Source organism: Lissotriton helveticus, chromosome 2_1 (genome assembly GCF_964261635.1).
Source record: "Lissotriton helveticus chromosome 2_1, aLisHel1.1, whole genome shotgun sequence".
Lineage (NCBI taxonomy): Eukaryota > Metazoa > Chordata > Amphibia > Caudata > Salamandridae > Lissotriton > Lissotriton helveticus.
Genome location: NC_136059.1, coordinates 1153203086 through 1153347264, shown reverse-complemented (window position 1 = coordinate 1153347264; position 144179 = coordinate 1153203086). Strand labels below are relative to the sequence as shown.

At 46.8% G+C, this 144179-nt stretch overlaps 1 long non-coding RNA gene across 3 annotated transcripts; it reads left to right on the top strand.

The window, feature by feature from the left end:
• The first annotated feature begins 55231 nt into the window (after nt 1-55231).
• Nucleotides 55232-120380, top strand: LOC144818513 (uncharacterized). 3 transcript variants are annotated; one of them, XR_013607128.1, is made up of 4 exons: nt 78261-78380; nt 80735-80852; nt 101597-101769; nt 118257-120380. It is a non-coding gene; the product is annotated as an uncharacterized LOC144818513 (long non-coding RNA). The 3 variants fall into 3 exon arrangements; XR_013607129.1 differs by lacking the exons at nt 78261-78380; nt 80735-80852 and adding an exon at nt 55232-55656; XR_013607130.1 differs by lacking the exons at nt 78261-78380; nt 80735-80852 and adding an exon at nt 85491-85586.
• The last annotated feature ends 23799 nt before the right edge of the window (nt 120381-144179 follow it).

The window sequence follows — 144179 nt, the reverse complement described above, 5'->3', positions numbered from 1 at the left end:
GCTGCCTCCAGCTGGGAGTCCTGCATAAACATACAACAACATAATCTCTTGAATTTACTACTAACTGGCATGCTTAAAAACAGATAACAGACACCAGCGGGTTTTTAAAACTCACCTCGCTTGCTTGGCTTTTGCAAAAGTCAATAACAGTAGAATCATACAGAACAGACACCAGCGGGTTTTTAAAACGTAACCTCGCTTGCTTGGCTTTGGCAAAAGTCAATAACAACTTGGCTTTTGCGAAAGTCAATAACAGAATCATACAGACTTGGTGGATGATCAGTCCACCCTTACCTTAGAGGGGTAGTTCTCTTCTGCAGACATAGGGCTGTGTCCTGCTCTAGAAATTATTTGCTAGGGGACTCCAGCGAGGACGCGGTCATGTGGCCCAGACCGGGTAGGGAGGGACAGCGGGCGAGTCGTTCGGTCTACCGGAATACAAGAATCCCTCGGGTAGGGCGCCTTCGTCGGAGTCTCTTCGTGCACCTCCTTACATCCACCGGGCCTGACCTACGTGCTCGTGGAGTCCCTGTTCAGGCGCCATTTGAAGAACCGGTTAAACCCACTTACCGGGTCTCGGCGGCTGGGGAACCGCCCTAGTCTTCCATACCTTCCATACTTAGTAAAAGGAGACACAGGAGCCTTCGTCTGCCGGAGGAACCCAGATTTATTTCAATAGTCCGGGCTATGGAACAGAGTCCCAAGCTAGTCAGAGACAAGACAGAGGAGGCTGCTACTTCACTCTACAGCTTACAAGCCTTTTATGCATTTTTCATCCCAGTCTTTTGGTTGTTAGTCCATTGTTCAATCAGGGCAGTGTTTGCAGTTGATAACCAGATCCAGACGATGTTTGTAGTTGGTGACCTGGTCATGGCTTGGTACACAGATCATTGTTCACTCGGCTTGATCAAAGCCGGTCTTTCAAGGCATTGTTTAATCACCCTGATCAGGGCCCAACAGTCAGACCATTGTCCAGATAATCTGATCACGGTGTCATGGATGTTTACCAGGCTGGGAGCAGGAGATGGAAAATAAGCTTGTTTACACAGGGCGTGGGTGTCTCATGGCTTTCTGTTGAACTGCAAAGAACAGGGGGTTGGGTGTGCGACAGTTCATGGGCAGAAATGCAGGCTGCGAAATGGTCTTTGTCGTGTCAGTTTAGATTTTTCTCAGGCATCAGCAGAAAGACCATGTGGGTTGTGTGGAAGTGTTTGATACGAGATGGCAATGAAAAAAACAATGGATTCCCGGTACAAATGATGCAGATCAGAAAAACACTTTTCCTCAGTGGCATGGAGTGGTTTGTCTTTGAGTGGAGTGTAGTTGCATTGCGTGGGGTGGGGGGCCACTGAGTATAGTGGCATTGCATGCAGTGGTGGCATTGCATGCACTGGAGTGACATTGTGTAGGGTAGAGTGGAGTGAACTGTGTGGAGTGAAGTGCCATTGTATGCAGTGCAGTGGAGTGTGTTCAGTGGAGTGACATTGTCGAGAGCAAAATGGTGTAACATGAAGTTGAGTAACAATCTGTGGAGTGGAATTTTGTGTCACTGAGTGGAGTTGTGTGGCATTGTATGGAGTGGAGTAGAATTGAGTGGTGTGAAGTGTAGTGAAATTGTGTGGAGTGGAATTGCATGACACGTGGTGTGGAGTGGATTTGTGAGGCATTGTGTAGAGTGGATTTGAGTGAAGCAGGGCCACCGCCGGGGGCAGGTCCTTCTTCTACCTGGCAGCGAAGACCTGGAACTCTCTTCCCAGCCACCTGCGCGCCACACAGGACCACCTCTCCTTCAGAAGGCAGCTATAGACCTGGCTTTTTGAGCACTGACCCCCCCCCCGTCCCCCCCCCCCCAGCGCCTTGAGACCCTCACGGGTGAGTAGCGCGCTTTACAAATGCAAAATGATTGAGTGGGATTGTGTGGAGTGGGGTTGTGTGGCATTGGGTGAAGTGGATTGGAGTGGAACAAAATGAAATGGAGTGAAATTGTGTGGAGTGGAGTGGAATGGGTGGCGTTTTGTGGCATTGTGTGGCATTGAGGGGCATGGAAGTGAATTGTGTAGCATTGTATGGCTTGGAGTAGAGTGGAATTGTGTGGCGTGGAGTGCAGTGGAAGTGTGTGCCATGTATACAAAGCTCTCTTACCCTCTCTCTCTCTCTCTCTCTCTTTCTCTCTCTCTCGCTCTCTCATCTAAACTTCACTAACGCTGTCATATTTCACCAGAGCTGTTCAGATGATTGTATTAATCTGTTTTCAATGCTCCTGGCAGGCAGATCCATAGAACCTTTTTCAATGCATTTTTATTTTGCCACAAGGTGTGCTGTTCTGATGAAAAGAGGTCAATATATGTTTGTAGCATTAGAAATTACAATGCTAGGAACCTGATTCTTTTTTTACCGATGTTAAACAGTACGTCATCAAAGAAGTAGAATGTTTGCATACACATTAAATTATAGCAATGAAATGTAACACGACAGATGTACGAATTGCACACTGTAAATGTTAAAGAAACAGCAGAGTCTGCTGATTATTGAATGAAGTGGTGTCATACCGGTTTCAGGATAAGGTAGACCACAAGTATAGCAGCAATTATGTGACTAAACAAGACAAGATAGTAGCCAAAGTTACATTATTTGTGAGTTCACCTGGCATTATCTCTCGGTATAGAGCACTGACATTATCCATAAGTACAGTGCAATCTGTAAGTACAGTGTTCTAATATTATTTGTGAAATACTGCACTACCATTTGTTGTGAGTGATCTAGCATTGCGCTTACGGTCTTACGGACTATGTCTCAATTAACTGACTATAAAACCACTCCACTGAGCTTGCACCTCACATCGCCCAGCAATTTCTATGGCTCAGACAGTTGCTGGGGTGATTTTGAGAAGGGACAATAAGAAACCTGGGAAACTAGGGGCAGGGGGCTCAGGGTTGCGAGGTAGAGAAGGGTGGAGCAGATTTGGAGCATGTGGCATTCACTGGCATGTGAACTCAACAGGTGTCTCCCCTTCTAGTCTCTAAGGTGCCATTATACAGAGCCTCGATAAAGTGCCCTCTGTCCAGAATCACCAGCTGCCTGTCTGCCCTTGGTGAATGACTCAGAATGGTTCAGAAGACATTATCAAGGTTTTCAAGATAGTGCGCATGGCATTGAGAAAAGGATACAGTGTAGCATGTGGGAAGTTGTCCATAAACTGGGCTATATAATGTTATGTCATGTCATGTTATGTTATGCTATGTTGATTTGTATTATTTACAACAAGGGGTGGTGATGGACAGAGTCTCTGAATTAAGCAGAGTACTCTCACCCAGTCAAGAGATCAGGGCTAGATCCAACACCGTTTTTTAGCTCATTGCACCATCCCAGTTTCAGAACCTGGCTGTATGCAAATTAGTCTGTCCCTGGCCCAGTGCATCATGGGAACAGGGCAGACCAGACTACAAAAGCCAATTCTTACACTGGGAAGGAAACAAGCTTCCGGGGACCGGTTTCTGCCATTTCAGGCGTCTTCGGCCCGGCTTGCTTCAATCCTGATGGTGCAATGAGCAAGGGACTCACATCTGAGTATACCCTTCCACGCTTAGGGTGGACAAAATTATTTACAACAAGGGGTGGTGATGGACAGAGTCTCTGAATTAAGCAGAGTACTCTCACCCAGTCAAGAGATCAGGGCTAGATCCAACACCGTTTTTTAGCTCATTGCACCATCCCAGTTTCAGAACCTGGCTGTATGCAAATTAGTCTGTCCCTGGCCCAGTGCATCATGGGAACAGGGCAGACCAGACTACAAAAGCCAATTCTTACACTGGGAAGGAAACAAGCTTCCGGGGACCGGTTTCTGCCATTTCAGGCGTCTTCGGCCCGGCTTGCTTGAATCCTGATGGTGCAATGAGCAAGGGACTCACATCTGAGTATACCCTTCCACGCTTAGGGTGGACAAAATTATTTACAACAAGGGGTGGTGATGGACAGAGTCTCTGAATTAAGCAGAGTACTCTCACCCAGTCAAGAGATCAGGGCTAGATCCAACACCGTTTTTTAGCTCATTGCACCATCCCAGTTTCAGAACCTGGCTGTATGCAAATTAGTCTGTCCCTGGCCCAGTGCATCATGGGAACAGGGCAGACCAGACTACAGAAGCCAATTCTTACACTGGGAAGGAAACAAGCTTCCGGGGACCGGTTTCTGCCATTTCAGGCGTCTTCGGCCCGGCTTGCTTGAATCCTGATGGTGCAATGAGCAAGGGACTCACATCTGAGTATACCCTTCCACGCTTAGGGTGGACAAAATTATTTACAACAAGGGGTGGTGATGGACAGAGTCTCTGAATTAAGCAGAGTACTCTCACCCAGTCAAGAAATCAGGGCTAGATCCAACACCGTTTTTTAGCTCATTGCACCATCCCAGTTTCAGAACCTGGCTGTATGCAAATTAGTCTGTCCCTGGCCCAGTGCATCATGGGAACAGGGCAGACCAGACTACAAAAGCCAATTCTTACACTGGGAAGGAAACAAGCTTCCGGGGACCGGTTTCTGCCATTTCAGGCGTCTTCGGCCCGGCTTGCTTGAATCCTGATGGTGCAATGAGCAAGGGACTCACATCTGAGTATACCCTTCCACGCTTAGGGTGGACAAAATAATTTACAACAAGGGGTGGTGATGGACAGAGTCTCTGAATTAAGCAGAGTACTCTCACCCAGTCAAGAGATCAGGGCTAGATCCAACACCGTTTTTTAGCTCATTGCACCATCCCAGTTTCAGAACCTGGCTATATGCAAATTAGTCTGTCCCTGGCCCAGTGCATCATGGGAACAGGGCAGACCAGACTACAAAAGCCAATTCTTACACTGGGAAGGAAACAAGCTTCCGGGGACCGGTTTCTGCCATTTCAGGCGTCTTCGGCCCGGCTTGCTTGAATCCTGATGGTGCAATGAGCAAGGGACTCACATCTGAGTATACCCTTCCACGCTTAGGGTGGACAAAATTATTTACAACAAGGGGTGGTGATGGACAGAGTCTCTGAATTAAGCAGAGTACTCTCACCCAGTCAAGAGATCAGGGCTAGATCCAACACTGTTTTTTAGCTCATTGCACCATCCCAGTTTCAGAACCTGGCTGTATGCAAATTAGTCTGTCCCTGGCCCAGTGCATCATGGGAACAGGGCAGACCAGACTACAAAAGCCAATTCTTACACTGGGAAGGAAACAAGCTTCCGGGGACCGGTTTCTGCCATTTCAGGCGTCTTCGGCCCGGCTTGCTTGAATCCTGATGGTGCAATGAGCAAGGGACTCACATCTGAGTATACCCTTCCACGCTTAGGGTGGACAAAATTATTTACAACAAGGGGTGGTGATGGACAGAGTCTCTGAATTAAGCAGAGTACTCTCACCCAGTCAAGAGATCAGGGCTAGATCCAACACCGTTTTTTAGCTCATTGCACCATCCCAGTTTCAGAACCTGGCTGTATGCAAATTAGTCTGTCCCTGGCCCAGTGCATCATGGGAACAGGGCAGACCAGACTACAAAAGCCAATTAATACACTGGGAAGGAAACAAGCTTCCGGGGACCGGTTTCTGCCATTTCAGGCGTCTTCGGCCCGGCTTGCTTGAATCCTGATGGTGCAATGAGCAAGAGACTCACATCTGAGTATACCCTTCCACGCTTAGGGTGGACAAAATTATTTACAACAAGGGGTGGTGATGGACAGAGTCTCTGAATTAAGCAGAGTACTCTCACCCAGTCAAGAGATCAGGGCTAGATCCAACACCGTTTTTTAGCTCATTGCACCATCCCAGTTTCAGAACCTGGCTGTATGCAAATTAGTCTGTCCCTGGCCCAGTGCATCATGGGAACAGGGCAGACCAGACTACAAAAGCCAATTCTTACACTGGGAAGGAAACAAGCTTCCGGGGACCGGTTTCTGCCATTTCAGGCGTCTTCGGCCCGGCTTGCTTGAATCCTGATGGTGCAATGAGCAAGGGACTCACATCTGAGTATACCCTTCAACGCTTAGGGTGGACAAAATTATTTACAACAAGGGGTGGTGATGGACAGAGTCTCTGAATTAAGCAGAGTACTCTCACCCAGTCAAGAGATCAGGGCTAGATCCAACACCGTTTTTTAGCTCATTGCACCATCCCAGTTTCAGAGCCTGGCTGTATGCAAATTAGTCTGTCCCTGGCCCAGTGCATCATGGGAACAGGGCAGACCAGACTACAAAAGCCAATTCTTACACTGGGAAGGAAACAAGCTTCCGGGGACCGGTTTCTGCCATTTCAGGCGTCTTCGGCCCGGCTTGCTTGAATCCTGATGGTGCAATGAGCAAGGGACTCACATCTGAGTATACCCTTCCACGCTTAGGGTGGACAAAATAATTTACAACAAGGGGTGGTGATGGACAGAGTCTCTGAATTAAGCAGAGTACTCTCACCCAGTCAAGAGATCAGGGCTAGATCCAACACCGTTTTTTAGCTCATTGCACCATCCCAGTTTCAGAACCTGGCTATATGCAAATTAGTCTGTCCCTGGCCCAGTGCATCATGGGAACAGGGCAGACCAGACTACAAAAGCCAATTCTTACACTGGGAAGGAAACAAGCTTCCGGGGACCGGTTTCTGCCATTTCAGGCGTCTTCGGCCCGGCTTGCTTGAATCCTGATGGTGCAATGAGCAAGGGACTCACATCTGAGTATACCCTTCCACGCTTAGGGTGGACAAAATTATTTACAACAAGGGGTGGTGATGGACAGAGTCTCTGAATTAAGCAGAGTACTCTCACCCAGTCAAGAGATCAGGGCTAGATCCAACACTGTTTTTTAGCTCATTGCACCATCCCAGTTTCAGAACCTGGCTGTATGCAAATTAGTCTGTCCCTGGCCCAGTGCATCATGGGAACAGGGCAGACCAGACTACAAAAGCCAATTCTTACACTGGGAAGGAAACAAGCTTCCGGGGACCGGTTTCTGCCATTTCAGGCGTCTTCGGCCCGGCTTGCTTGAATCCTGATGGTGCAATGAGCAAGGGACTCACATCTGAGTATACCCTTCCACGCTTAGGGTGGACAAAATTATTTACAACAAGGGGTGGTGATGGACAGAGTCTCTGAATTAAGCAGAGTACTCTCACCCAGTCAAGAGATCAGGGCTAGATCCAACACCGTTTTTTAGCTCATTGCACCATCCCAGTTTCAGAACCTGGCTGTATGCAAATTAGTCTGTCCCTGGCCCAGTGCATCATGGGAACAGGGCAGACCAGACTACAAAAGCCAATTAATACACTGGGAAGGAAACAAGCTTCCGGGGACCGGTTTCTGCCATTTCAGGCGTCTTCGGCCCGGCTTGCTTGAATCCTGATGGTGCAATGAGCAAGAGACTCACATCTGAGTATACCCTTCCACGCTTAGGGTGGACAAAATTATTTACAACAAGGGGTGGTGATGGACAGAGTCTCTGAATTAAGCAGAGTACTCTCACCCAGTCAAGAGATCAGGGCTAGATCCAACACCGTTTTTTAGCTCATTGCACCATCCCAGTTTCAGAACCTGGCTGTATGCAAATTAGTCTGTCCCTGGCCCAGTGCATCATGGGAACAGGGCAGACCAGACTACAAAAGCCAATTCTTACACTGGGAAGGAAACAAGCTTCCGGGGACCGGTTTCTGCCATTTCAGGCGTCTTCGGCCCGGCTTGCTTGAATCCTGATGGTGCAATGAGCAAGGGACTCACATCTGAGTATACCCTTCAACGCTTAGGGTGGACAAAATTATTTACAACAAGGGGTGGTGATGGACAGAGTCTCTGAATTAAGCAGAGTACTCTCACCCAGTCAAGAGATCAGGGCTAGATCCAACACCGTTTTTTAGCTCATTGCACCATCCCAGTTTCAGAGCCTGGCTGTATGCAAATTAGTCTGTCCCTGGCCCAGTGCATCATGGGAACAGGGCAGACCAGACTACAAAAGCCAATTCTTACACTGGGAAGGAAACAAGCTTCCGGGGACCGGTTTCTGCCATTTCAGGCGTCTTCGGCCCGGCTTGCTTGAATCCCTTTCTCACTGCTCCATCAGGATTCAAGCAAGCCGGGCCGAAGAGGCTGAAATGCCAGAAACCGGTCCCCGGTAGCTTGTCTCCTTTCTGGTGAAGAATTGGCTTGGTAGTTTGGTCTGCCCTGTTCCCATGATGCACTGGGCCAGGGACAGACTAATTTGCATATAGCCAGGTTCTGAGCTGGGATGGGGCAGTGAGATAAATAACGGTGATGGATCAAGCCCTGATCTTTGGACTGGGTAAGAGTGGTCTGCTTAATTCAGACACTCTGTTCATCACCACCCCCTTTTCTGTATCGTTTTTGGCCACTATAGGTGTGGCAGGGTATACTCAGACATGAGTCCCTTTCTCACTGCTCCATCAGGATTCAAGCAAGCCGGGCCGAAGAGGCTGAAATGCCAGAAACCGGTCCCCGGTAGCTTGTCTCCTTTCTGGTGAAGAATTGGCTTGGTAGTTTGGTCTGCTCTGTTCCCATGATGCACTGGGCCAGGGACAGACTAATTTGCATATAGTCAGGTTCTGAGCTGGGATGGGGCAGTGAGATAAATAACGGTGATGGATCAAGCCCTGATCTTTGGACTGGGTAAGAGTGGTCTGCTTAATTCAGACACTCTGTTCATCACCACCCCCTTTTCTGTATCGTTTTTGGCCACTATAGGTGTGGCAGGGTATACTCAGACATGAGTCCCTTTCTCACTGCTCCATCAGGATTCAAGCAAGCCGGGCCGAAGAGGCTGAAATGCCAGAAACCGGTCCCCGGTAGCTTGTCTCCTTTCTGGTGAAGAATTGGCTTGGTAGTTTGGTCTGCCCTGTTCCCATGATGCACTGGGCCAGGGACAGACTAATTTGCATATAGTCAGGTTCTGAGCTGGGATGGGGCAGTGAGATAAATAACGGTGATGGATCAAGCCCTGACCTTTGGACTGGGTAAGAGTGGTCTGCTTAATTCAGACACTCTGTTCATCACCACCCCCTTTTCTGTATCGTTTTTGGCCACTATAGGTGTGGCAGGGTATACTCAGACATGAGTCCCTTTCTCACTGCTCCATCAGGATTCAAGCAAGCCGGGCCGAAGAGGCTGAAATGCCAGAAACCGGTCCCCAGTAGCTTGTCTCCTTTCTGGTGAAGAATTGGCTTGGTAGTTTGGTCTGCCCTGTTCCCATGATGCACTGGGCCAGGGACAGACTAATTTGCATATAGCCAGGTTCTGAGCTGGGATGGGGCAGTGAGATAAATAACGGTGATGGATCAAGCCCTGATCTTTGGACTGGGTAAGAGTGGTCTGCTTAATTCAGACACTCTGTTCATCACCACCCCCTTTTCTGTATCGATGTTGATTTGTATAGCGCAATAATCACCCGATAGGGCAGTGGTTCCCAAAGTGTGCATGGCGGCATCCCCGGTGTGCCGTGATGAGAAGCCAGGGGCGCCTCGCCGCCGCGCAGGATGTGGGTCGTGAAAATTGCAGCCGCAGCGCAACACGCGTCGTACGTGCTTTAAGACATTGGAGGGTTTTCTGTACACTTCCTGCTCTCAATCTTGTAATCTATCGCATCACAGTGAATTTGGCTGGGAGAAAGAGCGGTGCGTCCTGAAGCATTAACTTGGACAGCGAACGTGCTGGAAATGCAACAAAAGGCTGCAATGTTTGGAGAACAGCTGGAGGGGCTTTAAATTAATTCTGACTGTTGTTCGCGTTGCATCGCATCGATCTGTTTGAAGCCATGCTGCTGTTTCAAAGGGACCTTGTAGCTCTGGTTTCGCATTACAGTTCAGCACAATTACACTTGGAAGTTATTTTGCCAAATTGTTAGTGAATAATCACTACACCAAATATTTGAGGGCGAAAACGGGGGTGTGGGGTGGGAGGAGAAATACGACTTTGAGGCGGATGAGCCAACACTCATGCAGCTAGTAGTATTTTATAAGATCTTTGTGATTGCAAATAAAGTTTTATGATGGTGATGGCTACTCTCCGAATCCTTCATCAGGTCTAGGTTTGATTCTTCATGTAGACCAGTGGTTCCCAAGTGTGCGCCGCAGCACCCCGGTGCACCAGTAAAAAAATGGTGGGGACCCACGGCCAACTGCTAATTAGGTCAAGGAAGCCACGGGTCAAAAAAGTGTGTGGCCTTCAATTTACTTATCAACAACAAAAGGTACCAGAGGGTCTCGAGGAGTGTGCCCAAAAGAAACAGAGAGCCAACCTTTCCCAGCAGACCAAAGTGATACAACACAGAAAATTCTCAACAGGATGAGGAGAGTACCCATCAGTCACCATACGGATCCGCCCTTCATCATTTGGGATTTTATCCGTACCACCCGTCTGAGAATCTCGGTGCCACACTGTGAGGTCAACCCGGTGGTAAGGGGGTTCCTCAAAGGGGAATGGCAGTGACAGTGTGGTAGACCACTCGATATAGGTAAGTGGCCCTGGATGTGGGACTGGGGTGTGCAGTGCTAGAGAAGGTGATAAAGTGAAAGAAACCCATAAAGTGTATGTTTAAAATTGGTTTGAATAGGCACTTGAAAAAAAGTTTATTCCGTGTTTGCCTAACATACCAAAAGTATAAAAACAATATAACCTAAGGCCTTCTCATAAGGTAGACTGCTCTAGGTCAGAGTAGGTCGACTAGTTTCTGCAATAATGGGACTATAGTTCCCTTGCATTCTTCAGGACCAATATAAATAAAAACTACTGCACCAAGTGAACTAAAAAATAGTAGGTGAAAGATGACACCAGGGTAACAGTGCAAGTGCTAATAAGTCACCTGAATGCTCCCGGTGCCCTTACAGTCTGTGTTGATCACTAAGGAGAAAAAAGTGGGTTAGGTATGGTTAACAGTATAGATTGGGCTGACCAGAAAGTCCAGTTTATGTGGATCAATTCTTGCATCACATTAACTATGTTGACATATAGGCAATAAATGATCATATGGCCAGAATTAGAATTTATTCGGAAAGACAATTTCATAAGCCGAATATATCGTCGTCCTTACCTAGATCTGTAAGGATGACTAGCCTCACCCCACCTGGCAGCGGCTCAGGGGAAAGATGAAGCACCGCTCTATAAAACATGCAAGGAACACGTAAAAAACACAACACACACACCAGACATAAAGCATTTCCTCTGAAAGATTGCCGACGAAAAGTGGTATCTGTATCTATATCTCATGGATATTTATAGTATCCATCATTCGCGGAGCCAGGACTGTGTTTGAAGGCTGCTGTCGTTTTTTAGAAAAACGTGGCTCTGCGCGTGTAGGGGCAGCAAGCGCGAGATCTGAGCTCAGTTTCAGAGTTAAATAACATAAAATAAAGTAAAGGGAAAGAACGCGGAAAAGCGCGTGCAACAGCGACATGCTTCTCCTACCTCTCCGTCGGTACTCCGTGCCGGCGTCCTGGCCGACTGGGGAGGTGACGAGAGGCGGGGTGGCGGAAGTATATAAGCCTCGCTCCTATCGGTCGCCGGGTCACATGGGGCGACTAGCGGACCTATAGGCATCTAGCAGAGTTAGACGGGCCCTCTCTTCTCATTGGCTGATGCAGCATAAATCGTGAGCGTACATTGGCCAAACCCGCGTGAAGTAGTCATGGTAACGCGGGTCCGCACCAAATGTAAACACAACTCGAGCCGTATCCCACAGGGAGGGTGAACTACAAAACGTCATAGAGATAGTCTAATATCTTTCAAAAGACGATGAATGAACTAGTTTTTTGTGACTGCCGCCTACTCAGGCGTCCACGGAGGAATTAGACACGATGGTTACTGCGGTTAGATCTAACCGTAGGTGCTTCTAGTGAGGCATAAGAGATACCTAACATTACTGTTTTTAGTGAAATAACCTAGACACAGTAATCCATCCATATTGCTAGGATCAGTATGGTCTGGTCCTGTTTATGGGGACTGCATCCCAAGTAGGGTCACGTGGTGATAAGGATGGACAAAATCAGCCACGAGCTGTGGCTTAGCCAAACTGGCTACATTTAAAAGGGAGAGAGATAGAATGACGACAAACTTATCATTCGTCATTACAAGCCAATAATGCGGGTTGGAACATCGGGGCCCTACACTATTATTATGGGCAGAGTCAAAAAGAGGACCAGGGGATATCATCGTTCAGACCCCCTCTGTGTGTCTTCAATCTCAGCACCCACCTTTGCTCTTTTTTCAGGAGGTACCTTGTCACATCAGCTGTATGTTTCGGAATAAATGGTTGCTCCAAAATTGTCCATTGGAAATCCGTGGCTGAGTGCTTAGCTTCAAGAAAGTGAGCAGTTAACTTAGTGGCTTGTCTGGCACACCTGATGGTGCTTTTGTGTTCAGATATGCGTATGCGGACCTTACGGGTAGTCATGCCCACATACCTGTAGCCACATGGACAAGTAATCAAGTAGATCACATGATCACTGCTGCAACTCGTGAATTTGATTTGTTTCCACGGTCTGGCCGTGCCAATATCTATCTCCTGTGATTTACTGGTTTGTGCACAAGCCTGGCAATTCCCGCAGGGATGATGCCCCTGGACGGGCGGAAGGTTCCAAAGTGACCCTACCGGCCTTGGTGGTTCCTCATGTGGCCTCGTGTGTACCAATCTGTCTCTGAGATTTGGGCCTCTCTTAAAAGACACCAAAGGACGAGCGAGTGTAAGGCTCCCAGAGTTTAGGATAGGCCAGTGTTTCTTAACCAAGCTTTGAATGTTGTTAGAAAGACTCCCAAAAGTCTGGACAAAGGTGAGGCGTTCTAACTCGGGCTTCGGAGGTCTGGGCTCCAACAATGCCTCACGATTATTATTCATCGCCCTTTTCAAAGACCTCTTCACAAGTTTAGGGGGGTATTTCCGGGCCACCAGTTGCATACTTAAGTCCTTTGCATGTTGTTTGAAGGCTGTTGTCGTGGAACAGTTCCTCTGAACCCGTAAAAATTGGCTGAAGGGTAGACTCTCTCTCAATGCTTTTGGATGATTGCTATTAAATAGCAGTAGAGAGTTCCTTGCGGTGGGTTTCCTGTAGAGCTCTGAACGTAGTCCTTCCGGGCCAGCAGAGATCAATAAATCTAGGAACGCCAGTTGGTGGTGCCCGATTTCGATGGTGAATTTAAGATAGTTGTTTCTTCCATTCAACCACTCCAGAAATTCAAGGCAACTCGCACTTGACCCTCTCCACACCACAAAAATGTCGTCGATATACCTTTTCCAGGTCATTAGGTTATCGACGAAAGGATTCTCATTGTTCAACACGTGACTCTGTTCAAATGAATGAACATATAGGTTAGCCAGGCTGGGGGCATAAACGCTCCCCATGCTGGTACCCGATGTTTGCAAGTACACCTGTTCTTCAAATTGGAAAAAGTTCTGTTTCATGGCCATGGTGGCACAAGCCATTATGAATCTAACGGGAGCAATGCTGTCCAATTCCCTGGATTCTAAGAGTTGGTGCACTACGTCCAACGTCTCATCCTGAGGGATGGAGGTATATAGTGCCTCCACGTCAAAAGACACTAGGAGGTCCCTCTCTGTGTCGAATTCAATGGCAGGTAGTAGCCTCAATAAGTCGGTGGTGTCCTTGAGATAAGTGGGCATCTCCAGTACCAGAGGTTTCAGGAAGTGGTCCACGAAGGTGGAAAGGGGTTCCAAGGCTGATCCTATCCCCGAGATAATGGGGCGCCCAGGGGGCGGTCGTTGCTCTTTATGAACCTTAGGTAAGGTATAAAAGTAGGGCATTTTAGGGAATTCCGTGCACAAGTAAAGGGCTTCAGCTGGTGTGATCCATCCCTCAGACGAAGCTTCTTCAACCATGATTTTGATGTCCCGTTTCAAGCCTTCTGTAGGATCATGATTCACAGGAGAGTAGGCATGCCGGGCACTCAATTGTCTCAAGCACTCAGCTCGGTAGACCTCAGTGTCCAAAAGGACGATTGAGCCGCCTTTATCCGCTGGCTTTATAGTTAACTCTTTATTTTCTGTCAGAGATTTCAATGCCAAGTGATGTGACTTAGGCAAATTTTGGAAAGTCTTATGCTTGGTACTGAAGAGCTCATCCAACTCCTTCTCTACTGCTTGTTCATAGGCTAACACCTGTGGAGGCATCAGATGAGTGGGGGGAGTGAAGGTTGATTTGCATTTTAATCCGGTATTTGTATCAGCATCATCCTGTGTTGAGGCTTCTTTTCCAGCAAAGAAAAAGTGAAGTCTAATTTCCCTAAAATGCCCTACTTTTATACCTTACCTAAGGTTCATAAAGAGCAACGACCGCCCCCTGGGCGCCCCATTATCTCGGGGATAGGATCAGCCTTGGAACCCCTTTCCACCTTCGTGGACCACTTCCTGAAACCTCTGGTACTGGAGATGCCCACTTATCTCAAGGACACCACCGACTTATTGAGGCTACTACCTGCCATTGAATTCGACACAGAGAGGGACCTCCTAGTGTCTTTTGACGTGGAGGCACTATATACCTCCATCCCTCAGGATGAGACGTTGGACGTAGTGCACCAACTCTTAGAATCCAGGGAATTGGACAGCATTACTCCCGTTAGATTCATAATGGCTTGTGCCACCATGGCCATGAAACAGAACTTTTTCCAATTTGAAGAACAGGTGTACTTGCAAACATCGGGTACCAGCATGGGGAGCGTTTATGCCCCCAGCCTGGCTAACCTATATGTTCATTCATTTGAACAGAGTCACGTGTTGAACAATGAGAATCCTTTCGTCGATAACCTAATGACCTGGAAAAGGTATATCGACGACATTTTTGTGGTGTGGAGAGGGTCAAGTGCGAGTTGCCTTGAATTTCTGGAGTGGTTGAATGGAAGAAACAACTATCTTAAATTCACCATCGAAATCGGGCACCACCAACTGGCGTTCCTAGATTTATTGATCTCTGCTGGCCCGGAAGGACTACGTTCAGAGCTCTACAGGAAACCCACCGCAAGGAACTCTCTACTGCTATTTAATAGCAATCATCCAAAAGCATTGAGAGAGAGTCTACCCTTCAGCCAATTTTTACGGGTTCAGAGGAACTGTTCCACGACAACAGCCTTCAAACAACATGCAAAGGACTTAAGTATGCAACTGGTGGCCCGGAAATACCCCCCTAAACTTGTGAAGAGGTCTTTGAAAAGGGCGATGAATAATAATCGTGAGGCATTGTTGGAGCCCAGACCTCCGAAGCCCGAGTTAGAACGCCTCACCTTTGTCCAGACTTTTGGGAGTCTTTCTAACAACATTCAAAGCTTGGTTAAGAAACACTGGCCTATCCTAAACTCTGGGAGCCTTACACTCGCTCGTCCTTTGGTGTCTTTTAAGAGAGGCCCAAATCTCAGAGACAGATTGGTACACACGAGGCCACATGAGGAACCACCAAGGCCGGTAGGGTCACTTTGGAACCTTCCGCCCGTCCAGGGGCATCATCCCTGCGGGAATTGCCAGGCTTGTGCACAAACCAGTAAATCACAGGAGATAGATATTGGCACGGCCAGACCGTGGAAACAAATCAAATTCACGAGTTGCAGCAGTGATCATGTGATCTACTTGATTACTTGTCCATGTGGCTACAGGTATGTGGGCATGACTACCCGTAAGGTCCGCATACGCATATCTGAACACAAAAGCACCATCAGGTGTGCCAGACAAGCCACTAAGTTAACTGCTCACTTTCTTGAAGCTAAGCACTCAGCCACGGATTTCCAATGGACAATTTTGGAGCAACCATTTATTCCGAAACATACAGCTGATGTGACAAGGTACCTCCTGAAAAAAGAGCAAAGGTGGGTGCTGAGATTGAAGACACACAGAGGGGGTCTGAACGATGATATCCCCTGGTCCTCTTTTTGACTCTGCCCATAATAATAGTGTAGGGCCCCGATGTTCCAACCCGCATTATTGGCTTGTAATGACGAATGATAAGTTTGTCGTCATTCTATCTCTCTCCCTTTTAAATGTAGCCAGTTTGGCTAAGCCACAGCTCGTGGCTGATTTTGTCCATCCTTATCACCACGTGACCCTACTTGGGATGCAGTCCCCATAAACAGGACCAGACCATACTGATCCTAGCAATATGGATGGATTACTGTGTCTAGGTTATTTCACTAAAAACAGTAATGTTAGGTATCTCTTATGCCTCACTAGAAGCACCTACGGTTAGATCTAACCGCAGTAACCATCGTGTCTAATTCCTCCGTGGACGCCTGAGTAGGCGGCAGTCACAAAAAACTAGTTCATTCATCGTCTTTTGAAAGATATTAGACTATCTCTATGACGTTTTGTAGTTCACCCTCCCTGTGGGATACGGCTCGAGTTGTGTTTACATTTGGTGCGGACCCGCGTTACCATGACTACTTCACGCGGGTTTGGCCAATGTACGCTCACGATTTATGCTGCATCAGCCAATGAGAAGAGAGGGCCCGTCTAACTCTGCTAGATGCCTATAGGTCCGCTAGTCGCCCCATGTGACCCGGCGACCGATAGGAGCGAGGCTTATATACTTCCGCCACCCCGCCTCTCGTCACCTCCCCAGTCGGCCAGGACGCCGGCACGGAGTACCGACGGAGAGGTAGGAAAAGCATGTCGCTGTTGCACGCGCTTTTCCGCGTTCTTTCCCTTTACTTTATTTTATGTTATTTAACTCTGAAACTGAGCTCAGATCTCGCGCTTGCTGCCCCTACACGCGCAGAGCCGCGTTTTTCTAAAAAACGACAGCAGCCTTCAAACACAGTCCTGGCTCCGCGAATGATGGATACTATAAATATCCATGAGATATAGATACAGATACCACTTTTCGTCGGCAATCTTTCAGAGGAAATGCTTTATGTCTGGTGTGTGTGTTGTGTTTTTTACGTGTTCCTTGCATGTTTTATAGAGCGGTGCTTCATCTTTCCCCTGAGCCGCTGCCAGGTGGGGTGAGGCTAGTCATCCTTACAGATCTAGGTAAGGACGACGATATATTCGGCTTATGAAATTGTCTTTCCGAATAAATTCTAATTCTGGCCATATGATCATTTATTGCCTATATGTCAACATAGTTAATGTGATGCAAGAATTGATCCACATAAACTGGACTTTCTGGTCAGCCCAATCTATACTGTTAACCATACCTAACCCACTTTTTTCTCCTTAGTGATCAACACAGACTGTAAGGGCACCGGGAGCATTCAGGTGACTTATTAGCACTTGCACTGTTACCCTGGTGTCATCTTTCACCTACTATTTTTTAATTCACTTGGTGCAGTAGTTTTTATTTATATTGGTCCTGAAGAATGCAAGGGAACTATAGTCCCATTATTGCAGAAACTAGTCGACCTACTCTGACCTAGAGCAGTCTACCTTATGAGAAGGCCTTAGGTTATATTGTTTTTATACTTTTGGTATGTTAGGCAAACACGGAATAAACTTTTTTTCAAGTGCCTATTCAAACCAATTTTAAACATACACTTTATGGGTTTCTTTCACTTTATCACCTTCTCTAGCACTGCACACCCCAGTCCCACATCCAGGGCCACTTACCTATATCGAGTGGTCTACCACACTGTCACTGCCATTCCCCTTTGAGGAACCCCCTTACCACCGGGTTGACCTCACAGTGTGGCACCGAGCTTCTCAGACGGGTGGTACGGATAAAATCCCAAATGATGAAGGGCGGATCCGTATGGTGACTGATGGGTACTCTCCTCATCCTGTTGAGAATTTTCTGTGTTGTATCACTTTGGTCTGCTGGGAAAGGTTGGCTCTCTGTTTCTTTTGGGCACACTCCTCGAGACCCTCTGGTACCTTTTGTTGTTGATATGCTTGTTGGGGATTGTACCCAGAGCAAGGTCTGTAAACTTCCCCTAGGTCCCCCCCTACCGTAGTGTTTTGTCTGCTTCAATTTACTTATACTAGAGCCTCCTTAGCTTCTTTCAGGACTCAAGAAGTGAGGAGGAGGAGCTAATGTGTTGAGGAAGATTGCTCTATGTTTTGGGTATGATGTATGGGAATGAGCGACCTCCAGTTTTGCTTATCTGGATACAGGGAATGTGTGCGGCTGAGTGAGGCAGAGCGTAGGTGTTTGAAGGGTTGGTGAAAGTGTATGTAACTGTTCAGGTATTCTGGTCCTGTGTTGTGTAGGGCTTTGTATGTGTGCGCCAGAAGTTTTAATTGACTGTGCTTGTGAAGCTTCCAGTGGGTGCGATGTGGGAGGTCGAGTATGAGTCTTATGGTGGTGTTCTGGATGATCTGGAGTTTGGGTAGGAGTTGTTTGGAGATTCTGGCAAAGTGAGTGTTGCCATAGTCCACCTGCTGGCCTGCTGGTGAAGAGGGCTTATGTGACAGTCCATCCGGTTGAGGCAATTATTCGAAGATCTTTTGCAGCATGCATAGGATATGGAAGCAGGATGTGCACAGTGCATTGACTTGAGCTGTCATGATGAGCTTGTCGTCTAGGAAGATCCCTAGATTTCTTGAGCGGTCTTTGGCTGTGGGTGTTGGTCCTAGCTCCGACATCCACAGATGGAGTCCCATGGGGATGTCTTGTTGGCGAAGAACAGTGTAGGAAGGTGGATATCTGACTATGGTTAGCCCCAAACTTTTTGCCTGGTGTTTAGCTGGTTTTTGACATAGTTGGCCTGGGATCCTGCTATTCAGGGCCCCAGGCTAATTGCTCTCTCCTTAAAATGGACTCCATGTACCTTAGGTACATACACAATTGGAATTGGCTCACCTTATTGGCCCCTGTAACAGTGTACCCAGGTACCCAGGGCATAGGTGCTTCCAAGGCCTACCAGGGGCTGCAGCACGTATTGTGCCACCCCTGGACTGGCCTCCATATTTGACACAACTGGCTGATCACTCAGCTGGGGTAAGTCGGTGTAACCACCCCTTACTTAGGTGTAGTATGCCTATACCTAACCTAAAATGGACACATATGTTCCTATCAGTCACTCCTATGGAAGGCCTCATCAATCCTGGAGGCAGAGTGCTTGGAAATATGTGAGATAGTGCTCTGGCATGAGCTGAGCCTGTCTGCAGCTTTCGGAACCATGTCCTTTAGCTGTTTCATGATACTGCCATACCATATACTCTTAAGTGCATTATGAACCTCGCGGTTAAATGCTATCTTGGGTTTGGCTTTATCAAAACATGTCGAGTAAGGTGTCATACGAATTGGAATACTACCCCCTCGCCAGTTCTGGCGACGGGGGTAGCATTCCACCCTTCTAGAGGGACACGACATGTACCTAGCCTGAACCCCGGTTAAAGTTAAACAGAGCCTCAGCATCACAAGATGGATGCTGCCACCACAGACACAAGTCTGACCTCCTGCTGCTGGGAGTCCTTCCAGCGAGGGCAGCTTGGACAAAGGGTTTCCTGCCTGGGGAGGTGCTAGCACCACCCCAGACAGGATTTTGTGTATTGGGTAGGACAGGGCTGAATAGAATCAGACATGCCTGGGGCACACAAGGTGTCCCTGTGCATAGGCCAGTTCAAACCGGTGCTGGGGCCTTACAGCCCCAGTCCTGGTGCGAAACTGGACAAAGGAAAGGGGGTGTAACCACCCCCCTTCCTGGTTCCACCCAGAGGAGGGACCTAGTAGGTGATCCGGCCCCCCAGATTCGAATAAGAGTGGGAGCTGTGTCCTGAGACTGCAGATCATCCTGAATCAACTTGAAATACAGAAGAAGACTGGACTTCGACATTCTGCTGCTCAGAAGACGGAAGAGAATCTCCCTTGTGGCCAAGGAGTGACCACCCTGTGAACACAGGCACCAACCAGCAACTCGACGTCTGCTTTGCCGCCGCCTCCCGCCGGAGCCCGAGCCCAGAGCCTGACAAGACCCAGACTCCCAGACTTCTCACAGCCCGATCCACAGTCCCTGCAAAGAAGGGACCCGGGGAGGCACCAAGAGACGTGGGACCGGACCTCTTGGAAGACCCCCGAAACGCTGACTGCGCAATATCAGAGGCACCCTCGACGCTGTGCTTTGGGGTTTCAGAAGCCCCAACCTCGAGCAGCACTTGCACCGAAGATAAGCCCCCCAGCATCTCCACGATCTGCGTGGGGCCCTTTTGCACCGTGCCACTAGACGCACCATCCCGGCCATTTGCCACGTGGCTAGCGGCCATCTTGGCGACGAAACCTTCAACTTTCACTGCAGGTCTGGTTGCTCCAGATTTGCCCTCGCTCCTGTAAAAGGGAGCACCCACTCTGACCTTGCTGGTCCGAGTGACAAGCCTTTTTCAATTCCTGCATGGCTTGCATTAGCCAAGGCCTGTTTGCTCCAATCAAGTTGCCGACACCGCCAACAGCGAGAAGCCTGCGTGGGACAGCTCGTGACCGACTCCTGGATGTCTTCGACCCCTCGTGTCCACGTGGCTGCAGAGAGAAGCTACACCTCGACGCCTGTTTGCACCCGACATCGCCTGGTTCCAATCTGGTTCCACGGTAGTCACTGGCTAGTGACTTTGAACATTGTCCCCTCTGCTTTCAGGTCTTCACCTCTTCAGATCCACCCATGGATCCACCGGAACTCTTCACATCGAGCCGCCTGCAGCATCTTCAGCTCCAAGCACCATCGACCTGCGTGACGAAACCCTATGCACCCGCTTCCTGTGGGTGAGGTAACTCAGCTCCGCCGGTGTTCCCACACTGGTACACACCTCTAGTGTCTGTGTCTAAAGTTTCATCCTTCTAGGTCACTCGGAAGGTTCCTTAATAACTAACTTTGGAACTTTTACGCACCATTGACATTGCATTGGTATTGCGTGCGCTTTCCGCACTGCACCCGAGTCCCGCGGGCCTTTCCCGACTTCTTCACTGCTAGTCCCGAACAGCTCCAGCGATTCCCAAGGCCCTAGGCCTCTTCACTTTCCCCATAGTGGTTCTTATACCACTATTTTTGTATATGGTTTAGGTGGCCCCTAGGGCTCATCCATATTTGTGCAACTTTTGTATATTTAAACTGTGTTTTGTTTTAACGCATTTGCTTCTGTGCTCATAAAGAGTATCAGGGATATTTGTAGAAATAAATCTATATATATTTTTAATATATATCTGTGTGGTGTCCTTTCATTTGGTATTCAAGGGGATTGTGTATGGTAAAACAGCTTGCTTCACATGCCTTTACAGAGTTTAGCCTAAGACTGCTTAGTCCATGCTACCCCTAGGATAGCTTGTCTATAAGGTTGACTTTACAACCTGCACCATAAGGGTTGCTTGGCATGGTACAAGGTGATCACTAGAACTAGTGAGCATCATATACCAGGCCAACGTCTCACAAACAGTATGTCCATCTTGTTGCAGATGAACTTCAGGCATTTGGTTTGAATCCAGTCTACTACCATGTCATTTAGTTGGTCATTTAGTTGGCGAGGCTGATTCTGATGGTGATTGCCTTGTCCATGAGAGAAAGGATGAGTTAGGTGTCATTGGCGTATATGACGATGATGTCTTGTAATAGGATGATGATGAGCGGTGTCATGTTTATGTTGAAAAGGGTTGGGCTGAGAATGATCCCTGTGAGGCTCCACAATTCAGTTTCTTGGTCTCTGATGGTGCCAGCCTTACCCTTTGGACTCTTACCGTGAGGAAAGATCAGATTCAGTGGAGAGTGGGTCCTTGCATGCCAATCTCTTGGAGTCTTCTAATGAGTGTGTTATTGGAGAGAGTGCCAAAGGCCATAGAGAGGTCGAGCAAGACGAGGGCCACTGTTAATTCTCAGTCCAGGATGATACAAATGTCATTGATGGCCGTGATTAGTGCTGTTTTAGTGTTGTGGTTCTCTCTGGATTCTGATTGAGTGTTATCTAGAGGAAGGTGAAGTTCAAAGTGGGTTGTGAGTTGCTTGTTGGTGGCTTTCTCAATCACTTTGGCTGGATAAGGTAGCATGGAGATGGGTCCGAAGTTGCTGAGTTTATTCAGGTCAGCTGGGGGTTTCTTGAGGAGGGTGTTGATTTCTGCAAGTTTCCATCATCCGGGAAAGTGGCAGACGTGTTGATGAGGGTCATGATGGTGCTGGTTAGTGGTGTACCCAGGTTGTAGATGTTATGGGGACATGGGTCCGTTGGGGCCCCTGAGTGGATGTTCCCCATGATTTCTGCTGTGTTTTTTCTGGTGAGGGTTTTCCATTCTGTCAGGTGGCCGTCTTAGTTGGTGGTGAGTAGGTTAGCGATGAGTTATCTGGATTGGGTTGGTGTGCGAAGTTGCTGTAAAGGTTTGTGAATTTGCTGTGGTAGAAGTTGGGTAGATTGCCACAGAGTTTTTTGTGAGTCAGCGATGTTGTTGACAGTGGCTGAGAGTGAGGTGAAATCCTTAATGATCAAGAAGACCTCTTTGCAGCTGTTGGAGTTTCCTTCAATGCAGTCCACTAGTGTTTTTTTCTGGGTGTCTTTTATTTGCTGGTGATACCGTCTGTGTGCAGCCTTGTAGGTAGTTGTGTTGGTGGTGCAGAGATTGCTTTTCTATTTCCTTTCTAGCTGTTTACAGAGTCATTTGGTGTTTCAGATGTCTTCTGTGTACCAGCTGGCCTGCTTGTTTGATCTGCTATGCTTGTTGGATTCGATGGGTGCAAGAGAGTAAGCGTAGTTCTTGATCCAGTTGTAAAGTAGTTAATGTCCTTATCTAGGTTGTCTGTTGGGTGAAGTTGATCCTTTCTAAGGGTGCTGAGCATGTCTACATCAGTGATTTTGCCCCAGCTGTGGCTTGGAATGCTGAAGCTGGTAGGGGTGTTGACTTGAGGTGTGTTTATTTGGAAGTAGGACTATGGAGTGGTCGGTCCATGTAAGCAGTCTGGTATGTATTTGATGCTGTCGCTAATGGTGAAGATGGGGTCCAGTGTGTGCCCTGTGGATTATGTTGGTTCAGAGACAAGCTGGATGAGTCTGCTGCTGCTCAAGCTTTCGAAGAGTGATGTGGAGCAGGTGTCGTTCTAGTCTTCCAAGTGAAAGTTGAGGTCACTGAGGCGAATGTAGACTCTGGAGTTGATGGTGAGCGGAGTGAAGAAGTTAGTGATGAGGTTGGTAAAGGTGGCTTATGGTCAAGGTGGTAGGTAGGTGAGTGTTCCGTTCAGGGTGAAGTTTTCATTGATCTGCAACTTGAAATGCAGGTGTTCCATGAATAGGGTGGCATTCTCTGTGGATGTTGTGCATTTGATGGATTCCTTGTAGATGATAGTGAGTTCTTTCTCCTGGCCTGTGAAGGCAGACCTGTTGAGTGATCTTGCAGCCTACTGTGATTGCCCTGGTGATGTCAGGAGTTGATGAGGGGTTGAGGCAAGTCTCTGTGATGAAGATAATGTCGGGTGTTTCGCTGCTCAGCAAGTCTCATAGTTTAGTAGTGTGTTTGCTGAGTGATGGTGTGTTCAGAAACATGCATGCAAATGCATTTTGGCTAGTGGGTTTGCTTTGGTTTGTGGTGTGGGAGAGTGTAGACTTTGTTGGTGCATGTATGAGGTGTGTTTTGGGTGGGGGTGTTGAGAGTGTTGTTAGTATTTGCATGGGTGGTGTGGGCGGGTAGCAACTGCTGATACCAAAATCCCACTCCCACAATTTTATGCGACATCTGCTTCGTGATTTGACACGCGACTTCACTCAGCATGGTATAGTTGTTCTTAAGAAAATTCACGAGCTAAAGAAAGCTCAAAGAAAAAGTGGTATTTAAATTACCGGATTGCAATCATACCGTTTCCCAAGTAATTAACGTTTCATGTTTATAAAAATCCCCAAGCTAACCAAAACATAATTCTTGCCATACTTGGTAAAGCCTTCTGGGCAGCATTAAACCTCCTACTGCACAATCTTGGATAGGGGTATAAGCATGATATGTTGGAATAGCTTGTGATTTGTAAAAAAGCGAGTCCTAGCCGCTAATGCCAAAATTACCTTATATCTGGTCTTTTTAGGGAGTTTCGCTGATCGTAAAACAGTGGGGAGTTTTATGACACTTTACTTCAGCATTTGTATTAAAAAGAAGTTATCAAAAACTGAATTTTCCTCTCCTAGTTGCGATATCAAATTAAGCAAAGAGGCCTGGTAGTAATTTGAAAAATGTGGGAGCGCTACCCCCCCCTCCCGCCCCCCCGCCCCCATGCTACATCCAAATGTAGTATAGCTTATTATTCCACACAAACTTCGGAATCATTTCGTCCAATTCTTTAAAATAGGTACTTGGGATTTTCAAGGGAAGATTACTGAAGAGAAACTGAAACAACAGGAGCAACAACATTTTAATGATAGGAACCCCACCTATCAATGATTGATTAAGCAAAGACCACTTTTCTAATAATGTTTTCACTTTCGCCAGCATAGCAGTGTAATTCAAAGAAAATAATTGGCTATAATCGTTTGTAACAAACGTGCCTAGGTATCTGATTGGATGTGGCAATCAAGGTTGTAAGGAAGCAGGAAAAAGGGAGTGAATTAAATGTAAGGATTTCTGTTTTAGCTTGGTTAACTTTATATCCCCCTACCTTCGTGAATTTCTGAATTTCATCCAACGCATTCTGTATGTTAGACCCTCCAGCTTTAAGATATAAGATTATAGATTATATCATCTGTATATAGCTTAATTTTTGCCATACTTTCCATGGGAGACACAATCAATACATTTTTACGAATTTTGATAGCCAGGGGTTCGATAAACAAAGAAAACAAAAGAGGGGATAATGGACAGCCCTGACGTGTGCCCCATTTAATATTCACCTTCCCAGCTTTTGTTCCATTAATGACAATTTTGGCTTCCGCCTGGACTATATAATTTTTTTAGCATATGTATCAACTGAAATGGGAAACCAAACTTATCCAAAATAGAAAATAAGGCACACAAATCCACCAAATCAAAAGCCTTTTCGGCGTCCATCATCAAAATGGCCGCTTTTATCTTATTAGCAGAAAAATAATCGGTGGCTTGCATTACAAAAAATGTATTGGTGGCCATTAGCTGTCCCAGAAGGAAGCCATTTTCATATGTATGAACCACGTGTTGGGCGCATGGAGCAATCCTTCTTGCCCAGATCTTTATAATGTTTGTAGTCTGTATTTAACAAACTGATAGGGCAGTAGGAATTTGGATCCCTACAAGTACTGACTCCTTAAAACTATTGAGGATGTCTATCCCGTCCTTTATTTGATTAAACAATTTAGTTAAGAAAGGAAGTAGTTCTTCTTGAAATATCTTATATATTTCGACTGCATCCCATACGACCCACCAGCTTTGGTGTTGGACATGCTTTTAATACTGTAAAACTTCTGACATTCCCATCGAACTATTGAGCATCTCGGTATGCTGCTGAGATATCTGCAGTTGCTCCAATAATTCAAGATAGGACCTCAATTCTGACTCTTCTATCGCCTGTTTATCCGCATAAATTGGCTTAAAATGAAGAAGAAAACCTTCTGATATTGCTTGTTTTATCTTCTTCTAGCGGGCCAGTAGAAAGATTTCTGACATGACTGATTATTTGCGCCACTTTCTGACTTTTCGTAGGCCAGGCCAGGAATCTGCCAATATGCTGGCTTTCCTCATAAACCTTTTGTTGATGCGCCTTGCTTCCCGAGATCTCCTCTAGCAAAAATAAATCCTTCAACTGGTCTTTAGCTTTTGATAAATCTTGCTGTAGAACTTTAAAGGTATGTTATGCTGTTGCTGTTAAATCTAGGTTTTGTCTAGCTTCCTCTAATGCGGTCTGTAACTCCGAAATCTTTTGCTTGCGTTGTTTATTTAACCTGAGTTTACAGGCTATCGTCTGTCCTCTAAAAGTGGCTTTAAATGCCTCCCAAACCACAAAAATTGGGACAGTATTTGCATTAAACTGGAAGAATTCCCTGATAAAAGTTTTAGTTTCTGTCACGCACGTATTATCTTCTAGTAAAGATTTATCAAACTGCCATCTTGCTCTCTTTTTCGGCACGATCCCCAACCTTAACGTAAAATAAACTAAAGAGTGATCGGAGAAAGAATTGGCCAATATCTCTGATTCACCATTGGCCACCAGCTTATCCACAATAAATAAGTCCAACCGAGATGCTGTTCTATATTTTGAGGAGTAGCAGGTAAATTGAGTAAAGCTGGGGTGTCCCTGCCTCCAGGGTCCGTTAGCGCAAAGTCTATTGACAAACTTTTGATTAACTTTTCAGTTTTAGGCTTTAACTGTTGTTTTGTTTTATTTGAGGTATCTAGTGCCAGATTCTGGATATAATTAAAATCACCCCCCAAGATCAATATACCTTCCATATTCGCTACCAATTGATAAATTTACTTGAGCGCTGCAGTATCGTCCTCTATGGGGCCGTAATAATTAACTAAATTTAGCACTATTCCTTCCAGTCTTACCTTCATCCATAACCATCTAGCTTTTCCATCTCTCTGGACCTCCTCAACCTGCCAATCCAATGTATTGGACAGTAAGATCCCCACCCCTCGCACCGCTAAGTTAGCAGATGAAAAATACGACAATGCATATTTTTTAGGTAGCGATATCTTGGGGGTTTCAGTCCTAAAATGTGTTTCTTGTAAAAATATGATTTCAGGAGAGAGGGATGCTAGCCAAGATAAAAATTTAGAATTTTTATGCAGGTTCAGTAATCCATTAACATTGCATGTAATCACTTTTTTATTTTGTGACATTTGATCTGTCTGAAAAGGCCTGTCTCAGCTTTGCCCAGTCTAAAATTTCTCTCTGCCATCTTAACCCGTTTTTGACCAACACCTCCCATCCTAGCCACTCTCTGCAGTATCTTGCTAACTTGTGAGTGCATCCTATATAATTCACTGTTTTCCTGCTCATTTTTTCGATTGCTTACCCCGTCCCTAACCTGCACCTCCCCCCCCCATCACCCCCCACCCCTGGCAGTTGGGGAATAACCCACCATACCCCCTGCCTCCCCCGGCTGACTAGCCCCCAGGCTGGGTGCCATGTAATGGCACCTGAGTGATCTACCCCACCCCCGCCCCTTGACAAAACAAAAAAAAACTGCCAAACAACAGGAGAGAGCACAAAAAAGGGGGGGTTAAAACATAACATCCAATCTTGAGTCTCTATTTTTCCATAGTAATTTTCTGGAGGAGCTCCTGTGCTTCATCATGATTTGCAAACATGTGGAACTTCCCTTCTACCAAGAGACGTAGCTTAGATTGCTGGGCTAAGGACACCTGGCCCCCTGTGCTTTGAACAGGTAAAGGAGCTTAACAAATTCTTTCTAACGTCGAGCAGCTGCTGCAGACATGACAGAAAAAATACGGCAGCTGGGGACTACACGGGTAGAAAATTGCTGCTTTGAATAGCTCTAGTCAATATCTGTTCTTTAACCCGAAAGTCTGCAAAACTAACTAGAATTGTTCGAGGTAGCTTCGAGTTTGGAAATGGCTGGGCTGGGACCCTATGCCCCTTTGTGATGGTAAGATCTCCGGAGAACTCCGGCAGCACATGATTCTTAATAAATACTTCAACCCACTGGAGCATGTGTGACCCCTCGCAGCCTTCTGGGACCCCAACCAGCCGCAAATTTGAGCATCTGGAGAGGTTTTCCAGCTCTTCTAGCTTGCTCTCCAAAAGATTATTTTGTTTTTTATCCAAGGTAGCCTGATGTTTCATCAAAGTCATCTGATCCTCAAGGTGAGATAGCCTGGATTCAGCTTCTTGTAATCTTGCTGGGTAGCTACTGACTGCTTCGTCAATTTTGGACAAGCAAAGGTGTAATGGTGCAATCTCATTTGCTTGTGTTACTTTCAGCTCACGAAGCTCGTCCAAAATGAGATTCAACATGGTTTTAATGTCACATTGGAAGCTGGCACGATCTCTAAAAGCTGATTTCCTACAGACTCTTCTGGAGCTAGCTGCACCCTATCTTGTTGTTCTGCTAGTGTGATTGTATCAGCTAGAGGGTCCACTTACTCAGAAGGCGCTTGCTCTGTGCCTGAAGGCTGTGCAGGGAATTGGGGTGTTCTAGATTTCAGAAATACTGGATATTCCTTGGTTTTGGATAGGAGTATGCTGGCATCACCTACCTTCGCAGACTCTCAGTTTAGGGTCTCCTCCGATTTCCATGTAGCCCTGCCATCTTCAAGAGTTGTAAGCTCTATAGCAACTGAGCCGGATTGATCGGCGACTAGACCCTCAGCACTCAGTTCTGCATTTGGCCTTTCAAGGGAGGGGATTTTGAGTATTTCTATTGTCTGATTGTCTTTGGTGCCCTTCCTGAGCTCCAGCAGATGGTCTTCCGAACTCTGAGGACAAGATATAGCGGCCGCGCCTTGACGGGCCTTCTGTGAGCGCTCGGCTCATGCAGTTGCTGAGGCTGTCTTCAACTGGGTCGTTCGGGCTTTTGATTTGAGACCTAGACTTGAGTCGTCATGAGCCATTACGTTGGTGATCTTTAAGTGCTTCCCCATCATACCATAGGAAAAAAATAACCCAAGTCACAGTGTATATTCCAGCCTAGTCACCAGTATCCAGGGGGGAGCACTTTATAAACAGCCTGAGCAATCTCAGGGGCGCACCTTCCCCCGGCGCTAATCCAGCAGGAGTCAGGGCGAGGAAGGGCAGCACTGATCTGCTCTCGAGGGAGCCCACAGCAGCAGTCAATCAGACAGCTTACAGGGCTCCTGTGCTCTCATGGTAAAGAAGCTTCCAGAATGTCCATTCGTTCAAGGTCTCCTTCTCAATCACCTTCTAGTCTTTGTATGCCCTGTGTGGGGTCAAGTAACCCATCAGGAAAGGATGCCCCACCTCTAACACGAGTTAAGCAACACGAGTTGGGGTGTGGCTAGCAGGCCATCATGGCGGACGGAGTCTGCTAAGCTCCGGTGCCGCCGGGGGAACAAAGATCCTGTAGGCCACGCTGAGGGGCCGTTTTCGCCCGCTGACGGACACATCATATAGATAAAGATCCCCGCCTGCCTCGTTGCAAACCTCGGAGGTCTGGCGGCAGGGGATACAGGACTGCACCGTGAGGGGTCCTGAGGCCTAGCGCCACGCCATAAGCCGGGGCCTCGAGTACGGACTGCGCCCAGAGAGCTGGGGGAGAAAGACTGCGGCGCGACGTGGCATCCTGTGCAGGTAACGGACCCCCCCCACATCTGAGACCCTGCTCCTGCACCTGTGGGGGAGGGAGGCACTTGCACTACGGATCCCGGTGCCCGGGGAGGAGGGGGTGCCTGAGGCCGATCCCGGGCTGCGGACCAGGGCCCTTAACACGGGCGTAGGGGGCCGCCCGACCGCGCCGCCGGCGGAAACGGCCAGCTGGTGCTCCCCGCCTGCCTCGCTGTCCACTTCGAACCCTGGAGGTGGGGAACCCGGATAACCGACATGGGAGCCCCTGGGGCCTAGCGTCACGGTGTGCGCCGGAGCCTCGAGTACAGCTGCTGCCCAGGCCATAGGAGGGGACAGACCGCGGTGCGCGGAGACTCCTGAGCTGGGAGCCGACTCCTGCCGCGGGGGCCCGACTACACGGGCGTGGAAGGACACAGCTGAGGAGGTCCAGATCTCGGTGCCTGAGGAGGTGGGAGAGCCCGGGGCCTGCCGCCGCGTTGCGAGCCGGGGCCTCGAGTGCAGACTGGGCCCGAGACGCTGCGGGTGACGCCCCCGCGACACCACTAATAGCACAGCCACCGGACAGGCCTACCTGCCCACCCGCCCACTAGTGCCTGAGTGGCCACGCAAGCCGGAGGTCTGCCATTACTGCTGCCGGCTTCTGACCGCAGGAGTGGACCTGTGGAGATCACGACCTATCACCTGCTGGTGGACAATACTGGCGAAAGACTCTGAGTTCAAGTTCAAGTTCAGGAATTTGTATAGCGCACTACTTACCCAGAGGGTCTCAAGGCGCTTGGGGGAGGGGGATGCATTATTTATCGAATAGCCAGGTTTTAAGTTCCTTCCTGAAGGAAATGTGGTTCTGGGTTAGGCGGAGGTGAGTGGGGAGAGAATTCCAGGTTTTGGCTACCAAGTAGGAGAAGGATCTTCCTCCCATGGTGGATCTTTGGATGCGTGGAACTGCAGCGAGGGCTTGATTGGAGGATCTTAGTTGGCGGGTCGGTGTGTAGAAGGACATTCGTGTGTTGAGGCATTCGGGTCCTAGTTTGTAGAGGGCCTTGTGTGCGTGGGTGAGGAGATGGAACGTTATTCTCTTTTTGACGGGAAGCCAGTAGAGGTCTTTCAGGTGACCGGTAATGTGAGCTTGGCGCGGGATGTCCAATATGAGTCTGGCTGATGCGTTTTGGATGCGTTGGAGTTTGTTCTGTAATTTGGAAGTGGTTCCGGCGTAGAGGGTGTTTCCATAGTCCAGTCGGCTAGTGACCAGAGCGTGGGTGACAGTCTTTCTTGTTTCGGTGGGGATCCAACGAAAGATTTTCTTGAGCATACGAAGTACGTTGAAGCAGGAGGATGAGACTGCGTTGACTTGTCTGGTCATCGAGAGGGAGGAGTCTAGGATGAAGCCTAGGTTACGAGCGTGGTCTGTGGGTATGGGTGCCGTGCCCAAGGCTGATGGCCACCATGAGTCGTCCCAGGCAGAGGGGGATGATCCTAGGATGAGGACTTCCGTTTTGTCTGAGTTAAGTTTTAGGCAGCTGTTGTTCATCCATTCGGCTACTTCTTTCATGCCTTCGTGAAGATTGGTTTTGGCGGTGTAAGGGTCTTTGGTAAGGGAGAGGATCAGCTGGGTGTCGTCAGCGTAGGAGATGATGTTGAGGTTGTGTTGTCGCGCGATGGATGCGAGGGGGCTCATGTAAACGTAGAAGAGGGTGGGGCTGAGTGATGATCCTTGTGGTACTCCGCAGATGACTTCGGTGGCCTCTGATTTGAATGGGGGGAGTCGGACTCTCTGGGTTCTCCCGGCGAGGAACGAGATGATCCAGTCCAAGGCTTTTCCTTGTATGCCGATGTTGCTGAGGCGTTGTATGAGGGTGCTATGACAGACCGTGTCGAAGGCGGCGGAGAGGTCGAGTAGGATGAGGGCAACTGTTTCTCCGTTGTCCAGTAGTGTTCTGATGTCGTCTGTCGCTGCAATAAGGGCTGTTTCGGTACTGTGTTTGGCTCGAAAGCCGGACTGTGAGGAGTCAAGGGAGTTGTTGGATTCAAGGAAGGCGGCGAGCTGACTATTGACGGCTTTTTCGATGACTTTGGCAGGGAATGGGAGGAGGGAGATGGGGCGGTAGTTCTTGAGTTCAGAGGGGTCCGCTGTGGGTTTCTTCAAGAGGGCGTTGAGTTCGGCGTGTTTCCAGCTTTCTGGGAAGGTAGCGGAGTTGAAGGAGCAGTTGATGACATCACGGAGATGGGGTGCGATGATGGAATCTGCTTTGTTGAAGATGTGGTGGGGACAGGGGTCGGTTGGCGAGCCTGAATGGATGGAGTTCATAAGGCGGATGGTGTCTTCAGTGGTGATTGGGTTCCAGGCGTTAAGGATGTTAGTGGGTGGTTTAGGTTCAGAGGTGGGTGTAGTGGATTGTTCTTTGGAAATGTTCTCAAAGCTGTTATGTATGTCGGCGATTTTGTTATGGAAGAAAGAGGATAAGGAGTCGCATAGTTTTTGGGAGGGAGTAATGTCGTTTGAGGCTGTGGTGGGGTTGGTAAATTCTTTGATGATGTTGAAAAGTTCCTTGCTGTTTTGGGCGTGTTTAGGTATTTTATTTGATTTTAAAAAAATCATAAAAGGGTGGGCTTACCACCATGCAAGCAGTATTTACATCATGAAAACAACACAAGATAAACTTTAAATCAAGTTAAAAATTGATATCATGCTCTACAAAAGTAGCAGAAAAAAGGTCTAAAAGGAAAAGAATAAACAAATGATGTGAGTTCTTGCTGGGGACACAAAAAAAAAAAGTAATGATTATACAAACAAAAAGGCTCGTTATTTTTTTACGTATAATACAAAAAGACAACCGTTTGGATGAAAGAGAGGGGAGTGGAAAAGTCTGTGGTCTGCCAAAGCATGGTCTATTGTCCAGACCTCTTTGGGTGATGCCCTTTTTTCCAACTCTATGGCGGCGAGGTTTAAAAATGTAATGGTTTTGCATGAGAGTTCTATCCAAGAACCGCTTAGGCATCTTATCACCGCCGCCCTGCAAGTTCTCACCTGGGCTTCTCTTAAGAGAGATCGAAGAAGCGTTTTTCTTAGATTTTGAAGTGCCGGGCATATGCATATAAGATGCAGTAAAGACTCTGCGCCGTTGCCGCAGAGGCGGCACTCGGGAGTTGCCCACAGCCGTAGCCATTTGGGAGTGAGGTCTTTGGACGAAAAGCAACCCAGCCTTAAAAGGCTTAATTTCCTTTTATAGTGGTCCCTGAAGCATTCTTTCAGATAATCCTGTGGTTTTAGGTAGGTATATGATGGCAAAACGATCCAGGCATGGCTTTTGCCAGCCACTGCTGCTTTGTCCATGAATAGTGATGATTGTTTAACTGCTTTGTTGATTATCAGTTTGAAGGCGGAGTATGTCATAGGCAGACGCCAAGATTCTTCTAGTTTTAATGACTCCAAAGCTTGCCTCAAAATCTTGTATGTTGAGTCTGGTAGCCCGGCCTGTTTTTCGACTTCTAACCAGCATAGGTGGGCCAGGGATTCGTCTTCTGCGTCCCTCATACGCCAATAATATTTGGCGAGTGCTCCTTGTCTTGCTGGGAGCTGGTTAGTGAGACCGAACTCCAAACGAATTTGGGCTTGCGAAATATATCTCGGGATTGAGAAAAGAGTTTTGAACAGCCTAGATTGGGCGAGATTTAACGCTGTGGCGTCCCGGATTGCCAGTAGTTCAGAGCCGTATGTCAATGATGGCAGAAATTTGGCGGCTACGATGTTAAGGATGTGGCCGGAGGAATGACCTTTTAATTGCTTTTGAACAGTTTTGAAAGCAAATTGAAGCTGCTTTGCTTTGGAATCCCCCTGTTCTAGATGCTGTTTAAACTTTAGACGGTGGTCCAGTAAGATTCCCAGGTATTTATAATGATCTACCTGGATTAAAGGGGTAGAATTTATCCTCCAGACAAAAGTTTTTTTTTTTTTTTCGGAGCCACCGAAGCATATGATGTTAGTTTCCTTTAGGTTTGTAATCAGTTGTGCGTTCACGAGGTACTGCGACAGTTTGGAGATCAAGCGTTGTAAACCGATGGGGGGTTTTGAAAGGAGCACAATGTCGTCTGCGTATTGGAGACTTGTTATAGGTGAGTGGGCCAATTTTGGTGGGTCTCCCTGGATGGTGCTTAGGTCACTTTCTAGGTCTGCGGTGTAGATGTTAAAGAGGCTGGGGGCCAGAACGCAGCCTTGCTTTAAGCCGTTGGTTGTGTGGAATTTCCTTGTCAGGCGTCACCCGTCTCCTTTTTTCACTTGGACCCAAGTATCTGTATAGAGCTCGATAATTGCTCCCAGCAACTTTGGCGGCACGCCCCAGGCTTTCATTTTGGCCCAAAGATTAGATCTAGGCACTTTATCAAAGGCCGCTTTTAGGTCCAGAAAACAAGTGTACAGCGGGGTGGAGTTATTGATAGCTTTGTTAACAAGGAGGGTTAACGCAGATAGATTGGTCAAGGTACCCAGTCCTGGCCGAAAGCCTGTTTGTGTCCGGGGAATTATCCCTGTACTGCTCACCCAGGATTCCAGTTCTGCCAACAAGTTGGAAGCGTAGATCTTAGCCTCCACGTCTATTAAGGCTATAAGCCTGTAGTTGTTAGGGTCTGAGCGGGACCCGGATTTGTGGATAGGATGCAGAATGCTGCCTCTCCATGATTCGGGAATGGTTCCGGTCTTTAGGATGTGACCGAATAAAGGTGTTAGTTGGCTGGCCCAAAACGATGGGTCTTTCCTGAATAAGGCGTTGGGAAGTCCGTTTGGACCGGGCGCTCCGTCTGCTCTCAATGATTTTATGGTATTTGAGACTTGCTTTAGTGAGAACAATTCCATGTCTCCTGTAGTTTTTGGCGACGGTAAATTCCCAGTGATTTTTAGAACTGGCATTTTACTCGGGCTGGACCGGGGAAGCTCCACAAGATGCTCGGTGTTATTGTCCGTAAATGAATTGTACGAGGAGTTGTACAAATGGTCAATGTGACTACTCCAGAGCTGGTCCGTCATGTCTGTGTTAAACTGGCGATGTTTGCCATTTAGCATAAAGTTTATTTTTACCCAAAAATCTTTCGAATTCTGCAATTTGCTTGCATGGAGTATGGAGCACGCTAGTTTTTCCCTGTGCATTCGCTTTGCCAGATTAATCTCTCTTTTTAGTTCTTTTTTTAGAGATTCGATTGTGTTCAGCGTGGGTTGTGAAAGCTGGGGATCTTTTTTGCGTTCGGCCCTGAGGAAAGCGTTTATTTGCCTTTTTAGTTGGCGCAGTTTCGGTGTGTACCATTCCCCACCTCTTTTTCTTATGGGTTGGCGTCCTCTGTTGTTGGATTGATGTTTCTTATTGATCTCCATTACGAAGTTTTCCCACGTTTTGACTATGTCTCTCGATGTTTCAGATGGTTGGAACAATTCGTGGCATGATGCCATTAAGATAGAGAGATTTCCTTCGTTCCAGTTTAGCCATTTTAGATAAAAAATTTGTGTAATCAAGGACAATGGTGCGGCCTTCTCTGACTTTGTAGGTTGAATGGTCAGGATGAAGGTCTGTGGAAAATGATCGCTTTCTACGCGTTCCTGAATCCGGAAATCACTTATGTGGTGGAATAGGTCGGGGTCAGCCAGGGTATAATCTAAGGTAGAACCGGAGTTCTTAGAGACCCTCTTTAGGGCGGCTGGTCTGTCCAGATGGCCTCTCCCATTTAGGGTGTACAGATGAAGAGTTTCCAATTCAGAGGCACATTTCCTTCCCAAAGCACTTAGTCTGCATTGATTGCCCTGCCGTGGCTCGATATGAGCAGGGAGGGTTCCCTCCTGTCCACGAGTTAGATTCAGATTAAAATCTCCCGTTATAATCATGTTTTCGCTTGGGTAGGTTGATTTCAGTGTCTTGATTGTGGTGACTAGTTGTTTTAACCTTTTCCCTTTGTGTTTTCCGCTGGGGTGCATGTAGAGATTCACGATCAGAAGCCCCAGGTTAGGGGAAACTTCCACTTTGATACATTGCATCCATGTTGAATCTAAGTCGATGCAAATTGGTGACCAGGTGAAATCTGTTGATATGAAGATGGATAGGCCCCCTTTGGCCCTACCGGAGCGTCCCTCCTTCTGGGCTGGAACAAAGAATTCTTTATATCCCACTAAAGGCGAGTTTTTGGTCTGCCATGTTTCTTGGAACAGTAGTATTTTAAATTGGGTTATGAACTCAATAAAGTCGTCTTCCTCCATCTTTGTATTCAAGCCATTGATGTTCCATGAGCAGATCTTGCAACCCTGCTTTTCCCCCATCGTTGATCTACTATCAATTCAGGCTGCGTTCCTGTGGGATTGAGCCCGGGTAGCGTGTTGGGGCCTTTCGGGCGTATCTGCCTCTTGGTGAGCAAATGTGATTGTAATTTGTCTTAGTTGCTGCACTTCCACTTCGGTACTGCTTCTTAAATCCGGCCCTTTGGCATTTTTTAAGAGGCTTATTTTTGGGATTTGTTTCCGCAACGGGCTGGGATATCGTGCAGGCTCCACTTTTTTTAGTTCGATGCCCCACGCGGCGAAAATCTCCCTATGAGACAGGATTTGATCTGTGATGGTATGGTTGGTCCAGGTTGTGATCGTCGAGTCTGAGCCTAATTGAAGAGGGTTTGCTTTGAACTCTATTAATTCTAGGTCGCTCGATTTTAAGTAACGTAGGCCTGGGAATTCTTCTAGAAGTCTTAAGATGGCCCCTCTATTCAGGATATCGTAGGACCCTCTTGAACAATATTGTGGAATAAACTCGATTTTGTTGCTTGGCATGGACCGCTTTAGGATTTTTGGTCGACTACTCTCTTCATTAGGTGGAGGGGCCGTTCCTGCCTGGTCGACCTCTAGCTCTAGTGTTTGTGAGTTTACCATCTGTGCGCTGTTGGCGAAGTCTTGTCCATTGGGGACTGGAATATGAAATTCGCCGCCCTGTGTGTCTCATAGGTTCGCTCCCTTGATCTTTGCGGCATTGACTAAAATAACTTGCCTGTTGATGTCCGGGACTTGGCTAGATGAATTCTTGTCGCTTAATTCCGTCCTTTGATTGGTGTTTGTGTTGATTCCAGGCTCTTGAAGTGGTTCCTTATGATCTGGTTTTTGTCCCACAGGTTTAAAGATACTGAACACTTTTAATACGTTCTGATTTGTCATAGTGTGACCTGTTGCTCCTTTTGAAATTGAGGGTGCCTTGGTGGATGAATGATCCCTCGACGTGGTCCCTTGCTCTGACATTGTTTTAGTTAGGAGTGGGACACACTCGGAGTGCTGTATAGCTTCCTTGGTCATGGGAATGTTAATGGATTTGTCAGGAGAGGTTTGAGGGGCCCTTCTATTGTGTGCTTTTGCGTTTCTGGCTTTCCTTAGTCGCTTCCGTTCTCTCTTTGTAAGCGTTGGAGCCTGTTTGATGTTATTAGCAGTTGGCGCGACGTTGGGAATTGGCTCCTGAGTTATCTCGGCTGCCTCTATGCGGTTAACCAGGTTGTTGTCATCTGGGCTTGCTGGCGACCTGTTTACCTTTGCTGGGGGGGAGTGTGGATAATCTTGCGATTCCGGGCTCTCTTCACCCCTGCTAGCAATGGTCAGCCTTGTCAGCCTAACGGGGTCCTCTTTAGGCTTCTGATTGCCGGTTAAATCACTTGATCTTGTGGTTGTTTCCGTGGGGAAGTCTTTTGATGAATCCTTAACAGCCCCCAGTATTTGGGTCATCAGACTGGGAACTGTGGCCAATTTGTCTATTATATTGGAGCAGTGACAAGTGTAGAACGTGTGGTCTTTATTCAATTGAACCTTGGTAATCATGGTATTTAATTCTTGAAGGTTTGCTTCAATCCCCTGGACGTGAGACTCCAGGAGATGGAGCAGGTCAACTTGAGTGTCCAATTTGTCCGCGTGGTAGGACATGGCGACTCCTATGGTTTCCATGGTCTTTAATAATTGCGGCCAAATGGAAACCGGTTGACTGTTCTCTGGCGATTCCCCCCAGGAGAGTCTGTGAGTGGAGATCGGTGAGGTAGCAGAGTAGGCTAAGTGGTGTGGTTGGGTGAGATGCTCACGCAATCGGTCGCACCCTGATCTTTTGTCAGTGCTCTCTTCCTTCCCAGGACCTTGATTGTGTTGAGCTGATAACTTGCGTGAGCATCGTTCGAGTTTTTCATTGTCAATTGCTGTTAAATTTGGTTGCTGTAGCTTCGGTGTCGGACTATCTTTGATAGCGTCGGAGTCTTCAGTGACTCGTCCGGTGGGAAGAGAGTAGTGCTTTTTTCCCAAGCCCAGCGTGGGAGGACTGGACATTGGACTGTGAGAGTTTGCCTGTGGCGTTGGGCACGGTTTTTCAACGCGGGGATACGCCTGAAACTGCGGAGGGGATTCCTCTGTTGTAGTCGTGTACGTTTTCTGAATTAGATGTACATTCTGCAAACTCGGCTCTTGAAAAACCGAGTCGTCAGCCACGTCCGGGGCCCAGTGTACTAGGGCACGCACCGGCGGTATGTTAGTCATTTGTGGTGGCAGAATGGTTGGTTCCCCCTTAACTTGTTCTAAGTCTTTAGCTATTTGTTGGATCTTTAACACGTTTAACCAGAGAGGGCCGGGCCCCTTGCTCCCAGAATTCCTTCTTGGCTTTGCAGTCTGGGCTTTGCAGGGTTCGCTGTAACACCTTGGCCGGTATGATGGTGGTGGTACAGACCGTTGGGCGTCCTTATTTGTGCCCTCCATGTAAGCATTATGTTGTAAGCTGCTGTATTTGGAGCCGGAGTCTTGTAGTGGGGGTACCTTCCCGCTCCCACCGGTGGAAAGTCTTTGACAGACTTTGAGGAAGTCCGTGATCAGTGCCCTTTTACTTGCTTTTAAGTGCGGGGCCTGTTCACTCTGTGCCGGGAGTGATGTTACATCTCTCAAATTGTTTCCTTCATTATTCACAGCAGGGCTGCTGGTTGTACTGTCCTTGTTGTTTAGCCTGTTGGCTCCTTCATCCGAGCTTAGTAAAACAGGAATATCAGATTGATGTTGCGTGCCCCGGGTTTTTTTTGTGAGGTCTGCAGAGTCAGTCGCGGGGACTGTTGTACTAAGGCCTTGGACTTCCTGGGCTAGCCTTGCGGGACTCTTACCCCTACCCATGGCTGTCCCTTTGATTTCCTCCCCCACCTCTTCCGCCACCCCGTTGGTGGTCATACCTGGGGGACCCCCCTTGGCTTTCTTTGTCTTCCCCTGTGATGTGGATGCTGTGGCGTCCTCGCCTCGTAGTCTCCCCGACCTCATGCTGCTGCGAAGAGGGCAGTGCAGATTGGCCCTTTGATTGACAATGAGGTGGGACGGTATGCAAGCTGCGTTGATGAAACAATGTTAGCCTTCTTTATCGCTTTGTTACTTATTACTTATATTACTTATTACTTATATCTCTGTTGGCCGATGGCGGCTGGCTTTTTAACTCTGTTCGCTTTTGTAATAAGTTTATGATGAGTTGTGGTGAATAGCGTTGTAGGTTTGTTATCGGTTTGTTGTCGGTTTTGTTGTCTGATTTGCTGCTGGTTTTGTTTTGTTTAGTTTGGTTTTGCCGCTGATGAATAGGAGTAGCAGGGGATGGCAAATGACAAATGACGAAAAACTGCAATATGCAAGTGGCGACTGGCAATCGGGCAAAGGTGGGCAAACAAGCGGAGCGCACGGGGGGCCGCAGGCTGGGAAGACCTAGTCAACCCGCCTCCCTGGGTCCACCCCCGGCTCTTACTTTGCGGCGGCCTCTAACGGCTGCCGCGCTTGCTTTTCGTCTTTTCTCCCCTCCTCCAGCCACCGCCACAGCTGCTCACCTTGCAGGCTCCTGTTCACCTGTTCACCTGGTTTCCAAGGCGCGGTCGCGGCTCCTCCTCTGCTGGCCAACCGAGTGTGAGAAGTTTTGTCAGATGTTTTTGCGGGGGAGGGGGGCACGCCGGAAGAACCACGGGATAGCTCACTGCGGCTCCCGACTCCCAGCTCCCGGCTCCTGGCTCCGGGTCTGGCTCCCGGCTCCCAGCTCCCGGCTCCGCCGGGCCGCTCCCGCTACTCTCGCGAGCAACTCGGCCGGCGCTTCAGCACCTGGAAAACCTGCCGTAGCTGTCAGGGGGCTCTGTGAGGCGGTGTCGATCAGCGGTCTTCTGTCGGCTCTGGCCCTCTGGCCCCCGGGCGTCGTTGCCTGTGAATCTGCAGAGTAGCGTCTGTCCTCTGCACATGCGCTCTTGTTAACGTGCTGTTTTGGGCGTTGTTGTCGAGTCGATCCTTGAATGCTGACTTCTTGGTGGATCTGATCAGTTGGTGGTGTTTGCGGGTAGCTGTCTTGAAGGTGGTCAGGTTGTCAGTGGTTGGGTTTTTTCTCCATGTTTTCTCGAGAGTACGGCATAGTTTCTTGGATTTCTTAAGGTCCTCGTTGAACCAGGGGGCATTTTTGCTACCCTGTTTGGTTTGGTGGTTTTTCAAGGGTGCTAGTTCGTCAGCGCTGTGAGTGATCCATTGTTTGAGTTTGGTGGCCGCTTTGTTTGGGTCCGATGAGAGGGCGGGAGGGTTTTGATTGAGCGATGTGAGGAGTTGGTCGGTGGTGATTTTGTTCCAGTTTCTTCGTGGAATAGGTTGCGGGGGGTTGTGGGTCGAGGTGGTTTTGTAGTTGAAGTGAACACAGCTGTGGTCCGTCCAGTGGAGAGCTGTGGTGTGATCGAAGGAGATGTGCTTACTGAAGGTGAAGATTGGGTCGAGCGTGTGTCCGGCTATATGGGTGGGGGTGTCAACAAGTTGTTTGAGACCAAGATTGGCCAGGTTGTCCAGGAGGGTAGTGGAGTGCTGTCGTTTTTCTTTTCCAGGTGGAAGTTGAGGTCTCCCAGTAGAATGTAGTTCTCGGAGGCGAGGGCATGTGGGCTGATGAAGTCAGTGATGTCTTCGTTGAATTGTGTGCGGGTTCCTGGTGGTCTGTAGATGAGTGTGCCTCTAAGTGTGGTCCTGGGGTCGGTGTGGATCTGAAAGTGGAGGTGTTCGGCGGTTGTAAGGTTGTCGTCGAGGCTGGTCGTGATTCTGATGGTGTTCTTATGGACGATGGCGATGCCTCCTCCTGTTTGGTTGGTGCGGTCTTTTCGGATGATCTTGTAAGCGTCCAGGATGGCTATGGCGATGTCGGGTGCTGAAGAGGCGTTCATCCAGGTTTCTGTAAGAAAGGCGATGTCCGGTGAAGCGGTGTCGAGTAGGTCCCAGAGTTCTGTGGCGTGTCTGTGGATGGAACGGGTGTTTAGCAGGATGCACTTCAGGTGGTTAGGGTCGGAGCTGTCTTTGATGTTAGTGGATTTGGTGGGGGTCTTGATGCAGGCGAACTTGCAGGAGTGGCAGGTGAAGGGGCCGTGGGTACGACCTGGGGCAGCTTCGTAGCATTGTGATGTGCGTCCGGGGTTGAGGGCTAGGAGGGTGGCGGTGTCGTACGTTATGCGGGAGGATTGCGGTTTGCGGGGGCCAGGGGGTCTGGCGCTGGGCGCGGTCCAGGCGCGGACGGGCGTAGACGGGCTTACCTTTGGCGCACCTTCGGCGCACATGGGGCGCGTCCGCTGCACGTGAACGCTGCGCGGAAATGCATCTGTCATATGTGGATAGTGGAGGGGGAGGGGCGAGGGAGGGTCAGCTGGGAGGCGGGGGGCGGGGTGTACAGACGGGCCAGGAGGCAGAACAACAAACAGCAAAATGGCCGCAAAATAAACAAACACCAAAGCAGGACGATATTGGGTGCGGAGTGACGCTATGGACAGTAGTGGTACCGGCAAGATCGTTCAAAAAGTAATATACCGATCGGTGCGAGCCAAACAGTGATGTAAATGGGCAATAGGGCAGTGCAATTGATTCCAGGCGCACAGAGATTATAGTTACAGCAATGAGCACTGGGAGCAATGAAGCGCTATGACTATATTGAAGCACTGAGGAATATGTTCTACAAAGCTAAGCTTACGATTTTATACAGTCACAGCACATGCAATTATAACAGTGAGCACTGATCGCAATGAGGCGCTGCGATTCAGATCAAGCAGAGAGGATATGAGATTAAAAACGCCGCTTACGATTTTGTAATAAACACAGGAAATGCAAAAAACAAGCAATGCGCGATGAGAGCAAACGAAGCACTGATACTTAAGTGGCCAGGGAGCGTGGTGGAGCGAACGCTTCTGAGTGAGTCAGGAGAACCCCTGTTGCCCGGAACGGGAGGGAGACGATCCCCGGAGAAGCACTGGGATTCTGAAAGCGAATAATCCCGGACATACGTGATATAGGCGGCCAGCAACGCGAGTAACGGTGGGACAGGTACGCTGCGGACGACTGAGACTCGCCCCACGTCGTGCCCCTGACTCCGACCGACCTACGGCGCTGACCATGGGGCGGAAAGGGATGAAAGCCGCGGAGGGCAAGGACGGGACACTCACGGGACCCACTTTGGATGCGGATTCAGGGGGCTCCACACCGCTGATACTGACCTCCACCCTTTCAGATGCTCAACAAGGGGACAAACTAGATCTTATCCTTAAAGAGATCAGGGACTCCAGGACTGTGATGGAGACACAGATGGGCACCCTCACCACTAACCTCTCCTTACTTAAAGCTAATCATGAGAAATTGGCGGATAAAGTCAAGGACCAGGGTCTAACGCTGACTGACCTTGCCCCGGCCGTGGCAGAACACACGGACTCCATCCACCTGATCCAACGCCAGGTAAAATCCCTGATGGACCGCGTAGAGGATGCAGAAGGGCGCAATAGACGCAATAACATCTGCGTTATTGGCCTGCCGGAACGAAGTGAGGGGTCCCACGCGACGGAATTTATGGAACAGTGGTTCCGTGATAACGTCGCCCTTCTTCTGCGTGGAGAGAGCTCATAGGATCCCTACTGGCCGACCAAGATCGGGACAGCTTCCGAGGCCACTGATTGTCAAAATCCTAAATTACCGAGACAGGGACACCCTACTAAGTCAGGCCAGGATAAAATCGGTCATCCGGTGGGAGAACACACGAGTATCACTGTACCCAGACTACACCACCCAGGTGCAGAAACAACGGTCCTCCTACTATGAGGTTAAAAAGAGACTCCAAAAGGCACGGCTCCGCTACGCCTTGCTATTCCCTGCGCGCCTGAAGGTGATCCACGACAACAAAACGCATTTTTTCGAAAGCCCAACTGATGTGGCGGAATGGATGGAAGTGATGGAGATTGATGAGCATCTGGACCCGACACCAGGATCTTCGGCCAACGGATCTAAAGACAGCTCGGTCCGTGAGGAGAACGAGACCGACACCCGGCGCAGGGGCCCGAAGCAACGCAAACCTACTGCCCACCAGCAGAAACAAAGCCAAGACGATGCTGTTGCAGCGGTGAGCTCCTTCAGAGAGGAACGAGAGACAATCAATACGGACACTGAAGACAGCACTATACACTCGGACAATAGTATGGTGTTATTCCCGACGGTGACACCCAGAGCGGCGGATGAACTTATAGACAATGCCCGAGAATAATGCCTTCTATGGACAAGCCTGAAGCGTTGAACGCATCTAGTATCCTTTCCTGTACAAACTGGTGATACAAGGGGGCAGGGGGGGTGTAATCACGTGGTATATAACTGTGTTTACTTTATTGCTGATGAGCGGTGTGTGGCTTCGAACTGGGGAGGGATGATGTCCCCTTTTTTTTCTTCTTTTTCTGCATATGGTTCGTAGGGCGAGAACTGTACTCCTCCCACACTCCTAGGCCATACGGCTGTAGACTCTTGTATGTGTATGGCAATGACCACCCTGTTTCCCCCCCTCCTCCCTTTTCACCCTATGTCTCCCCCCCCCCCTCCACAAGACGTGGCTACCTGTAATAGACAGCTTCAAGAGAACTCTCCCGGCGGTGCTGTTGAGCCTGCGGCTTGATCTAGTACGGCTCTTTGGACAAGGCACATGCTTGACCGACCCCCCACAAGCGTATGCACCGTTATTTGTTTAATTTTGTTCCAATGTTTATGGTTTGGCACAGCAGAGTTCAGAGGCTGCGCCTCCAAAGTTGGGGTTTGGGATAGGGAGGGAATCGTCTCCTGGTTGACACTGAAGGCTTACATGTTACAACATATAAGGACACTCATCACGACACCTACATGGGGATATGGCTGACGACAGAGGAAAGTTTCGGCTGGTTACCTGGAATGTGCGAGGGCTAGGGGCGGTCCAGAAGAGACACAGGGTACACGCTTTTTTGATTAGACAGAAGGCACACATAGTTTTCCTACAGGAATCACATTTAACGCAACCCGAGGCGCTCCTCCTGCGGAAGAAATGGAGGGGAACTGTATTCTCCACAACATACTCTGCCTTTTCTAGTGGAGCCACGATATGGGTGCGACACGGTACTCTGTTTGTAGAACTGGAGAGACGAACTGATGCGCAAGGACGCTATATACTGGTGAGGGGCATCCTGGACGGGGAAGTGGTAGTCCTAGGCAGGATTTATGCCCCGAATTTCGATCAGGATAGATTCCTTGTCGCAGTGGGCCGGGCATTGGCGGACTGGGTAGATGTCCCCTGGTTGCTGGGTGGAGACTGGAACATGATACTGGATGTGGCCCTGGACAGATCACACCCCCCCCCCCTTCAGGCGACAGGGATATACAAACTATCCGCATCGTTTGGGACTTGGCTCCAAGGGTGGAGAATGACTGATATCTGGCGTGCACTACATCCAACACACAAAGAATACTCATGCTACTCTCCGGTGCACAACCTACATACCCGACTGGACAGATTTGTGTGCTCGCGCTCCATAACGACTAGATGTGTCGCATCGGACTACCTCGCCAAAACATTTTCAGACCACAGACCATTAACACTTGACCTGCACTGGGGAAAGGTACCCTCACCGGTCCCTACCTGGAGACTTAACCCCACACTTCTTGAAGACGGCCCGTTCCGGGAACACTTATCCGATACCTTGACTGATTACCTCAGGGAAAACTGGGACTCTGCATCCTCGAATTTGGTAGTGTGGGATGCAATGAAGGCTGTAGTGAGAGGGGCTGCTATCGGCCGACTAGTGGGAGCTAGACAGGAAATCCACAATAAACTATGCGAAGTGGAGAATCGCCTGCGGGACCTTGAAACTGCGGCGGGGCAGGACCCTGGCCGTTTAGCTGACCTGCAGATGGGTAACATTGAACACGCTGAACTGCTAGAAACCCTACGGGTAATGGACTATGGGACCTACCTGAAACGCCAACAGGCGGAGGCGGACAGATCCGGTGCCTTACTTGCTCGGCTGGTCTGAGAGACCCCAGAGAGCCCTACGATAACGAGCATCCGAGATGCAACAGGCAACCTGGTGTGCACACAGCTGGAAATTAACGCTGTGTTTAAAACTCACTTGGAGAAACTCTATGCTCCCCCATCGGTAGATGCCAGGGAAGAAATGGTGGAATTCCTGGGAGACCTGACAATCCCAACCTTGACCCGGGAAGTCCAGGCGTCCCTAGCTGGACCCATAATGCAGCAGGAACTAAAAGTGGCGATCCACACTCTTAATAGGGGCAAGACTCCGGGTATGGATGGATTGCCAGGGGAGTTTTACCAAACATACTCTGATATACTGGCGCCTGTCCTAGAAAAAATGTATAATACTGCTTACGAGGCTGGCCGCCTGCCCGCCACGACCATGCAGGCTTTTGTAATTTCGATCCCGAAACCCGGCAGAGATACCCTAGACGTGAGTAATTACAGGCCCCTCTCTATGCTCTCCACGGAGTATAAGATCCTTAGTAAGGTTATTGCTCTGAGGATCCAACACCATCTCCCTGGCCTGATCCATTCTGATCAGTGTGGATTCCTCCCAGAGAGGAGCACCTCCCAAAACTCAAGACGACTCCACGCCCTTATGACAACCACCCCCCAGGACTTACCACATGCCGGCTGTATAGCCCTGGACCTCCGACAAGCGTTCGACTCCCTAACATGGGACTTTATGTTCGAGGTCCTACACCGCTTTGGTTTTCCAGAGGCCCTCATAAAATGGATTCAATTGCTATATGCGGGCCCGACGGCCAGAGCACGCACGGGAAGGCACACTTCGGACAGTTATGGCGTTCACAGGGGCACCCGCCAGGGATGCCCGCTGTCGCCGCTGCTGTTCGTGCTGACGCTGGAGCCCTTGGCAATTGCACTCCGGACTAGAGCTACGGAGGAGGGCATACCGGTTGGAGGCGTCAACAACTTGGTCTCTATATATGCCGATGATATCTTGGTGTTCCTCCGGAATCTACGTGGGGACCACTCCCACCTGGCGACTATTTTCGAACGCTTTGAGACCATATCTGGCTTGGCCATAAACCCGGGTAAATCTTTAGGTTTCTTCTTCCGGGAAGGTCAGCAGCCCCCCCACATACAGTTCGGGGCCTGTGAGATCCAGGTGGCATCGACCACGTTTAAGTACCTCGGGATCAATGTATACCGTGACCCGGAGGACCAAATTGACGGTAACATCCGTAAGGCAATCACTGGCCTCCGAGGTAGTATAAACTTCTGGACATCCCTACCCCTCTCGGTAATGGGACGAGTGGTGGTCTCGAAGATGGTCCTCCTCCCCCGAATACTGTATTACTTTGTAAACCTACCGGTGCTCCTCCCACAGCAAATTTTTACCGCACTGAATACATTACTGATCAACCTTGTTTGGGGTTCGGGGAGAAGACGTATCACCCTTAAAAAACTACAATTGAACGCCAGACAGGGAGGCCTGGGCGTACCGGACCTACGGAGCTACTACTATGCAAGCCAGCTCCAATGGTTGACACGGTGGGTGGCGGGCAGGAACCTTTATGAGATCGCTTACACAACGACTCAGCTGGCAGGGGGGATCTTCACTCCCTCCTTCTACCCAATGCCAGGATCCCCAGGGACTGCCACCCCCTCCTGCACGTGGCCCTGACCTGCTGGAGGAAGGCACTGACGTACACGGCGGGGGCCACTCCCTATGCGGATAACATCCCCCTCCTGGGACTCCCAACGCCGCAAGGGGTCCTGACACAACGCAGACTGCGACCCTAGACGGAGGCCGGGGTGGACAGAGTGGGAGACCTGTTTGGTGATGACACACTGCTGGATCATGCTTCATTTGTACAACTCACGGGAGCCCCGCCGCGCTTATACCTTTTACATGCCTCGGTGACACGATATATACGACGCGCCTGGGCTCCGCAACGCACTCGACCGGCCCAACATGAATTAGTACACCTCCTGCATTACATGGGAACGGGAGGACACCTGGTAAGATGGCTATATGCGGGTATTAGGGAACATGTAACGTCACCAATTGCCACACTTAGGGAGACCTGGACTGCAGACACAGGAGAACCCATAACAGGCGGGGAATGGAAAATCATACTTGGGCATCATAGGAGAGTATCTAGGAATGTTAAGTTCCAATTCATTCAGGCCATGATTTTCCATAGAGCCTACCTCACGCCCCAGAGACTCCACAAGATGTTCCCCGCCACTACACACTGTTGCCCAAGATGTCAAGAAGATGAGGCGCACATCCTTCACATGCTGTGGTCATGCCCGAAGATACGGAATTACTGGGGGACGATCAAACACACGTTACACTCCGTAACAACACTCCAGATCCCTGAGGGGGCGTCACCCTGTCTGATAGGAAACAGGAAAAGACACAAAACATGTAAGGCACAACTGAAGTTTTTGGACCTGGCACTCTTATTGGCACTCAGGGCACTCACCATGAGGTGGAAATCGCCCAGGTCCCCGCAGGCAGAAACATGGCGCTCTGATTTCTTGAAATGGGGCAAAGCTGAATCTGCGGCGCTACGGGGGGAGGAGGAAAAGGGTCTACGCAAATACCCTATAGCACAAGAATGGGGTTTAATGCTGATAGACATAGAAGAGATGGATCTGACCATTTCGCAGGACCCGGCGGAGTAACTACTCATACATAGAGGGGGATGGCCAATACACATGAACGCGACCACATGGCAAGTGGGGTAAGCCAGGCCTACGCACTACACTACTCTCAGAAAAGCCGGACGCACCCAGACCCGTCGTGTAGAGTGTATGCAGGAGATGGTCCAGGAGACGAGGGGAGGGAGGGCGGGGTGGGGAGGGGAGTTGGGGTTTAGCAACTTATGTTAACCATGCATAGGATATCTTAAGGCTGTGCCTGGAAACCATCCGGAGAATTGTGAGACAGACATCACATACTGTGAAAAGATATAGTTCAAATGTTACAGTTGATGAAAATGGAAAAGACTGATATACAGTGTACTGTTGGGATGTAATGTATAACACCTTGGTACAGTCACGAATAAAGAGTTTAAAAAAAAAAAAAAGCAACACGAGTTGAGCTTGCTCTTGTAGACCCAGCTTTCCCTGTGCCCAATGATCCAGTATGAGAGGCGGCCATGCAAGGCCTTTAGAGCCTTGGCTGGGCTCATATAAGCACTGGTTGAAAGAGCATCGGGTACAGCAGTGACTGTCCAGGGAGGACTGGTGCTGAAACCAAAACGGTTTTGGGGGTTAGTCTCCTTGAATGTGTCTGGCTATAGGTGCCCTTACATGACATAAGCGCACGTTCACCCAGAAAGGGTATCTTGGTGCTGAATAACAGATGTTTATTGTTACACAACTCATTGGTACTCATTTTGTCGACCTCAGTAGGATGAAAGGCTGAGTGGACCCCCGGGATTTGAACCTGGGACCATGAGGTCAAACACAAGTCCCTACAGTGGATGCATTAGTCCACTGAGCCACCAGACCCCGCTTGCTAAGGCCTAACGCTTAGATCTAAGGTGGCACCATAATGGGTCTGTGGGGTGGTTGAGGTGGAATTAGTTCAAATCATGTTTTTTACGAGATACTGCCATTGATTTTTCTATGGGTCTATAGACTTTATATGCACAAGCACAGGCATATTTATCCCATTACACCTCGTACTCTTTCAATAAGTTTAATAGGTTTCAAAACAGTGCACTGCAGTTAGTTGTTCTCCTCCCCCACTCGTCTTAAATCCGTTCTCTGTCCTTTTGATGTACACCACTGGCCCTCCCTCTGCTCTCTACAAGTCCTCGTTATTAAATCCTCTAGCGTACTTTAATACTTCGTCTCCATCCAGTGATAGATTGTGACCCTACCTTTAGTTCACAGTTCATGGTGCGAGTCTCGAGTTTCTGTCAAACTCACAATCTGAAAAAAAATGATCTAATTTGAAACAAATGGGGAAACAATTAGACTCCTACATATCTAGGCCAACGATAAATCGAAAGGATGAGCGTTTCACACACTACTAGTACTTCATTCTTCCTTTCCCGGCATGGGGAGGACGCTCGATCAAGAATTATTTTATTTAAAGGAGCCCGCACCTGCAAATGAAGCACACGCGGGCGGGCCCCCAGGCATACCACAACCAGAATAATTACAATATGCATTGCCTTTTTTTAGTAAATGAACACATTGTAGGGAATGAGCTAACGTAACAACAATTGCAAAATCAAATGCATATACTAGGCAAAATGCGTTCGTTATTGGGTAAGGTGTGTTAATCGCAGATGGTTTCTCAAACAAAAACTCTGATAAGTTTGGTAGACATTCTAATACAGTTTTCTTTAAACTACTGTTGAAAACAAATACAGATCCCACGCAGAACATACCATACATTTCTTTATTGCATATATTGCAGAAGTTTTTGGTTTTTTTAATGGCCGGGTTCTTTTAATTGCATACGGTGTAAATGGTTCTCTGACACTAAAAAGGCACCAAAAATATTTATTAGTGGCATATGTTGTTTGGGACTAACAGCCAATCTGTTGCCTGTTTAAATGTTCACGTTAGCAGATCAAAAGTCGTGTTGCCAGTTCCGATTGCGAACAGGATGAAAGGGGTAGATGTGGATGTTAAGTTTCACCGTTCTGGAATCCATTGCCTATGTTCAGTTCAGTTCAGTTCAAATCTTTTATTCGATTAATCATTTTGATAATCATAAAAAGTACATCATAAAAGTTAAATACATTTACATAAAATCACATTATTACGTTACAAGGTAGAAAATATAAAAAGATTATACTTTAAATCCATATACAAAATTGATTCAGATGATCGAAAATTCAGTTAGACATTATCCCCATAGCTTTACGGATCGTTAAACATGATTTCAAAAACAGCACTACATTCTTTGCCACATATTGTGAGTCTAGCTGCTGAAGTGCTAAAAAAGCCGGACGACAAGTCCTCAACCCCATTTGGCGCAACAATGGAATAATCCAGCGTTTACGTGCTTGATCGTAATAGCGACAAAACAAAACAGCGTGGATAGTCGTTTGGGGAGAGACATGATCGCACGGACATTTAACTAAGTCATGAGACCAATTTGATACTATTGGAAAGGTAACAAGACGAAAAAACAAATTGAAGCGGAACCTGGTTAATAGGTATTTTTCATAGTTCGATATAAAAAATGTGAGGTAGGGCTGGATACCTAGGGACACTTGGACCATCAATACTTGGACGTTTGTTTGTTTATCTACTTCGCTAGAGAGACGCAGTTCTCTTAAATGGTTGAGGTATTGTTTTTTCAATGCTTTTCTGCTTATTTCAACTAAGGAAGATGGCTCAGTGAAGTAATGAATGAGGTTCAGGTCCTTCAGAAAATTGACAACATACGTTAACCATGGAATTCTCTTCCAGGACGACATTTTTAAGCAGTCAGAAATCAGGGCACGTGTTAGATGACATTGTGGTTTAGTCCAGATACGGTGCCATAGGAGGATTGGTTGACATTTGATGTTATCCGAAAGGTAGTCAATACCAAGCTCAATATGGCAACCGTATATTGGGGTGCTCTGTGGGAGTGCCAATAGATAATTTGTGAAGCCATTTTGGATTTTTTGCAGGTCTTCAGTATTTACGTAACCCCAGACGCCTGCTCCATATGTTGCGATGCTGTGGCATTTTGCTTGGTAAATTTTGAGCAGCTCGGATGGAGCTGGTTTACCCAATTTTCTGGAGAAGGAAACAAGTGCCGAAGTCGCTCTCTGGTAAAGCAGTTTCCTGCTTGCCATCGCCCTTTTCCAGGTTAGCTGGTCATCGATTAAAATACCTAGATAGGGATATTCCCTAGTTCGTTCCAGTTTAGTTTGCTCAATAAAAAGGTGCTTAGAACTTTTTACCTTAGGGCCCGTATACATGACAAAGGCCTATGATTTCCTGGATCATGAATCGACTGGGTCAGGAGTAGGGGTGTGGGTCACGGTAGCAGTGAATGTTGAATCGTAGTAAAAGTGTTTTCAGTAAATCGGAGCAGGCGCGCCCTGTGTGCGTTTGAAAATATTGGCATGGCAGATTAAGAGCTGGGCAAATGCTTTAGTTTTGGTAAAACATTGTCGTTGGCACGTTAAAATTGGCTTCGTCTCACAAATAAGACTTATAAATACAGTGAAACTCCGAAACCCACCCGGACAGAAGCCTCCTGTCCGGTTCATTTGGTCACAAGGCCCGCTGTCTCGTTGTCTTGCTGCTGTCTTCACTGGCTGGATGTTGCGAGATATCTGCTTCTCTCGTTTCACTGTTGCGCCGGGATACGTGAAATCATATAACTGAGTGGTGTTTAAGTAGGTTTTCCACCCTCTCCCAGGCCTAGAGCGCACGATGTACAGTATCACAGTACACTCACTCTGAGGGGGCGTGGGGTGGTGGTGGTGGTGGGTGGGGGGGCGGGTTTGGGGAGCTCTTCATGGGGAGCCAATCCAGCACAAGGCATGAGTATGCGTGATATGTGGGAAACTCCGGTCCCTCGTCACATTCTGCAGGGGGTATCATTTTGTGTTATCCCACTATCCCTCCGATAATCTGCCCATACAGTAATCACGTTTAGCATTAGGAACGGAGGGGGGAGGGGTCCCTAATGGTAAACGTGATTTCTGTATGGGCAGATTATCGGAGGGATAGTGGGATAACACAAAATGATACCTGGCGTGCTTTATCTGAAGAGTACCAGGAAGAAAATATGAACAGCGGCCATCTTCGCTCAGGTCGTTCCTCCTCTCTGCGGTGTAATGAACTTGCTGTGTTCCTCTGCGTCAGTTTTCAAGGTGCGCCCCAAATCATTCGGGGTGCCACTGCGCCATATTCGAAGTGAGGTATACCGCGTCCGAATAACTAGCACAAAATACACGTTGCCTTGGTGAGGAAGGAGTGTGCTTGCTTCATATGCTCCACTCGTTGGGGTTAAAACAAATCTCACCGTTTCTACATGCTGCAAATTGGTCATTCGTCGAATAACGTCACGTTAGGGCGTGCCGCTGTGCTGTACCCAATTCGGATAACAAGAGCCAGTGGGCCTAGTGTAGACTTGAGGTACCGGGCTGTTCTTGGCAAGCCATGTTTCTTACGTCTTACCACACAGTGTGTGTAGCGCCTAATTAAAATTAAGTGATATCCTCTGAAGAGTAGAGAGTACCAGGGCACATACCAGGAACAAAATATGAACAGCGGCCATCTTAGCTGAGGTTGTTCCGCCTCTCTGCGGTGTAATGAACCTGTACCGGTCTGGAGCAGTCTTCAGCCCCAGCCTGGCTTTACCCCCACCCTTCTGCATTTCCTGGAGCCTTCTAAAAAGACCTGGAGGTTCTATCCGGTATCCAGCCCCGAAACCTTTCAGACTTTCGGACAGATCACACATTAGGCTGTATATCAGAGCAGGGGCTCCACCCATATCCTGTTCACAGGAAGGCCCGCTGTACGAAGCTGTGTTCCTGTGCTCCAGCTTTCAACCTGCGCCCCAAATCATTCGGGGTGCCACTGGCACTGCGCAATATTCGCAGTGCGCTAAACCGCGTCCGAATAACTAGCACGGATTCGGAACACACGTTGCCTTGGTGAGGAAGGAGTGTGCTCGCTTCATACGCTCTGCCACACGATGCCTCGTTGGAGTTAGAAAAAATCTAACCCTTTCTGCATGTTGCAAACTCGTTATTTGTAGAATAACGCCACCGGAGTGTGCTGTGATTGATGCTATTCGGATAACGCGAGCCTGCGGAGCTAGAAGCCAGGCTGTTCTTGACATGCGATCGTTATTACCACCCACTCTATGGTGCTTCATTAGAATTCATGGGTAACCTTTTGATACTTTTGGCATCACGTGTATTTATTACTTAAAGAGATCGCACCGTCATCTGTGTCAAGCACCTACCTCACAGATGCCCGCAAACCAGCATTATCAGTCAGCTTACTGCGCTAAAACTCACCACCAGCATTATCTGAAACCAGACTTGGAATGACCCATCTGAGTATGTGTCACCTACTACAAGAACGCCGTAATAGCGTAATCTGTGCGTGCACTGTACTCGGAATTTCTTCGAATACTCGCACTGGCTGGTATGCGCTCTAGGTACACTGCACCAGCTTTGCTGGTGTGTATACTACACACGTTATGTGTAAGTGCCCCTGGCATTATCTGTTATACGCTGCACGGCCAGTGTCTTAGAGTACCTGATATTCACCCCATTCGTGGCTGCACTTTATAGTCACTGTCTGTGAGGGAACTGCCCTAGTGTACACACCACAGGCACATTCTCTTTAACTGCGGTGCCTGCTACCATCTTCAAGCACACTTAAATGAAGCTTCCTTCTTAAAATCGAGGGGGCAGATTTACAAGCCCCTTGTGACACTTTCGCGCCACAGTTGCGTGACGCAACGGTGTAAAAAATGCGGCCAATTTACAACGTGACTCATCTAGGGAGATGTGTCACATTGTAAAACCGTACGTCACATTATACCCGCGCCAGGTATAATGTATGCAGGGTGAGGGGGCAATCAAGGTAGAAAGAGGCGTCCGACAGGGGTGCGTCTTAGCACCCCTGTTGTTCATCATCTATATAAACGGACTAAGTGATGCCTTGAAAAAAATAACAACGGATGTCCCGAAAATCCAAGGGAACCTGCTACCCGCACTCCTCTACGCAGATGATGCGGTGATTATGGGCTTAACACCGAATGCTCTCCGCGCCCTGGTCAAGAGTTTTGCATATTTTATGGGGAATCTGGACCTGAAGGTGAATTTTAAAAAATCTTTTATTATGACATGTGGGCCGGGGGCCAGACAACTTAACTCCATTTCGATTGGACAAGAGAAGTTACACTCCACTAAATCATTCCCCTACTTAGGCATGGTCTTTGCTGCGAACGGCCTGTGGAGTGGGCATCTTGCCCACGCCACAGGCAAGTTCTCAAAGGCCATAAATTCAATCCTTGCCTTGCCGCGGCCAAAAAGGTCAGAAACAACTGAGGCAATTGTGAAAATTTATAAATTGCAATGTGTCCCGGTTGCAACCTATGGCGCGGAAATTTGGGGGATAACGAGCCAATCCAGCCTGCAGATAGAAGAAAACCGGCTATGTAGAAAAATTTTGGGAGCTCCAATATCCTCTTCTGGATATATCTGCCATGCTGAGCTCAACCTGCCCTACATAACCGATTTCATCGCTTCGCGACCTGCAATATTTTGGTTGTCCATTTGGGCCAATGAACGTGCTACTTTAACACAGGAAATTGTGTCCGATTGTTTAAACTGTGACAAAGGTATGAGCATCCCGTGGCTTCGGGCAACAAAGGAAAGCTTAGATAGCATTGGCAAAATTCATCTTTTTAACGACCCTTCCCAGATTAAGAGCACGGACAAAAAGGACACACAAATCGAACTTTATGCCCTTTTTAGGGAGAAGAGGTTGGAGATAGAATTACAAAAACAAACTGTCAAATCATATGTGACTAACATAAACAATGACCTATCTCCACAACAAATACCCCTATACCTAAGACTCCCTATGACCAACTGGGAAAGGTCACTTTTATTTCGCCTAAGAGCTGGATCCATAAAATACTCACTTTCCTTTCCCATGGGCCATAGCACGATGAATTTTGGACATGAGGTTGGCCCTTGCCCCTGCGACGGACACAGTAGACAAAATGACTTGCACTTCTTCTTTCACTGTAAATTTTTTATGAAATATATTAAATGGTTTTTAGCCCCATATTTTAAAAAACAAAGACCAGTTTCCCTAATTCAATCATATCTTATGTTTTTAAAATTAGAAAATGATGAACTGATTTTCCGCGCTAGTTCATTTCTGAAAGTTATCTTTCATGCACGAAAATCTATGGAATCTCCTTGAAATGTTTACGTGCCCAAAATGCCTCTCTTGCACTAGCACTTTAGCTAATTGGAATGCACATTGGAATGCATTTTAATAATTTGACTTCGATTGTTTATTTTAATACTTGAAAACTAATTGCAGTTTTTAACTATTCATGGAAATTGTGAGAATTACTTTTAAACATGTGTTTTTATGTAATATGTGACTTTTATGGATTTCTTGCAATCCGAATAAAGTTTTCTTTGAATTGAATTGAATTGTATGCAGGGTGGGCATTCCCATGCAAAAAAGCCATGTAGAACTGGCGCAGTGAAATCTACAAGATTTCCCTGCATCACTCTACGCCTTGACTGAGTCAAAATCCCTATGCCTGCTCAGACCAGGCTTAAGGAATGATGCAGGGCTTTTTGAATGGGACTCACCCATCTGTTGTGGCGCAGTGCTGGAGTTGCGTCACTGTCATGAGCAACTCCAGCAATGCGTCACTTTGTGCCAACAGATGCGTCAGAATTTCTGACGATCTGTTAATCCTTGCGCCATGGAGCACTGTATTGTAAATACAGCGCATCCATTGTGACCCAAGGACATTTGGCACTGGCGCAAGGAAACTGACGGATCTATGCAGTTGTCTCAGTTCCTTGTAAATCAGATCCGAGATGTTTTATTCCTATGTCAGGATCCGGACACAACTACAGGCAATAAACCTAGTGAGTTGTTATAAGGACTCGGCTTTCCTCTGGGTCTATGAGTCACTGATTGTGTCTGAATAAACTCTCTCTAAAACCACTCCCCTGTGCCCGCCCCTCACATCGCCCTGCATTCTGTGTGGTTCAAGCAGTTGCTGGGGTGACTTCTGGAGCGAATGGAAGGAGGAAAGTGGGGAGTGATGCACACTGTAGCGCGGTAGAGAGGGCGGGGGCAAATTGGCAGCACGTTGTCCCTTGGCATGCACTGGCAGACAGACCTGGCACGTGCCCCTACAGGCGTCTCTCTCTCCTCTCCCTAAGGTGCCCTGATACAGAGTCTAGATAAAGTGTGCCTAGGATCACACGCTGCTTCTGAACGCTCTTCCGCCGCCTCCTTCTGGTGGGGGCCGGGGAGTCACCCCATGGCGACTGATCCTCAGCCCGCGGACGGGAGCCGCTTCTGGGAGGAGTGGGTGAGTGCGTCCAACACCCTCGTCCGTATGCTGGAGGAGGGAGGGAGAGACCCCCGGGAGCGGAGCGTCGGACCTGGGAGCGGACAGCAGCAGCAGCAGGCGCCTGGACCCGGGGAGCCACTGGCGAGCGGAGGAGGCCCGGAGGCGGCATTGCAGGCACCGGACTCTGCCGGGGTGCGCCCCCTGGAGGCGAGGGCTCCAGACCCGCTGAAGAGCTGAGACTGCAGGGCTCCGTCCCAGGTACAAACAGCGACGCCGCCTCCTTTCGAGCTGAGATAGCCACCTCTATCCTTCTGCATGTCATCCACCCCCCAGCCTCTGTCTGTAGAGCTCACGGTCAGGTCAGAAATGTGCACACCTCGTGAGTAGCGGGGAAGGGGGTTTTATGGAAAAGAAGACCCCCCTCAAGTATCTCATCTGTCTCTCGCGCCTCTCTCCCTGTTGCCCTCCCTGCCTCTCAGGCGCTCTGTTCTGGGTGATGGATTTCTTTCCTCTCACAGGAGCACAGCACACCCTGCTGCCTCATCGTGTGCTCGTCAAACCGCGGCCCTGCGGCCTGAGATGAAGAGATGGAGGATGGGCTGACATGGCGCCTGTACTGTAGTCTCCTGCTAACTTCTTGGGGACCCATTGTGGTATCGTTAAACCACACACCTCGACGCCTGTTTCTAAGCACTAGTATATTGGTCTGGCATCGTGTTTGTTGCACATCGAACACGGAACTCATTTCCGGGCTACAGTGAAGTCACGAGTATCAAATAATGAAAACTATTTTAAAATCAAAGTAACTTTCGAAAGCAGGTTTTTAATGGGTGGTAGAGATGTAGAAACACTTTACAGCAGGCTGGCGAGGGTTCCGTGCAATGGCATATTCCGCACACATGTTTACCTTTTCTCACACGAGTGGGTAAGCGTGTGAATGTGGTGTAAATGTGACATTTCGAAATCATTTACTGGGGGCATCTTCGGAAAGATGCAACCTTAGGGCTATTCACGCAGACACCCCACATTTAAAAGCGGATTTTGACCTGCGACTGGGGTGCAGTTTAATGTGTTACTTTCTGTCGTATTGATACTACTTCGCGTTCTGTTTTTAATGCTTGCACTGTCATGGCGCGTAATGCGGTATTAAAAACGCATGCCTTGGTAAGTCCTATTTTATCACAGCTGTGGCTGGTTTAAGAACTTTTCCTGGGGAATTTTGTATCCAAGCGCCTTGTGACGGCGTGTGGTCTCCGTCCAAACACTGCATACTTGTGACCCGATGAGGCGACATAGCGCCTTTCAATAGCTGCCAGCAATAAGCACTACATCTAAATTCCTTTTAGCTGCACATTATATTTAGTTTTTAGTACTACAGCTGTATTTGTCTCGAAAAATGTCATTTGTCTTGAAAAATGAAGTCCTGTTTTCTCACGAGGTCTGGCACTGGCTAGAATAGGGGTACATCCGATCCAGCAATCCCACCAAACACCATCACGACACTCCGATAGATCCATCCAAACACATATCCTTAAGCACAGGCGAGCGTACTCACACTGACGGGCGTGCTAAAACACACACACGCACATTTTCCTGACTTGCACCAGAGCCCATGGCCTACTTGAAACCAACTACTGGTTTGGGCAGTGGGGACTCTACAGGGTGCGACCGCTAGCCCCTCTATCTCGTATGCCCGAGTCCCGCCATCTTATAGAATTGTTGGTTTAGGAAACTCGTTATTTGTAAACAACACAACCAATGCTCAAAAATCCGCTATTTTGCTTCTGCAGGTTGTTTTAGTTCAAAGCCATAGAGGACCCTGGCACTGGACAGCCACCTTTCCGTGGCCCCTGGTGTGGTGTTGAAATGAGGAGTCCCCCCCCCCCCCAGTGCAGTGTGGGACGCCCGCGCGGCCTGTTTAAGTGCGCGGTCGTACCCCGGCCGTTATGATTTACATCTTATTCACCGTATGAGAGACAGATAAAGCACGGGAGTGGGAGCAAAAAGAAGATCATGGGTCCATCTTCTGCTTGTCGGGAAAGGACTGCCCCTGGCGAGCAGGCCGCAGGGGCTGACGCTGCTGTCAGGGGCACAGGCCGCGCCTCAATCAACGATACAGGATAAAATGTTACGGGCTGAGCAACATTTTAGCACTGCTCCACTTATTGGAGCTGGACAGGCAATAGGTTAGACATGCGGTTTGATTTTCACACACTATGCCCGTTTTGTTATACTAGATTTGTTGCAATGGGTTTTATTATGCTGTTACCTTTCTCCTCGTATGCGTGTGCTTTTGAACTGAGGTGTGACTCGAAGAGGGGGGCGTTTAATATGAAATAGTTGTGTTCAGCCTCCTGATTGCTGTGTTTTTTTTTAACTATCCATGTTATGCGAACAAGTAAGCGTGTTTGTTCTATTTTTTATTGGACGGGCTCTAATTTTTCTACCAGTTTTATCGTTTAACAGCTTTGTTTACTGGCTTTTTTTTATTGAACTATTTGTTTTGAGTTTTTACTTTATGGGCAGTTTTTATATTTCAGTTCGATTTCTTCCCCGTATGTTCCGCAAAGTATGATTTTATGTTTTGCTTTTATTTCCATAGCATGTTTTTATCTTTATCTGCAATGTTTTTTATGTAGTGCTCTTTTTTAGTCATGATGTTTAATTGTTTGCTTTTACTTCATCTTCACTTGTTGGATTTTTTTCCAATGTATCGTGCTTCATTCACGTTTATTTTTCGCTAGTCATCGTTATTTGGTTCAAGTTAGTTTATGTTAACAATGTGTAAAACTTCCTGGCTCTCATCTTTCTATAACGATGCATATATATATATATATATATATATATATATATATATATATATCATTTATATATTATGTGTTCAATAGATATTGTTATCCCACTTTCTTAAATGTGGTTTGTAAACAAGAAAAGGAATGGCCATATTTATCAAAGTGTAATGCAGCGCAGCTCACCTTGCTGTGCTGTGTTAAAGGGAAAGGGCAGGAATGTGCCATATGTATCACAATACACTGCCTTTTCCCAGTGCTGGCTCACAATGTGCTGTCGAGCGCCAACGCAGGAACTCTTGCACCATGGCGCAATGGTGCCTGTGTTGTAAGCAGAATTGTTTTTGGGCAGAAATGGGCCCCTTCCTGCAGAAAAACCATCCCCTCAGGCATTTTCCACTTTCTATGTGTAGTGCAGAATGCAGCACACATAGAAGGAGGGAAAAACGAGGAGAAATGAAGATATTTCTCCTTGTCACGCCTCCCCTGGGAATGTGTAGCATTTTGGTGCACTCCCAGGTCTACCCGTAATGGTGAATCTGGGAATGCTTCAAAATCCATGGGTTTTGCTTGGGAAACACCCACGCACCACCTATGGAACTCTTCCCTGGATCAGAGTAACTCAATGCAGCGATTTGCAATGCGTTAGGTTACTTTGTATTTCTCAAACCACTCAGAGCCACACAAGGTGGGCTTTTGTGGCTTGATAAATCGCATCTTAGGGGTTGCATCACTTTTTTTACAATGCAACGCAACCCCATGATAAATATGGCACTAGCTAGTCACAGATCCGCCATTTTGGTATATTGGTGGCTTCCATTCCAGCTCCTAGAATACTTCTAGGCCCAATACTGCCTGGTGCAAGGTGACTGGCCTCTATTGAAGGGTTCAAAGAAGGATCTCCCTGGAGCATTCATGGCCTGCACCTTTTCTGGGGCAGTGTTGAAAGCTCGCAAGGCCTGTTTATGTTCTGGATTGGACCACGGATATGCCAGCAAGTTGTTACTATACTTAAGGTGTACAGACATAAATGGACTATAAAACACAGTGGCAGGGGTCGGAGATTGAACTGCAGGCTTCTTATGGTCTTCCTCTCCCACCCCAGGAAGCAACGTCCCTGAATGAAGAGGCATGAGCCGTTGCCACTGCCAGTGTGTTGGACTTGGGGTGGGACCCCCATGGTAAGGTTTATGCTCGAGTCAGCATCAATCGCACCCGAGGCTTCGTTTTGATGGAATATAAAGTCAGGCATAAGCGTATCTAGGGCCGCAAAGCCACCCCCCTCAGAAAACAGCACGCCTGACGGATAAACAAAATCTCAGTGGATAGTAGCAACACTCTGTGGGCTCTTCGCATGTTCTACCTGATTACATTATTATACTTGGTTTGTTGAGAACCCTTTAATGCTTGCTAGTTTTATCATATGACCTATTAGGGGAAGATGTGGTCTTTTTTTTCATGTGCCGTTGTATGACCCTTTTGTTTGTTTTTACCATTCATTATTTATTTTTTGTTATATTTCCACATTTTTTTTCTCCAAATTATATTGACATGTGCAAAGATAACACAGAACATGATTGTTGTAACTTACATAATTTAGAGAAGGAAAGAAAACTCGAATCAAAAATGTCAAACAGCAGATATGCCAGAGATAAAACAATGGTAACACCTGACTCAGGGTTCACGAAGATAAAAATTAAAATACGTAAATAAAATAATGCTTTAGCCCTTTAACTGCTGAGGGTTTTACACCCCATTGCTGACTTCTTTTTAGCTATTTGGGGTAGTTCGCACGTAGGCCTCAATATGATTTTTGTAGGGTTTGTGGATTACCCTAGAGGGGACTGGGTAAAGGCCAAACTATAGCAATATTTTGGGGTTTAAAAAAAAAAAATGTGGTAAGGTCTTCGCAAAAAAGTCTGTTTTGCCCCCTAAAAATGGCATTAACAAAAGGTTTGCTGTTCTAAAATCAGTATCACTCCAGCTATCAGGAACAGGCAGAGCAGTATAATTTTTTTTACCACAGTTTTGGCATTATTCTAAGAGGTAGCTAATTTTTCTGAATTTAAGGACTTTCAACTTCTAGTTTGTGGTGGAAATAGGTGTGTAATCTATGTTTGTTAGCAGAAAGCTATACATTGCTGAAACATAGACAAAATTCTGAATCCAGCATGGGGTCAATTGTGTTGATCCCTCAATTTGTTCCCAGTGTAATTAACAGTTAAAAAATGAGTAGGAAAAACAGCCCTTTCTGACAACGCTCTCATCGGTAACTTCTTGTCACAATGGTCAATTTACAAAAGCAATGCAAATGAGTTGACTAAAGTCTTCTGGTTGCGGGGATATAAAGGATTTGTAGTTCCCCAAGAACTTGAAGTATCTAGAGCCAACAATTGAGCTGCACGTTATAATGTTTTTTCATTGTGTACCAAGTATAGAGCAATTCATATGGTAAAATATAAAGAGTGAACACTGGGTATGAAGCAAACCTATGTATTTCTGAAATGTACACCAGATACTGAGTTTAGAAGCAGTGGTTATTAGTACATCTCTGAATTTGTGGGTACCCATACTTGCTTGTTAATCAGAGGGCATTTTCCAAATTGTCTTACACACTGGCTTACATTTGGAAGGCACAAATACAAAGAGATCCATATGGGAATAACAAGTGTCATATGATTCTGTGTTTCCACATGTCTCCAGATAAAAATGGTTCCCACTTGTCTGGCTGCGTCTAGCACCTGTGGCATAATACACCCCAAAACGTGACCTGGGGGCATCATATTTTACCCAGCAGAATCCATTTTTTTACAACGTGGTTAGCTGTCAGTTTTGGACCCTAGCTCAGCTGGCATCTAAGGACGCCAGGATGAGATAACGTGTGACAGACGTACGGATAAGATGAATTTTTAAGCAAGGGAGGTGCTGCTCACTAAGGGTTGAGTGTAAGAGGTATACACACTTTGGCATGGTGAAAGATGGTACGCTGGCCCACGACTTTCACCTGTCACTCGATATATGGAGTCAGATGTCCAGTGAGGTGATTATTGACATCAAAGCCCTGACGAATTTGCCGAAAAGACATACAGGCAATGAAACATGTTGGCCTACTTTAAATCGGTTTACAACATGCTGTTTTTAATTTTGAGCAAGCTCATTATTCGGATTAAAAAGGGTCAAACCATAAGTGTTGAGTCTTAGCTCAGTTTCCTCCTTCTGCTACAACACCCTCCGCATGCTTCGCAGGATCTACAAGTGGATCCCCACCAAAACAAGAAAAACAGTGACCCAGGCCCTCGTCAGCAGCAGGTTGGACTATGGCAACGCGCTCTACGTAGGCATCCCGACCAAACACCTGCGATGACTGCAACGCATTCAAAATGCCTCCGCCCGACTCATCCACAACGTCCCCCGCCGCAGCCACACCACCCCTCACCTGAGAGACCTACACTGGCTCCCCGTCAAACAGAGGATCCCCTTCAAGCTACTCACCCACGCACACAAAGCCCTCCACAACACCGGACCAGCCTCCCTCAACGGCCGACTCAGCTTCTACACCCCCACCCTCCAGCTCCGATCTGCTAGCCTCGCCCTCGCCACCGTCCCCCGCATCCAACGAACGACCGCCAGCGGCAGATCTTTCTCCTTCCTCGCCGCCAAGACCTGGAACACCCTCCCCACCCTCCTTCAGAAGACTCCTCAAGACCTGGCAATCCGAGCAGCAGCGCCCCCTCCGCGCCTTGAGACCCTCACGGGTAAATAGTGCGCTTTATAAATGGATTGATTGATTGATTGATTGATTGGTTTGGTTTTTTGAGACATTCCGGGGCATATCAGTAACAGACAGCAATAAATATTGCAAAGAGCGCTTAGCGCTTTTTTATTTATTGCCCACTATCACTGGAATTTATCGCCCGGTTAGCGCCTTATTGACAACGCGTTTCTCCAGGGTGATAAAATTCCGGCGATAGGGGCGTTTTAGGAAGTGATATCGCTGAAAATCCAGCAAAAAGTCCACAGGAATGGTGAAAACATTGTTGATAGGCCAAGTTGCACTTAGCCATTGGATAATGCAGGTAAGTCAGGTTTTCAGCAGACGTTAGTTTTCGGCAAAAACCGTGGTTAGCTCAGATTTTAAAATTGCTAACCGTGTTTTGGGCCACCTTGTAAATATCACGATGTGCACATAGCGATAATTTACATGGTATTACGTGAGGGGTACGCCCAGTGATGCCCACTTTGCATCCCATTAGAGATGCAGAGCGAGGCGTTGGTAAAATGGCTGCTTACATGCGCTAATGCATGTTAGCACCGCCTTGTAAATAGGGCGAAAAATTATCTCCGCTTTTTTGGCTTTTAAAGCCAAAAAAGCAGAGATAAGGCCCTTGATAATATGCCCCACCGTCTCTAGTATATCAAGGGGTCTTTTTCTTTTTCTCTTTGAAGATATATTTATCACAATTTTCACTTCTGTACTGGACACAAATTTTCTTTCTATATGAGAAAGATAACAATGATGATAAAAGTGTGGGCAGGCTGGTGAGAACCTGCCAGTAGCTCCTCTGGTGTTGCGCACCTGAGGTACTTTCTCATTTGTATGCACATTTTTTAGTGGTCCACATACACCTGTGTGTTGAGGGTAGGTTTGCGAAGAGTGATCTGACTTATATTTTCTTTCTCTTTTTTATAAGATAATTAAAATAGTGGGTAAAGAGGACTGGATTAGACTGTGTAATTGATGAAAACAGTTGTTGGGTTGAGGTGCACACCCCCCTACACCAGTCTTACTCAAAATAAATGGATATTGCCCGTTATAGCCAGATGTTTTGTTTTTAATTATCTAAGGAAACCTGCCAAACCTGCATATTTCTGGGAACTAGGCTCCCGAAAGAGTCCTGAGCAGTGTGACTTGTGTGACTCATCAGGTCATTTTACTCAGAAGCCCTGGCAAACCTCAAACTTTGGCAAAAAACACAGATTCCCCAAAAATTTCTTTGATGGAAAGTTCTGGAATCTGTGGGCAGTCACACATTTCATGCCACTCAGCATTTCCCCAAGTCTCCTGCTTAAAATGGTACCTCACTTGCGTGGGTAGACCTATGTCCCCTATATGAAAGGCCCCAAAATGCACCATGGACAAATCCACTTTTTCTACTGAAAGCCAACTTTTTTATTGCAATTTGGTTAGTTTTGTATTTTGGGCCCTAGCTCAGCTGGCACCTAGGGAAACTTACCAAACTAGAGTATTTCTCAAAACTAGACACACAGGGGAGTTTAGGACATGGGTACTCACAAACTTTTGCTTGTGGCCAAAATTACAGTCTGGTTTGCAGCCGAGGGCCGCAGAGATGGGCCTGCTAGTGGGGGCAGGGACGGTGGTGGGGGGAAGTTTGTGGTGGCGGGGCTACTGGGGTAAAAAAATAAAAAATCCCCTACTTTTTAAAACATTACTAGACAATGCTGTATTTCGAAATGCGTTATATGTATGTACCCATAATAAATACTGTCAATATTTTTATTTTTACTGGGGTCTGTCTGTTTCTGACCATAGTTTGCCATCTTTGCTTTGTTTTGACAAGCACCTAGTTCCCTGCTCTTAGGCCCTCAGTTGCGCAGAGCAGGTCTACCACAGGGTGATCAGCAATAAATCTTATCTCTTACAATCACAAATTGACTTAATTGGTGCATGCCTGCCACCTAGTGGGTTATTCTGGTCAGTAAATTCATGGCACAGATGGAAATGTGAAAATTAGTAGTTTTGGTGTGAATGCATAACTTAAATATTCAATATTATACCTTCCATTGGGGACATATCATGAATGGGGAAACATGTTTCATGCTATATACAAGGTCATATGTAAACAAGCACTGTCTGAAGTTTGTTAGCCTTCTAATTATGGATGTTGCAAAGACTTGCACAATAGAATCTGCATTTCCACCTTCACACCTACCACCCTAGAAAGTCTGATCAGCCAACCCACAACCTATCAACTTCTCGTTTAGAGACCTTCTGTTTCAGGGTATTTGAAGCAGTTTCAAGATATTTTTTAGAGCTTCTGCTAGCTCAAAATGGTGTGATTTCCAATACTTATTTTTTCTCAATAACTTCATTGCTTTGGTTTGCTTGTAAAAAAATGGCATACATGGTTGTAGAACAGCACTCCTAAGTACACTGATTCCTTGAGAATGGCACCCACATGCATTCTGAAAAATGCCAGCTATGTCCCCATTGGCATTACTTCAAACAGCAAACATCAGCAATAAGTCACTTATGACCAGCTCTTGATGTAGCTGTAGCGACCCATACCCATAAGGACACCGAAACCCTAAAAATGGTACACATATGCAATCTGAAAACTTGGCAGCGTTGTCCTCATTGGTATTACTTCACGAATCAATAATAAAACACTTTTGCCATGCTCTAGATGCAGCATTTATTTATTTATTTATTTATTTATTTTAAGAACTTGTAAAGCGCAAGCTGTCACCATTGCAGGCATCCTGGCGCTGACAGAGTCTGAGGAAAAGAACGGGAGATGGACCAGAGGGGGCTAGGCTAGCCCGGGAAGAGCCAAGTTTTAACCTTTTTTCTGAATGGTAGGAGTTCATTGATGTGTCTAATCTCAGTGGGGAGAGTGTTCCAAAGTCTGGCGACGGCCACCTCGAAGGATCTACCTCCAGCTCTGACCTTCCTAAATCTGGGGATGACTACCAGTTTGGCATCCGAGGAGCGAAGTTGTCTGGTAGGCAGATACCACACAAACTTAGATTGTAGTGGGGCTGGGCCGGAACCGTGGAGAGCCCTAAAAACAATACAGAGGGCCTTAAACTGAATTCTCTGTCTAAGAGGAAGCCAATGTAATTGTGCCAGGGCAGATGGTCCGTGGGATCTTCTCGGCAGCCCCAAGGCCAATTTTGCAGCCGCAGATTGGACCCTTTGGAGCCTGTCCAGTAGAAACTCAGGGGACCCGAGCAGGAGGGCATTGCAGTAGTCCAACCTGCTCATTAGCGATCCATACCTTATAAATCCTCAATGGCGGCAGAGAGTGCTGGCGGCATGGGAAGAGCAGGCTACGGGTGGAGATATTGTCAGCAAAGGCGGGTGAGAGTACTGGCTGCAGGCAGCGTGAGAAGAGCTGGCTGCAGCCAGAGACACTGTCTGCAAAGGTGGCGGAATGCTCTGTCTGCTGGCGGAAACGTCAGCGAAGGCAGCAGAAAGCTTTTCAAAAGGCCCCGTAAACGTCAGCTGTGATTGCTGACTTTTAAAGGGCCTTTGATTCCCGCCAGTTCCAGGCGTGTTGCATTACAAAGACTCCAGTAAACACAGAAGAGGGTAACTGGAGCGGGAGCATGCACTCCACGTCACCGCCCTACAGAAACACCTACTGCCGCCCGCTACTGACAGTGAAGTTGCTATCATACATTCTCCAGCTACCCTCTTTTGTGTTTATGGACCCCCTTGTGCTTACACGCTCACTACACCACAAGGTCCACGGGCCACCATGGAAGGTCTGCCGGGCTGCTGGTGGCCTGCGCGCCATACTATGAGTATCACGGTTCTAGGATGGTGTGACTTGCTTGGCTCACACCAGGTGATTTTACCTGGAAGCACTTGCAAACTTTAAAAGTTGGCAAAAAAGAGAGTTCTGGAATCTGCAGGATCCTCAAATTTCCTTTGACCGTCAGTTATTACATGTCTCCCAATAACAACGGTACCCTACTTGTGTGGATGGGCCAAGAGACCACGACACAAAAGACCCTAAATCGCTACTTGGAGAGATCAGCAATAAGGATAACTGCGGTATTTGGGACCGAGCTTGGCCGCCACACATCGAAACCTATCAACCACAGGCCTTTATGAAAACTAAACACCCTGGGGATTCCAGGGAGTGTGCCTTTGTGTGGATCCCACACACGTTTCTTGCCCACAATTCCCTGCACACTTCAAACTTTGCGTAAAAGCACCCATTTTCCTTCCATTTCAGTGATGAAAAACCCAGGAATCAGCAGGAATCCACACAATTCCGACCAACAAGCATTACCCCACTTGTCCCAAAAAAATCGCTGCCCCACTTCTGTGGCTGCTGGGCCTAGTGCCTGTGACAGGAACAGATCAAACCAAGTAAATGGGAATTCTCTCAGGGTGTTATAGTCATACTATTGTGTAAATGCGGACATGTTACCACTAGGGCTGCCCTAGAATTTGACCCAAAACTCAAGACCATACACAACACTTTAGCATGTGTCCCTCGAGATAGCAGGACAGAGCAGTGCAAGGCTTACCCATAGGAGTGGTAAGCACTAGAATGCCAGAACTAAGCAACTACCAAAATAACACTTCATAATGCTATCAGTCCAAGAAGTGTTTTTATTTTAAAGACAACAATGAGTTAATTGTACACACACAGCTAAATACTGTACGTTAAAATATAAATAAACACGGAGGAAACAATAAGCAATGTAAAACTGGGTTTTTACAGTGAACAAACCTCTATCTTTTGGCTGTGACCAAGGGTTTCATAAATGACAACCCACTGCCTATAGGCTTTAACATAACGAGAAAGAAAGCATCCACTGCCTAAAGACTTTGATCAAGTGTATTTCACAATCCAAAAGCCTCTTCCCATTGGCTTTATCCAAGGGTTTGACTGTGTGACTACATTTCTTACACAAAGTCTCCTGTAATCTTGTAGTCAAGCATACAGCCAGACCCTCTCCTATACTAATGCTGTGTTGATGCAGTGTTTCCTTATCATTTTAATGGTTCACAAGCATGGCTGGCCTGACTGCGCTCCTCAGCCTGACTGGAATCTGCCCACTAGCACAGTTGAGGCTTGCAAGTGGGTGATCACAGCTGAAAAGAGCAGGTATGTCTGAGGCAGCAAGATCAAACAGAGGCGCTGGTCTGTTCAGGGAAGGTAGCACACTGTGCCAGCATCTGCCTTACACTGCCAGACCTTTATGCATCCATATGCAAGCTCCATGATCCTTGCTTGAATATTCTTGGGTCCAACTACCCCCACCCTAAACAAAGTGGATGTGCACCATGCATATGCACAGATCGTCGCGGAAAGGAAGGAGCCACAGGTATAAGCGGGACTCCTCTATATACGTACTAAAGCTGTTTTCAGTGCCATGCTCTGAAACCTATTGGCTCAGTGGTTAAAGGGGGTTCTTTTGAAACCGCCAACTGTGGTCAACATTTCAGAAGCCGCAAAACTTTAGAAAAACTGCTTACCAAAAAGGGAGATACGTCTGAAATTGCTCAGCGCTGTAATTTAAAGCCACAATAATTCAAATACCTATATCTCTGAATCATGGTAGGAGTTAAGATTTTAACAAGCCAAAGCATTCTTGGGGCCCTACCTAGAAATCCACAAAATGCTGTAAACCGTTCCCATACATATGTTACCCAGAGAGCTGTGGAAGATGCAGCAGGCCCACAAAGGCTAGCCGAATATTCAAGCTGTTTGTGTGGATCTTTTCCGCTTAGCTTCTCCTCACAAACTCAACTAACTAATTCCAAGCCAGGAAAGAGGGTCACGTACACTAAAGATGCTTAGGGGAATAGCGCGAGAAGAGGGGCTACCCAAAGGGATACAATAGAGCGGATCCTCCCCCCTTGTCACATGCAGCAATGGTCTCAATTGTCTGTTCTTCAGTGCACAGATGTGGTCTCCACTTCCAGGGTGTCCTTTTGCTGGGCCACACTTTCAGTACCACCTCTCTCAGTGAGTTGGCCTCTTCCCTCAAGGCAGATGCAACACTTTAGCAGTCTCCTTAGTCACTGGTTAGCTGGGTTGATGATTCTACAACGCAGGCTGCCTTCTGAATGGTGCAGCGTAGGTATCCCATGTATCCAGCAGGCAAATCCTCCTTCTCCAGACAGTCAACAGCTCTACTTGCAAGGGCCTTGTATCTGATCTGACAAGGATATTAGCAATCAAAGATCCCAGCCTTGTCACACAGTTGTCTTTTGAGCTACACTGCCTGATGCAATGATCACATTTGGGCGACTCTTTCAGTTCGATCACTGGATGGCAGGTGTGCCTACCACAGGGGCTCTCTGAGCCAGTTCCTAACAGTTTCTATACCTTGCGTATAGGACCCAGACTAGCCAAGGCACATTGTTTGTCTCCCAAAATCAACAAGTGGTGGAGCTAGGAGTGCCCTGGTAGAAAACAAGAGACTTTACCTCAATGGAAAAAAAAACATATTTTTGCCCATCCTCACCCCACCAACTCCCCCAGCTCTTCAACCTGATTACAGTGACTTTCATGCGGGAAGGGGCAGGAACGTTCCAAGGCTCATTCCCAAGTGAGACAAAAGAGAGCATATTTCACCCCTGAGTACCAGCCACAAGTGCCCAGCAAGGTTAAACATCTATGGAGAAGGTTCAGGAATCTTCCAGGCCTGCTGTGCAGACCAAAAAAAGCAACCTGGCCAGCCTCATCTAAGGACTTAATTTTGTGAGCCATTTATGCCGAGGAATTCCAAGATGGATTCCATTTCCCAGACAGCAAAGCACGACACACACTCCACGCTCCCCATAATTCATGCATGCACAGTGAAGACTTAATCTAAATCTACACGAGCGCCCAGTGGGTGGAATGAAGGACCTGGTAGAGGGAGGCTATGGATCATTTGAAAAGATAAGTCTGTAGGCATCTATCCCCTGAAGGCAACAGGCAAAAGGGGCCAGTTCCTTACATTGGTAATAATGGTGCCACCACTACCAGTCTCTTAGTAGTCACTTTCCAAAAGAGAGGTGCACTTTAGCGGCCCCTCTTGAGCTCAGAGACCTGACTGAGAAGAGAGTGTGGCTTTTACTTTTTATGTCTCATCCTCCATGTTTGAGCATTGTATTGCCTCTAGCTGTTGAGAGTACTGTTGAGAGTTTATTTTGGTCAAATCAAGCTAGTACTCCAGAATCTCTGGATGGAGGGCTGATAATGTAGGGACTTACTACACTATGTTCTTTCGATTATGTTTCATTTAATTTGAACTGTTTGAGTTGATATATCAATTTAAGGGTGTACAATACACACACACGCACACATTCCATTGGGAATTTTAGACTGCGCTACAGCCAAAACAGCTGAAGTGCAGTGCACCAAATTTAACAAAAAGCTAGATCTTTACCCAGAAAGCTTGATTTTTGTGATTTGGTACAAATCTGTTCAGTAGTTTTGGAGAAATTAAGGTTCAAAATGAATTTCTAGTGACAGTTGGTCCGTAATTTAAAAAATCAAGCTTGAGACTGAGGGGGATTATTTAGAGCGAGTGCTGTGATAGGACAACATGAACACAATTGTTGCAGCAGCTATTACAGAATTCTGAAACTTGGTCCTCTGTCCTAAAAATATTTGTAAGAAAGGAAAGGCAGGGTAGTAGGGATACCCTTACACCATGGCCTTTGTTGTGGGTCACAGATGGCCCTCCAGGTCCTAAATAAAAAACAAATAACATTGTTTCACAGTCCTGTGGCTCTCCCACAGCCTCTACATCTCATAGCCTCTAACGGGCAGGTAACTTCTGGGTGCAGCGGGTGGGACGGGTATGCCCAGACGTGGGTCCAGTGTCAGTGGAACCAACCTGTACATGGCTGATGAGCCTATTACTAGGGTGAAACTAGTCCCGGTTTTCTTGTTTCTTGCTCAGGGAAGAACAGGCTTGGCAATTCGGCCTGACCTGTACCAACTGAAGCAGGGTCAAGACTGATTTGCTTATAGCTGGGTCCAAACTGAGGTGACATTGTGTGCAAAATAGCGATGGATTGGTATGTGGCTGGAGTAATTACTAGTGACTGAGTTTTTTCAAGCATTCATCCATTTTTTCTGTGTACTTTTGCGGGTGGGGCGGGGGGCACCAACACATTTTTTTAATGTGGCCAGCTCCAGCGCACCCCAGGAGTGGCCAGCTCCAGCTCACCCAAGGATGGATGCTGGCCGGGGAACCGACAGGGCCGCAGAAGCCTTGGGGGTCGTCCTGTGTCAACAATATGGCAAGCGGTGGGAAGTCTGTGTGGGACTGGACCCACCCCCCAAAAAAAACCAAATAAAGAATGGCAAAAACACAAGACTCCCCTGGTGTCACCAAGTAAACCTGTGCTTAACCATCTGATAGCTTGACACAAAAGAAGTTAGGCTTAACTTAGAGGCAATATGCAATGTATTCTTGCAACACTCAAACAGTAATAAAGTGAAGACACAACACAACAAATCCCAAACAATTTATGAAAATAGAGAATATTTTAATAAAGAAAATGACACCAAAACAACACAAATACAATCAGTATAACCAGAGTTATGAGTTTTCCTAATTTAAGGTAAAAATAGCACCATACGGCACAAAGTGCCAACTGTGGGTATCTGGACAAAGTTAAAAGTTCAGGCTGACCGTGATGGAGCACAGTCTGGGCACTGCACCAGTTTCGGCTGACAACGAGTTGTACCTTCTGTCCTTGTTTGGGGATGAGGCTGCGTCGTGTTGCGATGCATCAGAATCTGTGAAGCCACCAATCAGGAGCTGTGTTGTGTTGCAATGAAAGGCTTTGCGTCAGATCCAATAAAGCTACTGATCAGGAGCTGTGTGGTGTTACAGTGCAAGGCTATGCGTTGGATCAGGTGAAGTTGCCAATCAAGAGCTGTGCTATGCTGCAGTACGAGGCTCGGCATGGCTCTGTGCCAGATTCAGTACACCTTCAGTTAAGCAGGGAGAAGTACACCTTGACTCCAGTCAAGAGTCCAATACCTTTAGGTTATCATTTGAGGGTCAGGACTCACTTCTATAGAGGACAGCAGAGGAGACCATGTCAGGTCCATTTGGGTCTGGTCAGCTGAAAAGCAGGAAAGGCCTCTGAAAGCTTGTTGTGTCCCTGTAGCTCAAACAAGAGGCCAACCAATTGACCCTTCAAGACACTTATGGGGTCCTGGGTTTAAGGCAAGCAGCTCTGATTTACGATCTTTATACAGCCAGGCAGTCCTTCTTCTGAATCTTCTCAAGTCCAGGAGTGTTCTGATTTCTGGTTCAGGAGGACCCATCAATAGCCCAAGAGCAACTGGCCACTCACAGAGAGGCCTTAGAAACGTTAGGCGGGGCAATGCCAACTTTCTAAAAGTTTCACATAACAGAAAAAATGTCTGTGATTATTCAAACTTCATCTTTAAACAAACCAGGTCAAGTAAATCTATTGCCTTGGCCCATGTATTTATTTGACAATTTATTCAGTAATATTATAAACAGCATATTATGAACTTTAGATATGTCATGAGAAGGGATGCTTCTCAACTTTTTTTTCAATGAACAAATATACCCCACAGGACAAGACAAAAATGTTCAATTCAAATACCATACATAACAAAAAATGAATAAAACAAATAACTGTGAATTGGGCAACAAAACAGTAAACATCAACTTAAGTGAAGATGATTCCATATAGAGTGAACAATATCAACATGGACCTAAATGGAACATCCAGAACCAGTCAAATGATTCAAAACCAGAGGTGACTATCACAGTTGTTCTCAAGGCTGCGACCCTCTTGGAAGACGCTTGGGAGTTTCAAAGTTATTTAACAAGAGTGGGATTTTCATTCAGATTATTTTCCCACAACCCAAAATGATTTTTGTGAAGAAGTCCCCAATGATTTTAATCGATGCATTTCGAACTGGGACATTGTAGTTTTTTATGTTGCTGAGGTGCTGCTGCCCTCTTAGCAGCCCTTCGAAACATTAAAAAAAAAAGATTGGTTATAACCTTGCACCACCAGCAAGAAAATATATTCTTTGAAAAAGCCCTACAGCGTTATTAGGTGCTTCTTCCTGGAGGAGTGAATAATAAGTGAGCTGCTCCTACCGCTCATTTAGTATTATTATTTTTTAACTTTTAATAATAATAATAATAATAATAATAATAGACGTTCTGGGTGCCCTGGTGCCAACCTGAGGCACACACCTACACTTAATGTTGGGGGCTTATATGGAACCCCCAGGGCCTATGCAGCCACTGTCAGTTCCCCTTGTAGGAGCCTGACACTTTTAACATTTTTAGTGGGTGTCCATCCATGGCACTCACAGGCCAAATTTCATTGGGGGCCATAAGGGGGTGGACCAAGACCCCTGTCGGCTCCCCTGCCAGGATCCAGACACTTTCAAAATTTTTGATGGGTGGGTGCCCGAAGCCCACTGAGGGCACCCACTGGCCAAAATTCTCATGCCCCCTGCTGGCTCCCTAGCCAGCACTGTACTGGGTGTTGGTGGCAGCCAGCACTATTACTTTCCTCCTGCATGGGCGGGAGCAGCATAATTCACTGTTCCCGGCCGGACAGGAGCAAAGTTGTGCAGGGAACTGCAGTGTCCCAGTAGATGGGAGTCCCCTGCAAACTGCTGTAACAGCCTCTGGGGAATAGAGTCCCCGGAGTTATTGTAAAGCTCAGAGAGAAGACCCGATGCCCCCAAAAATTCAACTATCCCCGGGGATGGGGTCCCTAGGGCCCTACAGTGGCTCAGGAAGGGGAGCTGCACACCCCTTCCCCTTTATTTTGCAAAGGGTCCTGGGGGTGAGGTCTTCAGGGCCCTAGAGTGGCTCAGGAAGGGGTGACATGCTCCCCTTCGCCTTTATTTTGAAAATGGCCCCAGGGTTTGGGGTCCCTAGGGCCTCTAAGAGACACAGCGAGGGGGCTGCATGACCCCTCCCCATTATATCAATTGCGATCCCGGTAGATGGGGTCTCCAGGGCCTCAAGCTTGGAGAGGGGCATCCACATGCCTACCTCCTACATAAAATTGATTGCAGTGTCCCCCCCCCCCCCACCCTCGAGCCCTGGCTCATCCTGGCAAGGGGGTTTATTTAAATCGCGGGAGCCAGCACTTAAAAAATGTACTGCAGATTCCCAGATCTACCTCAAATTTGCAGTATTTTTTTTTTAAATAGTGTTTAACCCCACAGGGACCCCCACACCAGTTCTAGGGGGCAGGGTATCCCTACCCTGGACCCTTATATCTTTTTTTGTTTTACCTTTTTTTCAGGACTGGGGACTCAGTCCCCGAGTTCTAAAATGGCTGCTGCTACATCTTTGCTGATGTGGTGGTAGTCAGTTCGATCTTATCTTCAGATCTGTCAGCCCTGCAGATCCTTCGCAGTGTGAAGTATTCAATGTGTTTGAGTCTTAATTTCTCAAAAACTACTGAACGGATTTACATCCAATCACAAAAAGCATGATTTCTTGACCAAAATCGTGCTTTCTGCCAAATTTGGTTCAATTCTGTTCAGCAGTTTTTGTGCTATAACTGTCCAATTTTCCTATTGAAAAATAAATTGGAGAATGTATTTTGGGACCCCACCCTTTTTCTTGGATCCCACTGGATGGATCAACCAAAACTTTACTGGAAAGAGCTGAGGTAGACAAGACTTTTTTTTTTTTTAGAGTTTTGTGATAATTCGTTAAACAGCGCCAAAGTTATAAGCAACACTAAAAATGCTTTCCTTATGGTAAAGTGGTCCTATCTATAATTACCCAGATTTACCCGGTGGTATATATATATATATTCAATTGTATAGCACTCCTTAACCTCCTTTACGGCGAAAAAGAATGCACAAACTCCTCTTACTTGTGTGATTATTTCTCTTGTGTTAACGTCATGACGTGTTTCGGCCAGTGAAATATATGTGAAAGCCACATATTATGGTGCATTATGGTGAAAAAAAAATGCCAAAGAGGCGTCCCTGTTCACGACTTTAGGGCAACTGTGATGGAGTGGATTTCGGATACCCCAACAGGGACTAAACGTTGACCTTTTGACTTAAATGGAAGTCGAAATTCTTCAGCACGGCAAGTCTGCAAGCCATATCAGGTGCTCTGTAAGTCGGATACCTGCCGGACTAGGTCCCGCTGGAGCTATTGGTTTTTGCAGGAAAATCTCAGAGTGGGAAAATGCACATTTCACAGCTACCTAAGTCCTCTCGTCGAAAGCAAACACAAGGAGATGATGGACGGAGCGCTGAAACTTTTCAGACACTCACCCCCAGTCACAGATCTAGGTTGAATCCATCATCATTCTTTAACTCACTTCGCCACCCCAGTTCAGACACAGCTATATGCAAATCAGTCTTGACCCTGTGCCTCATGGGAACAGTCCAGCCCAAACTGCCAAACCAGGTCTTCCCTGGACCGGAAACAAGCATCCTAGGACCCGTTTCAGGCTAACAGCTCTCCTCAGCCAGGCTACCTTGAATCCAGTGGCAAAGTGAGCAAGGGACCTATGCCTGGGCATACCCTGCCAATGTAGAGTGAACAAAGTAAACACAACGAGAGGATGGACGGAGCGCTGAAACTTTTCAGACACTCACCCCCAGTCACAGATCTGGCTTGAATCCATCATCGTTCTTTAGCTCACTTCGCCACCCCAGTTCAGACACAGCTATAAGCAAATCCGTCTGGACCCTGAGCCACATGGGAACAGTCCAGCCCGAACTGCCATGCCATGTCTTCCCTGGACCGGAAACAAGCATCCTGGGACCTTTTTCGGGCAAACAGCCCTCATCAGCCAGCCCAGCTTGAATCCAGTGGCAAAGTGTTGATTGAAACCAATTAGCAAAAAAATGATGGATTTAGGCCCAGATCTCTGTACTGGGGTGAATGTATGACATCGTTCGGCATTCTGTCCATCAATTGTTCTTTTTGCATTTGTCACCCCGAGTAGGACAGGTATGCCCAGCCGTGGGTCCCCTGCTCTCCATGCCACTGTCTGATGAGGGGTGAAACCGGTCCTAGGATACCTGTTTCCAGTCCAGGGAGTACCGGGTCTGGCAGTTCGGGCTGGACTGTTCCAATTGGGTGCAGGGTCAAGACTGATTTGCATATGGCTGGGTTCAAACTAGAATGGCATGGTGGGCAAAAAACTATGGATTTAGGCCCAGATATCTGTACTGAGGTGAATGTATGACATTGCTCTGCATTCTCTTCATCAATTGTTCTTTTTGCATAAGTCCTCTTGTCAGTCAGATACTTTTTGCAGCTTTTCACCCGGCCAAGATTTCTACATTTGGAATCTATTTTGGAGCTCAAAGTCCTCGAGCTGAGCAAGCCTGGAAGCTGTATCCAGCATCTTGAAGACAGACACCTTTGCTGCGAGGTCCTACTGAGGTTTTTGAAGCTCAAAAATGTTGTATGTCCTAACTTTTCAGGCTCTCTGGAGCAGTTCTTCTTGGTCTCTTTTAAGGCTCCCAGCACCTAAGGGAAAGCACTTAGGGCCTTATAATGATGGTGGCAGTTGGTGGCAGTTTTACAGCTATCAGTGACTGTGTTACTGTCCCCCTCATTATGATGGTGGGCGTTTTTTTGGTGGTCGGAGAGACGGACCGCCATGGATCTGACAGAGGATCAAGGAGCCCATCGGTCCGTCAGAGGAGCAGTAATACCCACAATGGTGGCGTAGGTATTACAATGTTCCTTTCCGCCAGCCCATTCATGGCAGTGAACCCACCGTGGAAAGCCTGGCGGAAAGGGACATTGGGGGCCCGTAGTTGGCCCCCCTTCATCCCTGGACCTCAGGTTTGGGACTTGGGGGGTGATGCCCCTCTACATATTCCTGCACGATGTAGCAGGCACTGCATGGTGCCTGCCACATTCAGCGGGGATATGTGTAATGTCAATTTTTTGTACTGCAGTGTGTGCTGCAGCCCCATAGCACCCGCCGCAATACACAATATAGACATTGCGACTGCCGTGGTGGCGGTCACATCCTAATTCAGCAGGCGGGACCGCCAACATGTAGTCAGTGGTTCCGTTTCCGAAAGGATGGCGGTCGGACGTCAGTCCAACTGCCATCCTAATGAGGCCCTAATGAGGGTCTAGGGCTCACTGGAACAGGGACCACCAGCAAAGTCTAATTCAGGTCTAGTGTCTAAAAGTCAGCTGGGCATTCTAGGAAAAAGGCTTCTTGCAGTTTGTTGTGTTCCTGTAGCCACATAGGAGGTCATCTAACTAACATTCGGAGCTCACTTATCAGACTGGGTACAAGTGGGAGCAGATCCAGCCCTTCAGCTCTCCCCAGAGGTCACAGACAGCAGGTCCAGTCCTCTTCTGTTCTTCCTCATGTCCAGATGTGTTCTGATGAGCTGTGGGTGGGATACCACTTTTGGAAGATTCCCAAGCGAGTGGGTGGGAGTGGCTCTTGACACCACCCTATCCAATGACATAAAAGTTCCAGTACACAAAAAATGGGGGTGACCATACAAAAAGAGGTATTTTCACACATATTATTATTGATCATTTTTATTTTCAAATTGCAAAATGTGTGTGCCTCTTTAACAAATTGACATGCAAAAATGCTCCTCCCTTTGTTATTCATATCACAATTACAAAAAAGAATTTCCCTAAAAAACAAAAGGAAGCATTTGTTGAATAACATGTTTATAGTGGCATTGCAATAGAAATAATTGAGAAATTGGCAAGTTAGGGTCCTACCTTTAGCTCATGAACCAACTGCACTAAACTAATTCAACCTTAACGCTTACCCAAATTATACAGTACCTGGTACTTCAACAAATTGCACAAAATAGAAAACGTAAATATTTAAATACTTAGGGCCAGATGTAGGTAAAAACCAAATTGCGAGTTCTTAATTGCGATTTTTACCGAATCACTATTAAAAACTTGCAAACTCCGATGTAGATACAAATTCGGTAATAATCGTTAAATCAATACCGAATCCGTATTACCAAATCGGTATTTGCGAAATCGCAATTTTAAAAAATCGCAAATTAGCGAATCTGCTATTCCGGTGCACTCAGATGACATCAAAACCAGGAAGTGGCCTGACACATGCTGTTTCACTAAGCCTGAAGCAGCTGTGGGAGGGTCAGGGAGCAGGGCCACACACCCAGGAGCTGCACAGTAATTACCAAGCAGACACCAAATTCAAATATGTACACTCCGGAGAAGGAAAGGAGCTCGCAGAGAGGAAGAGGAAACACAAATTCAGCGAGAAGGTGTTGAAGGTTTTAATTGAGGAGGTAGTAAAGACTCACTACCAGTTGTTTGGGAAGAAATCTCTGCATGTTCCTGAATCACAGAAACGTAAGATATGCCTAGAAATACAAGGAAAAATGAATGCCATTCGTTTCACCCAGCATTACATTGACGAGCTGAAGCGCTGATATGACCTCCGCTCCCATGCCAAGGACAGGTTGACTGACAGGCTCAAACAAGCTAATCAGACAGGTGGCGGAACATACACTGCGCCAGAAACAACACTCCTGAAAGAATTGGTGGAGTCCAGACCGGCATCACCAGCTTGTGAGGAGGCCGCCGCAGCCCCCTTTAAGATTTGTGCTGTCTCTGCAAACCTCGTAGCGAGACTTGATCCCCGTTTCCTCCTCCATCTTGTCTGATATTCAAATATACAGCTATTGGAGCGAAAGAAAATTTCGAGGATTTAGGCAGAACAGTGTTCTTTTTCGATACTGTGAACAAAACAACAGAAATCCATACAGACACTTATTTGGACACCACGTTGAAGAATAAGTGCTATCGATAAATAGCTGGAAGCCGAAATTACAGTGACATTTTACATTAAATGCACCAGCAAGTACTTGATTCACAAGAGATACACCAACAAGCTAATATTCTCGACATTCATGCCATAAATTAGTTGCTGGCCGCCTCCTATGTATGTCCGTTTGAACTAAGTATTCCAAGTTGATCATAACCGGTTTGATGCTGGACTATATCTTTACTTAACTCAGAAAATATACTTGATGGTACTTTCTTGACGAAGACACCTAGTGTCGAAACGCGTTGAAGATATCGTCAATACCTCAACTTTACCATCTTTTTAAACTGTATTTTATGTATTTTGATTGTGTTATAAATTTGTTTTCTAAAACAAGCACATGTTTTTTAATTCTTATATATATGTATTTGAATTTTAATAAATATTTTGATTGGTTTTTACAAACATTCATCTTAGTTCAGTGTTATTAATTAATTTTTTGTGCTGGTTTCATTGCATTGTCGTACTTTGGTTTTGCCTGGGTTGTTATTTGTCATTATATCTTTTGCCCTGACCCAGGAAATTGATTCTAACTCAGGGGGTCCTTGTTATCTACAATTGGAGTCCACCATCCAGCCTGAGACCATCATTGGCATTGGAGACGCGGACAGCTCAGCCAGAGGAAACAACCCGACAAGGTAAGATGAATGCACAGCATGGTGTGCCTCCCTCCCAAATCCCCAATCCCCAATGAGCAAGTATGAATCCAACTCCACGCCATAATTTACTAACAACCAGCAATGCATCTTGGGAGATGTAGTCCCTTTTTTAAATAAAAAAAAATAAATCTTTTTATTAGGAGACATGGCATGTAAAACAGTCATACAAAAAAACAAAGAATAAACTTAAACTTCATACATGTCATATATCCACATTTCAGGTTTTTTTAAACCCCCCACCCCCCCCACAGAGGGTCCGAACAGGGGAACCGGGAAGCAAACAAAAAGGGGAACAGGATTGTGCATAAATATAAATATAAATAAATATGGGCCAACAAAAAAGAATTTTCATTGCTCAGAATTTAGCCTGTTCCCTAAAGGTTCCTACATCCGCTCGCCATCCCTCCTGGCCCTAAATCCTCTTCTCTTATATACAGACATTTCCCATTTATAAATACTTAGGAATTTACTAAACCATATATGTAACGTCGGTGGTGCAGGGTCTCACCAAACTGTTGCTAAACACAATCTCCACGCAGTCATAGCAGCAAATAGGAGCTTGTGCTCAGGTTCAGACATGTTTTGCTCAGACACACAGAGCATAATTAACTGAGGTGACATTTCAACTGTAAAACAGAAAATGTGGCTTAAACGCTGTTCGATTTTATGCAACAATTGTATCAAAGAAGAGCAGGAGGCAAACATATGTATACTGTCAACAGCTAATTCGCCACATCGAGAGCAATTAATCCCCGCAGTACCTCCCCATTTATGAATTCGAAACGGGGTTATATACAGATTAAACCAAGTCTTATAACATTGGACCTGAAGGTTAGCGGAAATAAACACAGATTGACTAAAAAAAAGTGAATCTTCACAGGCCCCTTGACCGGCTTGAACCTCTGTCTGCCAATAGGTAAAATGCTTAATCAAATCGTCGGGTCTCTTGGCATTCATAAGTTTATAGATTGACGATATAGTTGATTGATTCCCATTAATAGCTTCTACTAATGGGATATGCTGCCAAGAAACAGTCCGTTTGAAAAAAAATCTCTAACCTGTAAATATTTACAGAATTGTCTATTCCCTAGCCAATGCTTTTGTTTTATAATTTCGAAGGACAAGAGGCCACCATCCTCCATTATGTCCCTAACAGCATTAACCCCCTGAGTCAGCCATTCGTTAAAGTAAGCATCTTTAAAGATTCCAGGAAAAAGAGGATTCATAGAAAACGGTGTATATACATGAAATCTACCGATATCAAATATTTTCCGGACCGACGTCCAGACTTTAAATGCGGCTAGAAGAATTTTGAACCTAACCCTTTTAAAGTAAGCAAAATCGATGTGCCTAAATAAAAGCCCCCGTGCCTCGTCCCCCAAAGTTAAATGATAAATCAAGATATCTGAGCAGTCTATAGAGCCTATATCCAACAGCTGTGCTATATGTCTAAGTGTAATAGACCAGTTATACATCTGAAAGTTAGATACTGACCAGCCCCCCTTTCTCTGGGCAAAGCCATATATTTCAAAGCCCGTCTAGGACGTTTACCAGCCCAGAGAAACCATGAAATAATCCGGTCCAATTTTTTAAACCAAATGGGGTCAATCAGTATGGGGATAGCTCTGAGACAGTATAAGACCTTTGGTAGGAAAATGATTTTAACCACATTACATCTGCCCATTAAAGTCAAAGGTAAATTATTAATCCGACGAGCATCTAGGTCTAGTTTATTGACTAGCGGTTTAAGATTGATCTCAACTATCTCCTCAGTTTTAGAGCTAATCTCTATCCCCAAATATTTAGCTTTATTGATAACAAGGGGGTCTACCAGATTAGCTTTATTATTACATATAATTTGAGTTTTAGCTTCATTAAGATGATAGCCCGATATTGAGCCAAACTGAGATGTTAAAATAACAATTTCTTGTAGAGCAACCTGGGTGGAGTCAGTCAAGATAGCAAGATCATCTGCATATCCTAAAATTTTAGTATCCCCACCTTTAGCCGACACAGGACGAATTAAGACATCATCAAAAATCTTCCGAATTATTGGATCAATATAGATCGCGAACAGCAAGGGAGAACAGGGACATCCCTGTCTAGTTCCTCTTCGCATATTGATTGTTGCTGATAAATTCCCCATCAATTTACGGGGAGATGTAGTCCTAATTAACACATAAAATACCAGTGAGTCCACTGAACCCAAGTGCATGTGACCCACATCAGTAAATAAGCAAGCTGAGGACTGTTAGTTTGAATGGCATTCATGTAATTTATTGAAACACAAATGCTGCAAGGCAAGTCAGTACATTGACATTCTGTACCCACAGGTGAACATACACCCCAGACTGCTGCAAGGGAGTCAGAAGAGTCATCTATGGGACACGACAATTAGGAGGAAGAGACCATGTCACCCGCAGATGTCCTACCACCACCGAGACCCAGGAGGTACACAGTGGGTAGCCTTCAGGAGATAGAGGGGTCAGAGGAGGAGAGCACGGGAGCCCCACAGACCATGCAGGAAGAAGCAGAACAGACTCCAGAGACACAGTCACCCATGGAGCGTTGCCACACAAATGCTCGATGACGCAGACCAAGGGCACACAGTCCAGATGCACAGGGTGAAGATTCTAGTGTATTTTCAGGTCTGGAGGGAAACATGTTGAAGGTGCAGCAGCTGCTGCAAGGGAAGACAATGCAACGTCAGAGGGTGGCCATGAACAAACACACGAGGGACATGAAGGAGGGCATAAATGGTCTGAACAACAACGTTGCAGAGGGCATGCAGGACATGGCTGAGGCTGTAAGGCTGTTGGTTGTGCAGCAAAATGGGCATTGAACATGGGGCAAGGTGCAGGGACAAACAGCGCATGGAAGGGTACACGAAGGAGGTGAACCGCCTATTCAATGCCATCTCTGTCCTTAGCAGACGCTCACTGGCCATGCTGTTGGAAATGGCCGACTGCAGCCAGGATGTCACAAGGGGGTTGGTTACTGTCACCACTGCATTAGAAGTGCTCCAGACAATACACATCGCTGCCACAGGGTCTGGGGATGGTGGTGAAAGTGAGGAGGTAATAAGCCGCAGCAGCATCACTCCACCAATTGCAGTGTCCAGGAGGCGCAGTGCAAGGCAATGTCCAGCCGCAGGACAGTCCTCTAGGGAGGGCAGTGTGCAAAGTGAGCGGAGCAGTGCTGTGCGTGGCCGCAGGAAATGAAACCATGCTTAAGCTGACATTGGGAGATGGGTGAATAACCCATGTAACCAACTGATAAGGGATGACAATGAGCATGCAGTGTATCGATGCCATGCTGGGATTGTTGAGGCACTGAGAGGCCAATATGGTGCGGCGGTGTGCATTCCTATTGCCTGATGTAAGGTCAATAAAACACTGTTACACAATTGCAATTACTCGCTTTGTCTCATTACTTACTCAGAAATAGTTGTGTGTGATCTTTGCCCGCCTGTGTCTCCCATCTGGCGCTGCTACGACACCTGCTGTGCAGTGCAGTGGCTGTGGACATTCTTCATCCTCTGATTAAGTGAGTTCCATGGGTGTTTCCTTCTTTGTGGCCAGGTTATGAAGCATGGCACATGTTGCTATTATTTTGCAGCAGATCAGAGGGCGGTACTGCCGTGCACCTCCACTTTTGTGGAGGCAGCGGAATCTGCTTTTCAGGAGTCCCAATGTACGCTCCACCACATTCTGCATTGATTTATGGGCCACATTCAATCTCCTCTCACTTGAGGTAGATGGGCTGAGGTATGGAGTCAGGATATATGCCTGCACCGCATATGCGCTATCACCTAAGTGGTAAAGGAAGACACATTATTTACAGTCAACAACAGATACATCCAAGGTATACATCAGGTTGTGTCACATTGATTTACCTAGCAGGTATCCTTCTCCAAATTCACCCCCAGCCAGATGTGTATAGATTCAACTGTTCCTGAAAATGTAGGAGTCATGCGTGCTCCCTGGAAATTTTGCTACAATATCGGCGATGATGTGAGACGCATCACAAATGACCTGTACGTTGATTGAATGTGTTGATTTATGGTTCCGATATATGTACTCAGTAGCAGAGGGGGGGCAGATTGGAATATGTGTCCCATCAATGCACCCTATAACATGTGGGAACTAGGCCTTCTGATAAAAATCCATCTTTGTCTTATGCAGTTCCATCTGTGTGCTGGGGAACCGGATATAGTGGTGCATTCTTTGCATCATGGCATCCAGGAATGTGTTGAAAAAGCGGGACAGGCAACTTTGTGAGACACCACCAGCCACAGCTATAATCCCCTGGTAACTACCTGATGCAAGTAGGTGCAGGCAACAAAGTACCTGTACATGTGGTGGTATTGTGTGCGCCCTTGGTGTCTGGTGCTCCAGGATTGGGTACAGGTCACTTATCAGGTCTAGGATGGTGGTGGGGTGAAGCCTGTACCTCTCGTGGATTTCTGCCTCTGTGATTTGGAATAGTGTAATGCACACTCTGTATACGCGTTCCTGTCGTTGCCAGATCCTTAGTGCTGCTGCTTTCATCCGCATCTGCCTTGCAATGACATAGAGGGCCGCCATTATGTTCCCGCAGATGCATTCTGGGGCTGTTTATATGCAGCGCACCTGGACACCACCTGCTTTGAGTCAGTGTTAATTTGCGACTCCAAAGTAGCGATTTTTCAAATAATCACAATTTGCGACTTTTGATATATTCGTTTGCGAATTTGTATTGTGATTTCTTATTTAGAGAATCGCAAAATAGAGAGTCGGTGTTAGATATTCGCTAAATAAAGAATCGATAACTGTTTTCCTTTATTTTTAGCAATTCTTTATTTTGCGATTAGGTTTATCTGTCTCTACATTTCACATGGGTCATTTGCGATCACAAACGTGGAAATTCTGCGAATTTCTGTGTTTGCGATCGCAATTTGTCTACCTACATCTGACCCTAGATTTCTCGGATCCCCAGATATATCTTTCTTCACACAATGAAGCAATCCTCCTTCATACCTGTGTCGACAATACATCATATGGCAACATACCCACAATAATACTGACTTCAACCCAACATTATATGTTACAGCAGAAGCAACATTATATATGGACACAAACACCAGAATGTGAATCACTTCAGAGAACCACACAGACTTGTTCATAGGCCTACATTCATCACATGTGTATATAACAGCAACATGTCACACATCCAGCAAAGCATATCCACACACACCATTACACGACAATAAATGAACAATTTGATTAACTTATTGCAAGCTTACTCAAGTAATAACACAGATGACACAGCCACCATCATGTGCCCACACATCTACATTGTACACTAACAAATGTACCATTGTAAATCCAGAGACATGCATTTTCATATGCATTTACCAACATACCCTGCACCACCACTAAAATATACCAATATACTAACTATTATTCACCCACATAGCCACTATTTAACACTGTGATAAAGTGTTTCTTCAAAACCTTTATTAAACCATTATCAATTTTGAACAATTATAAAACTAACCTAATCAAGTTGTCTCTAAAACACATATAATCACAAGCTTTATTAACTATTAATAGGGTTGGGATATAAAGTTGATTTAGCGCGATATGGTTGGTCCATGAGGTGAAGCTAGCACCATAACCTTCAAATTTCTCAAGTTTTTTGTTGGTCCTACTGCATACAGTTTAGTCAAAATTAACTTCCTTTTAACTTTAGTTTTGAGTATTAACAAACACACACGCTAAGGATGTATGGAGTGCAAAGTGTGTAATAAGCAATGTATTTCCATTGTTGAGCGTAGCAGGGGCCATGACTCATGAGAGGTGAAGACTCTAGTGAGTCATAATGTCCCTACCCTCCCTCAACAATGATAAGAAAAGTATATCATACTCTGCGCAGCTGCATATATAGTTTACGCCATAGTATTGTTTTCATGCATACTTGTTTTAAAAAACGATATTTTATATGCAAGTTATGCAACCAACCTTCTGCAGGCAGCCAAATCTAGCTTTGCGCATCCTCTGTCCTGGCCGTTTGTTCAACCATCTGTAGATGGCTTGCACCACAGCACAAGGCCTTTACTGTGAGCAGCGGGGGTTGGAAACAAGGCCTGGGCTGCAGCGAGTCTCTGTGCTCAAGAGTCAGCAGGCAGCCAACCCCCACCGCACACAGCCTTTGGCTGTGCATAGTGGGCTTAGTCGCAGGGCCTGAACTCCTGTTCCTGCTCCCAACCCTCCAAAGGTGATCAACCCATGCAGTGGTCCAACAAGCCTGCAATCTGGGAGACAGACCGATGTCATTGTGCGCATACATGATTTGTGATCGCCTATAACAAACAAATCAGCATTAGGGATCCAGACAGCAGTACAGTTAGGCACTCAGGGCAGAGGTACACGTCTCTTGCCATGCAGAGGACTTCCCCGTCCCTACACATATTAATCAATTAACATTAATTAATATATAAGTAAAAAAAATATTACCCACCAAATCCCTTAATAAACCAAATAGACCAAAAGCAATGTATTACTATAATATTTATTTAATAAATACCACAATAACATAAAGAAATAGAACTTTACAATAAAACAACATAATAAATGATACTATAGTGAACAATAATATAAACTATAAAAAAATATATACTTACCTTTAATATTTTTGTCCATTATTTTTGTATAATCATGATATTTTCACTGCGATATTAGGGTTGGATGGTAATTTGGAGTTGATATTTTGATGGAACGTGCCTCAGTTTTGGTTTTCTGACAAAAGTAAGCAATACCGGTCTGTCCCAGTGTTATGTGCATTACTTTATAAAGAAGCGCTGGTATCTCGTATCTCTTCCAACTTTAGCCGCTGCAGCGCACGTCATCGCGACAATGGAGAACTTGTCTCTTCTTCTAGATACTCCATGTGGAATTTGATTGTGAAATCGTTTTATTTGTTCTGCCATATGAAGTTCAGGTGAGACTTTACAGTTCAGTTGTATTTCATGCAGCATACTGTTCTCGGTGTTGAAACTGAATCCTGCTGATGTTGCGATTTGGCATTCTCTCCGGTTACACCAAATGTAACTTGAAGTCTTCTTCTCCTTCACGTCTTGGTTTGGATCTACAGCCTTGCTGGATTTGTTGTGCCTCCGTTCTTTTTTTCTGTCAGTACATGTTGGTAAGACTGGAGCAGTTGTTGTTCCTATCATTTTGAGTGAGATATCGCTCACTGGATTCATGGTTTTGTTATGCTATCCTGTTGGAGTTATCACATGTTTTGAACCTAGCTCTTGCTGGGTATATTCTAATGTCTTCACGCAGTTTTAAAATGTCATAGTTCATATGTTTCTGCATTAGTATAATCTATGCATTGTTATGTGCTGTGAATTTAATGATGTCTATTCGTATTTTGCTGAGTGTGGGTGTTGAATTTCTTTGTGTGTTTGGTCTAACTCCCTGTTACTACATAGTTATGTGTGCTTGATACTAAGTTTTACGGTTTACATTCCTGTGCTGCGTGAAGCGTCGTGTTCTCCGAAGTGTCTTGCCGGAGATTTTTGGTCCATTCAGGTGTACTGTGTAAGGTATACGGTATTGAGTTTACTGAGAATTCTATGTGTTCTGAATTTTTGCCTGAGATTCTCCGTCTTATCAGGTGTACAGCGTTGTTTTGTTGCGCTATGGGGTTGTTTGCTTTAGTATCTACGATGTACTGTGTGCATTGCCCGTGACGTTAAGTCATGCCTGTTGCATAGTTTGTATGAGTGCCTGAGACATAAGGTGTACAAGAGTGTTACGTATTTTGCCCTTATACGGTAGTTCATGTCACGCGTACAAAATTGTGTGTGGTGTACTTCCTTCTCTTCCCTTTTGAGGAATGGGGATGGGTGAGTGTGTTTTCAATGTCATTTGTTTGATGATTATTTGTTGTTTCATAATTTATCTAATTTATGTTTATGCCTTATCTCTTCCGCAATGTTTATTATTTGATGAGGTTAATGCTTTTGATGACTTTTGCATCCTTTATATCTGCAGAAAGTGCTGTTTATATATTTCTCAAGATATGTTCCTTGCTTTTTGCTTCCGTGTTTTTTGTTCTTGGTTGGATGCTTTCTTTTATTCATTTCTTTATTTTTGTCATTTGTTTCCGTATGAAAATGGGGTATGTTGTGACTTGGTTGTCCTCTTTCTTGTTCCTTATTCATTCCTTCCCCACTGCTCAGCCAGGATGAGTGCTGTAATGTGAGATTATGTCACGGAACGCTTGGTTATGTGTGGAGTGCCAGTTGGTGAATGCAGGCTGAGCAGCAGGGAGGCTACTCCTGGTGGGGCTATGTTACATCTACTATACATCATACTTCCCTTCTATCTTCAACTGTAACCTAATCTAATAAACTACCTTCTTGGAACTTACTACTTGGCTACATCTGGACTTCATTTATCTACGACAAATAGGAATGGGAGACAGTTTGAATGGCAATGAAGTCCTTTGTTTTGCATAGCGCAGGGAAGGCCCTGCTGGCTCGTGCAGACAACCATGTGACAAAGTCATAATTCAACAGGCAGCAACACTAAGCCTCAATTCTAAGCTCTGTAGTTACATTCTCTGTTGATACAGGCAGAGACTCACCTGCACTCAATTCAAAAGGTGTATTTCCTAGGTTCAGAGACTGTGCAGGTCGATGCACTGAGTTGGATGTTTGCATTCTCAAGGGACTTCTCTTTCCATCTGGAAGTCTTTCAGGAGATCAAGAGACAGTATGGGATTCCAAGGGCAGACATGTTCATCATCTCCAGACAGGATTCTCTGATAACTCCTATTTGCTTCAGGGGGAATATGGAGGAGGCTGGGGTGGATGTGCTATCCAGGGCTTTATCTTTGCCTTTCCCCTTGTATGCTTCGTCCAAAGGTTCTCCTCTAGAATGGGAGAGGAATCCTTTGTCATTCTAGTACTTTGTGACCTGGCAGGTCCTGGCTCCCTTTTCTTTGGCTGATGTCAGTCAGGCATCAATGGCCACTTCCTCTGTCCTGTTGCCATTTCAGTGGCTGGTCCTGTCCCCCAATTAACTATCTAGGTTGTTGGTAAGAGCCTGGAGGCTGAATGATTAAGTATATTGACAAAGGGTACTTAGAGTGAGGTGGTAGAAATCTTACAGCCTGATGTAAGCTTTAGACTGCTCTGCCTTGCTAACTTCATGCAGTCAAGTGTCAAAGTAGATTGAGTGGTCAATGAGACGGGATCCAATGGTAGTGAAGCCTCAGGGCACCAGTGATAAACAACTCAGCTTGACCCAGTTGGAGCCCAGTAACTCCTGACTGGTCCTGTACCCATGGAACCAGGCCCGGCAGTGTGTCTTCCACTCCGGCAGTTCATTATCCTTGGTGTCCGCGGCTCTGATATTGTTCTCTGAAGTTTGTAGAACTGTACTTACATTGCTTGTCTCCGTAAACTTATTTTTCTCAGCACCCAACTTTGTGCTTTCTATATCTTGTTCCTTACGACTCTGTAAAGGAAAATTAGAACTATGGCATGTTGGGGAGCTCCATTGAAAACAATGGCGTGCTCTTGGCTTCTAACAGTAGCGGCTCCTGGAGGGAGTGCTGTGGGCGGAGGGGCGGTGGAGGGGCAGAGTGGGGGGTAGTAAACTCTGGCTCGCGGCGGATCGGAGGTAAGTACATAAATAAATAAATAAAACAAGTATCATTGCGCGTGCTGAAACGCCAAATGGCGATGTAACGCACACAATGGAATTCGTTTTATTTATTTACATTACTCCGGTCAGCTGTGACCCGGAGTTTACTACCCCCACCCTGCCCCTCCCCCACTGTGCCCACCGCCCCGCAGCACTCTCTCCAGGAGCCGCTACTGGCTTCTAATGGCTGATAGAAGCTCAGAGCTCCTACATTCCAATGTTTGTTCACAGCTATTGCTGTGAACAAAAGGTCTCACACAGCCCAGGAGGGATTTCAATTCCCTCTGGCTCCGTGAGGCCTTTGTTTTACCATATTAGAACATTCTGCACTTTAGGTGTAAAATGTTCTAAAAGCGTTAGAGCCCTCTATAGCGGGCTATACCGGCCATTAAAGGCCTGCTCCCTTGTTAAAGGCCCTCGCCAAATGGTGAGCGAGCCTTTAATGGCCGGTAGAGCCTGCTAAGGTGGGCTCTAAGGCTATAGTAGATGATGAAGTAATGCCCGGACGGTAATCTTCATTACACTGAGTTCAACTTTTCATCCTCACAGTCCTCTTGCACATCAAACAGGTTGGCGGGTCCTTAGGGCTTTCTGTAGTCAGGAGGGTGTTCAGTGGTGGCCTCCCTTTTCACTAAACTTTAGGGATTGTTTTGAGTATTTTATAACCTACCTGCTTGCTAACATGTCTGTACAAGTGGGTTAAATGTGATTACTTGGGACTGTGACAAGTAGGAGTGGGGTGCTGTGTAATGATGATTACCTGTAAATAATGCTGTCATTTTCACCCCAGCCTCGAACTGACATGTGGAAATGTTGCACTTCAAATCAATGTACCGCTCAGAAGAGTGTGCACTGCCAATGCTCAATGAAAGAGGATGCCCAGCTCTAGAAGTACTGCCAACTGCAGTTGAAAAGCTGTTCTCTAGAATACCTCTTTCCTTATTTTTCAGGTCTTCCTTCAAACTAGTGAACCAGGCGGTGGTGCCGTACACTATGGGCCTGATTAAAAGGTAAACTTACACTTTCGTGAAAATTTACGATTGATTGCTATTCACAAAGGGATTTACCGGTAGCATCTTTACTAATACGAGTCTCCACACATAAAAAGATAGCTCTTTTTATGTGCGGAGTGTCCACACTCATCGTAAATCTCGTTGTGCATATCAATTTACAAATGTGTAAGTTTACCTTTGTCTCTAACAGTCATAGACTGTTGTCCTTCCCTAAGTGGTGACACTAATCATCCCCCATTTTTCAGTCAGCCCCGCAAATCCGTTCGACATGGCCAAAGCTAAGCATTTGTTTAGCCTCAAACAATAATAATGGATTGTTCTTTGTGCCACACTTAATACCAGTCCTTATCATTTATAAGCCTCGTAAATAATAGGTGTTTCTGTCTGTCAATTTAATGTCACTTAATGTATCGGTCTCATAGAGCTGAGAGGCGTAGGTGGCTCTGCCAAGGTTTTGACGTGACTTATTTTAACGATTGTAAAATTAATCTGAATGTTAGTATGTAGAGAGGTGCATGGGGCACACATAAGGCGGACACGCTGTGGGGTGTTAGGCATTTATTTGAGTGTTTACATTAACTTCAGAGAGCACCGGGAGGTAGCTCCGGCTCCGGCTCAGAAGACAATGCCCAAAATGGCCGCCACGCTCCCAGCGTGCTACGTCATGGCGCTATGTAGAACACTAGAGCACTACACTACATATCTCCCCCCTTTGGCAATGCCGCCAAGAGTTACAACAATGACATGGTACTGCAGCTATATATGGTTTAAGAATATGAAAGGTTAACTTCCCATGTCAAACTCATGGTACCTTTTTGGCAGTACCACGGTCCTGCCTGTTGGGGTGTGAATCAATGGTGGACGTGTCCTATTGTCTCTGCTGCCACTGGGTGGGGCATCATTAGGTGTCTCCTGTAGGTGGTCCCTGGTGTTTCGACCACACGCACCTTGTTCTTCTAGCTGTGCCTGCCGCTCAGTGACTTCTGGATTCTCCTGTGTTCTGGTGGTGATCGCCTCTTCTGCGTTGATGCCCGTTATGTCACCTCTTGGTGTTTGTGTCCGCGTTATCATCTTCCTCCTCCAGGTTCCCGTGATTGCTTTCTTCCGGTTGTGTAGCTCCTGCCTTGGCCCATTTCATCACTTTGTTACACCTGGACATTCTGTCTTGTGACCATATCTTCCCGTCGCTTAAAAGGGCAGACCTGGCGTAAATTTCTCGTACCTGCATGGACGTACTGTACTTGCTGTCGCCCTTCCTTCTCAACTGAGCAAGCTTCACTCTGACCCATTCCCCTTTTTCCAGCGATGTTTTTTTGAAGTTGTGTCTTCTTTTGCAGTGGTCCGTGTAGATCTTTTGCTCTTTTTCCAGGTTGCTGCGTACTACCACTGGTGACCATTTGCTCTGTACTGTGCGTTGTTTCTATGCTACGTTGTCCCTGGTAAAAAGGTCACGGCCCCTTAAAATCTTGAATGGACTATAACCGGTCTTGGTGGGGGTGATTCGGTAAGCCCATATTGTGCCCTTGAGTTCTGCCTCCCAGTTCTTTCCTGCGTTGATTGCTGCCTGAATTGACCCCATGATGACCCTATTGAATGTTTCTGCTAGGCCTTCCCAGCAGGGGTGTGTTTGGTCATTATTCCATTCCATTCCATGAATGCGTTCCATTTGTCAGACGTGAATTGAGGTAGAATGTCACAAGTTATGACTCGTGGAATCTCTTCTCTGAGAAACGTGGAAGTGAGGAAGGCCAGTACCTCATCCGTGTCCACGGTCTCACATATCTCAATTTCCTGCCACTTGGAGTACCGGTCGAGTACGATGGCATACTTGGATACACTGTGCGCATCTAAAATGGGTCCCAATATGTCCACTGATAACTCATCCCATGGATTTACAGGGTTGGTGAATTTTCCTAACAGGGGTCGCATCGTGGTCTGTGTCTTGTCCGCATTGCTGCACTGTGCACATTCTCTGACCTGTCTCTCCACCTGGCCATCTAGTGCAGGCCACCAGTATGTTTGCTTGACCCTCTGTTTCGTTTTCACTATGCCTAGATGTCCTTCGTGCAGTATGGTGAGTAGCCGCTTTACCAGTCGGCCAGGGGGCACTACTTTGTCACCTCTCAGCACGAATATCTCGTTGTCTGCTACTGACAGCTCTTCCCGAACTTCGTAAAATTTCCGCTGTTCTGTGTCCAAGTGTTTCTTCTCTGGCCAGCCCTCTACTATGAACCGTTTGACTGCCGTGAGACATGCGTCCTCTTCATATGCCGTTCTCCACTCTTGTGCGCTTAGGACTGCCTCTTGGTCCTCTATGAACGCTATGGTGTAGTCGTCTTCTTCCGTTTGTGTAGGTGCGTTTTCCATTGCCACTGCCCTGCTGAGAAAGTCGGCGACTTTGTTAAATGTGGGTGTACTTGTAAAGCGCACTGCGACTCCAAGGAGTATCCTGGCGCTGAAGACCGCTGGGGAACCCGTCCTGGTTTTCCCTGTGAGATGGTCCCTTTCTGGGTATCTCCAAGGTGAAACCAGGCATCCCCGGCGTCTGTGGGGGGCCGTAGTAGAGATGAGGCAAGCTTAATGCCCAGAGTTGCCGAGTGTGTTCCCTGGTTAGAGTAGGCACCGAGGCGAGAATTATCGAGTCCGTTTTGACCCTGGTCCACGACCCTGCCGCGTCGGGAATTGAACCCTGGTCCCGGGCCGTTCTATGCTTACGGGTCTGCTGCCTCTAACCAGTGAGCCACACCACTCCACTTGTTCTTGGTGCCTGGAATCTATTTGACGTCATACGCATAATCCAGTAACCGTAGGGTAATTTTCGCTATGCGGGGTGTGGCAGTCGCATGTCCGCTGGATGTGAGTGCCTTTACTAAGGGCTTGTGGTCCGTCCTGAGCAGGAAACTGGAGCCCCACAGGAATTTGCAGAATCTTTCCATTGCCCAAATCGCCGCCAGCATCTCCTTCTCCACCACACTGAATTTCTCTTCATTCGGAGCCAGGGAACGAGACGCGAAGCTGACCGTTGTCATTTCCCCCTCACCGGACTTTTGCATCAGTTCAGTGCCTAATCCTCTGTCACTGGCATCTGTGGTGAGGATGGATAGTGCCCTTTGGTCAAATCCGTGCAGAGGTACGGCCTCACATATGTCTTCCTTGATTTGTTGGAATTCTGCCTGGGATGCTTCCGACCAGGTGAAGGCGGGTTTCTCTTTTAGTAGCTGATGCAAGTTGAGTGTTTTGGTGGCGAAATGAGGTACAAACTGTCTATAGAATTCCACCATACCTAGGAAGGAACGGACGTCGTCCTTGTTCCTGGGAGTGGGTGCGCCCTTTATGGCCTTTGCATTCGCCTGTTTGGGTGCGATTCCTTTGTCACTTATTTTTTGGCCCAGGTATGTGACCGATGATACTCCGAAGTTGCACTTGTCCCACTCTGCGGTGAGGCCATTTTGTCTTAGTATGCGCAGCACTGTGAAGAGTTTGGCGTCATGATCTGTTTTGGTTTGTCCCATGACTAGGATGTCGTCTTGGAAATACTGTACCCCTTCCGTGTCTCTGCATTGATTTTTGGAAGACAGCTGCAGCAGATGCGAGACCGAACAGCATCCGTCGGAATTGATAGCACCCAAATGGTGTAATGAACAAGGTTAGCTTCTTGCATGTTGGCTGTGGTGCGATCTGGTGATAAGCAGAGGTTAGGTCTATGGTGGAGAACCATTTGATGCCTTTAGTCATGGCCAACATTTCATTGATCTTGGGCAGCGGGAACTTATCCACCAAGATGTTTTTGTTGAGTTCTCGCTAGTCAATGCAGAGGCGTACCTTTCCGTTGGGGTTCCTGGCTACCACCAGGGGCGCCAGCAACTCTGCGCTCTTGATCGGCTCTATTACTCCGTTGTCTTCTAAGTGTTGCAGCTCTTGCTGTACTGCGTCTCTGGTCTGAAAGGGGATGTTCCGTACTTTGGGGCTCACCGGTTTGGCCCCCTCCTTGAGGCATATTTTGTGGGTGAATTTTGTCAACTTGCCGATTGTGCCTCCGAATACCGTCGGGAATTCAGTCTTCCACCAATCAGCTTTGTATGTCTGTGCAGGGCTCATCATTAGGACTTGAGTTGTTACTCCTGGGTTTAGTTGGATTCCTAGTTCTCCTTGATCCACCCATCCTAGGACTGAGGGTACTTTCTCTGCCACATAGAGCTTCCCTTCTGCCATGCGGCCTTTGAACTCAAATTGTAGGGGGTGGTACCCCACCATAGGAATGGGTTCTCCTGTGAAGGTAACTAAATGGATGTCTGAGACCAGCAGATGAGTGCCAATGGTCCGCGCGAAGTCTCTGTCCCAAATGCTACATTGTATGATGGTGTATGGTAAACAATGAGGCGACCATTGCAACTTGGACCCCCCTTATGGTGAGTTCCCACAGTGGTTTACGTGTCCTGGAGCAGTCTATGCCTAAGACTTGGTCATCTATGCACAGCACACTTTCATCGTCGTCTTCGCCTCCTCCCTCTTCTGTCTCTGAGTCTTGCCCCACATATCTGACTGACGTTTTCTTGTGTTTGCGCCTACAGACTTTTTCAAAGTGTCCCATGATCCCACAGTACGAACATTTGGCTCTGAAGGGTGGGCATCGTTTGTCGGTGGCTGTGTGTGTACTATTGCCGCATCTGTAGCAACTGTTCCTGTCCTCTACGTGGGGATTCTGGTGTGTGGCTGGCTTGGGCGGGAATTTCCTGGGCTGCCGAGAGTTTCCTGTGTACGGCTGCTTCCGCTCCTGTGGGGTAGCTTCTGTGACCTTGCTTACTGTGGCTTTCTGTGCATTTTCCTTTTTGGCCGCTTCTGTGCACTGCTTTGAGAGTTCCGCCTTTTTGACCATGGCCACTATCTCTTTGAGGGGCTCTTCTCCGCTGACCCATAACTTCTCTTGAATGAAAGTGTTCCCAGTATGCATGATGATCTGGTCCCTTATGAAGTCATCGTGGAGTCCCCCGAATTTGCAGGTGAACGCCAGTCTCTTTAATGCCGCTACGTAGTCATCTACCGATTCCCCTTCGATCTGTTTCCGTTGAAATAAGTTGAAGCGGTCTATCGTGATATACACCACTGGCTGATAATGGCCGTCCAGGTCCTCAATGGCATGTTGGAACACGTCTTCATTGTCTTGAAGTCTGGTCTTTTTTACCAAGTTCATGTACACTCTGATGCCTTCCGGACCCAAGTTGTGTAGTAAGATCTTCTTTTCCTTCTTGCTCGGGAAGACTTCGCCCCCTTCATCCTCTAATGCTGACAGGTAGTTCAGAAAGACGCCTTCCAATCTTCCCATTTCATGGCCGGTTCTACCGGTTTTGGTGGAAAGGGAACTGGGTTTGTGAGGGAGAAGAATTAGGCACCCATGGCTGCTTGCCTTCTTGGTGGTGCGTCGTCTGCCCTGGATGGGGGGCTCCCTGGCGTGCTTTGTTCTTGCGGGCCCTCTGCTCCTTCCTGAGCCACGAGGCCCTCTCCCGCTCCACCTAGTCCTCTGTGCGCCAGGTTGGGCGTCTAACAATTGCTTTGCGTACTTTTGGCTCCTGGACCGTTGAGTGCCTGGTCTAACTGCGACTGGGGTGGTGTGTTGCTGGATCACCCCAACACCCCTGATGCGTATGCCAGTCCCCGCTCCCTTCTGGCCAGTGCCGTAGTCCTCACCGCTGCGGGGCACCTCCTTCTCTATTAGGCGTTATGGCGCCTTCTCGTAGGTCTGTGTGGCTGCTTATGGTCAACAGGGTGGAGTCTTCTATGTCACCACAGCACCCCTTGACTTGTGGGCGTTACCGCTCCCACTCTTGCAGCGTGGTGCACAGTTGTTGCCCACTCTGCTGGGAAAAGGCACTGCTACGCTACTGTTTCGTGTCCTCTCCACCCGTCCTTGGGTGTGGGCTGGTGTCCTCTGTTGTCCCCTGCTCTGTGGGGAAAGGACTCTGCTGGGCCACATACCGTGTCCCCCCCACACGCCCTGGAGCATGGGAGAGGTCGCACTAGGTCCCCTGCAGCAACGCTGCTTATGTTGCAGATGTGGGGCGTTGCACACTCACTGTGCCTCTTCTCCTGTTCACTTGCGGGGCGCTGCACACTCACTGTGCCATTCTTCTAACTCACTGTTGGTGCGTGGTAGCTGGTTGCCCCGGTCTCCTATGGCACTGTTCTTCGTGCCCTCTCCGTGGCGGGGCCCTCTGTGAGGATGTGCCGGTCCGTGGTAGCCCCCCTGCCACGCTCTCCTCTGTGTCTGTCCCACAGCACTTGTTTTTCTCGCAACGTCCGGACCTCACAACGAGCGCGTCCGCCATCCCATCCTCTGCGCCAATTTGTAGAGAGGCGCATGGGGCAAAAATAAGGTGGACACGCTGTGGGCTGTGCAAAGTCAACGAGCAAAGGGCCAATTGAGCACGCACCTTACACTGGCGATGAGGGAGCCAAACTCACACTCCCGTGCACCAACTAGCATGACGCATGGCCCCGTCGCAGCCCCCCCCTGCAGCCAGCAACGCGCCATCGTAAAGCAAGCACACCGCCCCTCCCTGATCCAGAGGGCGAGGGTGAAAGCAGTCACTGCGGCGGACCCAGGGACATGTCCTGAATCACCCGGTAAGGCACGTCCCCTCGCTTCCACATTGAGACCAAAGCACTGCTGCTTCCATGCGCCAGTCCGCGCACACCGCTACAGAGGATGCCGCACACGTGGCCACAAGTGCATAGAGAGAAGGATCTCCTGGGGTGGCCAGGCCTGCACACGCGGCAATTTATTGCGCTGGCAGATACATAGGAGGACAAGACCAGGCTCAGCCACATATCCCACAGAGTGGCAGCAGCAAGCCCCTGGGGAATAAGCACAATGGACACAACAGCACCACTCCCCGTAGGGCGCAGCACAGAGCTGGCATTCACCTCACCCGACTGAGCCAGGACACAACAACCAGGGCAATATGGTAGATAACCCTGATGAGAACCAGGCACCTGTCCGCATCATCACACAGCATGCGCCCACGGGCGTGCTACCCCCCTTCAGCCAGGCAGCTGACCCCCCAACAGCAACCCCACAGTGGAAAACATGGCTGGGACCTCTGGAAAACTACTTTATAGCCACCAGGGAAACTGATGGGGTAGTCAAGCGATCACTCTTGCTCCACTACGCAGGGGAGGAGGTATACCTGTTATTTAAACATCTCCCAAATACAGATGGCCCAGCCGACTATGACGCAGCGGTGGCAGCGCTCGACGTGCATTTTGACCCTCAACTGAACCCAGACTATCAAAGGTTCAAGTTGCAACAAGCCAGACAAAGGCAAGGCAAATCAATTGATGCCTTCCACACAAGACTGAGGTAGCTAGCAATCACGGATCTTGTCGACAAAAGGGCTGCGGAAGAGTTCTGAGCCCAGCTCATCCAGAGAGTACACAGCAAGATACTATGCGGGCTCATATTAAGGCAGCCAAGTATACCCCTAAATGACATACTAGTCATGGCCAGGACACATGACCTGTCAGCGGCACGGGTTGACGAGATGTACCTTGCGCTGATGCGCACAACCGAAAAGAGCGCAAACATCAAAAAAGACCGAGCCGATTCCATCACAGCATGAGAAAAGGGGAGCAGGCCGCGAGACCGCCTGGCCCAGACCCAGAGAGGCCAGAGCAAATACTGTTTGAGGGAAGAACGTCCGCCACATGCGTGCCCTGCCCATGGGAAGACGTACACCAACTGCGGCATCCCTAACCACTTCGCATCCGGGTGCAGACGAAAAGGCCCGCGAAAAGACGGCAGAGGAGCCAGAACCATGCAAAAGCTCGTAAGACAGCTGTCAGGTGTTTCCCTTACGTCCTCCCAAGGGGGAAGGAAGAATGAGCGGGCTGAATACCGGGTAGATGACTCATCCACTGAGGACACCGAAGGAGAAACATACTTGGTATTGTTCATGCAGGCTCTTAAAAAACAGAAAGGGCCACAGGGATGTATGACATTACAACGCATGCTTTTACCACGCATGCCTTTACATCGCAGTTTTTACAACGCATGCTGTTACAACGCATAGCGTTAAAGGGTGCTGGATAGTGAATAGTTTAATTTACTATTCCAACTCCAGTCCCCGTGGATAGTAGGGAAGGTGTTGGATAGTAAATTACATCTATTCCCTATCCTAGAGCGCCCCCCAGCGCAATGCGTTGTAATGACATGCGTTGTAATAGTTGCGTCGTAAAGGCACTGCGTGGTAAAAGTTGCGTTGTAAAGGATGTTCCCCGGGCCACAGCCCACATGCACGGTAAAGATCGCCGGGTCGGAAGTGAGTGCAGTAATCAACACCGGTGTGTCGGTGAATGTCATGGGGATCCAACAATATAACCAACTGAGACCCAGGCCAGAACTTAAACCTTTCAAATGAAAAATATTCACATACGGAAGGGATTCATACCCACCGCTCCGCGGCAAAATGACCAAGAGGCCGACACCCTACTGAGCAGCCATGCTGCAGAAGACCTAGGATTGGTAATGTTTTCAATGAGTGTGCAGGCGATCCAAACCAAAGAGATACTAGGCCAGTTTGGAAGCCTGTTCCAAGGCCTAGGACGAATTAAGAAGGCCCCAGTCAAGTTGAACATTTACACGTCGATCACACCTACGGCACTACGACACAGTAGAGTTCCATTCCAGCTCAGACCGTTAGTGGAACAAGAGCTACAAAAGCTAGAAGACCTAGGAATCATCAAAAAGTATCTGGACCCACAATGTGGGTGTCCCCATGGTAATAGCTGAAAAGCCCCGATAGCCAGGGAAAATCAGGCTTTGCATAGACATGCACCGCCCAACAAGGAAGGCATCCAAGTGGAACCGCGGAAGTCCCAAGCGATCAAGGACCCACTGGCCCCTGTGACGGTATCTGAAGTATGAAGCTTCCTCTGGATGGCCACGTACTGTGGCTGATTCATCCCCGACCTAGCCACAATCGTGGAGCCACTCTGAAACCCGAGCAGACGCAATGTGGAAATGGGGAACTCTGGAAGAAGCAGCATTCCAGAAAATCAAGACCACCCTCCTCGACCAAACCAAATTGGTATATTTTGACCCTACCAAGCAGACGGAAATACTAGTCCACGCCAGCCCTGTAGGCCTCGGGGCAGTGCTAACCCAGGAACAGGAGCCAGGAAGATGGGCGGCCCTGGCAAACGCCAGCAACACGCTCTCACCCACAGAGAAGCGCTATGCGCAAATCAAGAGGGAAACCCTGGCCATCCGCTGGGCGTGCCGTCATTTTTATTTATACGTCTGCGGTCAGCCATTTAAGGTTATTACAAATCACCAGCCATTTGTGCCACTATTCAGAGGGTCAGCACCACACACACCATCGAGGATTGAGCGATGGGCCATTGGACGCCAGCAATACAAAATGGAAGTAGTTTACCGACCAGGCGCCAAGAATCCCGCCGACTTCCTTCTCGAGACATCCGGCCCAACAAGGTGATCAAGGAGAAGAATCGGACGTTGAGGCACTCGAAGGCCACCTGAACATAACAACCATCAGGTGCCCAAAAGCTCTGATGTTAGAAGACGTTGCCACTGCCGTAGAGGGGGATCCCGTAATCACCAATGTGTGCGCAGCTCTCCGAGGAGGACACTGGCACCAGTTCTTGCAATCTGCCTACGGCTGGGCCGGGCCTGAGAAAGAGTGCTTCAAGTAGATGTGAAGGATCAGGAATGAGCTAAGTATAACCCAAGGGGGATTCTGCTAACAGGATCCTGAATCATTATACCAAAAGCCCTACAACACCAGCCAACCCAACTGGCTCATGGTGAACACCAAGGAATTGAGAAGCAGAAGGCCCGGATGCGAGAAAAAGTGTGGTTTCCAGTGCTCGAGGCCCAGGTGGAAGAACCCGTGAGAAGATGTGCAGCCTGCCAGCTAACCTGCGCATCGGAAAGACTGGCACTCGTTCAGACGGAAGAGCATGGAAAGGCCCCTTGGGAGAAAGTGAGCATCGATTTTGGGAGTTTTCCCGATGGTCGGACGACTGTGGTCCTAATCGACAGCTACTCCAAATACCCCCTGGTAGAAGTCATCAGCTCCACCGCATTCTCCCGGGTTGCCCCACTTCTCAAGAAGACCTTTGCAATGTTCGGGTGCCCAGAAGAGATCAAGAGTGACAATGGGCCTCCGTTCCAAGGGAACGAATTCCATGAATTCATGCAGCATCACGGCAGACAACATTGCCGCATCACCCCACAATGGCCACTAGCCAATGGGGAGATTGAGAGGTTCATGAGAACCCTCAATAAAACCCTGTGAATTTCCGTGGATGAAAATGCAGACCCTGAGCTGCACCTGCAGCTGTTCCTCCGGGAGTATAGAAGCACCCCCCACAGCGCCACCCGCCTCACACGGTGGCCGCTGATGTTCAACGGAAAATGCAGTGACACTCTCCCTGTCTACCCAGGGTGGACACCGCCACCATACAGTAAGGAAGACGTCCTCGAGCGGAGGGAAAAACAGAATCATGCCGCTAGCTGGACCAGGAGGGCGATGCCCCAGAAAGTGCAAAGAGGGGACAGGGTGATAATGAAAGATAAAGACCAGGGGAAAAGTTCTGAGCCAGGCTACTGGACAGTGATCGGTGTCAAGGGAACCATGATAACCATTGAGAAGGAAGGAGAGAAGTTGATCCAAAACATCTCCTGGTTCAAACAAATGAACCGTCCTCCAGTATGGAAGCTGACAGCGCCCAAGACACGGGAGAACAGCGGAACAGATCAAGAGGAACCCCATGTGAGCAACATGCCGTAAACGCCCTCTGTGGCACCCAGGGAAACAGGCCGGGAAGCGGAAGCAACAACACCAGAGGCCCCGGAGGTAATAACAACAGCATCTGGACCACCGAAGTCCCCATCTGCTGCACGGGTTGGTCACCCCAGATACAGACTCAGAGCGAACCCCAGACGAAGCTCCTGCCTGAAGGACTTTGCATGCCAAATAGGGAGATGGCGGACTCGCAGCAAAAGAGACTGAGTTGGGATGGGATGTAATGAGTTAGCCATCCAGCATATTTTACCGGCGGAAGCTGGATATGTCACACCCATGTGCTCACGCCTACGGGCAGAGCGTGCATAGTAAAAGAAAGAGGGCGTGACAGCTCGAGGTCAGTCGGCACCCATCTGTATAACTGTGTGGTGTCTCCTTATTTACATGCACGTGCCTGTGTCAACGCGCACAGGGCAAATTGAGCACGCACCCTACAATAATGAGTTCCAGCATTTAACAAAGATATTAGAAATCAGGTCTGCCTTAAACTCTAATAGGTACAAGCCAACTGCTAGAACACACTGCAGATACCTGAGTGAGTAAACTCCTGTTAAATCCCATCACATCCCAGGCCCAGATTCCCCTACAAGGTAAGAGCTTAAGGGCTTATTTACATGCCCCTTGCACCGCCGGTGCGTCACTTTTCCCCATATTGAAAGTGACGCACGGGCGGCGCAAGGGGTTTGTAAATAAACCCCTTAGAGTTTATCCCAACATTAAAACACCACTACTTATCCCCTCACATCATATAAACACAGTCCCACCTTGCTTCTCGCATTAATAGTGGGTTTGTAAAAGGTACATCATGGCAGACACCCCACTTTTATGCCTCGAGTATACCTGACCAAACAGTTTCAATAAAGTTCAGTTGTGTAAGATATGCACGCATGCGTAGAACACATATAGGTATTCAGGACATGCTTATTTTAAATAAACACTCCTGAGTTGTGGCCACCAGTGTCAGATATTTCATACCGTGGCATACTTTTGTGTTTGTTAGGCATGGAATGAGTTCCTATATGTTTTCAAGAAAATATATGCCAGTGTTCATTGTTGGAGTGGGCAAAAAGTGCATGACTGCTCTTGCATATGTGTCCTTGGATCCGATTGGCATGTGTGCGGGTCTTGAGTGTGACCACATTTTTTATGCAGAACGCACTTGTCGTTTGTGATGTTATATTTTTGCTTTGTCCAGAGTGTGTATGATTATTTTTTTGCGTTCCATGGTCTTATAATAGTGTAACTTATTAAAACATGTATGAGACACTTATTTTCGGATGATTATTTGGGAGACGTTTCCAACAACTGTCAACACTTTGTGAATTGCACACAAGTAAATCAGTAGTACTGCAGTGGCTTTAGTCCATGTATTTAATTCTGGTTATTCAGACACAACTGGTGTTTCAAAATCAGAGTGAACATTGTGGACCCTTTCAGTGATATGGCGCAAATAACTGTTAAAGTACCCATGATGCCCCACTTTCCTTGTCCCAGTGACGACATAGATGTGCTGAAACGTTGTTCATAGTAGTAGACGGCTTCTTCTGGTGGACTTTACATTTTTGTGATGCTTTAAAAAGAATAACAGAACATATAGTTTAAATAGTCTTGTTTTTATGCTGACTGCTATTCTTCTGTGTTTTTTGTGGGTTCGACAGCTGACAAGGGAGGTGTCAAGAAGGGGGCATGCAATACTAGCCCCAACCGCTGCTACAGAGGACCTGTGCCAGACGAACAGATCATCTGCTTATCAACTTTAACTCTTCAAACCATTTCCTAGTGGGGTACTATTTCCTTCTTCATCATCTTATCGTGTGTCATCTTTCCGCGCGTAAGTAATACATTAATAATATATGTTTATAAAAGTAGCACCGATACCTTAAAAATATGTTGTGAAAATATATTTTAACACAATAGAAGTTGTTGATTGAACTGGGGTTACATTTTTTCAAGGCCAATTATTCGGGCGATTTTAATAAATGTATTGCAAAATAAAAGGAATTATGTATTACATATGTATTAATTACAGAGTTAGGATCAGTACTTGCATACATGTAACATATTTTCTATCAAGAAATTAATAATAATAAAATTAAAATAATTACAAAAACAAAATAACGAAACAAATGTTAGACTTTGAGTAAGCATTAGGGTTAAGTTAAGAGTTTCTTAATGTATGGAAAATAATGTATACCCAAAAATTTAATTAATATATCATTAATTACATTGTTACATACATCTGAAGGTAAAACATATGTTTGTGTTGGAGACAAAAAAACAACTCTGAAATCACTTAAAAATATTATATTACAAGAAAATATTAAACAAAGGCAAGGGTTACAAAGGTAGGGCTAGCAAAAAGGGTTCCTTTATTTCAAATGATTTATTAAAAAAGACTTTCAAGTCAAGCATGGTGAAACTAATAGCTAGAAATGCTGCAATTACTTACCGGTAATAGCATAACCATTCTCTCGCCGTGATGAACTTGTTGAGGCCACTGTGTCTCCAATCACAACCCTTTCCCACAGATAAAAATCCCTTGCCCCTCTTTACTTCCTGTTCCGTACCAAGCCCATACACCACACAGAAGCACTGGCTGAAAAAGCCCGGAGGGAGCGCCTGCGTCATCACGGCGAGAGAAGGACTCAGAGTAATGCTATTACCTGTAAGTAATTGCAGCATTACCCCTTCTCCCTCTCGCCGTGATGACTCACTTATTGAGATGTATCCAAGCCAATAAGCAGGCCGGGACAACCGCACAGAAAAGCACACACAAGCTTAAACTGTGTACAACACGAAAATCAGCACTGTGAAAGCCAACCAATCTAGAACCCCCGGATCTTGGACCACCAGAGAACAAGACACACAGGCAGAAGGACCTGCCCAAGCGGCAGCCCGCTAGAGGTTCTGCAAAGAAGCACCCCGAAACGCAGCCAAGAAAGCAGACATGCACCCAGTAGACCTCCTGTGGAACCCCAGAGAAGAATACAGACCAAACTGCTTAAGTGCCAGCCGAAACACAGACTTGATCCACCAGCTGAAGGCCGGAATCAAAAGTGTAACCCCCTACTAGCGGTACCAAATGTCTCAAACAAGGGGGAGGAGACCTAGAATGCCTTCACTCATTCCAGGCAGAGCAAGACCGCCCTCCGCACAACAAGAAAATGAAGAGTTACCTCCTCAGAAGACAGGAAAGAACAAATCCTGGGGAAGAAGACATCCCTTCGAGCATAAATCCTGGAACCAACCACAGCTGAATCATGTCCATGAACACCCGAAAGTCAGGAGACCAACAAGACAGAGAGCACAGTGCCCCAAGGCGGCAGGCTGAAGTTACGGCCACCAGAAAAACACCTCAAAGGACAAAAGACATAACCCCACCAAAGACAAGGGCTCAGCGGAGGATTCCGTAATGCCAGCAATACCAACTGCAGAACCCAGGAAGGACACACAACTGGTGGGACAGGACCAAAAGGTAGAAAATCCTGGAAAGAACCAGGAGACCAGACCCTCGGTGGCCAAGAGACCACTCCAAGGGGATCGGAATGCCTTCACCCCTGACCCTGAAGAGGGGAAGGGCTAAGACCTAACAGAAAGCCATCCTGGAGAAACCCCAAAATCCCTGGAAGTAGAAACAGAATGAAGAATCAAACATGGCCTAACACCCCAGGCCTGAAATGTCATCCAGTGTTGAGCAGAAGAAGACATAGTCGACAAACGTCTAGACGACCGCACACAAGAAGACACAGAAGCTGAGAGACCCAGTAACCTTAAACCTCCCCTCACAAACTCCAAGCCGATAGCACAAGGTGCGCCAATAACTGAACCAGGAGACAAGGAAACTACAGGTAGATGGGCCCAAAGGGAGCTCCCAGTCTCACCTCCAACTCTACCAGTGGAGGATACAGAGAGCACAGGGCCATACTGGAGATAATCGAGCAGCCAGAGCCCCCAACCAAAGTACTCCAACCAGCAAGTACTGGATCAAGGAAATGGAGGGAAAGCACACATCAGGCCCCCAACCAAGGACATGACAGGCCATAGTTTCTACCCTCAAACGGCAGATAAAGAAAGGACGACAGGACAGCCATAACCGGCTCCTAGTCCTGCAACCAGAGGGTAGTCGGGCCATGAAAGCAGAGGAGGAGGCAACAGACACAACTTAAGACATCTGCCGACACAACAGCCAGGCACTCGGTCTAGTGTGCCACATGTACTAGGACAACTGACACACTTGACCCCTTACTCCTGGCCTCTGCCAAAGCCCCAAAATCCTTTACTAAGGATCGAGCAGACAAGGCCCCATATGAGGCAGCCCGAGCAATGATTAAGATGTGGTGACTGACTGCAGCAGTCCACCATCCCCCTGGTGATCCACATGATCCGAAACTTCCCAAGAACTAAAGATCTCCTCAAGTAGGCTTAGCAAATTGCAGAAAGAGACTCCTAGCAGCCCCCTCCATTGGAGGCCGGGCTATGCCCAGAATGACTCTAATTTCAGCTAGGACCGCCAGATCATCCATGGAAATGAACTTCCCACCAGGCACCACATGTCCCACAGCGGAAGTGACAGAATCCGGATCATCATCCAACCAGACTGACGCACAATTAGCCAAATGCGTGGCAGACAAGGCTGGAGCAACTGCAGCCACAATCATTGCCTGGACTTCAACAGCAGACAGGGAAACCCACACCCCCGACGGGACACCACCACCTCAGACTGAAATATCTGGCCACCTTCACTCTCCGAGTCTGACTCAGGAGAGCATGGGCGACTCCTCTTCGAATTTCCCAAAGAAACAGCCCCTCACGTGATACCATAGGCCGACCCCACAAACTGCAGAAACCACAGATGACAGGGGTGAACAGGAATAACGAGACATGCATTCTGAAGACCGACCGTCACCACAAAGACTCCTGGAGATACCAGCAGAATGAGCTGCAGGAAGGAAGGACAGCATGTGGAAAGGTGGATGCCACCCATTCATTGATGTGCCTAAAATCATACACCGCCCTGAAAGTGTGTGAATCCAGTATGACCTTTAGAAGGCCCTGAAGCACAGTACACCTGTAGCAAACAGACAACAGCAGAATAGCAGGGCACAAAAGAAGCCCATAAACAAGGTGAGGGCCAAAGATATCCACCAGTGCAGGTTCAACCCTGTAAATCACAGAGTGAGAGCGTAAGACCACTAACACCAGGTCCCAACACAGTAACCATGGAAAAGGGTGTCCCCAGCGAATATCCTACAGACCTGACCGGCTTGTCAAAGCTGCCACTGAAACAAACAGTAGAAAAGTCACAGACACAGCATTATTCCCCCGTACCAGTACACACATCAAGCAGCAAAATTAGATGAAAGTACATAAATCCGAGGTACAATACGTATACCAAACACTAATGGAGCATGCAAGTAAAAAACTGAAATTCACAGAAATGAATGAATTGACATAAAATCTGAGGGAAGCCCGAGCCCCTGCAAACCATCACGAGCGATTTGCATAAGGCTTATGGAAATATGGGCCAGAAGTCATCAGAGGTGCAAGGGTATGCATGAACCCCAATCAATAATCCAAATATAAAAATGTGGACAACGTCAACATTACTGAGTGCGCCTCAATCCCCTCGCAGGACTGGAAATCCAGACCTTAAGGCAACGCCGAGCCACAGACAGGAGCTTGCACCATTGAGCCAAGGTCCAGGCTGCTTGGTTGTCTTCAAATACACCATGAGTTCTACAATAGTGCAAACTACTCCACACGTACCGACAATGGCGTATACAATAGGTGCACAGCTGTCCGGAGGATGCCAAAATCACTCTCTGAATTCCACTGTGATGCAAGCAGGAACCTCCTCAGGCCTCGCAGCAGTAATACAACCAACTGTTGACGAGGTGAAGGGAGATGGCCATGCAGGGAGATCAGTTTCTGGCACCACAGATCCTAGTGCACCATGATAAGGGACAGACTTGCGTGAGGTATGAAGACTTAGAGAACCTCCACACAGCCTAAGTACCCCCCAAAACCCTGCCGAATAGCGACCACAGTTGCAGCAGAGTGGTAACAGGGACTCCCAAAAATGAGGACAAACCCAAGCTCCACACAAACTAGGTGGGGGGGGGAGGGTGCCAAGATCAAGAGCAACTGCAACTACTTGACACAAAGCACATCATATACTAGAGAACACACGCAGGTGCATTTGTACATCACGTCGAGGTAGTGTACCCTCCCTGCACAACACAGGCTGAACAACCGGGTGCGGAAGAGCACCACAACCCCAGCACCCCAGACATACCTACCCCGGCCGGAGGAAGGCACCGCATACCAATTCTAGAAGGGAAAGATCCATCTACAGAAATTGTCAAAGGTCCTTGTCGAGACAAAGAAGCAGAGTTCAGGAGGAGCTGGCCATCACAATTTATGGACCATCCCTGAAACAGTTTGCACCTTGATTGGAACAGGATGTGATGGCATTGAGAGACGGACCGTAGGCATCTTCTCAAAAGGTAATGGGTATAACATTTGGAAAGGTACTCATACTTGCCCTGCTCAAAGACAGAAAACCTGAGATATGAAGGACAGGGTGTGTACAACTTTTTTTTTATCTAGGGATATCTGAATACACAAAGGTACATGCAGAGCGTGGTCAAAGCTCAAGCTCTGACTTCATCCAACTTCTCTTGTGCATTGCAGATGGCTGTGTACAGTGGGCTAAATCCACACATACCCTCTACCCCTGATGCACACAGCCCCAGGTCAGTGGATTTTGTCCTCATTGGGCACTTAGCATATAGGTTGTCCAAAAGTTAACCCTTGCACTCAAATCCAAGAACACAGGGTGGATGACGTGCCTGTGCTCAATCAACACTGGGCTATGTTCAGATGCAATCTAGTACATTGCCGTGGTGGAAGCCAGACCCTGTGCTGAAGTCCCTCTGCGCAAGGGCAAAGGCCATGCATGGTGGGTTATGTCCAGGCAGCAATCAAAAACTCACTGAAAACAAAATTGTTAGGGTTAGTTGCGATTATCCAAACTTTAAGTGTAATGAAAATCGAGATTTTACTGAAGATTACAGGGCTTGGATTATGTGTAATCCTTTTAAAGACTTCCCAACACAAGCAGTAGTAGAACCAGAGCAACAGCACAGTACAACACTTAACAGCATTTTTGTCTTCTTGGAATTTAGCCCCTTTAATGCTGCCTTTTGAAAATAACAATTCCATCATCTCTTTCCAAACTCAAGAACTTGAATAACAAATCTGAAAATCAGTCCCTTCTCATAAACTTAGGCCATCTTGAACAACTGTGAAGCTGCAGACTTTCAAACTTCTTCTTATCCTAAAAATGATAAAACATATTAAACAAATTAACTTCCTACTTACAAGAAAAAACGAGTAGACGAACAGAGAATGAAGATCAAATCATGTATCATACCCATACTACAGATTTCACCTCTAGTTTGTCTAGTTTGGGAAATAAGGTGAGATAATCCAAGCCGCTTTAAGCTTGGAAAAACGCAATTCTATGTGTAGACCAACGACTCTAATTATATGCAAGGTCAAATCCCTTGCCCCACACATTCAGATGCATGTATAATTGGTTTTAAATAAAACTTTGCAAACATAGACTCATTCGACCAATTTAAAAATATTTTTCCAATGTCCACCCAATATAAGGGCCGTATATGCCGTTGTGCATTTGATGAATGAGCACCAAACACGTCCACACTTTTCAGTTTTACCTCTCTCATTCTCCTCTCATGCTCTTTGATACATATAATTGCACACAGTCTAGATTGAAACGTGGACATTTGAGAATCCTTGACATTGTTTTAGTCCTCTTAGTTATATTACATACTACCCTTTCAGGTGGTAGAATCTATTAGAAAGCTCCAACGCCTCAACATCAGAAATGCTCCTAAATGAAACCAAACACAACAGAATTGCTAATTTCCATTACTGGGCCATTCCTTGAAAACACGCAACACTACATTTTGGTTTTGGAGGTCTCTTAAAAAAAATACTTCACATTATCTTACATACAAAATCATATTTCCTACTGAAAAAACATCCACCAAAATATGTCCTGCAACAATCGTCTACCTATATTCATTAAACGTTAAACAATTCAAACCTCTACTGAAGGGCTCAGCCCAAAAAAAAATCACAACATTAACCACGGGTGTTCCCAAGTGATCAAAACACCAAGTACTCCACGTTTTTTAAGTTGAACAGTACCTCTTTCTAGTTCCAACTGCGCAAGCTTCTTTGACCAAAACTGAAGCTTTTCTAAAAAGACCCCTGATTCCCCAGAAGTCCTTACAATTGTCCACTTATCTAACTGAAGCTGTCCTGCCTGAACTAACTCATGTATCTCCCCCTGTGAGTTGCTCAATAGGGTCGGAAGTATTGGAAGTATCAATGGGATTTCAACAAACATTTGCATCACCCTTAGAAACTAGGGGTGGGTGGACCTCCAAGGAGTTACGCAAAAACTTTGCGAGATTCTACAGGGTTCTGCCAATGGGTCGAAAATATGCATGTCATGCTTCTCGCGCTGCAATTTAATACCAGTAGCGCAAACGGCGCAGAAATATGAGCGCCAATGGCACCATGCGGTGCGCAAGAGCACGCTGCTATTCATGTTGATTTTAACGCCCCTCGTGTAGAAAATCTACTCGAGCATACGCAAATCTACTCAAGAAGCAGCCCTCTGACCACGACTGCTCGCAACCGCCCACATTAGAAAATGGTGCTAGAGATGCCAAATCTTGCTCGCACTTGCATTTCTTGAGCCTCGCAGGAAAGAATTCTGCCTCGCTGCGATTGGCAGAATTTGTCCAGAACACAACTTTACAAGAGTAATGCAGAGTCGCCAATTTCTGCCAATTCTGCTGGCACACGCTTTGCTTTGTAGCAATATGGCCGTCTGTTGAATAAAGTTGTTTTGTTGAGGCTATATCATCCTATTTTAAACTCACAACATTTTTGTTTATGTTGCACTGAGTTCTTTTTCACAACTTCTCAACCATCAAAGATTGGCTATCTGAAGGCGGTCCATACTCAATGGTGGACCAAATCCAAGACTATCAACCTATCTGGTGGCTGTAAGTCCCTGTGATCAAGGGATCAGCCTACTTTTAAACTGGATGGCCAGATGATGTGACTGATCACACAAGTCAGTACAGTACAAAATGCTTTATTCGGTATATAAATATATGACCATGTAGCAACAAAATTTACAGACATAAAACATAACATTACGTGTGCAAAATAAATCCAAGATGGGGAAAAAAAAGTATTTAGCCCAACGAAATCAACATCAAATCCTAAGTCATCAGATGCCAAGTACAGACAAGTAGTACTCCTTCTTAGGCAAAATACACATAGTCGAGTACGATTTCCCTTTATAATGCATGTGCAAAGTTCGCAATAAAGTGTCATATGCTAACAATCAATAAGAGTAGTACAAAATTGATCAATAAAGATAAAACATACTGTACAATTTCTAAAGACATATGTGCAAAACTGGCAATAATAAAGTGCGATTTTCATCTTTCGATACATGTGCAAACCTTGCGGAGATAAAGTGCATATAGATTTCAGACGCAGATTTAAGATTCACAGTATCGCTTGTGCATCATCATTAATAACCTTAGAACACATAATAGGGCCAAAAATAGTTGTCATCTTTCCCACTTACAATAGCATAAGGTCTATGTGTACTACATATTCATACAATAATCGATTTCCATGCAAGTATGCATTGTAAAATATATGTGGCCACATAAAAACATACATCTGGGCTCTCTAGGTTAAACATTGTCTGCATTGCTGCCTTAGTGCATCGTACCTTACTTTTTTTTAAAATATGGGTTTTAAATAAAATTTCCTGAAAGAAGTATAACATTTGCAAAACACACAAGTCTTTTTGATGGCAATCCACTATTAGATGGTATGGATTTTGTAAACCATTTTTGAGTATATTTGGTGTCTGTTGTGTGATCCGTCTTTCTATGAATTAGTAGTTGGTTTTTGTTGCATGGCTATTCAGAGGTGATTTGGGTACTTTCTGGATTCTTTGGGCTCTATAGATAGTCTAGCCAGAAAATTTGGCTAAGAGACCCCCTGTGTTCTCTTTCGTTGATCATATGTCGTAGCTGGGGATTCGTACCTGGCTAGGGTCTTTAAACTGTGTATCCCTTTCACCCTCTCACCACTGTTTGTTATTAGAATACATAGCCTGACATTTGACTCTGTCTTTGAAGCACAGCAAATGTGACAAGATACATACAGAACTTAGGGGCATCTTTACTTATTGCTTGCACTTTCATGACCCCCCAAAAATTGGGTCACGGCCCACTGGTGGGTTGCGACCCTCGGTTTAGGAAACAATGTATATGCCTCTAACCATGATCAGTCAATATCATTATAATACACCATCACCAATTTTTTAGTATAGGTATGTATCATGGAGGGCCAGGACACAAAGATACTAAGTGGTAAAAAGTGAAGGTGTGAAATGCTTGTTTGTCTCTGTGTTTACAGGCAGGGAACAAGCATATTCAGCTTAGTTCTAACCCCACCACAAAAGGAACTGTCTAGCCCAAAACACTCTGTCACCTGATTAGGATCCAAAGCTACCTCACCTGCCTTGACCTGGAATGCATTTACCAGAGTAGCTAGATGCAGGTATGCTACGGGCCTTGGCCACCAATGTTGTTTTGTCCTCAAACCAAAGAAACTCAACATATTGGTGGTCTAAGGTTGAGCAAAATAGACCCATGAAGGTGTCCAGTAGGTAGGCCATGAACCTCCCTTCCAGCATTTTGGGAGTAGTGAGCCCCCCTACCTGTGTAGTGCAATGCTGCCCATCCCTTGGGATTGCAAGGAATTATCTAATGGTGCATCCCTGTTGAGAAGTTTGGGATGTGTTAATGGAGATTGGGTCCAACTACCTCAACCTAAGGGATTTTCTCTCAATAGGAAATGAATGGTAAGGTCAATGGTAGGACAACTGATTACTAGGGCCAGAAAAGAAGGGGCATTAGCAGGGAGTTGAGTGCCCATCTAGGGACAAAGGGCACAAAATGATATGCATAAATGGGGGAAAACACTTCCAGAAGCATTAGAAAGAATGCTAATTTTCTCAGTGTGTCTGCTTGCCTCAAGCATTCTCGTGACCCATCTGGATTGAAGGGTCCAGGCTCAGTGCCCTTAAGCCTCAAGAAACTGGAAAACCATGTTACAGTTTGCTCTAAATATGTTGATAAAATAATCCATTATCTCCCAACATAGTTGGAAACTCTTACGGTTTCATGGAATAACATTACTTGGAAACCATATCACCTAAAATGTTTAATGGAAATTTACAAGATGAATGGCATTGACCATTTCATAGAAAACAATTCAAAGAGTGTCTTTTTTTCGAAATTGGCTCTTTAATGGCTAGTTTTTTAAGGTGTAAAATTGTTGGTTGTAGATCTTACTATCAAAAACTTTTTAGATGGAGGTATTTATTCAGTACTTCAGGGGACATTAATTTGATTTATAACTTTTACATTTTTCAAACAATTACTTTGGATCCTTTTATTTCACTGACCCCTTACCACCCCTAAACACCATCTTTCCCTGATCTCCTAACAACCCGAAAACACCATCCATCCCTGCCCCTTAAAGACCCCTCACCATATCTGAACTCCACCCATTCCCTACCCACAACCTCCACTCACCCCTAGCCCCAATAGCCCTACAGCTAAACACCACCCCTCCCTGAACCCTAAAAACCCCTTGCTCCACTAATATTGCACCCATCCCTGGCTCCTAAACTCCACCATCCCGAACCCAAAACCCCATTGCTATCCCTAAACTCCACCCATTTCTGAGCTCTAAAATCCCTTTCTACACCTAATTCCATACATCCCAGAACCATCAAAACCCCTCACCACCCCATAACTCTAAACATTCCAGAACCCTAAAAAAACTCACTGCCCCTAAAAACCACCCATCACTAAACCCCCAAAAATCCTTTCTACATGTAAACTCCTCTCGTCCTCAAACCCTTTACCACTCTAAACCCCACTCATTCTCGAACTCCAGAAAACATACACTCTGCCCACTCTTGACCTCTAATACCCCCCTCATCACACTAAACTCCGCCCATTCCTGAACCCTAAACACCCTTCACCACCCCTAAACTCTAAACATCACTGAACCTTAAATGCCTTACCATCCCTTAACTGTGCCCTCTGTAAACCCTAAATACTTCTCAATATCCCTGCAATCCACCCATCTTTGAACCCTAAGAAAACCCTCATCACACCTTATCTTCACTCATTTGTGAACCCTAGAAAAATCCCTCACCACCCCTGAACTCCATCAATTTCTTATTCCTAAAGAACCCTCACCATCCCAAAACTCTACCCATCCTGGAACCTAGAACCCATCTCTATCCATAAACTCCACCCAGTTCTGAGCTCTAGAAAACCCATTTTATACCTAAACCCCATCCATGAACCTTAAAACCACTAACTACCCCTAAACTCCAAACATCCATAAACCCTAAAAAACCCTCACTGCCCCTAAAAACCATCCATCCCTGAACCCCAAAAACTATTTTCTACATTTAAACTCCACCCATCATTGAACCCTTACAACCCCGCCCCTCTATGCTCCACCCATTCCTGAACCTCAGAAAACCTTCTATCCATACAATTCACCCACCCCTGACTCTGATATCCTTCACCTCACCTAACTCCCCCAGTCCTGAACCCTAAACACCATTCACCACCCCTAAACTCTAGCCATCACTGAACCTTAAAAACCTTACCATCCCTAAACTCCACTCATCTGTGAACCCTAAAAACCCCTTACCAGCCCTAAATGTCACCCAGCCCTGAACCCAAAAAACATTGAATGCCACTGAATTCCTCCCAAGTTTGAACTAATTTTGGATTTTCCTTAAAATTATCTTTGCTTTAAAATGTTTCTTTAAATTTTATGATTTATTTATATTTCTTTAAAATGTTGTTGTCCATGATTTGGTTTCCTCCAGTGTGATTTTAAAGTTTTTGTTTTTCCATTAATTCACATACATCACATAGAAGATATGCAGCAAAAAGGTGGGATGGCATTCAGAGATGAGCAGCAGCAAAACAAAAGAATGATACACCAGTAGCAGCTAAATGAGGAGTAGCAAATAAACAGCAAAACACATAAAAGGCAATGACTTGTTTATCTCCCTCAATCTCCGCAAACACTCGGTGTGATTTTAAAGTAAAAGAACCACAGTGAAATTGATCAATCTAGGGAAATACTGCAGGTCGAGAATGACAATTGTGGTTCCTGGCCTGCCACAGTTCAGTGCTTCTAATGGTGCTTACTGGTTTTTTTTTAAAGCACACACAGTGATTGCAAACATTGAAAGATACTTTTTTTCGGAGGGCCTTTCATGTTAGTTACTCTTTGGGATCATTGAGACTCATCACTGCTCGTTGCAATTTTTTGTTCAATATTGGTGATAGCAATGAAGCATTTCTACTGAAATGGACCTGTTGATACTCATTACTTCCTGAGACTTCTACTGATGTCCATTATTATTGGTGAGCCATTGATGCTCATTTCTGACATACTTTTTTGCCTGGAGCCATTGATGAGCCAACAAGATGTGAGCAAGATTTCTAAGGGCATAAGTCCTTCCTCACCCTTTGACCAAAGCAGAGTGGTGTATGTACTTTTGCACCATCACCATCAGCTGATGGCTGTGAGCCCTCTGACGCTACATTCTTATTGCTTTGCCCCTAATTGTGCCACACCTCATAACTTGGTACATCCTATCCTGCCACACCCACCACCTTCCCTCCCCCACATTTTGGGACATGCTTACCAGTCAGGTGAAAGGGAGAGAGCAGAAATGCTCCATAATGACAAATCTATGCAGCATTTCTGTTCTCTGATTGCACTCGCACACTGTGTGCTGCCTAGCGCCAACACAGGCACCCTTGCATCATGGTGCAAGGGTGGATGTGTTACATGCAGTATTGTTTTTATGTAAGAAGGCACACCTTCTTGTACAAAAATAATTCTTAAAGGCATTTTCCTCTTTCTAGGTGTGCCGAACAATGCATCACATGTGGAAAGAGGAAATAATGAGGAGAAATAACATTTCTCCTCGTTATGCCTCACTGGGGAAGGCATAGCATTTTGATGCATTCACAGGGTTATTAGCTTTAGTAAATCTGGTAATGCACAAAGCTCTGTGGGTGGATGCATGGGAACTCCCATGCTCCATCCATGGAACAACCCCCAAATTGAAATGTAACGTAAAGCAGCATTGCGATACATTTCTTTACAAAGCCACGCAAGGTTGCACAAATCACCCCTTGCGAGGCTTTGTAAATATAACTGAAGGCGTGGGCAATGTAAGGACAACTCAAAGGCTTCGTAAGTCTGAGCCTTTGGCTTATCTGACAAAATGTTTACTGCATTGTAGGAGGTTTGGATCTAAAGCTCTTAAAATTCATTAAAAAAATATTTTTGAACAAAACTTTAAATTAAGAGGGACAATAGTTTCTCCAAAAAGAGAAACTCATTTGTTAAGTTAAAAAAAGTAACCGTAATTCTCAAGACCACCATGCACTTTTTTGTAACCTTCTACATTATTTCACTTGTACGATACCACATTACATCCCTAAGATATCAATCCTACTGATACATGGATGATGTCACACTGTACAAAGGAAAACAATGTAACATCCGCATACATTATCAAAACTAAAATGATACAGTTGTATGTCAGGACAATTTAATGACAGGAAATGACTTTTGACCACCACAAAGCACCTACAGAAAATGTCTTCAATTTAAAAAACGTGGAAAAAAAATTATAGCACAAATAATGATTTAATTAATTTCTCACACCATGTACTTCCTATCTTGCCCACCATAACCTCAGTCCACTGAGACTCATGTCTGAGTCGGATGGACTGTCGGTTTTCTGACGAGAGTTCCCCTACTGAATCTGCTATTGGAAAACTTACTCCAATGGCCCAATGGAGTAGGGGCCGTCGTAGTAAAGCCATCAGATTGCCAGCCTGAGGGAAAAAAGTCCCCACAGGTGTGGGTCATTAGTTACTTGGTTTACAAAAACAAACTCCGACTTTGGGAGTCTGTTTTCTAAAAAACAATGAGGCTCATTTACAATAGAAAGGCGGAGCGCAGCGTCAAGCTAAAATTGCTAATGCCGCACTCCGCCATTCTGAAAATGCAGGGATGAGCCGTGTTTACAATGATACGGCTCACCCATGCATTTTCCCTAGAGCTGGTGCTAAATTCAGCTGCCTAGGGTGTCCCTTCCTGCACATAAACAATCACTAATTGTGATTTGTAACTCCTATGCTCCCTTTCCCGGCGAAAGTCTTAGAGAAAATTGTCAACAGACAACTGACCCGGTACCTCGAAGACAACAACATCCTGGACTGATCCCAGTCCGGCTTCCGCAGCAACCACAGCACCGAAACCGACCTCGTCGCCGCCACCGACGACATCAGGACCCTAATGGACAAAGGAGAAACTGCAGCCCTCATCCTTCTGGACCTTTCAGCCGCCTTCGACACGGTCTGCCACCGCACCCTAACAGCGCGCCTCCACGACGCCGGAATCCAAGAGGAGGCCCTGGCCTGGACCACATCCTTCCTCTCCGGCAGAACCCAGAGCGTCCGCCTCCCACCCTTCCGCTCCAAGACCACTGAGATCATCTGCGGCGTACCACAAGGATCCTCTCTCAGCCCAACGCTGTTCAATATCTAAATGGCTCCACTCGCCCACGTCGCCCGCCAGCACAGCCTCAACATTATCTCCTATGCCGACGACACCCAGCTGATCATCTCCCTCACCGAAGACCCTCTCACCACCAAAGCCAACCTCCACAGGGGAATGAAGGCCGTCGCCGAATGGATGAAGGACAGCATGCTGAAGCTGAATTCTGACAAAACTGAGGTCCTCATCCTCGGCTCCACCCCCTCAGCCTGGGACGACTCCTGGTGGCCTACCTCGCTGGGAACAGCCCCAGCACCCACCAACCATGCATGCAACCTGGGGGTCATCCTCGACTCCACCCTCTCCATGACCAAGCAGGTCAACGCCGTCTCTGCATCCTGCTTCAACACCCTCCGAATGCTCCGCATGATCTTCAAATGGATCCTCTCCGAAATGAGAAAAACCGCCACTCAGGCCCTCGTCACCAGCAGGCTGGACTACGGAAACGCCCTCTACACAGGAACAACAACCAAGCTCCTGAGATGGCTGCAACGCATCCAGAACGCCTCGGCACGACTGGTCCTTGACATCCCCCGACGCAGCCACATCACCACCCACCTGAGAGACCTACACTGGCTCCCCATCAACAAGAGGATCACCTTCAAACTCCTCATCCACGCACACAAAGCCCCTCACAACGCCGGACCACATACCTCAACGGACAACTCAGCTTCTACACCCCCACCCACAGCCTCCACTCAGCCAGCCTCGCCCTCGCCATGGTTCCACGCATCCGGAAAACGACCACTGGCGTCAGATCCTTCTCCCACCTCGCCGCCAAGACCTGGAACACCCTCCTCACCAACCATCGACAGACCCAAGACCTGCTGACCTTCAGAAGACTTCTCAAGACCTGGCTCTTCGATCAGTAGCCCCCCCCCCCCCCAGCGCATTGAGACCCTCACAGGTATGTAGTGCGCTTTACAAATTCCTTGATTGATTGATTGATTGATTGATTGTGTGCTGCACTGTGCAGCACACTTAGAAGTTGCAATTGTTATTATTTTAATGATTGTTTATGTGCTGGAAGGGACACCTAGAAACAGCAAAAACTAGGAGAAATTAATATTTTCTCCTCATTTCGCCATGTCAAGACCAGGTTATTTTTTGCCTAATTTTGGAGCTGCCCCATATTTATGCCTCCCTTGTAAATAGGGGGCAGCATCAAAATTATTTGGTGTTGCAGCAGGACACCCACCGCAACACCCATTGCCCGACCCTTTCACGCTAAGTGTAGCGTGAAAGAGGGCCTTATTTACAAGGCGGCGTTAAGTGGCTTAACGCCGCCTTGTAAATAAGGTGAATGATTTATTGCCACAGGAAGGCACAATAAGTGACGTTCCTGTGACGATAAGCCCCTGTAAATATGCCCCAATGAGCTTGGTGGGTTGCCTTCACAGCTGGTGGCAGCCGTCCACCAAACTGTTTGTACCTTCAGAGGAACCACAGAGACAGCAGTTGCTCTGAAGGTAAAGAGATCATCACTGGGCCTGTGGTGATCACTAAATTTGGCTGGTTATAGTAATCAGAGTGGCGGATGTAACGCACTCCGCCACACTGACAGACGGACTACACCCTTCAACCTTAAGTACATTTTAAAGTTTTCAGTGACTTTACTATGAGTCCAAATATGCATTTAGAGAATAAGTGATCATATACATAATCGATGTTGCCTAGACGACACTCCCCAAACAAACCCAAATAATACTAATAACACTATGGTAATCAAGGGGCACATGCATCATTGTAAATACCGGTCGCCCTTTGCTACAGGTAATGAAATCTTGCAATTTATGTAATTGTAAATTTTGCAATTACCTAAATTGCACATGTATTCAAGGAATCGCAAATTGGATTCCCTAAATGCAATGCAATATGCACTTTAAAATTGTTATTTCACAATTTGGGATCGCAAATTAGCATCAATTTAAAGTTGATGGTAATTTCCAAAAACTTTGAAAAATGCACAAAAGTGCATTTTTGCACAAAAGTGCATTTTTCAAAGTGCCATGTTGCACACACACACATGCCCTTGGGGCATGTGTGTGCGCAACTAGTGATCACATGCAAATTTCAGGGGTGCATCAAGGTGGCCTTTTGGCCCCTTGCACCCATGCAATTGCATGCGCAATTTGCGAGTACCTATTTGGTACTCGCAAATTGCGCATGCAATTCCCATTCATTCCTATGGGGCTCTTGGCCCATTGGAATGAATGGAAGCTATTCCTTAATTACGAATTGCAATTTGCAATTCGCAATTAATTAAAATGTAGGAATTGGTACTATTTTAGCGAAACCTACATGCATAGGCAATTGAGATTCCTTAATAATCACAATTATGAAATCCCAATTGCCTACAATAATGCATGTGTCCCCAAATACCTACACAGTTGCATGTTTTTAAAGAAGATATACCCTAGTGCAATCAAAAATGTGCCTGCTCTTGCTAGGAAAACCTCTTTACAGATGTCTTCTGTTTTGTTTTGTGTTTTTCTTTTGCAGGTTACTGCTTCTGGGAGGAGTGGCTATCAAGGTTAGCGCTTTATGGCTATTGCTGATGCTGTCGTCACCAACACCCCTGCGCTTTACAGAGTGGTCCGCATATGTTTGTGCCGTGTTCAAGAGAAGATGTTCTTAGTGTACATCAGGACACACTAATGTGCTGTTGAAAGCCAAATGCATAGGACAGAATTCACTCACTTGAGCCAAACCATGTCTTTACTCAAAACTGGAATATGTACCTGCAAGAGACCTGCAAGAAAAAACATTCCAAAACAGTGGTCGGAGTGAGCGGGATCGGAGGGGAACGACGTGCCCATACTTTTCAATTTAAGCAAAACCGTTCCCCTACATTCTGTGAAAAGACAACCGTCCTGGGATGGTTAATTGCAAGAGCTGAAATGCTTCAGCTGCAGTGTAAGACAATGAGTCTTCTGTACTGTGAAACTGAAGGCAGGCGAACAACCAAACAAGACGTCATGCTTACCTGAAAGAAATGTGACTTTGTGCAACGGGTCGAACTGCTAATGTAAAGGGAACTCGGATGCCGGTATTGGCTTTAACTCATGGAATCACTTGACAAACATTTATTATATTTGAGTGGTTTTGGGAAGGAGTTATCAGATGAGCTGTGAAGTGTGTGCTTTTTAAAGGGGCATAACGCAGGCCACCGTGCCGCTGGGGCGCAGGGGGCTGTGTTAACCGCGTGCGCGCTAGCGGTTTTCCCGCTGTGCGCTGCGTTTTTCTAAAAGCCGCGTTACATGACGAGCTCAGCTCGTCATCAGCGTACGAGCGCCGTAACTCATGACGAGCTGAGCTCGTCATGAGCGCGGAAGGGGTTAAGCCCCTAACTATTCTCCACTGCTCCAACCAGAATTCAGTCCTGTGACTCTCTGGTTACAGACACAGACCTCTAATAGAGGCTTCATAAAGCACGCTAGTGCATACCCCATTGATTAACTTAACTTGCATTTATTTTACATTTACGCTGTGTGTTATTGTACACACCTGAAGATGACAGACCGAAAAAAGTTACAGAATGTTTCGTTTTTTTAGCCATGCCTTGACCCCCCTCATGTTTACTTGCCCGGCCCCATTGCACACAGCATCACAGTTCCCTTCCTTATTTTAATGCACTTCGACCGCAGTTTAGAAAAGCCTGGTAGCGGCCACATGCAGGAATTCTGATGCTTCAACATAGAAAAGCTCCGGAAGCAGTGACATCTAATCCCCAGGGTTCATAAGGAACAGACGCCATTACTGCTTGGTTCCCAGATGACCCTACACTGTGTGCCTTGGTGCCATTGTTGTGCAGTGTCTCTGTATTGGCTCGGGCGTACCCTTCCGCTAAGTGTTTTATCACTGTGACCACACAGGCACAGCAGCCTTGTGGAGTGTGAAAGTCCGCGCCACAGAACAAAATATTGTATGAAGTCTGAGTACCTCCTGCGACAGTTAGCACTATTTGCCCAAACAGCTTTTCAAGTTTACTTCAGAGCTGGACGGCACGCATTATCTATCTCCTCATAACAGGATCCTAAGAATGGTGTGGTGCAGAGAGCTTCCTATCCCTAAGATATGGGAGGGGGACGGATTATTGAGGGATGTGGGCAGTAGCGGCCGGTGGTGGGAGTGCTGCCGGGGCGAGGGTAGAGCAGAGTGAGGGGTAGTAAACTATGGAATATGGCCCAACGGAGGTAAGTAAACAAATAAATGAAGAACACAAATTTTGTTGCGCACGCTGCATCGCATTTGGCAATGCAGCGCGCTCAATGAAATTAATTTTATTTATTTATTTGTTTACTTACCTCTGTTCGGCCGTATGCCGTAGTTTACTACCCCTCACCCGGCTCCTCCCCACCCCTGCCCCACCGCCCTCAGCACTCTCACCAACGGCCGCTACTGGATGTGGGTCCATGTAGCCATCCAGGTTTTGTTTCAAAATTGTGGAACACCCTGGGCCTCATTTATGAAAAGTGATGCATCGCTGCGTGAAAACAGCGATGCGTCACTTTTCACTGCACCCTCCTTGCGCCACCAATGATGCGTCATATTTACAGTATGACGCATCATGGCGCAAGGAGTTAGATACGTCAGTATTTCTGACGTATCTGTATGGCGCAAAAGTGACGCATTGCTAGAGTGTGTCACAAAAGTGACGCAACTCCAGCAATGTGTCCTTTCACATGGGGCAAGCCCCATGTGAAAGGGCTTGCGTCAGTCTTACGCCTGCTGTGAGGCAGGCGTAAGAAATTGACGCATTTGTGTCCTAGAAGTGACGCAGTGAAATCTTATAGATTTCACTGCGTCACTTCTATGACCCTTTCCTGCGTCAAAACGCCCCCCCTGCATACATTATACCTGGCATAGGTATAATGTAGCGCAGGGGTTTACAAAGTGACGCATCTACCTAGATGCGTCACTTTGTAAATATGGTGCAACAAGGCACATTTTTTACGCTGCTGGTGCGTCACAAAAAGTAACGCACCGGCGGCGTAAAAGTGACGCACAGCCTCATAAATGAGGCCCCCTGAATCTGACCTTAAGAGCAGATCCTCACTTCCTGTACTTCAGGAAAGTTCTATAAGATTAAACAATTCCAGCCAGTTAGGCTAGCATTGGAATTACAGAAGTCCTGGCATCGAGCAAGGAACATCAGACATGACTCGAGTTGTGCCTCAGAGATGATCGGACTTCTGCTTTGCTGCATTCATAACGTTAACTTCAAATGAACAGTGGACATGAGGTGACGCACAGTGGTCTGTAAAACCTACACATAAATCTATTTTCTGAAATATTTTATGTAACGTAAAAACAAATGAATTCCAAGGCCCACTATGTGCATTGTTTGTGCTAGCCATCTCTCTAGTCCCTGTTCACCTTCAGTTCAGAGTGCATCCGTACCACAACCAAGTGACATAGGTGGCAGTGCTTAATTTGAGCCCGTTGTTTCCTTTGCTCAGCGCCAGCACTTAAGACAGTCTGCCACATGGCTGCGTTGTTTGTCAAATTTGGAGACTAGTACAATAACATTTTGTTATTAATTCAATATTGATTAAGAATTACTAATACCTGTGGCAAAGCCATTCTTGTAGCTTTGGAGGCCTTGGAAAAGTCTACATTTTCACAATTTTAGGAAAGTGTTGGTTAGTAGTTGTGTTCTTACTGCTACTAGCAGCGCTGACTGAGGCAATGGGCATTGCAAGCAGAAGTGGCGTCCTGACAAGAGCCCAGGCCTTTTTTTTTCTTTTCACAAATTAACCACTTGTAGACAGGGTATTCATACCAGATCAAACCTCCACTGGGGCTTAGCATAGCAGTGAACAAACCCAGGGTAGAGAGAGGGGTCGATGTGACCTGGGTGAGTGTGGCCCAGGCACCAGGGGTGCACTAGAGTGTATCCCCAACATGGAATACATCACAACTATAAAATCTGAATTCCCAAGACTAGTGTGAAGTAACAATTTGGTGGCCTGTTAGAGCAAACAGTTGCCATTGGGTGTTGCACTTTGCTTGGATATTGGGAAGCACAGCAGGGCATCTTAGAACCCATTACTGCAACAAAACTGCGGTGCTCTGAAACTGCACCCCTCACTCTCCTCGCCATTTCAGGAAGTCGTGACTATTTGGAAAATAGAACCGGTGCATGTGGGAGATATATATCATGTTTTATAAACATTTGCTGCTAAAATATGGAGAAATCTTTGGAAAATTGTAGAAAATGTGTAGTTTTGTAATGATGTGTTTAATGCAAATGTGACATCAACAAGGAAGCATTTATAAATAATAATAAAAAAATGCCGATCCACCCTTTTGTAGCCTATGTTCTGTGAATTTCCAACATGTTCCAAAACTGAGCATTATATGATGATGGGTGTGGACTGGCATCAGTGACTGCTTGGAAGGCGATAGGGTTCAGAGCCAATGCTGTAGACTTTAGAACCAGAACCCTGTTTTCCCCAGGCAAGTACATTTTGTGATCTTGGGCAAATTACATTGTCCCCATGCCCCAGCTCCACCACCTGCCTAAAAATGTGCACATGGCTAAAGAGGATACAGTTTAGTGAGTGTACATCATACAGGAAGCCTATCCATTTATATTGAGGTAATACACGCTTCTGACTCTCCCGGGGTATATTTGTCTATCTGTATTGCCACCAAGTGGATCCGTGGCATATGCCACATACAACACCATTAGCTAATAATTATTCCTGGGTTTTTAGAAAATGTCTTATTTCCCAGTATGTCCTAAAATCTCAAAGTGTGGTGGACTAAAAAGGCAGGAGTGGCTGAATGTGTCACACATGATGGGACCATTTGGCAGCTATACATCTTTTGTCCCTATAAGGATGCTGCAGCGCATAAATTGTCAGATCTTTAAGCAATAGCTTAACGTGAAATGACTACGTCTTCAAGAGCATTTTAAAGAAGTGCATTACACTGTGGTGGAGATAGTGCAACCACATCCTAGTGCTGCGTATTTGTATACAACCTAAACCAGGTGTGTATCGGAAATAAAAAGCATGCTCCCTGAATGGGGAGGAGTGCACATTAGGCAGCCGGGAGTTTGGTATGGATCCGTCTTTCTCTTGGTCACATATGCCTGACCTGCCAGGCAGGGAAGAGCTGCTGGCCAGAGCTTCTGACTTTGTAACTGGGGAAATCACTTAATCTCACCATGCATGGAAAAAATGAATGAGTGCCTGTGTAAAATAACTGCTTACGTAAATTGCTTCAATACCCTCAGTTCAAGTTCCTGCTATATAAAGCTGCAAAAAAAAGCTTTCTTTTCACTTTCTGGTGGGCCGCCAGTGGTGATGCTGCTTCCAATGCCCTGCAAGTCACCCGAATAATTGCAACTGAAGTCTTGCGGTGTCAGTGTGGCAACAGGGAGCTGTAAGTGCCTAAGCAGCAATGAAGAACCTTCTTTGTCCTACTGCTGTCCCTGCAAGAAGACCTCTTTTGGTCATAAGTTATGGATCCTCCTGCACACACTGCCACCACGTGTGCTGCAATGGTCCAGAACTATTGATGGGCCCCTGCATTCTCCAGCCAGCTTGGTGCATGGGACAGTCCGACTAGCAGGTGAGTCATTTCAAGACCTCTGAGTTTCCGGGTCAAGGGGTAATGTGCCTGGACCCCTTCCTATGTTGTTGAAATGTAAATGTAAATCTGTATTTGTAAAGTGCGAACTACTTACCCTTACGGGTCTCAAGGCGCTGGTGGCCGTCATGGAAATTAAGTGAGCTATTGCCCAGATTCACATGGTGCTGAGCTGAGCTGCCATCGGAGCCGGGGATCGAACCATAAACCCTGTGCTCCGAAGTCAGCTGCCCTGGCCACTGCACCACACCTTTCCACCTGAACTTGAACTCTTGCTGCTTCTGTGTGGGGCAATGCTGCCAGGGCTCGCCTGTGCCTCAGGCGCTCTTTTCCTTTCTCTGCGCAGCATTCATCTTGAGCCAAGGTACGGCAGACATATCTTGGGTCGGTGTGAGTGAGTCGGGCTGATCTATGGTGTAGGCAGTGTCAGCTGGTGATCCCTGAAAGTGGTGAGCATAATACTTGCCTCAGGTTCACCTCATTGTTTTCAAGCATTGCCTTGGGTGCCCTTTCACACAAATATATCCATACACTCACACTGTTTCCCACTCACAAATGCACTAGCACAAACTCACACTTTCACAATCACTGACCCTCACTCATAAATTCTGGTGTACAGGGGCTCTAATTTGAATTCTGGGGGTATAGGTGTTCTGCTTTAAAAGTGCAGCAAGTGCAGTTGTGCCATGGCCTATGTGCCCTGTTGTAACTGCACCTGCTGCACCATTGATAGAGACACTCCTAACTCACTCCCACTCCCTCTCACAATCTCACCCTCACTCATTCACTATAACTCACAATGCTTTGCTTACTCCCTTGCTTTTCTTTATTCATATCCACTTTCACTCTCTCTTACACCTTCATTGACACTCTCAAACACATTAAACTAAAACACACTCACACTCAATTTCATTCTCTCTCAATCACTCAGAAACACACATTCACTCACACTTACATAGAGAAACAACACAGAATTTTGTTATACTTACCTTTATTCCTTTGCTGGTAACTCAAAGGCTCCATGACATCAGAGCAGGAATCCGGTGCTGGATATAGGAACTAACAAGCCATGATTCCAAATGAGGAGCCAGACAGATCAGCAGAGCCACATTTCCGATGAAGTCTCACCACAATCCTCTCACAGCCTCTTTATAGGACTGGAAGTACAGCCCTATCAGAAGCTGAAACAGTGCTGGGGCCCTGCCCCTGCTGCTTGCTCTGTGTGGCTCCTCATTGGCCTCGGGGATACACTGATGTGCTCCCTAACAGTCCCATTTAGCATATATACTGCGCTGCCCGAGACATGTGCAGGATGTCTGCTAACTAAAAGGGATGGAGCCTGTGTAAGGGAATCATAATTGAACTATGCCCCTCACATGGGCAATCCGGTGACATCGTTTACAACAAATGTGATGCAGTGCATTCCATTACAACATGGTCATTGCAACGACCGCATTGTTACATCGCATACCATTAAAACGCAAGTTGTTACGACTTTCTGTAGGGGGCAGAAGGTATTGGATTTAAAATCCAACACGTTCCTTACTGTTGCACAGACTGGAGTTGGAATAGTACATTTTACTATTCCAAACTCCAGCATCCCACCCCCCACACCAAGTTGTTGTAACTACTTACGTTGTAACGGTATGTGTTGAAACAACGAGGTTGTTGTAATGACAGCATTGTAATGGCATGCAATTGTAAACATGTGCATTGTAACGTGGCCTATTCGCGCAATCCAGACATCCATCTACAAAGTGCTGTGCTTTTAAACAATACTCTTTACCTGGACCGTTGTGCAGACCTCTCATCCTCCGTCTCCTGTCATCAGGAGACTGGTAGAGGCCGAGAGGGCTTACCATCACACTCAACAGTTCATGTAAACACTAAAGTTGTGTTTCCATGAACACTGCTAAAAAAATGATTACAAGCGTAATAAGTTAATTTAGCAGTGGCTCCTTCAGCTCAGGTGAAAGGGCTGTGCCCTGGAGCGCCTGAAAAGGAGCCGCCCCTAGTAGTGGGCTGGTCAACTTTTGGGTGAAAACTGACTTACATCAGCAGTGTGGAGAGCGACAGTAGGAGCAAAGTTGAACTTTACAGTGTTTTCCCTGAATATGCGTCACCTGCGGTATTATTTAGGTTGATTGGTATTCTGCTAAAACAAGATTGATGGCTCTGTTTGAGATTGCTGCTCATTATTGTTTATTGCTGTGTTTGTGTAATTACTGTTTATTGCTGTGTTCGTGTAATTGAATTTATTGTAATTAATTACCAAGCACTCTTGGTATTTTTTACTTTTGAGGATTCGGGGGAGCTAGACATTTCTGCTAAAAAGGGAAGTGGATCCCCAGGGAAAGATTTACATTTGGTTGGTTTATTGTTCGGATCCTTGAGTGCCCCATCCCTTTGTGGAGGTGGAAGCATGGCAGGATAGGCCCTGCAGAGAGGGAGTTCCGTCCCCAGCAAATAGAGCCTTCCGCCCTTACAAAACTGACAGAGATTCGATTGCAAAGGCCCCAACTCCCACAGAGGCAGGAAAACCTCACCAGACAGGCCAACTGTGACCCCCACTATGACAAAGCGATAGATGCACATGTTGAGCCGCTCCAAGCGAGTGTGACTGAGCCTGAACCTCATCACCTTCTGACCATGCCAAGCCATGCCCCCATGTTTCACCTCCTAGCTAATGGTTGGGTCTGGCTGGGGATCCTCCCTCTTTTGCGAAGCCCACAACTGGCCTGTCCCTGTTCCCTCAGGTTCCTCATCAAATGTGATGCAGTGCGCGCAACAAAATTTGTTTTATGTATTTATATGTTAACTTACCTGTTAAAGTCCGTAATCCATACATTACTACCCCCACCCTGCCCCTCCCCCTCCCCACGTCACCGCCCGGCCGGTACTCCCACTAACGGCCGCGGCTGCCAGCTACTCATTACAAACGGTCACATGCATTGTTTGTAGGCTCTGGGAAATTAAGTGATATATCCATAATCTCAGGATGTTCAGCTGATGCAAGATTTAAACCTGGTTCCCCAGTTCCACAGTCGGCAACGCTGACAGTAATGCCACATCCTGGGAAGAGAGATGCAGCCAGAAGCCACATGAAAGCTCGGCTCATTTTGGGCTTGAGGTTCCAACAGGATCTCAAGCTGAGCCAGAGCCAGACTTCAGTCTCAACAACCTTTTACTGGCTCCCACACTTCTAAGATACAGGTAAGATAAGGTGCTGAAACAGATAAGAAGCAAGAAAATCGAGTGGCAATCAAACCAGCCAATGAGAAGCAATGGGCGGGCTGGCCTGTAAGCCCTGTAAATTCTCGGAAAACATACAATAGGTATTTTGCAACCAGACAGCTTGACTGTCTGGTAGTGTCGACCTAATATATCTCTTTCGTGGACACCCTCTAGGCTGCAAAGAGCACACACAGCTGCTGCCGTGCGTAGTCTACTGAACCAGCCAGGGGCAGGGCCCTCTTAGGGATGGCCACTGGAACTTTGCAGCACAGTAGGGCCAAATTATGCATTAGGGTCGACTAAAAAGCAAATTATGGCGCGCAATGAGACACGTTTCCTGATAGTATTACTTACTCGTTTTGACATGTTTACACTTTTTAATACAGTCTGGGCATTGGTTGCACGGTTGCACCTCATCAGTTCCAGCTGAACACCCAAAAATAGCAATAAGCAACAGAAAGGTGACCAGCCAACCTTGCAAAGGGGCCGGGCCTTTCCCTGCGCGGCAGTCACACGTACTGCTGCTGCCTTTCCACCAACTTTTGAATGCTTTGAGCTTATTGTTGTTTGCTTAAATCGTAAATGCGGCAGATTCATAATTATTCGAAAACCGCCGCGGTCGCACGATCTCAGAATTCCGGTGGCCCTGCTCGCAGGCCACCGTAGCCTTCATACATGACTGTCTACGGCGCTGAAACTGCGGTTCAGCGACATCAGAAGAGTCCACTGTGGGGGCATGAAGAGGTCCGCCGCCGCCGAACTTGGGTCTGTTAAGCGAGTTCCGGGCGCCTTCGAGCCCGCGAGGATCTGCGGGTCACGGTTTCGAATATATTATCCTTCCGCTGGTCGGCAACTTGAGTACTGTGAATTGGGTTCAATGTGATTTAGCTATGGTTCGGAAAAAATACCTCCTGAAAGTGCCAACATATATATGTATAGAGTTCAGAAGCAAGATGTGAAGAGCTTTATATATAAACAAAAATGAATTAGGCAAGAAAAAAAAGACTTACTACAAACCTAACTGCAGACTTCGCTTAGCTGAGTGACACCTGAACTGAGGAACTGAGTCTGTGTGTGTGTGTATGTGTATATATATATATATATATATATATATATATATATATATATATATATATATATATATATATATATATATATATATATATATATATATATATATATATATGTTTAATTGGATGGAACATGGCGTTTTAAATGTGATCCTGGGGAGCGTCAGAGCCTGTTTTATTTTGAAGGGGTTTTAGAGGGATATATATATATATATATATATATATATATATATATATATATATATATATATATATATATATATATATAATTTTAAACATAACCTTGGTACCCTAATCATCTTTCTTCATATCAACTTAAAAATCTCTTTGCTGTCCTACATTCTTGCCTATTTCCCCTATTTTGTTATAGAAATCCCGTTGTGTACTCCATAACGAGACCGAGCGCCCTCTAAAGCTATCCCAACATACACGCAGATTAAAATCTCGCAATAATCGATTTAGCACAGAGAAAAAAGGTTTCGACTATCCAAATAGAGAAAACGGAGAATGTAATCATGAATACATATCGAGTGACTCCGCAGTAGATTAAAAAAAATCGAGCTATTGAGGGAAACTGGCTGCACGGGGCGTGGCGTACTTTTAGATGAAGAGTATTTTCAGGCAGTTTAAAAGTTACGTTCATTACATTACCCTTGACAAGTTTTAATAGTTTGTCAAAGCCCATATTTAATTCCATTCCACATTTGTGTATGTGGCAAGTGATACAGGACCTGCCGGGGATAATGCATTTCACAATAAAATTGATGCAATATTATTACTCGCCGTTATTTTAATTTGAAATCTACCATTGCGCATGGCACTCATTGGTCAAAAGTAGGTAAGTAGAACATTTACATAGCGCCGCTATGAGTGAGCGTCTCTAGGCGCTGGACGCCTCGTCGCCTGCAATAAGAGGGGCTTAATGTGTGGGTTGGATTTGTACACAGCTCTGTCTGGCCGTGCTGGAATACAGTAGGTTTCAGCGGTACTTAATTTTTGAGTTGTAGACACGCCAGTTTTTTTTTTTTTTTACTAATGAATGTTTCGGGGAGGGGCGGCGGGGGCGTATGGAGTAAGCGGTAGGCCCCCTTCCCGACTCATAACTTTAATTCACGACGACAGAACACTTAGCAAGCACGGCCACTCATGACACCCCTTGCAAGGCGGCGTGTCGTTTGTGTGTGTTTTACACCTCTGAAAATCTTAGCACAAAACATGTCTTGGCTTTGGTGCCCGCAGGGAGTGCCGTATTAACGTGCCAGGACTCGAATAGATTAATGTTTGTTTTTATATTTATCTGGCGCCTTCTGTGAAATAAATTACATTGCCAATTATCACCGACGAGCAAAAAAAAAAACTAGAACAAAACTGAACGATAATTATTCAGAAAAGACGTGTCTAAATTGAATGAAAAATATCTTAAGGCTTTTCAAAATCGCTCGATTTGCCGGGGCCACGGGCGGAGGTGGAAGGCGAGCCACGGGCAATCAGGAAAATGAACCCTGTCCGCTCATTATCTGCAAAGGGCCGCCGAGTGCAAAGTATGACTGCGCGGCTATAGCCACCAAAAATGAAATGTGCTCCCTTACATTTATTACCACGATTGGAGTAAATGTAGGGGTTTAGAGTTTTTAAATAATTACAGTAGTATTCTCGGGAGCTGAACGAGCTAAAGCTTACCGGCCGGACTCACAATCGTAAGAATTTGCACCTCTATAAATGTACCTGGAATACATTTACACGGGTAAAGGTGCCTGATCTTCCTAAATGTGTGTGTGGGCAGAAAGGGGTAGTTTCCTTCAGGGGAATCCTCACACCCTCACACATTGTGGGAGTGTTGTCGTCCCTGGATATTGACTTACTCTGTTCTTTGCACGAGAACATCTCTGACCCTATCCGGGTGGGAAAGAACTGGTGAAACGTTTGTGAATATCCTGAAGCTACAAGCATGTGGCTGTCCACCCCCTCTCCATGTATCCCTGGAGGCATATTTACTCCCCCATAAAATCACCCCGTACTGGTGTAATGCAGTGCTTGGATAAATTGATGTGGGTGGGTAAATGCACATTTTATGAATGTCTGACTTTAATGTGCACTCATAAGCTGCCCGAGCGTAGGTCCCCCCTTGGGGATGTGAATCTAGCTCCTAGAAGCAGGTTTGCCTCTCAGGTAACGCAGGGTCAGATTCATTCAGGCATGTGGCATTGTGGAACCAATCACATCAGGCGCGCCTCTGAGGCGGACGTATGCGCCATTTTCTCCAGTCAGTCTTATTCTCGCAACTGCCGTCGGCTCCATTCCAGCTGCTTTTAGACAAACTTTCAGCTCAAAATGTAATGGTTCCGCTGTTTTATAAATGAATAAATCCGTATTTCATCGTATAAATGAATAACTGTGTATTTAATCGTTCATGATATATTCATTATTTAATATTTGTTATTATTTGTTTATTATTTAACAAAAAAAGTATTTGCATATACCATAAAGGGTCAAGTTCTCACAATGTGCAGTATTTCCGTCTTGGATGGAAAGTCTGTGGCGGTCCTTAGTTGAAGTGCACTTTTCCCTCCATCTTAAACAGCTTTGCCAAAGCCAATAGGTCTCACTTCTGAGGGCTGTTGGCTTCACCACTGGTTGTTAGTGATACTGCGCAGCATCCCCAGTGTAGAGGAGCATGGCTAAAGAGAAGTAAGTAGCTGCATGTGCCGTTATTTTTTTATTTACCGATCCAAGATGGCGCAGAAAAAAATATATATATTTATCTCAGATGCATTTTTCCCAAAAGCGGGTGGGGAGAGCAACAGATAGGACAGGAGAAACACAGGCAAGGGAGTAAAATGGGGGTGAGAATCACACAGAGGAGAGAGCAATGGAGGCAGAGGCAACACAGGCTGGAAGCAACATAGAGGGTGGGGGACATAACGCAGAGGGTGGGTGGAGGAGAAGCATATGGGCGGTAGAGAACAGCGAGGGAGAGAAGCACGTGTGTGTGAGAGCAATACGGAGCTGAGGAAAGAAGCACACGGGTAAAATAGCGCAATGGGGGGGGGGTAAAGGCTCATGGTGAGAGAGCCGCGGGATTGCAGGTTGGAGAAGAGAAGCACATAAGGGAGACAGCGGGAAAACATGACCCATGCAGCGTTTGCGCAGTAAGAAGAAAGTAGTTCCATAAAGTGAGCAGTGGACAACACGTGTAAAGAGACTATGCTCCAGAGAAGGGACAGACTGCAGACACCGGATGTGCAAGGCAAGCCATGAAGAAGAAATAAGCAAATGAGAGAGAGACATTGGTGCCAACCAATGGTAAGCAACGTGTGGGCTTTAAGCCCCCCGCATCCTTCTGATAGGCTCACTGCCGCTCTCCTTAAAGAGCCGCCCGTGCAGTGTCTGCATTGTGCAAGAGTTACAAGGCAGCACACCCCGGGCTTGTTGTGTCAGCTCCCTGAGGAGCCCAGGCTCTGGGCTGGGGGCGGGTGAGTGGGTGACTCCTCTCCTTGCAAGAGGAGGCGCTGCTCGGAGATGGATCTTTTCGTGTCTGGACTTAAGGATCTTGGCCAGGGATGCGGCGCGCCTCATCGTCTCCTGGGGTTCAGCTTTCAACACCTCCTGACGCGGCAAGTGGGGCCTCGCCCGCCGCTTTCCTGCTCGCAATTGTTGTGTCGGCGGAATACAGTGGCTCCATACAGACACACATGGTATAGTGTTCGGCGTACGTTATATAACGTTCAGGGTAGCGTTAAGGGCCGCAGTTGCAAACTTTGAACTTGGGGAGCCGGGTTCGAGTCTCGGCGTCTGTTCAGCATCCTGTGGAGCAGATTAAATCAATTAATATCCCCGCGCCTCAAAGGGGAAACAAATAATGTGACTTGAGCAATATAGCTAGTGCTCACCTATAGTTCTTCAATAACGTCGGGTCCAGTTCGCGCTAATTATAAAACTGCACAAAAGTAATAATAAAAAAAAACACTGAATTTACTGTAGCAGCGGGAAAGACACGTGAAAACAACGAGTGATTATAAACAAGAAACGTTTCCCCAATAACTATTTTTTGTGTAGCTACGAGTTCATCCGACCTAAAGAACGCAGATGAAGCGCAGCTGAACCCTTTCTTACATTTCCTTCAAAAAAGAAAACAAATAAATCAAGAAGAAGAGAGATGGTAAAATAACCAAAAATAATTAAAATAGATAAATAAATGAAGACTCGGGTGTGATGAGAGCACTTAATTGTGTATCTATATTAGAATTGGTTACATAGCGCGAAATTAGCCGGAAGGTAACGGAGCATTGCGAGGTATAAAACAGAAAAAAATGATGCAATAAAATAAAAATATATTGTGAACATCGGCTTAATCATTGTCATTTGTATCATAATGATTCTCATTCATTGCAATACCTTCATAATAGTTATTTTAATAATTTAAAAGGAGCATCAGAATTATAACCGTAAAAACATTATAAAGACGTTGACAGGTAAGAGCGGTGGGGCGGGTGAAGGGGGATTCGACAGAGGACGACGAGGGGAAATTAAAAATAAATAATTACTTTTCCCTCGTCCTCCCTCGAATCACCCACCCCTCGGCCCACCGCTCTTACCTGCTCGAGTCGCTCCTGTGTGAACTGAGTAACAAATGTCCATACGCAGCAAACATGCAATATAAATATCAGGGACGTTATTAGTAAGTGCATTAAAATATTAAGAGAAAGTATAAAAATTACGAATTGCCTATAATGAACAGCACATATTGGAATTTCTATTAGTGTGTGTTTTTATTTTCACAAGTCGTAGTCAAGCTGTCTGTAACTGAGCTCAAGTCCATGCCTCAAAAGACATTCACAGATTTTTAAAACTTATAACCCTCCAGAAACACTTAGGGTCAGGTTGGCAAAAGGTTTTCACTCGGAAGAGTTACTTGAGGAAAAAAACTGTTGAATTTGTGATTTTGGATCACAAATCCTGATTCACAAAAACACAATTGGCAATGTTTTCCAAACTTAATTTCCTCTTTCTCCCGGAAAAGATTCAAACGTAGAGGAGATTTTCCGCAGTTGTAAATTAAGAGTTATGGTCAGACGAATGTCGGGGACATATGTACATGCCCCTATCGCCACCACAATGTCACTTTTACATTGTGGTGGCGATAGGGGCTGTGCCTTATTTACAAGGCAGGGTTAAGCCACTTAATGTGGCTTAATTGCTGCCTTGTACATAAGGCCCCCTGTCACGCTATGGTTAGGAAAGGGGTGGGCAGTGGGTGTTGCGGTGGGCGTTCCACCGCAACACCCATTGTTTTTTACGCTGCCCCCTATGTACAAGGGTGGCGTGCATAGTAGGCAGCGCTAAAATTAAGACCAGGTAAATCCTGGTCTTAAGTTGACGAAATGAGTAGAAATGCATTATTTCTTCTCGTTGTTGCTTTTTCCATGTGTGTTGCCTTATTTAGCTCACATGAAAAAAGCAAAAAGCCAAGGATTGGTTGTGTACAGGAAGGTCCCCCTTCCTGTATATAAAAAATCCTTTAAAAAAATGCAATTTTGTCACTTTCATGTGTGCTGTATGAAGCAGCACACAGGACAGTGTCAATTTAGGATTGTTTATGTGCAGGAAGGGGACCTTCCTACACTTAAACAATCCTCCCCTGCATGCAGACACCCTTGCACTCTGGTGCAAGGGTCCCTGCGCCAGCGCAGGGGGAAACGCAAGGCTGCACATATCCTTGTAAATATGGTGCAGGCTTGCGTTTTTGAAGTGGCGGAGTAAGGCGTTAAGCCAGAAAGGCTAACACCTCTCTCCTCACTTGTACATATGACCCTTGGTCTTTCCAAACGGTTTCGGGGGTTTCCACATGCAATTTCCGCTCCAAGTCTTAAGGGCCTGAAGTGTGAGTGCCCAATGGTGTGAAAGAAATCCCCAGAGACCCGTGTTATGAGGCGCTGGAGGAAACAATTCCTCCACTTGAAAAATAGAATCCAGCTAGAGAAAACGAGAAAGAAGTTACATTCCGCATCCGTGGCGCGCGCTCCTGCTGAGTTTACACCCTGCCTACAAGTGAGAATGAGATTCACCCCACCTCCCTTCTGCGAATCCCTGAAAGTGGTAAATATGCACACATCGCAGGAGGAAGCCCATTCTTCTTAAAGTTTCGGACTTTTTCAAGAATATATGCGAATCACTTCCCACTGAAGTCCCGCGAGAGATGAAATAATTAATTTCCCACAAACCCAAAAATATTTAAGGGGGTGTTTTTTTCTGTGTGTCCAGTTTGGCCGTTTGCACTCTTTTGCACTCTCCCGCCAGCATTTTGGCAGCCTGTGCAGGCGCTAATTGTGCTTGTGTACACCCCAGCATTACATTTGCATCTGTGTTCAGTTTGCAATGCAACTGTTGTCGGGAAAACCCAGAAATGAATCCGTATTCCCGTTTTGCGATCGGAACCTCGGGCTTTATGCCGATGAGTGACTATTAGGTGGGCAGAAAGTGGCCCATATTTCTAAAGTGCGAGCATCACCGGAAACTAGTGAACACACGAGCTTTTCCGTGTGCTCGGATTTCTCGGCGCTTGCTTTATCTTAACAAACTTTACTGCATACCAAACGAAGGGAGCTTATTTGTACAATCATTAACAATTAAACAATGTTTCTTCGCGGGGAGGGGAGTCAAGGGGGCAGTGCAGCCGAATATGATCAGGAAAAGAAAGAGGAGCTGAATCCGCTTATATCCCACAGTGTAATGTAATCACGTGTTTTTACAGCGCTGTGCGGCAAGACCAGGCTGCCTCAGGGCGCGTATTTCTTTATTTCAATTTCGGTGTTTGATATAACCCAGAGACGCATCTAGCAGCAGCGGGGGCTCTGCAAAGCGCTATTTTATTGTAGCAGGAGCATTATAAACTGCAGGTGCTGTACATAAAACTATATTGTGTGGTGTTGGCGGTTTAAACCTTTGTGTGTTGCAGGGGGGGCATGTACTTGAGACAGTGCTAAAGAGCAGAGCTATATTTTGAGATGACACCTATATGTAAATGTTACGGATGCTACAGTCTGCGTCACGTGTTTTTTAGTGCAATGCTGAATTGAACTGTTTGTCAAATAATTGACCCTTTTCCGTGGCCTCCTTCGTGACTTGGTCATCTGGAACAGTGACGCAGAGCGAATATAAGGAAGAGACGTCATGCAGTCAGGGGAAAAGCCCACGTCTCTTGTGGGACTACTACTGCTGCGTGTTTCACATAGCGCCTAGTACTGTGCTCGTTACTATCACCGGCTTAAATACATTCAATGTATCAACAACGAAAGGAGGAAATGAGATTCATGCGCTGCACGGGTTTCAGTATGAAATAGCGAAGACATGCAGCACTGAGACACACCTAACACACAGAGCACTGGCACACATAACTATACACACAGAACGCGCACACACCACTTACACATCCATACACACACACACGCCCCCCTTATGACCACAACAGAAAAGCCACAAACATGCACAAATCACTGACGCACATTCATAGACCACCATATACACGCTTTCCTTACTGACACCATAAGCACACAGACAGGCCCTGGAAGCACACACACACGTGTGTGTGTGTGTGTGTGTGTGTGTAGGAGCCGCAAGCAGATCCGCACCACTGACACACATCAATGACGCACCTTCCTATGCGCGCCAGACGCATGTACACCACATATACACACACGCCTCAAGTGGCATACACACCCAGGGTACACACATGTGCAGAAGCTACAAACACACGAACTCACCAAAGAAGATTCATGTCCCACTTTTTCATCCCATTTCTTCTTACCTTTTCGTAAACACGCAGGACCTCATTTACAAGGCCAAAGCGCCGCGCTGCGTAATTTTTTTTGTTAATAAGGCCCGATCTTTTCAATTTTGATTAAACCTGCAAAACATTGTATTAAAATCCGTTAGTATAACGTCTTTTTCTAATATGAGTAATTACATCTTATTAGTGTTTTTTTTTGTTGCAGAGTTTTATATAGCGCGAACTAGAACCGAACCGAATCAGTTATGTCAATAATGTGTGTGTGTCTTATTATATATAATTTAAAATAAAACTGTAGAAAAAAATAGAACAGGGAGATGTCAATGTCGTAAAGCGAATGCAGGATCTGCTCAAGTGGAAGCTGTAACCCCCGGTAATTTAAAACATATTTTAGACTTTCAACTGCCACGAGAAAAGAGGTGCTAATATTCGTTTAAACTCAAGGAGTCAACGACGTCAGTAATACTTGTTCCACGAATAAAGCTTTCCTATATGTAGCTCCCACTGCCGTTATTGGGTGCTGAGGCACTAGCAGACCCTTATATCAGCCCCGTGAACAGGCGCGCACCTGGAATAATGGAGGCGGCTGCTGGTGTTTGGGCAGCGGTCTCCTCTCCTGTCACCCACCTGACCCCCGACTCTTGCTGCTGCACATCCCGGGGTCCCTCCGGTGAGCCGCCTCTAGCTCTCAATAAGAAGTCTAACACACTATATAACTCCCCAGACGCCTTTTTGTCGCCATCAACAGAAGCCTAGCACGCGCACCTGCTGCGCAGGGGGCCCTGACCCTTGGGGGGGGGGGGGACATTCAGCCGAAGGCAAATGAATATCTGTAAAACAGGGGAGACCCGTGGACCCCTCGTTACATTTTGATGGAGGATGACATATATTCGTATTAAGCCACACTGGTCAGCATTAAAACGGCTTGCATCGCTTAGAAATTCTGCGCTCCCCTCTCCCCAAATGTCTTGGGTATCAATCATTTATTGCTCATGCAGCCTGTGACCGTCAGGTGAAAATTACAATCCCAGTATGGCCATCTCTGCCCCATTCCTTCCGGGTCTATCCATTCAGCGCCGTTAGACCGGGGGACGTTAACTCCTCACTTCTCGACACGGAAGACATCTGCAGCAACCCGAGCGCTTCAGCACCGTGTGAGGGGCAGTGAGTGAGCCTTATATACATCTACAGTACATACAATCTTATCCGAAGCCCTAATACCAGCTTTAATATTCCACCCCCTCCATAGACTCACCCTTCCCCTGCCCACGTCCCCCATGAGGCGTGGTTGCGTCACGGACGTCGTCATCTTGTGTCAGGAGTGACGGGCGCTCCTCCCAGGCTCAGACACGCTCTGTGCTTGCTTATCACCTACCATGAGTATCTTGTACTTCGGCTCATAGCTCTGTCCTGTGGCAGAGGCCCCGAAAAACAAGAATAATTAACACGTCAGCCAATATTTTTGAAGCATTTGCCAAATAAAAAGCTTGCAAAAAAAGGAGCATATATTTGTGGTTACAAAAAACGTCAGTTCAGGAAACGTTATCAGTTACGCCTGATCATATTGAGAGAACACTAAAACCTCGCAATCTGAAATTAAATCCCTTCAAAAACATATAGATTGTAGCGCTCTAGTGCTTCGGGGGTCTCCACGGAGCCCCAGAAGCACTTCCACACTTTGTATCACCTTCTGGCCAGGCATGGCCAGAAGGCTATAAATAAACGGACGGAGGTCGCACGGGACTTCCTGTCCAACAGAGCATACCCAGTGTCTGTGTCCGTGTGTGTGTGTGTGTGCTCAGCTGTATCTGCGCCGAAGGCCTAATATCCCCAATCCTGAACCCGGGGGCCAGTTGTCCCCACAAGAGTAACGAGCGCCCTTACACTGGCGACGAGGATGGGATCACGCCGCTCGCCCTGACCGCGAGACAACGTCTGCTCCAGCCAGTCTAGCACAGGCTGACGATCAGTGGTGCCGGGACCGGCCCACAGAAGAACCAGCACTTACACTTACCGGTAAGCAGCGAATGCAAGGAGCTGCGTGGGGCACCAGTAGGAAGAAGCACCTGACCGCGAGGACAGCGACAGTCGAAGTGCCGAGCAGGAACAGCTCGAACTGCAGGCCCGACAGCGCGCGTATGCGCAGAAGAAACCAGGCCCAGTCCAGAACGAGGCAGCAAACGAGAGAAGCGCGAAGCACTAAAAGAGGCCCAGAGACGGCGTTTAAGCACAAGAACGCCCAATGAGTGAGGCAGAAACCGAAAACACGATATATGAGGCCACCCCAGCACAGACAACAAACACCAGCAAAGGCAGGACACTCACAAGAAAGGAAAGCTTTACCCCTGACTAGCAAGAGTCAAAAGTTAACCGGAGAGGGGCCGCACATTGCAAGGCAAGAGAGAACAGCCTCAAATAAACAATCAGTAGTAAATGCAATAAGAAAAAGCAAGGAAGGCAAATCACGCAGCAATGTCCAACCAGCCAAATACTGCAACAGGGGGAGCCCAGCAAGCAGCACCCCCAGCACCGCTAGTCGGACCCCCGGCACAACCCCCAGCTCATTCAGCTCACTCACAAATTCAAGCTCTGCCGCCATTTAGTGAGTTAATTGATCTAGGAACAGCGGCGCCGAGATGTGCAGTGTGGTTAGGACAACTCAAAAATAATTTTACCGCCACCAGAGAAAAAGATAATGAAGTCAAAAGATCATTACTCCTGCACTTTGGAGGGACAGAGCTATACAAACTATTCAAGCACCTGCCAAATACAGGAGCAGACACTGACTATGATGCCGTTGTCCGAGCACTAAATGCGCATTTTGATCCTCATTTAAACCCACACTACCAACGTTTCAAATTTAGACAGTCAAGACAAAGGGAAGGAGAAACGATGGATGCGTTTCATGCGCGCCTGAGAGACCTCATAAGCACCTACCCAGATGAGGACCTGACGATAGAAGTAACTGCGCAACTGATTCAAGGGTGTCGTAATAAACACTTGAGGACCCTACTACTGCGCCAACCCCGTATCACACTCGAAGAAATACTAATCCTTGCCAGGTCGCACAAGCTCTCAGATGCCCGAGCTACGGCGATGGAAGCCGCTCTCAATCCACAGACAGACACCGGAGCTGTTGTGAAGACCGAGAGAGTAGATGCAGCTCGTAATGTCATCGAGGGGGACGAGGAAGATGGCCGACCAGAACACAATGCCGAGTACCATGCGGATACTGCGGACGTGACGAACACAATCAAGATGGCTGCCCAGCACGAGGCAAGACCTGCTCCAAATGTGGAGTGCCAAACCATTTCGCAAGCGTATGCAGAGGTGGTTTTCGCGGACGAAACTTCTCAGGAAAGAAGACAACCGCCGGTGCCGTCAGGCAACTTTCCCTAGATGACACCCCGTCATCACGATCTCCCAGAACACAACAACACCTTCAAGCACGGCTTGATGACTCCTTCACCGAGGAGGATGACGAATGCTACTACGTGTCATTCATCAGTGAGTTGAAGAGAAGGCGAAGACCACAGCCCAAGTGTCAGATACAGATCGATGGATCACCAGTGACCGGAGTCATTGACACGGGGAGCCACTGTAAATGTGATGAGCATACAGCACTACAAGTCCCTGAAACCAAGACCACGACTGGTACCCTCCAAAGCTCGAATCCTGACGTATGGCAGCCAAGAGCCGCTTCCGCTACGAGGAAAAATGCTAGTGCAGGTCAAGGCGGAGGACCAGGAAGTGATGACAACATTTCATGTAATCGACAAAGAAGCTGACCTGCTCGTTGGGAGCAACACTGCAGAAGACCTCCGACTCATTGCATTTGCCAATGCCGTAAAAGCTCTTCAAACCGAAGACATCCTACGGATGTTGCCATCGCTGTTCAAAGGTCTTGGGACAATTAAGAGACCGCCAGTAAAGCTCCACATCGATAACGCCATACAACCTGTTGCGTTGAGGCACCGGAGAATTCCATTTCACCTCCGAACGGCTGTGGAACAAGAACTGGCCCAACTAGAGGAACACGGAGTCATAGAGAAGGTGACATGCCCGACACAATGGGTATCCCCCATGGTGATAGCAGAGAAACCCCGGCAGCCAGGGAAAATAAGGATTTGTATAGACATGAGGATGCCTAACAAGGCCATAAAGAGAGAAAGGCATCTCACACCCACTGTAGATGACATTCTGACAGACCTCAATGGAGCCCAGTGGTTTTCAAAACTAGACCTCAACGTGGGGTACCACCAACTAAGATTGGCAGAAGAAAGCCTATACATAACGACGTTCTCGACGCATCTGGGCCTAAGGAGATATAAGAGACTAAACTTTGGCATATCATCCGCTGCAGAAATATTTCAAAATACCATCAAAGAGATTCTGTCAGGGCTACAAGGGGTGCTACGCTTCAGAGGCTGGCCGAACATGGGGTGACATTACACAAAGAAAAGTGCCAATTTTTCAAAAAATCCATAGAATTCTTTTGATACATGTTTGATTCCGAGGGAGTCAAAGTAGGCCCACGAAAATCTCAAGCCATCAGACATGCTCCAGCACCCACGACGGCATCGGAGGTGAGAAGCTTCCTTGGTATGGCACAGTACTGTGCCAGATTCATTCCCATTCTGGCTATGATTGCTGAACCTCTGAGAAACTTGACAAAGAAGGAGAGCCCTTGGAGATGGACCAATAGCGAGGAAGAAGCATTCAACCAAGTTAACACAGCGCTATTAGACGGAACCACCATGGCATACTTTGACCCAGCTAAACCCACAGAGATACTGGTAGACGCAAGCCCAGTTGGCCTTGGAGCTCTACTCACACAAGAAACGGAACCCGGAGTATGGGCTCCCCTGTCATTTGCAAGCAAAGCTCTCACTGCAATGGAATCCAGGTATTCCCAAATAGAGAGAGAAGCCTTAGCTGTGAAATGGGCCTGTAATCACTTTCACCTATACATCTCCGGGCACCCCTTTCGGATGGTAACTGACCACCAACCATTGATATCACCATTCAGAGGCACCGCTCCTCACCCTCCACCTCGAGTCGAACGATGGGCCATCCAAGTACAACAATACCAAATCGACCTTGTGTACCGACCAGGGGCGAAGAACCCTGCAGATTTTCTGTCGAGACATCCCTCAACGGACGAGGTTCACAAAACAGACCAGGAGGCGCAGACGGAAGAATTTGTAAACATGATGTCTCGGTGGGCGTGCCCCCGGGCGCTCACAGCTGATGTCATCGTGACTCAGTACGCCAATGATACAGTCATTCAACGAGTAAAAGAAGCAATACAGATGGGATCCTGGGAAAACTTCCTGAGAAATGTCAGTGGATGGAATGAGGTGAATCGCCTACGATTAACACAATTCTGGAAGATTCACAATGAGCTCAGCAGTGCGGACAATGGGCTCATACTTAGAGGGTCCCGAGTGGTGATCCCTGGTGTCCTGCAAGAACAAGCAACAATTTTAGCACATGAGGGACACCAAGGAACTCGAAGGATGAAGGCCAGAATGCGTGAAAAGGTATGGTTCCCCAACCTCGAAGACTGCGTCGACACCGTAGTGCGGAACTGCCGAGCATGTCAGATAACTAGCACACCTGACCCCCCAGCTCCGATAATAACAGAAGACCCGGCTCCATCTCCTTGGTCGTGGGTCAGCTTAGACTTTGGTAGCTTCCCGGATGGAAGAGTCACGGTGGTGCTAATCGACAGCTACACCAAATATCCAATTGTGGATCTGCCATCATCAACCAGCTTCACAAATATCCAACCGATTTTCAACAAGTCCTTTGCCATGTTTGGCATTCCACTTGTGCTCAAGACGGACAACGGCCCTCCATTCCAAGTGAGTGAATTCAGAGATTTCCTGCAGAGCCTAGGCGTGAAGCACCATCGGATTACGCCGCAGTGGCCTCAAGCCAATGGAGAGGTGGAGAGATTTATGAGGACCATTTACAAGATTCTGCGAATAGCCACGGTGGACGGAAAGGATCCGGAGGAAGCGCTCCAACACTTCCTCAGAGAGTATAGGAGCCCCCCACATAGTGCCACACAAAGGTCTCCCTGGTCCTTAATGCTGGCCGGGCCAAGAAGAGATCTACTCCCTATGGCAGAAAACTGGATACCTGCCCCATACATGCCGGCAACTACCCAAGAGCGAAGAAGGAAAACCAATGACAAAGCAAGTCAGAAGAGGCGAGCTCGAGCGAGAGAATTGACTCCCGGAGACTCAGTGCTTATTCGAACTCGGAGACCGGGAGGCAAGTTCCGCACGCCATATGAGCCTGAACCCTGGGTGATAAAGGAGACTAATGGCCCAGCGATAACAGTGCATTAAAATGGAGAGGAAGTAACCAGAAATGTCTCATGGTTCAAACGCATACCATCTGCCCAAGAACCCATGGTTAGAGTGGAGGCGGAAGAGAGATCCGAAGATGTTGTCCCTCCATCGCCAATAAACACCTCAGTGGCAACACCACCATTGCCACAGATAGGCGATCATGGACGTACTCCTTCGAAAGGAAAGTGGCGCTACAGCCTCAGACCAAACCCAAGGCCGAGTCAAAGACTGGCAGATTTTGCATGCTAATCGTTGAACTGATTCTTTTCAAAACACCAAGTTGGGAAGGGATGTAGCGCTCTAGTGCACTGAGGGTCTCCACAGAGCCCCGGAAGCACTTCCACACTTTGTATCACCTTCTGGCCAGGCGTGGCCAGAAGGCTATAAATAAAAGGACGGAGGTCGCACAGGACTTCCTGTTCAACAGAGCATACCCAGGCCTAATATCCCCAATCCTGTTGCCAGTTGTCCCCACAACAGTAACAAGCGCCCTTACATAGAAGATGAGCTGCAGGTCAACGCGGTGCAGCCCTGGCCTGAAACCCCACCCCCCAATTCCCGGGCTGGACCAAGGTGGACATGAGAAAAGCCCCTTTTCATATCGTTAGTATTTCGACATTCATTCATCTGGCCCCCTCGGTGTCTAATGAGGCTGCATCCTGAAATACACCACATTATTTGCAAATGCAAAGTCCATGCTCAGAGGGGACTCGATGGGGCATATTTACAAAGGGATATCGCCGCCAGAATATCACTTCTCCTTATTTACAAAGCACTGTTAAGCCACTTAATGTGGCTTAACAATAGCTTGTAAATAAGGCCCCTTTTCACCTTCACTTAGCGTGGAAAGGGTGTGCAATGGGTGTTGCAGTGGGCGTTCTATCGCAACACCTACTGCTTTTTGACGCTGCCCCATATTTACAAGGATGGGGCAGTGCCAGAAACTAAACCCAGGTAAAACCAATACGAGGAGAAATTAATCAATTTCTCCGCTTATTTTGCTCTTTCTATGAGTGCTGCGTTCTGCAGCACACATAGAAACAGCAAATCACCTGTAAAGATTGTTTATGTGCAGCAAGGTGTCCCTTCCTACACATAAACAATCGCCCCTTATGTGCAGGCACTCTTGCAACATGGTGCAAGGGTGCCTACCCGTCTTCAGTGTCCCACCTCGCTGCCGTAAGCACCGAATGGATTTACTCCGACAGGCACCTCGATTTACCCAGGTCCTGCAACTTGCACAATCAACCCCATCGCCCTGATAACCCGGACTCCTGACCTTTGCGCTCGCGCCGGCCCGATTCGGATCCGGCCAGGAAGACTGTCTCTCACTTCGCGGATCCTCACCTAAGATCCACGCAAATCTGTTCTGCAAGACGCTCTGCACGCTTGCCTCCCCCCAGGAACCCATCGCGGCATTTCTTCCATTCACCACCTCCCAGCACCTCTACTCAAGACAACCAAGTCCTGATGACGATCCCAAACAATTGAGGATCGAAACGCCGTTGACTCTACAGCGCATTTATTGGCGCATTCTCTACTGTGGCTGTTGCTTAATCGTGAATTGAACACCTAAGTCACTTGATTTGTTCCCTTCACCCAGCCACCCACTGTAGGATATCTCCACTTATGCTCACATTGCGCCGTTCACGCTGTCCTTCTCCCCACTTGCGCCGCCAATGTCACTTATACATCTTTGAGCACCAAGTATAATTTTGGTTGTCATATGATTTGTCTAATACAGTGCTGCTCCAACTGTATAAACATGACCCTGCTTATTATTCTCTTCTAAATACAATTTGAGTAACTACACAAGGCAAAGTGAATAGCTGTCTCCTTTATTTCTGTTAGTGTATTGCTTTTTGCATACATATGTAATTGCCTATTGAATATTACCTGTTGGGATATTGTTAATTGCTCCTTCTCCCTCTGCATCGGCGCTAGGCAGCTTATTTTAGTGTCAACGCTAGGGGAAACTCATAGGTGTGCCGTATTTTTGTAAATATGGTGCATCCCTGCATTGAAAAAATGTTGGAGTGCGGTGTTACCAATTTTGTAGTAACACCGCGCTCCGACATTTTATTGTAAATATCCGCCTTGGTTTCTTCTCAGAGATATTGTTTCCTTTGTGCTACATGATAACCCTGATGTTAACTTTTTAGCAGGTGCCTTAAGTGGGCCGGGTTCTACCTAGGCTGAGCACTAACAAAGTAAGGAATGGGCCTTGTGAGAGTCTACAGACCTCCTAGACCGTGTCTCCTCCCCAACCCACTCAGCAGGACACACGCTCAACCCCATCTTCTTCGCAGACAACAACATCTCCGTCAGCAACACCTCCGAACTACATTGGACAGACCACCTTTGTCCACTT